Raw genomic sequence first — 144,179 nt, 5'->3', positions numbered from 1 at the left:
ACAGGATTTGAGGTGTCAGTGTTTCAGGATGACTAAAACAGATGAAAGGCAGAGAAACTTTGTAAGGTACAAAAGCAAATTGCTCTTTTTTGAAATTCCGCCTTTATTGTTGTTAAGCTGAAAGGAAAATGGCAAGGACTTGTAATTATATTTTTGTGTGTGTATACAGAAACAAACATCTATCTATATGTGTGTATGTGTATAAAGTCATCCTATACGCTTTCCAAAAAGAGCCAATGAGTAAGCAATACGCCACAGTCCTTAACCAAAGATACTTTTACAGAAAAGAAATAGCAAAGATTGCTCTTTCTAGCTTCAGAGCTGCTGCAAGTGCCATGTGGGAATCCTTATTGTGCTGAGACCCTTCAATTAATGAGTGTGTTGCAATAATAAGTAACAGCTGCATGGGAGGTGGGAGTATTGGATCAGGAAGGCAGAGGGGAAGGTTTTCATCATTTCTGGCAATGCTGACTACATCAGAGAACGCTATAGCACCGTTCCTAGATGCTGGAAGAACTGCACTGGGAGGATGTTTGCTTTTGTAATTAAAGAGGTATAGCAGAGGGAATCTTTCAATCATTCCCGCATGGAGGAATGTTGCCTTTGAAAGACAGGCTGTTGCCAGGATCCAGGGGCGCAACAATGTAAATCATTCCCCTTCCCAGCATGGCTTAGCATTAGGAGAGGCATAATTGAGTACTCACAGTAGTAAAGGCAAAAAAAAGAGTTCATCTGGGATCTAATCCAAAGCACATGGAAGTTAATGGAACAAATTCCAATGAGATTTTGGTCAGGCCACAGTGCACTTAAACAAGGTGATTTTTTTTTTTTTTAATTCTTTAACTGTGGAAATTTCCATTTACAACAACAGAAGACAAATCAAGGAACTATCCGGAGGTGAAGGGTTTACTTTTTTAGTCCAGAGACACAAACACTAAGAGAACAATTTGGTTTTCTTTTTGTACTGTTTATGTTCTCCCAGATAACAAGCTTATGGAGAAAACAGGTGAGTCTTGTAACAGTGGTCTGTTTAGTTGATGAGTGCCATCAAGTGACCTAAAACTAGAACTCTTGTCAAAGGAAGAGGAGAAGATCCCTTGGGCAGAGGGTGAGGGAGCAGGAAAGGATTGTTGAGGTACAGACACAAGCAGAATGAGAGGTCAATGAGTAGACAGGAAGATGAAAGTGTAAAAGTTCATTATTTGAGAATGAAAAAAATAGAGGAAATGCTACAGAAATAAAAGCGCACTTGACACGCTTATAGGAAAAGAAGGCACAGATGCCATGGAAAGATTTCCACACATGTAGTTAGACTGTACAGGAGAAGAAAAAGGAGAGAAAATAATATGGGCTGAAGCAGCTGATCAACATTATCATCAGACCAGAGAGGACATTACTGAAGCTGGGAACACAATTAGCACGAAAAACACCTCCAGATGAGGTACAATGGATAAAATGTTAAGAAGGCTTTATAATATCAAAGCAAAACCTCTAATGATAAATTAAGTGAGTCATTATATTCAAAGCTGCTTTTAGATTCCCTCTTACTAAAAGGAGACATTACTGTATCAGAAATTACACTCAAGGTTTTGGTGCTAAAGCTAACCGGAAGCCTTGCTGTGCAGTGAGATTGTGCATTGCTTTATCACAGAGGTTAAATATTTATATAACACTTTTTCTTCCTCAGAAACAAAGTACAGAAGACTCAACCTTGAGCCAAACCTAGTGATGTATCTTCCAGAACAGAAGGCCACTGTTGGATTTATTCTAAGTACATACCATTTTCACCTATTCTTGACTTGATTTTTTTTAATGGTGTTTGAGTGAAATTGAGTTTCAGTACTCAATTTTAACAGAAGTGCAAGAATGCATCTAGTTTCAAGAATGCAGCTACTAATATTTCAGCAGGATTTCCTGAGGTGAACTCAAAACTAGACACTACTTTACCCAGCTTGTTTCATACATTTACAAACATTAGACAGTAGATTGACCTGTCAACAGAAATTAAGCTAGATCTAAGCCCTTTTTAACACCTCATTTCCTTAGAGCTGTGAGCTAGGTCTACAATAACTGTACCCACCAACCCACCAGCACAACTCTGACAAGTGCAAACAGAAGATCCCTCCACAACCATCTCTCCATTCAGCACTGAGAAAGGAAGTTGTCAACAGATCACAGTTACTGGGACATTGGAGAAGAGCTGTCTAATACTACCATCTTTTCATAAACTTTCTGGGTTTCTGCATGGGAAAAAGAAGGATTATATTTTACATATTGTCTTCAAGATTATTTTATATTTCTGTGAGCTGGAAATTTCTTTACATAGAAAGAAACAAACGTATGACTGACCACTACTTTTACAAAGTGAAAGAAAAAAGTGTTATAAAAGGCTATCAAGTCAGAACAGATGCCCAAATGGAACTGACTACCAGGAGGTACAGAGTAATGTTAGGATGTGTTTAGGCTTCATTCTCATTGTTTGTTTTTCAGTCCTCTTTCTTGGTCTCTTTGAAACTCACCTGTTTGTAATCACTTTTCGGTTTTGACCAATGATCATAATCCTATTCCAAAACTTAGGATAGAGATAGTCCCTTAGAGCAGGCCAGGTTTATTCTCTTTCTGCTAACCCTTGCCTACTTGTTGTTTTCAAAGTAGACTCCTGGATGGCATATGAAGAGCACCATAGTCGATGAAAGCAAAATTCATGTAGCTGAACTACCCAGCTTTTACCAAAAAGTAAGAGTGTACACAGGCAGTTACCTGGCTGGTTAACACATGGTATGTACACCGTAGCTACTTCACAGCATCATGTTTGCATATACATCCAGTTGCTGAAGAATAAGAACACAAATATCATATCTCCCTTTTGAGAAACAGGAAATTCTCATGAAGACTCCAATGGTGACAACAATTCAAAGAAAGTGCAGTCCATCCATAGCTGAACTGACAGCGGATATATGATCAGAACATCTGAAAAGTGGACTCATAACTCTGTCCTTCTAAAAATGAAGACTATATGTCATATTAAACCATCTATTTTGGACTTGCTTTCCAGATTTACTGCAAGAAGTAGGATACATTGCAATTGTCTAATATGAAGGTGACAAATAGGTGAATCACCAATACCAGACCTGCTTGCAAGTGTTAAGTGTAGCTAAGAGAGGGAAGCTGGTATTTTGGCTACTGCTATATCTGGGGAATAAGGTAAAGAAATAAAAAAATGAAGTATGTTTATATCACCCTCTCCTTTTCCATCTCTACTAGAGTGCTGATGTACCCAGAAACATCTCTCAACCACAGACATCCTTGTATTAATTATCAGCTATTCTAATGGAAAATTAGAAGCAGTATAAGAGCAGCTAATATCTCATGGATGAAAGAAAACAAGAATCAGCATGCACACATTTCAGCCAGGAGACACCAGTTGTTGAGTTCTTACAAAATTTTGTAGTGTGTCTTCAAGCTTCCCTGGACAAATAACCAGGTCACTGAAGCTCCAGCAGAAGAGGATTTTTTAGGCAATAAATAGGTGACAAAATCACCATTAAACATGGGTATCACAAGTAATATGATAAGAGTTTCCACTGTCATTCTCTGGGGGATGTTATGGTGTGGATTGGAAAGGAAGACAGACTTAAGGATTTTTAGATTATGTAAATCACAAAGGAACAAGATTTGTTCTCATGTAATTACTAAATGTTCTACTTGCTTGATTTGATGCTTACCCTAAAAAGGCCCCTGCTCTTCCATCAACATAGTACAAAAATTTAATCCTGAAGTGACATATCCTCTTCTAGGGAAGTCTTATAGCCTCCCTTGAGCAGACTCCCCTGTATCTAACAGAGCCATGACACAGTAAGACAGACTGGGGAAAATAGCTTTTTCCAACTAAAACACCAGAACCACCCAGTAGGCATTGCAGCAGATTATACATAAGTCATATATACCCAGTGCAAGAATCTCCCTCCCTAAAGGTTTCAGAAAAAGTAGTAACTAGGCCAATGTCAGCTCAACAAATCAAATCTTCAATCTGCTCCTTTATCTGCCGGCTCATTCTTACATTAACCTGCATTTAACTTCTGGCTCCAAGTTTATCATTTATTTATCCATCCTGAGAACAAATAATCTCATTCTAAAATTGGTTCCTTGAAAATCCTAACCGTACTATTACTATTATTATTCATGGTGGTTTAGAAAGAGAGTCAGGTAACTCACAATTTTAAATTTTCCTTCTATTATTTACAGAATATATAAAAGAAATCCTCAGCTTTCAGTAGTTCTGTTATCTTCATTAAGTCTTCCTGAATTTGGGTCTTTAAGAATCATAGAATTACCACAAAACACTAGCAACTGCACTTGGTGCTCCACAGCAGGGGTGGTTGGAAGCTTTTGCAAGTCCTTCTTTCAGCAAGGTAAAAACCTCCAAAACAGGAATGGCTTCATGGCCTGTTCTCCAGTTGACAGTGTTTCACTCACCACAATGAGCTGCTGCTGCAGGCAGGGACAAGGGCGCACTGCAGCTCAATACCAGAGTCGGGGACATCCATGTTGTAGTGAACTGGTTGGTCTTCTTTAATAACCAGGCAGGGATTGGTATCTGTGAAGCAGAATAAACAGAGTGGCACTTCAAGTCTCTTTCAGAACAAAATATCCCTCTATCAAACCCAGCCAACACCTTCCCAACCCAAGAAAAGCTCATGGAGAGGGGCTTGTGCTTAGCATAGAATGGTTTGGGTTGGAAGAGATCTTAAAGATCATCTAGTTCCTACCCCCCTGCCATGGGCAGTGACACCTCCCACTAGACCAGGTTGCTCAAAGCCCCATCTAGCCTGGTCTTGAACACTTCTTGGGACAACTTCTCTGGGCAACCTGTTCCAGTGTCTCACCACCCTCACAATAAGAATTTTTGCCTAATATCTAATCTAAATTTCCCTTCCTCTAGTTTGAAGCCGTTACCCCTTGTCCCATCACTATACGCCCTTGTAAAAAGTACCTCCTCAGTTTTCTTGTAGGCCCCCTTCAGAAAGCTGCTATAAGGTCTCCCAGGAGCCTTCTCTCCTCCAGGCTAAACAGGCCCAATTCTCTCAGCCTGTCCTCACAGCAGGAGCCCCCTGATCATCTTCATGGCTTCCTCTGGACCCACTCCAACGGGAACATCCTAACCTTCTCTCTTAAGAAAATATCTCAGAAATTGGACTATATAGCATTCACCCTGCTGCCAAATTGCCTCACCAAGTTTTTGACCATTGCTGATGCCTCCTGAACTGCCTGTGTTTGGGCACTGTGAATTCTTCTGCAGGCTAGTGACATTTTGCTTTGTGATGTCCAAGAGAATGAAGTACACTGAAGAGAACCAACACCATTAAACCATTTTCTGGACTTCCACAACCTCTTTGTTTAGAGATGATCACTGCATTTTACACTCAGATGAATCACAGTCCCACAAACACTCAGGAGTTTCTTTCAGGGACTGCCAAAGAGGCCAACAGTGAAGTTCAGTGGAGTCTGCCAATATCTCCTCCAGCGTGACAAGTTAGAGACATCACAGCCAAACACAATCCACTTCCCTTGGCTGATATTACTGCTCTTGATGAAAAAGTCATATAGTGATTCTTCTTTAGGGAGAGGGGAAAGGATTTATCTTCATAGTCAAGGAGAAAGATTTTTAAGCAGCAGCACAGGTACTTTCTAAGATGGTGTCCTGGGTTGAGTGACACAGGACTAACTTTTCCTCTAATGCTGGGGAAAACAGCACTTTTAGAAGACTCTAGTGTCTGAATTCATGAAAATATTTACTTTATAGCCAGCCAGACTCTGTGAGATTTGAGGTCTTAGTGTTTTCTAGCCTTGCCAGGTGCAGGGACAAAGAGAAGCAATCCTGGCCAACCAGATTATTTCATACTATGAACATCACATTCAATATAAACTAGAAAAGTTTGCTGCGTATTTCTCTCTCCCTTGATGGCAGCAGTCCAGACAACTCCTTTCCTCAGTGTTGGACCCCTGAAACCTTTCTTTCCTCCCGAAGCCATTGTGCTCATAGAGTTCGACATTTGCTATCCACTGCTGGGAGTGCACAGCTTCCTACTGATATAATTGGCTGAGTATAATTTTTGTATATCTTATATCAGTATTGGGATTAATAGTGGTTCTTTAGTATTATTGTTGATTATTTAGTCTTATTCTATTAAATCTATTTATAGTTCAACTCTCATGTTTCTTTGTGTTCCCCAATTCCCCTTTTTCGGTGGGGAGGGGTCACTGGGTGATAGAATAATTGTCTAAACTACTATAAATTGTTATGGGTTTTCTCAAACCATAACAGAGGGAGATCTCTGGGGTCCCTAAGAAGGTAATGTCCATCACAGAAAAATTGACCTCAACAAAAAATAAGGATCTGTATGGAAAGAATGGTGAAAGTTTGAGGTGACAGATCATAAATTTCCTGGTTTGGTAAAATAGAGAGTATATGTACCAACAAATGTTTAATGCCCTCATTCAAAACTCCCCAAACCTCTATTGCTTCTCCTTAAACAAATTTGACACACCAAAAGAAAGCACAGAAAATTATCTTTATGCTATGAAGTGCATTCAGCATGACTAGATAGAGCCACTAACAGACTTTTCCTACTGTTTAAGATCTCAAAAAAATTATCATCGCAAATGACACTAATTGGTGACGTTACTAGCATCCTGAGCAAAGAGACCATGGCTTAGTCAAGCATAGCTACTAATCCCTGTTCCTAGAGAAAGGCTCTCTGGGTCACTGTTGCAATATATCAAATGAACTGCATGGGCAGGCTTGCATTGCCACTGCCTGTTTTACACCTGTACTTCTATCATGTTTCTGTCTGTTCTGTACTTTTTTAAAAGTATCTGTGTACTCCACTGAAAATGAATATGTGGTATAGTCACCTAAGGCGTACTGAAAGAGGAGGAGAGCAGGGATTTTTGAGAGCACAATGTTTAGAAAAACTAAATACTACTGTGTACATTCTAAAAAGTAACCAAATGCTTTGCTGCAAATCAGGAGAAGCCAAAGGCTAGATTAGTGTGATGCAATAAGAGATGACAGACAGACATGAGAAGAAAACTCTCCATGGGGTGATTGGGAGATGCCAATCTAGTTACTGAAGTTTAATTCATTCAAAAGATCTGAAAAACCCTGTTATCCTTTACATCCCTGAAACTGTAATTTAAATAGGAGCAGACCAGCCACAAGGATGCAAATTATGTTGTCTTTCAAACACTGGGATGTCATCCACAGGAGATTGCCCAACTCTGCCAGTAAACTGCTTTATAATCTAATCCAGAGCATTTTTGTGGATTTTTTCCCAAACTACTACTTATTCCAGATCAAGATGACCATCTTAAAAATATTATAATCATCCATTCTACTCTAAATACAGCCCACTAAAATAGATCAATTTGAGAGAACTGGAAAAAAATAATCTGTGCTTTGTTAAATCATAGTGATCAGATGCTACTTGAGTAGCATCTCAAACTTGAGACTTTCAAATATACCAACAGAGATTCTACCAAATTAATCTCATCTTTGACTAGCAAGAGCTGTAACGTTCACCTTCTGAGCCTCTGTTGACATTCACCAGCTAGAGAGGCAATGCCGTGCCAGAATAGCTTTGTGAGACAATACAAAGCCCCACACCACCCTGAAGTGAGTCCACCATTCCTACATTCTGCAAGTAAGTCTCACACTCCAAGGCCAACCTTAATTTCTGTGCCCAAGCTTAAAGCAATTGATAAAAATTTACTTAATACAGTGAGAAATGTTCTAATAAGCACATTCTGCTTCTCATTATCTAAAAATATTTCATGATGGTATCCTAATTATCTTAGTTGTGCAATGGATTCTACAAGGAATTCTAGATAATTGCTTTTTCAGTTGTCCTTTTTCTCCACCAGCCCCTTATATTAGAGTTCCTTTAAGCATAACTTTTATTAAGCTATTTGCCAAAAAATGAAAATATTTTCTTGATTACACAGCTTTCAACTACATTAAGCTTCCATAGTTTATCACATGACTTTTAATAACAAAGATGTTGCATCTCTAAAGGATGTGTGTATTTAGCCTTCTCAGGCATTAATAGAGGGCTTTGGTTTTCTTGATTTGGGATTTTCTTTTTCTTTTTTTCTTTTCTTAAACAACACTTACTCCATCTACTGGCACTTTCTCAAGGGCTGGAGGGGGGGAGAGGGGAAGTACATACAATGACAACAACTATTAAATGTAGCATGTAGGAACAGAAATCTCATATCAAAATGAGGAATGTTTACATTCAGATAATTTGGCTGGTTTCATAGCTTTTCCCTTTAACTACTACACAGAAAGAAGTAAAAAATGTATGATAACCTTTTATCCTTACTACAAGATAAAAAAATAAACTACTATGGGCTAAAAATTCACTGTAGCTTTTTCATACTATCATTAGCAAAAATGTGAAAAAAAACCCGTCATTTTTTAACTCTACAAAGATTTATTGTAACCACCTTTAACATACTGATTAGCATCCTAAAATAATCTACTTCATCAACAAAATGTTCTACCTTGCTGACCCATTCAGCTCTAATTGGCTGGTGGTGTCTATTTAGCTGGGCTTATTACCTGATAGTACTGTTTCAGGTGCACAAGGGAGAGGTCATTCTGAAACTAATTACATTGACTGCATGATGAGCAAAACTTCTTCTGGCATAGCTTTGTCTCACAACAGTCTTTTAGTAAGCAGTTGCGAGAAGATATGGAAATTATTTCTTGATGGCAATAAATGAAGCGCTAATGGCTGCAGATTACTATTTCAGTAATCTTTTTAGTTATTTTTTTTTTAATATCTTCCATATTAGTTACAAGATGTACTTTTTTTCTCTCATGTGATAAAAGTAGTCATTCTTACCAAAAAAAATTATCATATGCTGAGCGCAGAGTCAATTTTATTTTTTTTAATATTTTCTGGAACAGCATGCTCTGAAGAAACACAGTATTCATATTAACATATCTGTACTCTTTTTGGTCCATTGATTCTCCCTCATCTTCTCTGCTTGAAAACCTGGAGAAGTATTGTCTGCAATTCCGAACTTGAAATCAGGCATTCCATGTTGCATATTCTGGAAAATTGGATTAGTCACTAAATTTCTCCATTTCTTCATATCTGTTTCCCCATCTGTTTCCCCATATGCACTGGTCATTGTAGAAATTAATGTTTGAACAACTATTGAAACTGACTGATACCAAGACCTTCTCTAGTTTTCGTAAGCTGAGCCAGGATGCAAGTATACCTAACTCAAAGCTTTAAAAAATTTGAGAAAGACTAACTCTTCCACATAAAAATGGGATTTTGTTTAAGTTGGTTTCAAATAATGCAATTGTAATTTCCCTTGTTCGTAATGCCATTTTGGTTTCACTTGTTCATAGAATAGATTAATTGAAAATGAAGACTACTCAGTTGAATAAACAGATTTCTGAGGAAGGTGCCTGTAGAGTATCATAAACAATATACATTTTACAGACACATTCATGTCCCTCCTGACAAAAATAAAATACGTCTTTTTGTATGTACACTATATCATGCTCACTGAGTTGAGGAGAGAAAAGCACTCCAGATGTGTATTTCAGTGAATACCTGACCATCCAACTCATTTCAAGTGAGTGCCATTTTTCTGCAATTAGAAAATACATCCTTCAATTAGAAAATATATCATTTAATACTATTTGCCAGGTGCCAATTCTAACAATTCACAGTATAATATTCTGCCCCAATGAGTAATGACACTTGTTACAGTAAATGATTTAAAAGCGTAGCTACCTTTTTAATCCAAGTTTGGTTACAGTAAGCTTATTGAGCCAGAGATGTTTTGCTTGATTGCCTTGGGGATGTCACACTCAGAGTATGTTCACAGATTACTAGAAATTCTAGCGTGCTGCAACCACTACAGGCAATGACTGTCCTTCATTTACTATCTGTAACCATTGCAAATTTGTTTTCAAACCCTCACACTTTTTGTTTTACCCAGTAACTGAATAAATTAGAAACACTGTAATACAAAGAGAAAGAGAGCAGTCAGAAGATTGCAACCTTGACTATTCTTCAAGTCTGCATCTAAATTGAAAAAAAATATTGTTTAGGCCTTAACACAATTTCTTCTTCCTTCTCCTTTGATGGTAGAAAAGGAAGTTTTATCTGGAAAAGACAATCGTTTATATAAAAATGAAGGAAATAAACCCTTGAAAAACTAGACATAAAAAGACTTCTCTTCCAGTCACAAAATGGTAGCAGAACCAACATATGAGGTGTGAATTCAGATATTCCCTTTGCCTGGTGATCAGAAGATCAAGTTTTAAGTGGCTGTAAGATGAGATAATAGCCCAAATACCCAGCTACAGCACATGACATCTCTGCTGGAGCTTGCATGAATATGCATTAGTGGGAAAACTGAAATCTGAATATCCTCCCTGTCAATGAAATAAAGAATGGGTAAAAGCAGGCAAGCACATTTCCCTCCATTGCAATTAATATTTTATATAACATGAGACATTTGAGAAGGACAGCAAGACATACCCCACAAAAAAAAAAAAAAAGTGTTGCATGATCCAGTATATGAGACAGTCTTCTAAGACATGGGATTTTGGATTCCGTCTTTGTTCTAATTAGAAGATATACAGACAACTCTAAAGAAAATGGGGACTGTATCCTTCTCAAATATAGAGCGGCCATCTCCTTTATCAGTTCTAGTTCCAAATATCTACCAAATACACTGGACCGGGGTGGGGGATGTCACTGTTTTGAGGTGAGTTTTTTTTTCATTTGAAGTATCTGCAAACGGGCTTAAAACCACGCCTTTGGCAAACAAGAAACTCACCTTTTTAGAAGTGATACTATCAAGCTTTGATGCCTACAACTAAGCAATTCTATTGGTTTGAATGGCACTTAAACAAAGTATCTGTTTTTAATTGCTCATTAAGTTTGCTATTCAAAGAACTCTTTGGGAGCTACAAGTGACCACTACCTCTGGGAAAAGGATTTAATTGCTGAAATAAATACATGTTAGTCTACTTTTCTGCCCAGCCCTATTTTTAAACAACACAGAGGTTATGTTTGTGAACTGCAAATAACTCAAATAGAAGAAATTAATGGATTAAGAGCTGCATAGGAATGTGTATAGGTGCATGCCAAAAAGAAAAATGGAAACCAAAACATTTCAGCAACTATTGCTTTATGGCGTATATTTTTAGGTTGGGGAGAGAGGGTAGAGGGGTGGGGTTGAGGGGGGTTGTTAGCTCAGTGAAGCAAGTTAAGAACTTTCTACCTAAGATAAATTAAAATCTGCTTTATTTGGCCTTTAGATATCTTTGGTTATTCAAACCATCCTCCCAGAAGATAAAGGAGGTATAAAACTCTCTGTCCTTGTTCATTATTAGATTTACCTTAGATTCACCATCCTTCACATCTGTATAAGCACATTTAGTTAAACAATGCTGAAATCATCCTAACACTTCATAGTTTCTTCGTGGCTGTCCAGCAGCCCAATTAGCTACCACATACACTAGAATGTTTTAACTGAATTAATTGATCAGGCCAAACTGCAAAAGGCTCAGCCATTAGGAGAAGCAAGAATAGTAAGGGTATCTGGAGCCATGCAAACTGAATAGATGACTTCTCATTAAGTTTGTAGAGAGATGAATGTTCTCTTACACCCATCTCAAAGAATGGTCTTGTCACACCTCACCACATCTAGTCCCAGATGGTACCAAACCAATACAATTCTGCTTTGCATTGCTATGTACCAGAGTATAGAAAGGATTGTTGTATACAACAGCTATATCTGAAGCAATTTTAAAATAGAAAAATGCTGCCACCAAGAGAATTAAACCTATAGTTTGTTCCTATCTCTCAGACAAATCTCCTAAAGTATTTTTTCTTCATGCAGGAGTGGCAATTCTCCTCCAAATTCCCAGCATTTTGCACTATGCATAGCCTTCCCATTAACTTTCAGCCTAAACTTTCATTGTATTCCCATGCCCACCAAAAAAGTGTACGTAACCCTTATTACCACCTCATTTGCTTCACTAAGTATGAACACAACTTTTCCATTCTTGGCTGAAAAAGACATTTCTACCTTTTTTTCAGTTAAAAAAAATAGCAGTTTCTAAATCCACCTGCCTGAAAAATGGCTGTCTTACATTCCCAAATGCCTGTCAAGCACATTTCTGCACACACAAAGGCAGACCTCGCCTTCTCAACTCAGGATGCAGTTTTCAGTTACCTTCTCATGGCTCTGAGCTATATTCTTGGTTTTCTGCCTGCATATAACCTCTGACCTGTTGTGGTAAAAACCACTCCTGTTTCAGAAAATAAGACTTTCATTATCACTGTATTTTTAAACTTCATCTTAACACCTCTTCTCTTTGCTTTCACTGTGGATTTCTTTCCTATTCTGGCCTTGTGGCTGAAAGATTTCATTTATTCACTGAATAGTGGTTTTCTGCCATTTATCTGCAATTCACATCATGTTGTCGACTTGATTGTTTCTTCTCACACACACACACCATTTAAATGTATTACTCTGTTTTAATTTCATGTATCTTAAAGCATTAAGAAGTTCATGAGGATTTTTCTGCTACAAATTAAGAAAAAAAATTTAAACCTCTCTAATTTAGCTTCTCTGTCTCTTTTTTAAGTTCCATTTGACAGATGACTCATATAAGTTCCATGACAGTATTAAAACAAAATAACTTTACCTAGTTACTTACCCAGCAGTTCAATGGTGTCAGCAAGTTTAGGCAAGAGAAACTGGGAAATCACCATTAGTCTCTGAGTTACCATTCATCTGGACAGAAGTAACATAAATGTTACTTTTCTTAACCTGTCAGAAATGAGACCAAAGTGTCTTTCACATGTGATACCAGCTGTATCACAAAGGTCATGGAAGTGCCATATTGTTATCATATCCACACTGAAGGGAGTGATATAAATACGTTTTTAAAGAAACCTCACTCAACCTTCCCCTTAGATCTTTTGTGATTATTAACAGACGTTAGCACAAACAAGGACAGGGCAAGAAATTATTCAGATTTCAGAAGGATCTCTAGTCCAAGTTCCACACAGGATATATGAAAACCTTACAGCCTTTTGGTTGCAAGTTGCAATATTTTGTTATTGTGGATCAAACAAGAAGACAAAAGAATTGGAACAAAATGTCATTTTTTTAAATAGTAGAAGGTTAGCAGCACACTGACCTCATGGCTAATATGACATCCTATGCTTTTCAGGGGTCTGGAAACAGAGATCCATGAGGTCTGGAGTGCTGTGATTGATAGCTACCAACTTTTCAGAAGGGACAGGCAAGGAAAGAGAGGTGGTGGGGTGGCCCTTTATGTTAAGAGCACTATTGTATGCAGGGGGAAAATTAGAAGGGCCAAGGCTCAAGCTGAGCTCATCTTGGCCACTACAGTTAAGAATAACAAAAAGGGTTTTTTTCGGTATGTAAACAGTAAGAGGAAGATTAGGGATAATGTGGGCCCACTAGTGAATGAGATGGGCACCCTAGTGGTGGAAGACACAGAGAAAGCAGAGTTGCTGAATGCCTTCTTTTCTTCAGTCTTCACTGCTAAGGCTGTCCCTCATGAATCTCTGGCCATGGAGGCAAGGGAGAGGGTATGGAGAGAGTAAGTTTTTCCTCCAGTAGAGGAGGACCAGGTTCGGGGCCACTTGGCCAAACTGGACATTCATAAGTCCATAGGCCCTGACAAGATGCACCCGCAAGTGCTGAGAGAGCTGGCAGATGTTATCGCTGGGCCACTCTCTATCATCTTTGTAAGGTCATGGAGAACAGGAGAGGTGCCTGAAGACTGGAGGAAGGCCAACATCACTCCAGTCTTCAAAAAGGGCAAGAAGGAGGACCCTGGGAACTACAGACCAGTTAGTCTCACCTCCATCCCTGGGAAGGTAATGGAGAGACTCATTCTAGATGTCATCTCCAAACAAGTTGAAGAGCGGGGGGTTATTGGAAGTGGGCAACAGGGGTTTACCAAGGGTAAATCATGTTTGACCAATCTGATATCTTTCTACGATGCTATAACTGGTTGGTTGGATGAGGGGAGGGCAGCAGATGCCATCTACCTTGACTTCAGCAAGGCTTTTGACACAGTCTCCCATAACATCCTCATTGGGAAACTAAGGAAGTGTGGGCTGGATGAGGGGACAGTGAGGTGGATTGAGAACTGGCTGTGTGACAGGACCCAAAGGGTAACGATTAATGGAGCAGGTTCAAGCTGGAGGCCTATAACCAGTGGTGTCCCCCAGGGGTCAACACTTGGTCCAGTCCTGTTCAACATATTCATCAGTGACCTGGATGAGGGGACAGAGTGTATCCTTAGCAAGTTTTCTGATGATACCAAACTGGGAGGGGTGGCTGACGCCCCGGAGGGCTGTGCTGCCATCCAGTGAGACCTGGACAGGCTGGAGAGCTGGGCAAGGAAGAACCTCATGAGGTGCAACAGGGAAAAGTGTAGGGTCCTGCACCTGGGGAAGAAGAATGTCAGGCACTAATACAGGTTAGGAGTGGACCTGTTGGAGTCAAGTTCCGAAGAGAAAGATCTGGGGGTCCTGCTAGACAGCAAAATGACAATGAGCAAGCAGTGTGCTCTTGTGACCAGGAAGGCCAATGGAATCCTGGGCTGCATACGGAAGAGTGTGGCTAGTAGGTCGAGGGAGGTCATTCTCCCCCTCTACTCTGCACTGGTGAGGCCACAACTGGAATACTGCATCCAGTTCTGGGCTCCCCAATTCAAGAGGGACAGGGAACTACTGGAAAGAGTCCAGCGAAGGGCAACGAGGATGATTCAAGGATTGGAGCATCTCCCTTATGAAGAAAGGCTGAGAGAGCTGGGACTCTTTAGTCTGGAGAAGAGAAGGCTGAGGGGAGACCTTATTAATGCCTATAGGTATCTCAAGGGTGGGTTGAAGGAGGAGGGAGCCAGACTCTTTTCAGTGGTTGCCAGTGAGAGGACGAGGGGCAACGGGCACAAGTTGGAACATAGGAGGTTCCACTCAAATATGAGAAAAAACTTCTTCACGGTGAGGGTGACAGAGCCCTGGAACAGGCTGCCCAGGGAGGTTGTGGAGTCCCCTTCTTTGGAGATTTTCAAGACCTGCCTGGATGCAATCCTGAGTAACATGCTCTAACATGCTCTGGGCAATCCTGCTTCAGCAGGGGAGTTGGACTAGATGATCTCTATGGTCCCTTCCAACTCTAAAAATTCAGTGAAATTCAGTGAAATTCAGTGAAACAAACAAACAAACAAACAAAACCCCAAACAAAACACACCCACATTACTACATCACTCTAAGCACTGTATTAACCCAGAAGTAGCAAAAAGACAGTATATGTGCTGCTATGAACAGTAAAGTGTATGATATGGTTGGTTAAACAGCTGAGAAAATTAGAAATAATGGAAATATTTGTACACAAATGCCAACACTCAGGCCAACTACAGTTGATAGAGACATTATAAGTAGAATTAAGGTATGATGATACAGTAATGATGGCAGGGACACACTGAGCCAAGTAGACATTTGCCAGGAAAGAGACCATTAAGGTAAGTTTCAGGTAATATGACTCATTGAAAATTTGTGTTTTGATAGACTGTAATGAAATGAACACAGATGGATTAGAGGAAACAGCAAGTTTTGGTCGAGATTGTGGAAGGATGACAAGACCTTGTGGTGAACGATGTTTTGTAATGCTGTAGATCTCAGAGTGAGATATTGATGATGATAGGCACTATCACGAGGAGAAAATGTTACTGATTGTTATAGTAATGTTATTTCTTCCCAGAAAGATATTTGAAAGAACATATTCTTTTGATATCCGTAGTGCTTGAAATTCCTGGATGAGATTGCCAGCACCAACTTTCTTCATCAACTAATTGCTGAAGCAATAAAAAGTATTATTACTACAGGTTCAGATTTTGGTATAAAATTAGGTTATTAGAGAAGAATGAACTTTGGATAAAGGGTTTGGATGAAGCTATCACAGATGGATTCAATTTAAATGAAATGGTAAGAAACAGTGAAAGTACTCTCACTAGTGCTAGCTGGAAAAGGTGCATTAGACTAGGAGCTTGGGAATTGGAAAGCAAACAGCACTGGGATTCTGTAAGATTCAGTGCTGAAACTCTCAGGAATTTGTATTCCAAGAAAAGGAGCAAAAAGCCAGTAGGAAAGGACTTGCCAAAATCTGAGAAAACAGCCTTCCCAAGAAGCATATAACATGTTGAAATAGAAAAGAAACCCTCACAGTCCGTACATAAAGACAATATTCATCACCAAAAAAGCATTTTTTAGAGATCTGAATCATAGGAATAAGCCTAAAATAGGGAGCTGTTATAGGTCAATGAAATTAGACCATGCAAATTACTAAAAGTAGTAGCAGAAGTTTCCTTAGCCCTAGAAACAAAAAGTAAACAAATGAAGAAGAAAGGAGGTGATTATGTATCAAGAATGGGATAGAAATTTAAGATGATGTCTCAAAGTTAAGTGATTATTGTGCCCTAGTTAAAATAAGGGTGGTTATTTTTTCATAGGAGAGAATGGTAGCATACGATATCAAACATAGGGAATCAGTTATCTGGATGAATACAAAGCTGATAACATGTCATCAGTAGTATGCAACACTTGATAATAAATACTGAAGGAAATTATCATTCAAGACAGAAATTTAATAATGAGAGAATAGATTTAAAATACAATATGAATTTACTGAAACTGGGCCGACTGTGCCAGATTTCATTAATATATAATTCAAGGCACAGGAAACATGGTAAATCTTGTCTAGCTAGACTTTACAAACATACATGATTCCATAATGAAAACTGTTAATGAAGATGGAGAATTGGAGAAGTATCATGCAAAGGAAGTGAAAATGAAAAGAGCATGAGTAACTTTGAAATTGAAAAAATAACTAAGGAAGAAGTCAAATGTAGAATTTTTTATGGACTGGTGTTTGTGCAGATCTAGTTTTACGTTTTCATTAATCACCTTAAGAAAAACAGAAAACTAACATGATTTCTGATGACAAAACTGGAAAGAGTCAGCAGTACAGCAAAGCATTAAGGCAAAAATACAACTAAATGATGAGGAAGAGTGCTGTAAGCAGATAAGGCATAAAATGCAACAGTGCAAAATTATGTGCTAACAATCTAATCACAGTCTTTTCAGCTGTAACCTGATGAGTCAGAAATGATGGCTGTGGAGAAAAACTTGAGTGACCAGCTAGTTCAGGCTCATCATTGTCAGTGTGATGAGACTGTAAAACCTGTAATGAACCCTTGGAATGAATTGGGAAAGGTATTTCTTGAAGAGATGAAAAAAAGTCAGTGGTTTTATATAGGACATTGGTGAGACTTAAATATGGAGTACTGCATGCGGTTTGGGTCGCATTCAGGAAAGATGAATTTCAGGCTGGAACATTACCTGAGAAGGACTACAAGAAAGATAAGGGGAATGGAGAGCTTGTTCATGACAGGAGATTTAAAGAACTTGGTTTGTACGGTATTGTAAATTAAAGGTTGAGAAGGCTATGGCAAATACACATAAATATGTCAGAAAGTAGGCACAAAAAAGGAAGGAAAGCTTTTGTAGTGAAAGGGTAACATTAGCAGAACAACGACTGGTTAAAAATAAACATGGCCTGGAAGTTTATGGTTGTTAGAAAAACAAAGAAACAAAAGCATTAGGGACAAAAAGCTAAACACTAAACACTTTCTTTGAAACTGCAGGTAAGAAAAGGGAATTTAGATTCATCACATAAAGATGCCATGAGGAACTTCAGGGACAGCCTTACCCAAGTTAAGTGAATGGACAAAAGGATGGAAATGGAAATTTAGTATTGACATGCACAAATTATGAAACCACATAAGGTATATGAAAAACCCTATTCATATACCTTAGCAATTCATTAAAAGCACCTTGCCATCTCTGGAGGCAGCATAATGAAAACTTTTCTTCAGCTGCAATGTTAGTCTGCATGGAGTGACACTGTGACAAAGCATATTATGCTCTTACATTGAAATCAATGGCTCACAAAGCCTTTTAAAATAAATACTTTTAAACCATGACCTGTAATTAGCTGTTAATGTTATTGACACAGCAGGTTGCAAAGGACAAGATTTTAAACACTAATGAAATGAATGAAAAGGGATTAGATATTCATTTGAGCATCACAAATAGTGAGTGCTGTAAATGTAGGCCTTGTGCCAAGCACTGACTGGCAGGAACAAGGATTAGAGTCAGCTTTGAGGGTTCCTTATTAAATTATGTAAGTAACAGTGGGTAAAGCCGACTGGGATTTTTCCTAGTGTGTAAATTACACCACAGACAGTGTAATGTGGGGAGTAGTACTTACCAACTCAATGACAACGTTAAGGAGGCTTCAATATTAAAAAAAAAAAAAAAAAAAAAATTATTTTTAAGAGGAAGGGAATGAACACAATATATTGATTTGAACAAAACAGTTTGTTCACAGAGAGCAAAACTCCCATCCCAGAACATATCTCCCGGTTCTGCAAACATCCCTGACTGTGGGTAGGCAAGTCAAGGCTACTTTTTTTGCCTGGTTGCCCAGCCACACCATTTTGACCCTTCTTTTCTCCCAGCTCCTGGTGTTGTGCCTCTACTGTGCCATCTTTCACAGAAACAATGTTATTGTTTCAGTTCAGGAGCGCAACAGCCTTGAGTACTCACAGGCATCTTCCTTATCTCAAAAGAAGGAATCCCAATTTATGACTCTCTTTCCTAAAAAATATCAGACAGAAACACACAAGAGCATACACTGAAACAATTTCTTAGAAACTGTCTTTTCACACATTTTCTTCATCCTAAGGCTTCTAAGTTAAGCAGAATGGGTAGATGAGACCTTTCCACATAAAAAAAAAAAAAAAAAGCCTAACTGTTGTCACAAAACCTGTCTTTGCTATATTTACCAGCCGAATCCACGCTTCCCCAAGATCTCAAACCACAAATGTAAGTTATGTCTGCAAAGATGGGTTCACTGGTTTGTTCTGCTGGTTCCAATTGCTTGCCATCAGGGCTCCTTTCTCTTAATGGGCCTTCATTCCTCTTCTCATAAAGCACCTGATATCTTCCTTTGGACTAATCAGATTTTGGAAAGAATATTAATATTTTTCACTCTTTAAAACCTAAGCCAATCTCTAACCAAAGCAGATGGCTGATTTTTGGCTGAGGCAGGTGCCAGAGCAAGGTGCTGGAAGATGCAGTCCAGTAGCTGGATGCCTCTGAGCTAAGATGTGAAGAAATGACCATGAGGTATCTAAAAAAAACCTCAGCACAGAGAAAGCAAAAACATCTAGAAACTGCAGCAAACAATAACAGGAGGTTACAGCAACAAAATTTCTACCTTACACTCATGCTCCACATAGGAAAGGAAATAACTTGTATTTCTGTTCAATATCGTCAGGAAGAAATCTAAGATAATGTCTCACTTCTGTCTGTGTTCCTTCCTGCTCCTGACTTCTCAGCATAGCTGTTGGCACACAGAGAATCAAGGCAGCATATCAGATACACCTGCAAGGTGAGGGCTGCAAGGAGAGGATGACCTTTGCCAAGTGACAGACCACAAACTAATTTCTGTTTGCAGAGGTTTCCAAGCACAGATCCACACACAGCACCTTTGTAACAAGTCACAGATGTGATCAAACCTTTCCTGTGAGAGGTATTTGACAGGATCTCTATGTGACTATGATTATCCAGCTGTTGTCAAAAAATGTCTCATATGTCCATGCCTCTCCATATTCCTCATGTAAGAGGATAGCTTGCAGCAAAATTTGAGAGCAGGCCTGAAGAGGGGAATGTGGGGATGTTGGTGGATGAGAAGCTCAACATGAGCTGGCAATGTGCACTGGCAGTCCAGAAAACCAACCGCATCCTGGGCTGCATCAAAAGCAGCGTGGCCAGCAGGTCGAGGGCGGTGATCCTGCCTCTCTACTCCACTCTGGTGAGACCCCACCTAGAGTATTGCATCCAACTTTGGAGTCCTCAGCACGGGAAGAACATGGACCTGTTGGAAGGGATCCACAGGACGGCCATGAAGATGATCAGAGAGCTGGAGCATCTCTCCTATGAGGACAGGCTGAGAGAGCTAGGGTTGTTCAGCCAGGAGAAGAGGAGGTTTCCAGTACCAGAAGGGGGCCTGCAGGAGGAATGGAGAGGGACTCTTTGTGAGGGAGTGTAGTGATAGGACGAGGGCTAATGGTTTTAAACTGAAAGAGAGGAGATTTACATTAGATATTAGGCAGAAATTCTTTACTGTGAGGGTGGTGAGACACTGGAACAGGTTGTCCAGGGAAATTGTTGATGCCCCTTCCCTGGAAGTGTCAAAAACCAGACTGGATGGGTCTTTGAGCAATCTGGCCTAGTGTGTGGCCTCTGCACCCACGGCAAAGGGGTTAGAACAAGATGATCTTTAAGGTCCCTTCCAACCCAAACCATTCTATGGTTATATGAAAATTTACCTCATATTGTCTGTTTTCCACTGGGATACTACTTATTGTAAAACAGCTTCTACTTCTTTAATAGAACAAAACTTACTGAAGTTCAAATATTTTATTTATGATATAAAGAAAGTTTAAGTACAACTGGTACAAAACAAAAGCATTCCTGTTTTTGTAAAATACTGACAGTGGATTGAAATGCTAAAGTACAGGTGAGGCACTGAGTACAGATTATGCATTCCTAACATTCTTGAAAACCTGTGAAATGCCCTTCTGTAAAATGATACACCCAGAGAAGCACAGGGATGAAAACTGTCCCCAGACACAAGCACTGCAGTTGCAAGTTCCAGAAAAAAAAAGTCAAGTGCAGCATGAACAGAAATGAGGATTCATGGGAAAACCAGATACTGCAAGAAAAAAAATAATAAAATAAGAAAAAATAGAGAGCACAGGAAATACATACCTATGGATAGACAGATAAAAATACACACACATATATATATGCATATCTTTAATGCTGACGGAAAATGTAATACAAAATTTTGCTCTTTGTTTCAATATTTATTTGACAACTGTTGTGAATTAGGACCTATTAGATTACTAGGGTATGAAATTTGTCTCACAGACAAATTTGTCTCCCTGTAATGTTTCACCAGAGTTGCATACAGCATTAAAGTAGAAATTAACATATATCACAGCTACTGCAGTGTTAAATTTTAATTAGGTTTTCTATCACAACTGGCCAAAGTTCATGTTAGATATGTTTGGAAAAAGATGGGAAGAAGTTGTACGGATGTTTCTGTTCCTCAAGAAGTGATACAGTAGTGGGAGTCAGCACTTCGGAGAGAGGGAGTGAGGCAGAAATAGAGAAATGGATGAAGGAAAATTGATGAGAAGGAGAAAGAAAGAGACAAAAAAGATGCTGAGGCCCTGATGCAGACAAACATGAATTCCTCTGATGGCATCTCAGTCATTTTAAAAGCTGTATTAGTTCAAGTGATTTTCACATAAACTACAGAACTCGGCTAAAAGTTTTTTGTTTAAAAAAAAAAAAAAAAGCGGAACCTTTTACACTTTTGATTTACACCACCCTAACAAAGTTACAACTAGTCTTGACATGGTGAGCAAAACGCTATTCACATTCAGAGTTAGTTACACTTGAACTGTAACAGACAAAAGTTTAAAGGATAAATATTAGACATAGATCTAAGCTTAGCACTTTGTAATTGTAACTCTTTTGTCTTGTACCAGAAGGCAGCACTATAAAAAAAACTATTTGAATGTAATTACTCGTGAACAGCTTATATAAGGTGCATTTTGAAAATTTGATAAATAAGTGTGCACCACATTTAAAACCAAGTTTGCAAACAGATTGTCAGAGACTAATTATGTCCACAGAGACAATAGTTGTCAAAAAAATCACCAGTATTTCATGGAACAAATATTTAGTTTCATCTGAAACATTTTTGCTTTAATCTTCTGATTACAGTTTAAAAATCCCAAACTTGTGTTATTTCATGGTGTGACTTATCCTTACACATAAACTCTAAAACATGGCTGAAAAAGCAACTGGTCTGAAAAACCAACATTTTGTGCATGTCTTACAGGTACACACACAGCTTTAAGCATCAAAAGAACACAAAAAATATTTAATTAATCCACAGAATGTATGCAGATTTGTATTTATAAAGTCAACTGATAGCCAACAATGGAAGAAAGCAACCTTACAGCAAGCTAACACAGAAAAACATAAAAATGTTCAAGAACAGGATGGCTCAGGATCTGAATGTCAAAATGCACTCCCTAGTCCTTTTCACATGATATTAAGGAGTTCAGAAACCATTTTTCAGTCCAACTCTGCCCCTAGAAATTTGTTTTACTGAGTTTTGTACTATCCCAACTAAAGCAATAGTACCAGCAAAAATCTGAACCCATTTCGGTGTTCCTTTCAAGTTCGTAATCATAACTTCTTGTTTCCAGCAAACATGGAAAAATGGGTTAGTATTCTGACATGAGAACAAGACGAAATACTTCTCTAGGCACGACAACAGACTTTTTGTGTTAAGCTTTACATAATGGCAGTAACTGTCCTAGATTGCCCAGGAGTTGCTCATTCCCTTGATCAACAAGTAACCTCCCAACCATGTTAACTGTGTTAGATCATTTTAGGAGCACTTGCTAGTCAAAAGGTTTAGTTGTCTCCAAGGTACATTTCCATCCTTCTCCAAACTTTTAATAGCTTTATCAGTTGGGGTGCTGCAACATCAAAATATTGGGGGGAGAATATTATTCAAGAGGGAAAAACAGTATCAATCTCCAGAGAGGAAACAGATAAACAATTTAGGAGAGAACATGATTTTATCAAATATTTTATTAAAATGTTCATTTTTCTTTATAATGGCTGAGAACTTTTTCCATGGCTTTCAAAGTACTATTTCTGATCATTTATATTTAGAAATCTGTGTACACATCCATGTTTCTCATTTGAAGAGTCACATTAAAGTGCAAAATTACAAGGCAAAGTCTTAGGAAGCCATGCCAGGCATGTTCCCTTCTCTGCTGAAGTGTTGCTTTACAATTCTGCAGGTTTACCCTACAGAGCCAGATAGGCATCTACACAGGTTTTGATGATGCTTCCTCACAAACCACAGTACAGTGTCATATTCCAACCAATTGATTAATTTTTATCCACGGGAAAGAAATTATGATTTGCTACAATGGTGCTCCAAATCTTCTGATACCTCAAATGCCTTTGTAAAGTCCAGCACTGTTCCGAAGAGACCAACCAGCACATTCAGCCTGTGCAGCCTAGAACACTGCCACTCTTGTCAACATATTACTATGCTACAAATGCAGTGTGTATGGTACTCACAAAATACAGGTATTTCCTTTCTTTCCTTCAAAGAAAAAGAAACCAGTGTTTTACCACAAGAAGTATCACTTGCCTCACACTGCTTCCATTGAAGACAGTGTTAAATCTCTGGCTAACTTCAACAGCAGCAGAGCTTGGCCAATACCAAGTACTCTTGAAAAATCCCAGCCTTCATCTCTAGTGTCTTGAGAACACACACAAGAAGGACCAAGTTGTTACCTTACATGTGTCACAACATTTTCTGCAAGAGGTGTCACTGTTTAATGAGCTGTGGCATTTGGTGGTAAAATCAAACCTGTTGCTCTAAAGGGTTCTACTATTCAAACTCGGATGGATCAAGCTTGGAACACAAGGAAAAAAAAAGAATCTCAATCACATTCTCTTGTTTTCCAAGTTGTGTTTTCTTAAACAAAGCCTCTCACACCTTTGGCTTCCCTTAATGTCTCTCTCTCCTCAAACATCAAGAGTATACCAGAGAAATGTGACAGCATTATGAAAACCCACAAGGCATTTTTGGCTAGGAGAAAGGGCAGAGTATAAAGCAGGGCTTAAAATACTCCAGCTGCCACTCTCATCCACAGGACTTTTCTTGCTCCTCCACCACGGTATGGCTATTAACCTCTCTTTCCATGGCCAGAGAGGTGGACAGCAGGTTTGTTGGATGGGTGGATGGCTGGTTGCCCAAGCAGGGTCCTCCAGCTTAACCCCTCCATACAGCCCTGCTCTCACCACCGCCTTACTGTGCCTACTTTCACTGAGCAAGGAAGAGGACGTATGTGCCTGGAAGGTGGTTCCTCACAGCAGCATTGGTGTTTCTTGGACTTGATTTTGAGGCCATAAGCTGGGTGGTGTGAGTGGGAAGAAAGGGTGGAGAAGAGGGAGGAAGCAGACCTCAAAAGCTTTGAGAAGTATCAGTTCAGCTTAAAAACACCTCAGAAATCAAACCGGTCAGGAGAAAAATAGAAATTACTAAGGGCACAAAAAAATAGGGTTAGTTTAGCCTGTTAATCTATAATAAGAGCTATGGACAGAGTTGTTCTGGAAAATTCTCAGTGGGAAACCTTAAGAATTCATAATTGAAGCAAAAAGGCAACTGTGCCATTTTGAGTGTTTCCTGTCTCAAAAAATAACAAAATCTAGAAAGCACTGACTGACAGTCAATGCAGGACTTCCTGAAGCAAATGAAAAAGAATCACAATTTCATATTGGCAATAAAGTTTTTAATCTCTGCAAGAAAGGAAGAAAATTGTCTTTCACCAAAGTGATGAGAAGACGCTATGCAACTTCCTCTCCCTCTTTACCACACGCATGTTAATTAGGTGAGTTACAACAACAGCAAATACAATGTAACTTGCTTACATGCTTGGAATAAGAAGATGCTAAGGCAGTTAAGGGACTGGAGGTTGAAGGGAAGGGCTTTTGTCTCTGTGCTGATTTTGACTGGGATAGAGTTAATTTTTTCCATAGTAGCTTTTATGGGGCTATGTTTTGGATTTGTGCTGGGAACAGTGTTGGTAATACAGAGATGTTTCAGTTATTGCTGAGCAGTGCTTATACAATGTCTTTTCTGCTTCTCACACAACCCCACCAACAAATAGGTTGGGGCTGCACAATAAGCTGGCAGGCAACACAGTCGAGACAGCTGACACCAACTGATCAAAGGAATATTCCATTCCATATGATGTCATCCTCAGCAATTAAAATCCAAGGGAAGAAGAAGGAAGCAGGGTGACATTTGTAGTTATGACATCTGTAGTTATGACATTTGTCTTCCCAAGTAACTACTACACGTGATAGAGCCTTGCTTTCCTGGGGATGCCTGAACACCTGCCTGCTGACAGGAAGCAGTGAATGAATCCTTGCTTTGCTTGTGTGCATTACTTTTGCTTTACCTATTAATCTGTTTTTATCTCAAGCCACAAGTTTTCTCGCTTTCACTCTTCTGATTCTCTCCCCCATCCCACTGCGGCAGGAGGGAGCAAGTGGCTGTGTTCTTAGTTGCCAGCTGGAGTGCTAGACGTATCGACAGACAAGCTGAAGTTTTCCCACACAATGTGAAAAGTAAAACCAAAGATACTGCATTCTCTAAACCAATTTCTGTATCACTTCAAAACTTGCATCTCTATATCAACATATGGTCTTCGCAGATTCAGCTGAGATTTTACAGTTTACAATGACATATTTTTAATTTACATATTACCCGGGGACACTGCTTCAGGGAATAATAATGATTTTGGGCTTCAGGGTAGATGATGCTCCCAAAAGAAAAATATCCATAACAAAACTCTTCTTGAAATTAGTAGCATGAGGATCAGACATGCTGGTCTACATTCTTCACTTCAACAAGACAAATTGCCTGTGTCAGAGTACATCTGAAGTAGCCAATTTGCAATAACAAAAAATTTATACTAGTGTTGTTTCTACTGCCTAACCCTCTGGCTGCATTACAGCACAGGGCTCATTATCTTTAATAAACTAAAAGTAAATAAATTATGTAAATAATAAATCTAACTTAATGACTAAATAAAATAAATATATCAGTGGGGAAAACTTTGGGATTATTAAATTATTTGTGTATGGTAAAGGCAAGAGAGAACTCTATGCATCTCACACAAGTATCAATAGAGGTATGAAATTAAGAGATGCCCGGTTATATGTTTTGTTTGCTTAGGTTGTGTTTTGGAAAAGTTCAGTTAATAAATGTCAGTGGCACTAATGCTCATACATTCCAGTTATGCAAAGACTTTTTCAAATCCATGTAATCTAGTAATATTTCAAACCTATGAAATGAAAAGTGATCAGGTAAATACTGATATATTAGAACAGCTAAAATAAAATCTTTTGTCATAAAGGAAACAAAGTAGTCCAGCACATCACTAGAAAGGCCAGAAAGAAATATTACTAGCACTAGACAGATCCTAGATTTTCACAGCAAACATTTCTAACAATGATCAACCATGCAACATGAGATAAAAACCACTGTAGAGCAAGTTTTGTGCAGCATTAAACTGAGACTGATAATTTCTACTGATGCTAGAAGCTAACAGTAACTTTCAGAGATCAGATTTGACAGTAGATATTCTATGTTAGAAAGAAACCAAAAGGGGACGGGGGGGTGAACAAAACCACCTTACAAGCAATTCAGAGGTTTTCTTTGTGTCTACAAAAATTAGCTCCAGCAACTTGCAGGAAGGCAGAGAAAGGGACAACGTGAACTTAACTGGTTGCATGTTTTTTCAAATTATACTTTAAGTACAAATAAGGTTTTCCCAGAGCAACATATAAATTGGATCCTTTCTAAATTCCCAGAGTGGCTCAGGGAAAAAGCTATCTGTATTAAACAAGTATTCAATTCTCAAAGTTCAGCCATCCTACATAATCAGGCAAAAAAGCTTTCAAACAATTTACAATAAACTGGAAGGCAACCTACGTTTATGATAGGAAGAAAACTTAGTAAGCAGAAAAATGTTAGGTGTGAATACTGACCATTTCCAAGTGGTACATGCTCTCAAAACAGATATTAGGCAATCTATTATGGCATATGTTTCAAGTGTTGGCACATGTACGAATGCGTGTGTCAACTGATAAATCAATATGGGGAATAAAGCTACTAATAGGCAATGACAACTTATAGAAGCAGACAATAGTGCAGACTAGATTAACAATTTAAAAAATAACATTTATGTATTAAGTGCTATATCTTGTAGCACTGGTGATTGCAAACAGAATATTAATTTGCAAAGGATTTGAGCCTTCAGGATAATTAGAGATAAAAGCAGAGATAATTTGCTGAGGTATCACAGAAACATGCGAAAAATCACTGTGAAAAGGCAGCCACAAGTATAAATGAAAAATTTATCCAAAAAAACCAAGAGATCAAAACCAAATCTTCTTAAGTATCTTTTGCATGGAGATGCTGAAAGCATATTTTAATAGGAGTTTTAGGAATATTAATTAGAAAAAAATTTTTACTCAACAACGAAAAATCTCACCAAACCTGCAGATAGTTATAGGCCTTTTATTGTTTAAAACTGTGATGTGCTTTTTGTCACATTTTATATTCTACACAAAAAATGTAAGATACACTGTAGAAACTTCTTTTAACTGAACCAAAATAAATGTAAGAATGTAAGAACACAAGTATCCTTTTTAAAATTCCCTCAAAAAAAAATGTTTCTCTTTCTAGCATCTTAACATTAAGACTTGTCACACTTTGCCTCCTGTTATGACAGACACTTAAAAAAGCCCAACCCCCTGCCTCCCAAAACAAAAAAAACAACTAACCAAACATAAAAACCCAAACCCACTGCTACGGTTGCTAATAGCTCCCACGCAACTTTTTTCAGGCTGTGGAATTCTTCGTTGAATTTCCCTTCTAAATAGTTTCAAGGTCAGAAATATCAATCCTACCATTCATTGGATTACAACAATCATATCATTCATAAACTTGTCATAAATTTTCCTCAATGAGACAATCACTTCTTAAGGCACATTTATATCATAATAGTCCTCTCAGAAAATAAGCTCTCTTCAGATGATCTCCCCTCACCAGAAACAAGAGGTTCAGTTAAATAACTGAACAGCAAAAGACATTACCCAGAACACCATGCTTGCTGAAACCAGCTGGGACATTGCCATTTCCAAAACTCTGGATTAGGAGAGTGCCACCAAGGCAATGACTCACTGCTGTCAGAATTTTTAAAATAATTTCTTCTAGATCTAAAAGCAACTGCTGTCTTTAAAATCTTACACATTTTGGAATTTAAATGTTTTCTGAAGCAAACAATATCCTGATGACTGCCTGCAGTCCAGCAAGGTTCCAGACAGTCTGAAATTTACCAGGAAGAATCACACCTGGGGCAGGTAAGCATGGGACTTATTAGGTAAAAGAACTTGAAATAATTCTAAGAACCTGAAAGAACTCTAAAAACTTCTAAGAACTTGAAAGGATTGTAATAATTCAAGTTACCTGAGCAAATGAGATCTGTACTGGACACCATACCAAAACCTTCACCCAGACTAACACTGTGGCTAAAAAGTAATACATTAAAACTTGGGATACAGCCATTCATAGTGTTAGAAACGAATTTGTAACACATTCAGAAAAAAAAAAATACAGAATTAGATAAGCCAGTCGACTCTGTTGGTGACAGTCACAAACTCCTGAAGTTTGTTTCAGAAATATTCCTCTAGGAGATTAAATGACAGATCCACAGAGAACCTTATAGCAATTATACTTCCCTCACATTTAGAAACACAAGCCTAAAAAATCTTGCCCAAGCTCATGAGTATTTGATTTTAGGAGACAGATTCCACAGATACCAGAAGATTTGTTCACGTGCATTATTAGAAGATCTTCTGTTTTGGCAGTGGGGAATAGGTCCTTTGAGATTGACAAAACAGACCCTTCTCATAGATGTCTTCCAAGAGAGAAAATATACTTAAAACTGGCCAAACACACATTAACATGTCACAACAGGTGGTTTTGGTATCATACTTCAGGGTGAAGTGGCTTTTCTCCCTTTTATGTAAAGTTTAGCATTGGGAACACCGATTTGAAATGTAAATCACAACACTTTTTACCACAACCGCAAGCATTTGAGCCCACAGCTCCATTTAAGCCCATCATTCCATACTGTAAAATCTGGGGAATGAGCTGTAGATACCAATGTTACTCTTTCTGATCTTTTCTAAAGTGAGCATGACAGCTTTAATTTTTTATATGAAGTATAATACAATGTCAGGTTGAAAAGCTGGATAGGCTAGAGCTTTAACTGCTTAAAAGGTTCTCTGAAACATTAAATCAGAAATTCATTTATAACAAAGGCTACTTTCTTTCCAGTTGTAGTAAAAAATCTCAAAACTTGAATAGATCTCATTTTTTAAACTAAATATATACTTGTGCATGTGAGGGTTGTGTGTATATGTGTACAAACATTTATAACATGTATGGGGGAGGGTTGTTTCCATGTATACACACATGCACATGCATGTGTGTATGTATATCTCTCATATACACATGCACAGAAATCAGTGAAATTAGGTGTTTGCGGTAAAGTGGGTTTTTTAACTCCAATGACGATTTAAGATGCCTGTCAACTTCTTGACTCAGCACACTTCCACAACTTCCTGTGAATTATTCTCATCAGGTTTTATCCTGTCTGAAATCAAACATGGAATGGAAGAGGGAAGGGAAGGGAAGGGAAGGGAAGGGAAGGGAAGGGAAGGGAAGGGAAGGGAAGGGAAGGGAAGGGAAGGGAAGGGAAGGGAAGGGAAGGGAAGGGAAGGGAAGGGAAGGGAAGGGAAGGGAAGGGAAGGGAAGGGAAGGGAAGGGAAGGGAAGGGAAGGGAAGGGAAGGGAAGGGAAGGGAAGGGAAGGGAAGGGAAGGGAAGGGAAGGGAAGGGAAGGGAAGGGAAGGGAAGGGAAGGGAAGGGAAGGGAAGGGAAGGGAAGGGAAGGGAAGGGAAGGGAAGGGAAGGGAAGGGAAGGGAAGGGAAGGGAAGGGAAGGGAAGGGAAGGGACCTACAACAATCATTTAGTCCAACTTCCTGATCATTCCATGGCTGACCAAAAGTTAAAGTGCCTTTTGAAGGGTATTGTCTAAATGACTCTTTTTAAGGCACTCACAGGCATGGGGCATTGGCAACCTCACTAAAGAGCCTGTTCCAGTGTTCATCTACCCTCTTGGCAAAGAAATGTTTCCTAATGTCAAGTCTGAATCTCCTCTGATGCAGCTTTGAACCATTCCCAACTGCCCTGTCACTGGATCCCAGGGAGAAGGGACCAGCACCTCCCTTTCCTCTTCCTCTCCTCAGGAAGCTGTAGAGAGCAACGAGGTCGTCTCTCAGCCTCCTTCTCTCCAAACTAGACAAATTCAGAGACCTCAGCTGCGCCTCACAGGACATGTTTTCCAGCTGCATTTATTGCAGCCTTTCAGTACATAGAGTGGGCTTATGAGAAAGACAGAGAGGGACTTTCATGAAAAATTTCACTGCTATTAGAAAATCTTATACAGAAGTAGAATCTTTTACTGAACATCTGCACCCCCTGGTAACCTTCACTACATTTACCGATGATGATCATCATACTCACCTCATAAATATTTATATGACCTATAAAATGTTTATAGACTCACTCTCAATTCCAGTAGCATCTTAGGGTACATTCTCCAAAACATCTTAGCCCATTTAGTGCCCTGTAGCTTAACGGCTAGCAGTGCAAATTCTTGTCAACTATAAAAAAAAAAAAAAACAGATAAAAGATAAGTGAGTGGTACAGCTGTGCCTGTCATCAGAAGAGCATAAAGAGTTTTATTCAGATGATGTCTCTGAAGACATTTTGACAGTCATGATCCCACTTAAGAAATGCCCAGACTCATATACTACATTTTAGTTTCATCAGTGGAGAAATTGACCAATTATAACATGGAAATTCTTAGGTGGGGGGGGGGGGGGGAAATCAACCCAGAAGTGAAATAATATTAATTCAGGTTTTCTAAATATAAAGCTAACTGGTGCAACTCCTAGCATGGCTGAGGACAGCTGATCAACTTTCTTGGCTTCAGAGCTACAGACTCAGTTTGTTGGCCCCAAAGTGGTAATATTGCTTTTCTAGCACTAGAATATCAATAAGTATGGGTCATCATAGACAGCAATATTGCTTAGTAAACACTAAGTACTTTGGTGCAAATCCTTCATAGTCCCAAGTGAATGACCATCAGTAATTTTGAGAGATGAGACACTTTAAAAAAAAAAGGGAGAAACTAGGAAAAAATAAAAGCTTTCAAAGGAGTTTATTGGAAATCAGATAATGATATTTGAAAATAGAATGACATCTGAATTATTATTTTTAAAGTTAATTAACATTATAGCAGCGAGTGGTGAGGGAAAGCCTATGGAAGTCAAGTTTAAGACTGGCCTGGTATGTTCAAGAGAGAGAAGGAGGTTAACTATATATAGCTAATAGACAACTTACTTTCACAGCTCTGCTGGACACAATTTGACTATTGTGCATTTCATTTTCAAGAACATTAAGAATTTAGGTATTATATTATTACTTTTTTTAGTTGCTACAGTTCAAGTTAAACAAAAACTAAAAGCTAAATAGTTCACCTACCTGTAATTTTTTTTTTTTTTTTTCTTTTAACTCATAGCCTTAAATCACACCAAACAAAAAACATTTCTTTTAATACCCACAAAGTGCGTATTCATGCCTCATCAGTAGGACGGAAAGATTAAGGGTAGCCAGTCCTATAATTAACAAACACAGCAATCACTCTGCTTTTCACATTTGTTAGATGGCATACTCCAGACAGGCTCAAAATTAATGAAACACTAGTTGATAAGTAAAAATCAACATGTTTGATCATCAATCAAAAAACTACTCTAGTTTTTTCAATACCTCAGCCTGTTGCTATGTTCCTGTATCTTTCACTGAGCTGCTGAGATGTATTTTCACTTCTATACAACTTGTCAATATCATCTTAAGACTTTTTTTTTTCTGCTGTGAATATTATCCACAGCTTCAGTTCAGTACCATCTGCTATATACCTTAGGACTCCACACACAAAAAAAAAAAAGTGCCTTTTCCTTCAAATCAACAATCATTTGGAGGCATAAAATCCCCTACTGTGTCGGTATAATTTAGAAAACATTACACAATCACAAATTTCATTTAATGTTTCTCCACTGACTATTTTACTTACATTTTTTCCTTTATTTTTATTAGCATTTTGAGCCAAAGCATGCTAGATAGAATTTCTCTCTCTTTTCCTGCTTATTTGAAGGGATAAAACACGAAGAAGAGACAGCATAAGGAGGGCATGTCAAAGTTTCTGTGTTGCTGATACCCTCTGTCATTCGGATGTTTACAAAGAATGGCCACCTTTCTGGAAACCTTTGTGGTCAGTTCTCCAGTTTTTAAGGACAAGGAGTGAGATATGGATAGAAATTCTGATGCTGAACTGACAACTGGTTTGAAGACAACCAAGTGAAGACAAGGATAGGTAATTTATTTTTCATATCGTTTGAAACAATGTTGAGAAATATACTCAGGTTTCATTGGTCTGAAAGTAAATTTTCTGTTTCAGAAATTTCCCTTAAGTTTGGAAAATAACCTTACACAACCCTCTAAGATCTTCTAAATTGGAGAAACAAAATATATTCACATTTTCAAAAATGCTTCAGAGGCAACATTATCATGGCTCTGGGCTAAGGCCGTAGAGGCTGGACCCAGAGGCTCAGCACAAGGCTGAGATGTCTGTACTTCAGATAGCTGTACAAGTATATAAATTGTTTCTAAACAAGTGAGTTTGCACCAGAAACATCTAGCAGTTATTGCACAGAGCTTCATATGAAAAGCCTGGAAAGGTAAACCAGACTGGAAAAGCGGTGATTCCAGTATCCATGGTGGCTCAGCTAGCTCTTGTTTTATCTGCAGTCTGCACAGTAACCCATACAAGACAAACTGAGGACCTGGTAGCTTTGTTATTTTTCATTAGTCCCCAAAGCATATGCTAGTGTTTTATCTGTGTGTGTACAGAGTTTTTGCCTGTTCTACAGTTCAGCATTACAGTGCACAAATACTCACTAGACTAGACTGCATTGCTGCTAAATTAGCAGTGTTGCCAGCACATGGCACTTCAGTGTGTCCAAATATCCCACACACCCACACAATTTCATTTTCTTTCATTTGTTTATTTATGTAGAAAATTACTAAAGGAAAAATTAAATGAAAATTGAATCCAGCTCTGCTGAAAACATAACTGGATTCCTGATTGTTCTGTCAATTCCTGACTGAAAGTACACTGTACTTTTTGTATATTATAAAAAGAACAGCATAAAATGATTATACATTAATGCATTGTGTAAGGAGATATGACTGGTTAAGCTACCTTGTCTACTTGAAAATAACCAGAACTGTGATTATAGTCCAGCAAACATATTTCCAAAAGTATGTCCAGCTTCCCAGCTGTCACAGCATAGAAATAGCAAATATATTCCTCATTGGTTTTTTATTGTCTTTTGGTTGGTTGGTTTGTTTGTTGGTTGGTTGGGTTTTTGTTAGACAACAACTCTGCTGCAACATAGAATTAAGAGTTTCATACTTAATCTTGATCTGTGCCATGTCACATACAGGTTTGAATAAGAATCATAGAATCATGGAATGGTTTGTGTTGGAAGGAACCTTAAAGATCATCTAGTTCCAAACCCAGGCAGGGACACCTTCCACTAGATCAAGTTGCTCAAAGCCCCATTCAACCTGGCCTTGAACACTTCAAGGGAAGGGGCATCCACACCCTCACTGGGCAACCTGTTCCAACGTCTCACCACCCTGACAGTAAAAAATTTCTTCCTAATATCTAATCAAAATCTACTGTCTTTTAACTCTTTCAGGTTAAAACTGCTACCCCTCATCCTATTACTAGACTCCCTCCATATCTTTCCTGTAGGCTCCCTTTAAGTACTGGAAGGCCACCATAAGGTCTTACCGGAGACTTCGCTTGTCTTCTAAATGCCATGAACTTAAACACAAAGTGGAATTTGTCTGGGTTAGACATGAACACATAGAAATACATTATACAACCAGCTTTAAAAACAAGTAGTCATTTTATTTACAGCTTGGCTTGCATCAAAACAAAGATCCGTTTGATCAGCTGTTCAGTTTGTATCAGGCAATTTTAAGGACTATGAAAAGTAATTTTATAGCAAATTAAGGAACTTGGCAACTTAGCCTTCACAAGAAACATGGGAAGAGTTTCCTTGTATCCTTCCCAAAGTAAAGAGAAGTGCAAATAAGGCATCATTTTGTTCATATCTGCCTTCCTTATCTGCTCTCCGTATCCAAAAGATATAGGACATCTCTAAAATAAAATTATGAACAGGAAGGGTAAAGATTTTAACCACAATCGAAACATGCCTGCCCTGAGACCCCCACAGGAGTCTGAGTGCCATAGCTCAGCTTTGTTTTTGTAGTTCTGTTCTAAATTTGCTGTGGGTACACACATTGACATTACTGGATTTTCTTGCTATAGAGCCTGCTACATGTTGTTAAATTCTGTTTTCGAGACCTTCTACATTTTTTCCCAACTTTTTTTTCTTGTTGCAGTATCAGTATATCTTCTTGTTTAATGTTTCCCATTAAATATTTCATTTCTCTTTGGAACTTTCAGCCTATAAAATGAGAACACAGTGAGCAACAGACTTGTTTCATTATTTACAAAGCACCCTACTTCCAGAAATTGTCTGAAAATAGGCTTATTCAGGCTTTCCAATTTGGCATTGTTCTTTTTGCTAGCTTTCTTTTTCCCAGGAGATTCTTACGATCTGTTCTGAAAGGAAACTTTGGGCTACTGTCAGGAAAATGGAAATGTAAACTAATGCTTAAATTTAGCAGTACTGGGTACTGAAAGTTTGGAGAATCAGCAACAGGAGACAAAGCATTTAGTTCCTAGGTAATTTTTTAGCTTGCAAAATCCATTTAGCAGCAAGCCTGGAAAAGCTGCAAGAAAGTGACACTTATATTAAAAGCACACGGGTTGCACAGGTAGTTTTCTGACAATCCAGTCTGTGCCCAGTACAGAATACCCTTATCAGGTACCATAACTGAAATGTGTACCCTTACTGCACCTTGAGAAAGACTGCTGGGAAAATCACATGAAGAGCGGTTGAAGGAGCTGGGACTGTTTAGTATGAGGAAGAGGAGGCTGTAGGGAGACCTCATCACTCTCTACAACTACTTGAAAGGACACTGTAGAGAGGTTGGTGCTGGTCTCTTCTCACAGGTAACTAATGACAGAACGAGAGGGAATGGCTTCAAGCTCCAACAGGGTAGGTTTAGACTCAACATTAGGAAAGAATTTTTCACAGAAAGAGTGGTCGCGCATTGGAATAGGCTGCCCAGGGAGGTGGTTGAGTCACCATCCCTGGATGTGTTTAAGAGACGTTTAGATGTGGTGTTGGGGGATATGATATAGGGGAGAACTTTGTAGTGTAGGGTAGATGGTTGGACTCGATGATCCCAAGGGTCTCTTCCAACCTGGACGATTCTATGGTTCTATGGTTCTATGGAAAAGAATCCAGATTTCTTGTAGCTTTCTATAGAAGAGAGGAAATCAAACACTGTTCCATTTTCATTATTAATATTTGCCTTTTGAAGTTGATGATTAAGTCAGTATTCATGAAATAAAATTTCCAGAGATATATGTGTATTTCATATTTGACAGAAGTATCCATCAACTAAAAAAGTGTTTAGTTAGTTATATCTGTATCAAAATTTTTAGTTATTTATATCTGTATCAAGACTTTTCAAAACTAGTTTCCCTTCAGCAGTGAATTTTTTAAAAAGCTTCAAGACTTAACAGTTCACCATTTAATTTGAAGACTTTGGGGAATGCAAGTTGCTGCCTCATGCTCTTGAAATAAGTTGCAACCTTGTGTCCTTGGGCAATTTCTTAGACACCTGTGGCCCTTAACATCACTTGCTCTTATCACTCACTTTTTGTTTCAGGGCAGTAATACACATGCTGTGTTGATTCACTAGCCCTTTCTTTTCATGTCATGACTAAATTTTTTTCTCTGCAGAGAAATACTTCTAATTTAACCTTCCTGTATTCCTATTAAATGAAAACACAGCAGAAGACAGAGAAATAGTGAAACCGCATGTTAAAATCAACAACAAACCAAATTCCCTTTGATGACCGCAGTTGAAAGCATTATGAAAAGGAAGGCAGAGGGAACTAAACAGAAGACATTTGGTCCTTATGCAAAGAATGAACCTTTTTAAATTTCTATGTTACACTATTACCTAACTGAATTTTCTCATAACCCATTAACCTTTGTCTGGTTTAGTGGAAACTTTATAAAATGTATCTTACCTTCAGCCACCATGCCAGAAAGAAGCATGGGATGCTTCAGCTCTCTCTGTAACTACATTTAGACCATAAGTTTATGGGACATGTATTACACCTCCTAAGAAGAGCCTAAACAGAGGTTATACAAGGTGTCAGTTTAAAACAATAAACAAACTTATTATCTATAAAGCTTCCCTGAAACATATGAGGTTCTCCTACTTAGTACTTGAAAGCCACTGCTTAAAGCTGAGAATATACTAAAGTCAATTTTCATTTATCTGAAATTGAATGTGTTTATGTTTTATTATCTTCATGAACTGAAACAGTTCTAGTTTAGGTCGTAAAAACCTAAACAAACAGGCAAACAAAACCTAAAAAAAAATAAGAAAAACTGAAAAACCCCAAACACAAAAGACAGCTAAGTTAACCTGTGACTATAATTAATGCTTGGAAACATCGATTTCCTTGTGTACTTTCTTTTTTATCAAGTTAAAAATATGCAAATCTTTTCTAAAAAGTTGTCCACCAACAGAGTAACTAATTCATAATACAGATGACTTCTACTAAGAAAGTAATAATAAAATCGGGAAACATTTCTTTCTTATCAGTTTCAGAATAAATATAGACTGTTCTGTTGCGTGCCTTTGGTTAGTCTGGCTCCTAGTACAAATAAACGTTTATTGAAAACAGGAAGAGGAGGAAGAAAAAAAACCTCCTCCTAATTGCAAACAAGTCTCTCCCTCTGCTCAATTAAAATCTAAACTGAGTGGAATAATTGTACATATGGTATGCATAACAACAACAGCGATAACAACCTGTTCAATTCACTGTAACAGAAATCTACTACTGTTGCTAACGGTATAAAATAGCACCAAATTAAATAATTGAATGAAATAATAGGTAAACACTATAGTCCCTCAAGAAGCCTCATGAAAGCAGACAATCAGTACCTGTCCAGATCTCAGAAAATATGTTTGTGACTGTAAGATGGAAGAAAGTTTAGCAAATAAGGACAACCTTCATTGAAAAGTCCTTAGTTTCTTAATCTTAACCATAAACTTCACCCAGCATATAGGGACCAAGATCCAATTACAGCAGCACCAGATTTCTAAGCTTCATGTATTCATGACTCCAACATAGAAGGAAAGAACCACAAATTTTGAGTCATATCAGAGTATACTGAATATCATGAGCTCTATGATTAAAAGACACAAAATTCTGGGCTGCTCATGAGAATCTGACACCAAACTTTATTGCAAGTCTTGCTAACTGGCTAGCAAAAATAGCTGTAATTCTGCCGCAGATTATTATTATTATTATTATTATTATTATTATTATTATTATTATTATTATTATTTGGAACATCAGTACCTATATCAAAATTTTCAGCTTATTTTGAAGAAATAAGTTTATTTCCTGGGCAGTTTATTTTCCAACATAAGACTTCAGTTCTTTGTCAATTAGAATGCTCTGAAATGATACTCGCTAGAAAATTAATGGACATCATCAATGGACATCCCATTCACAGAATCACGGAATTGTCAAGTTGGAAGGGACCTCTAGAGATCATCTAGTCCAATTCCCCTGCTAAAGCAGGATTGACTGGAGCATATTACTCAGGACTGCATCAAGGCGGATCTTGAAAATCTCCAGAGAAGGGGTCTCCATGACTTCCCTGGGCAGCCTGTTCCAGTGCTCTGTTGCCCGCACTGTAAAGAAGTCCTTCCTCATATTTGAATGGAACTTCCTATGTTCCAGCTTGTGCCCATTGCCCCTCGTCCTATTGCTGGAAACCACTGAAAAGTGTCCAGCTCCATCATCCTTCAACCCACCCTTTAGGTACTTGTAAACATAGATAAGGTCTCCCCTCAGCTTTCTCTTCTCCAGGCTAAGGAGTCCCAGTTCTTTGAGCCTTTCCTCATAAAGGAGGTGCTCCAATCCCTTAATCATTTTAGTTGCCCTGTGTTGGACTCTCTCCAGTAGTTCCGTGACTCTCTTGAACTGGGGAGCCCCAAACTGGACACAGTATTCCAGTTGTGGCCCCATCAGTGCAGAGTAGAGGGGGAGAATGACCTCCCTTGACCTACCGGCCACACTCTTCCCTATGCAGCCCAGGATTCCATTGGCCCTCTTGGCAACAAGGGCACATTGCTGGCTCATGGAAAGTTTGTTATCCACCAGGACTCCCAGATCCTTCTCCTCAGTAGTGCTTTCCAGAAGATGCACCCCTAACCTATATTGGTGCCTGGGGTTCTTCCTCCCCAGGTGATTCCTCAGTATCTGACGAGCTGACTAGTGTGATCATGTATCCTTTGCCATTAGGCCCAGGCATCTCAATATTTTCTTCCTTGATGTATATTTTACGTATGTGTTTTATATATTATGTCTAATTTATTTAGGCCTGGTAATACAAGCTTTTTTAGAAAAAGCTTGTGATCTTTATGTCTTAAAACAGGTTTCAACTGATTTAAAACCTACTTTTTAAATAGGAAAAAAAAATGTTCTGAGCTACCAAGACACACTCCCATCCACAAGACAATTGACAAGCATGATCATAAATTGTTTTCAATCAGTGTTTGATGGGCTGTGAAAAATTATGGATTTAAACATGGCCCGATGGGTTGTGAAAAAGAATAAACCATTTATATGTCATTTTTCAGTAGATTTTCCCATCAGTTTTCACAATGTGATCAAAATCTTTTTATCTGTTTAATGGTTTTTAATATTCAGGCTTCTAATCACATAAAAATTGAAGGTTTCAACTTCCATAAAAGGATTTTATTGCAACTCGTAGCCAGATGGCATCTAACCTGTAATTCATCGGTTTCACAGAATCCTCTTTTTCATTTTGATTATTTAACTCTAATTCTACATATACAAAACCTGTTGCCTGAAACTTGAATGGATAACAATTTGCTTTTATTCTTTTTACATCTTATATTTTGTTCTGGAAAGGGATTTTTTTGTTTTGTTCAAGACTTTTGATGTACAAAGCAGTTGCATCTCTTCAAATGCACAACATGGTCCTCTAGACTGGAGGGCTGAAGCGAGGGATAGAGGAAAGAAAGGGAAGAGAGAGAAAGAAGCACTAGGGCATCAGACAGTCAGTCTTAACTGATTAGGTTGCTATCAAGTCTATATTTCCTCTTCTGAGGTAGTGATTTCTTCCTGAAGATAAGTTGCACTTAAATTTCTGAGGCAAAGAAAGACACAGTAAGCATGGAAACAAAAAGTTCTGGCAGTTCTGGCATGGCTTCAGGAGAAAGAGAGTCTGATGGCTGTAGCCAGTTAACGGGGAAATATTTGATAGACACTTCATGGTTATTCAGTAATAACTATCTAATAATTATGCAAATCAAACCTTCCTCAGTCAGAGTGCAGGGATTTGCATAATTGAGAAATAAACATACAATTATAGATCAATAGTGGCACAGCATTGAGGTACGTGAGAGGAAATGTTTCAGTATCAACTGCATTTAAACGAAAAATATGGAGCAATTGAAGGGAATGGATGTAGCATGCTAAGTCTAAGTCTACAGAAATATGAATCTTATGAAAAAGTTCATTCTACACACCAGAAAAAAGTACCAATCCTCAGATGCTGAAGGCTTGCATAACTTCACTGATTGAAATGGAGCTACACCAATTTCTATAGCTAGAAACAGAGAACTGGTAGAATAAATCATTGTGCTGTGCAATCAAGAAGACAACGACATAGAAACAAGGAAAAAAATTCTTAAAGAATTACAGAAATTTTTCTCAGCTTCAATGCAGCATGAAATGTGGTTTAGAGTTGACATTACCTCTGATGTTATGGAGACCTGATTGATTCTCTACCAGTATCGAAGCTGTAAGTGCTGGCAGCATCCTGGTCTCCTCTGTTCTCTACTTGTGCTACCTGCCAGCATTCACAGGATTTGCATTGTAAGAGCTTGGTGGCAGATGTTCAGGCAAAACATTTTGCCTTCAGAAGATGGGATTAAATAATTTAGTAATGCCTTCTGGTATAATCTTTCTCCAGCTACAACAGGTAAGTGCCTGGCCCACTTAGTTTAGTATTAAGTTTCACAAATGCATACAAAGAAAGTTTGAAAGGTAAATATTATTTTTGCTTGCATCACAGTATCCTCTCATTAAAAGAAAAGAAAGTGGGAAAAACACAATACACCTGCTACTTTTGTCCCAACATTATTTTAAATTTTTTTTAAGCAACTAGAGCTCCCCTTGGTATGGTCCCCATGACACTTTATGAGCTAATTTTCAATTAACTACTGAAGGATTGGATGATATTCTGTACGTGTCTTCAGACCCTGAAAGCTTGCATCTCATTTCCTGTTCATGACATTCAGATCTGTTGTTTCTTTCAGCAAGATCTTCATTAAGGTTCTCCAGCTCAAAAATCCTATTTTCTAAGTTGTTTAGTTTCTTGCCAAATATTGTTTCCGTGTTTTGTTGTTCATGCTGGAGTTGATACTAACCTTGAATGTCAAGCAGGAAAATGGAATTAATGAAGTCACATAAACATGTCAGATCTTACAGACTCTTCTTAAACCATCTAGTAAAAAGAAAGAAAACCATGCCAGACTCAAGATAGAAAAAAGGTTTAAAAACCCACATATTTACTCTGTATTTATTTACTCTGTTCATTGGGACAGGGAGCTGGCAGGACAGGGAGCTGGCAGGACAGGGAAAGATTTCCCTGAGTGAAAGATGACAACCTTTGTTGTCACTTCATACATTATATCACAGAAAATACAGTGATTCCGAGCATGAGAAAAGTGGCTTTGTTCTTACAATTAACACTTTTTACTTTTCTGTTGAAATTTCTTGAGTGCACTTAGCCAATAAAGAGGTCTGTCCTTTTGTTCATTTGTTCATTTTTTGTTAGTTCATTTGTTTGATTGTTTGTTTTGCAAAAGCCTAAATAAACTGACAGGATGATGTCTGTTTATGTAGCTGAAATATGTCCAAGGGCAACAGAAATAACATTATCATGTCAATTAACAGTACAGTATCAGCTTAATCTTGTTTATTTACTCTATGAAGGCTGTTTCCTACTTGTTGGGTTACAAGAAGTCTGTTTGAAAGTCTTTCTTTTCAGTTTCTCCTCTGATATACTGTTATTGCACTAGCAGCTAAAAACACACAACAAAAAAGCATCACAGAAATTACACTTGTTAAACTTTTCAACCAAATATGTGAGTTCTTTCATTTATAAATACATGAAAGATACACATCAAGATTTAAAACTATTGGTTATGATACAAATCTACTATTTCAAAATGCATCTGTAAGTCAGGGTCAGAAAACATAGCAAATATAAAACAAAGGAATGGTAGAAAGTGCCACATAAAACAGAGAATGTGGACAATATGCCAAGTAAGTTATACATTATGTCAGCACTGATTTTGAAAGGAAAATATTTTATTTTTTTAAATTGAAACAGCTCTTTTTTAATAGAAGGAAGAATTTAATTAAAAGAATGATATTTTGAGCCCTGTTACTCGGTTATGCCACAGTATCTTTTTTTACCATTGACCTCATACTAGAGTTTCCTACTCGTCTTTTCATTACACCAATTCATCCTACTATGTGGAATGTTGTTGGAGTAAATTTAGCAGAAGCACTAAAATCTACTTTCACACTCATGTGAAAGCTGGTATAAAACACTGGGCATTGTTTTCCTTTCATTCAAGTTGGTTTCAAAAAATAAAATCAAGAACTGCATCCAAAAAATCCCCTTTCTTCTTCTTAGTCTTACAACTTGCATACAGTAGCATAGGAACCCTGCAATTCACATGTCCACACTAACAATGGCAACATAACAACATGAGTTAGCTGCTAGGCTAAAAGGTGCTAGGCTTAAAAGGTGTACACATTCTTCTCCTCTTGATTTTGCAATGGATTTTGCACGTCTCCTTAGTAAGTACATGGCATCTGTGGCAGTACCAGGCTGCCAGACAAAAGGAAGGAGAAAACTTTTACAGCTCCAACATTAGCAGCAATCCAGGCCTCAACAGTAATGTATGGCAGAGACAGCACAAGTGCTGGAATTAACGCCAATAAAGAGACTAAATTACACCTTTAAGTTTTTAAACAAAAAGGGTAAGCTACTTTTTGACTTTGCAGTGGTTTCCTGGCTAAAGTTTTAAACATAAGCAAGGTGTGTGAGTGATTGTGTTTTACTTTGTGTAAAAATGCTTTCCTGTTATTCAAAATAAGCATTATTATAAGCTGAATTAAAAACCCAGAAGATAAGAATTAAGAGCACATTATTAAAAGCACTTAGAAGTATTAAGACAATCTCTGGAGACAGAAAGTCATGCTTTCAACAGACAAGCAGAGGTATCTGCACAATCAGTTTCTGAAGTCTCACTCAATACCTCTGCTTCCAACCTGTAAGTATTCTGCAGTAGTTACTGTTTGTACAAATTCAAGGCTGTTTGGACAAGCAACCAGATTGTTACTCTTTTTATCAGTACAAAACCTTTTCCAGAAAGCATTCTACTGAGGTTGAGCAGGCCCATACTAAGTATACTTCTGTAAAGCAGTTGGTTCAAAATGGCCCTGCCTATATGACCAATTGTGAACAATATTAAACTATATGAACAATAAATTCTGAGAAAAGACCTAGCTAATATCCCCTGAACTAACATTTGCTACCTGCAGTGCATTGGCTGATGAAAATATAACTTTAAATATGAATTTGCAGGCCTTGCTTCAATAATCAGGAATGTCTCTTTAGGTTTAGGAAATAAACACTAGACCATGTACAAACAAAGGCAAGGCAAACTACATGAAACATCAAAGTGTAATGCGATGTAGAGAGCCATCACCAGAATCACAAGTGAAGTGCACAGCTCCACGTGTGCATACTAGAGATCATTTGTGGGTCTTCAGCCTATAAGGAGCGTTTCAGTAGTGGCTGAAATGCTGTACTGAGCATTTCAATGGTGGCTGAAATAGGATAAACTTTCTTTTGGTGAAAGCAGAGGGATATAAGATCCCTCAGATCTTTTGTAACTTGGGCTATTTTTATCAACTGTTAACTCAAGATCATTAACATGTTTGTAAGAGCTCTTCCTGAACATCATAATCATGATGGCCATCAACTAGTTGTTGTATATCTAGGACAGAAGCTTCTGTTTATTAAAATAATATCAATAGGTCACCTATATAGAACACAAACTCATCTGACAACTGAGGAAGAATTACATAAAACTCCAACAGTCATAAAATAAAAGTAAAAGTCCTCAGCCTTTGAACTTAAAGCAAAAATACCTTTATCCTTCATTAGACAAAGAAGAAAGCTTAGTTGCAATGTACTGTAAAGCATTCTCTGTACAGGGACAGAGATTGCAGATCACCAAAAAATGACTGTCTGTTGCCAAAAGGGCAGGAAGGAAGAATTTGAGAAAAGAGGTAGGTTAACATATGGAAAAAGAGAGAAGGAAGAAAAAAACCAGGTTTTTAGCATGGCACTGGGGTGATGACAGAGCAAAAAAACACTGTAAACCTGAATCACAAGAAGAATTGCAAGAAAATGCAAACGACACAGGAAGACAAACTTGAGATTACAATAACAGATTTGCCTATATTAACTGAGATCTCTATACTACATGACTAACAGTTAGGTGTTGTATCTTCAAAGAAAAAATTCCATTTCCTTTTTGATAACAACTCCCAGCAAAATAATGAAACTGATCTTAACAAAGCACTTGATTACCTTGTTCCAAAATGCATTGATATAACAAATTGATGAGTTTCTGAAAAGTGGAAAACTGCACTGGGCGCTCTTGTTATTTTTCAGTTGGAAAGGAAAAAAAAAATCTAATATTTGACTGACTAGCAAAATTCATTCTTAAATGCTGACAGTCCACAAAATTAACATTTCTAAATTGTATTTGTATTTATCATTGTACTGGTTCTGGCCAGGATGAAATTAATTTTCTACACAGCAGTCCTTAGGGTGCTGTCTTCTGAATTCATGGCTCAACCAGTGCTGGTAACACATCTGTGTTATGGCTATTCCTGAACAGTGGGTGCTTGCATGACATTAAGGCTTTCTCCCATCTCCCTCTATGAGTAGGTTGGGGGTGGGAAAGAGGCTGGGGGTGGGAAAGAGGTTGGGAGGGCATGCAGCCAAAAGAGCTGACCCAAATGGGCAGAAGCTTTATATTATACCGTATGACGTCTTGTTCAGCAATAAAAGCTTGGATACAGGAGGAAGGAGGGACCCTTGTGGTCTGGCATTTGTCTTCCAAAGTAACCATTGCCCTTGCTGAGGTCCTGCTGCCCAGGGAGTGACATTTACCAATGGTGCATGAAATCCTCATTTTGCTTTCCTTGCTCACTCAGCTTTTGATTTTCTTATTAAACTGCTACTGTCTCTATCTGCAAGATTTCTCACCTTCCTTCTATTTTCTCCCAATCCTGCAAGAGTGAGTGGAAAGCTGGGTGGATGTTTGACTGCTGGTAGGGATCAAGCCACCGCACTTTATGATTTAACATGATTTTTTGCACTGTCCATTTACTTTAATATCTGCTCTCTGTTTTTTATTTTCTCTGGTGTGAGAAAGTAGCAGAAGATTGGCGAGGAGGACTGTAAATATGCTCAAATGACTCGCATGTGGGGTGCTGGAAAACACATATATCACACTAATTGTTGCTTAGTTTTGTGTGCTCAACAAGTAGAACATCTGCACTTAGATAACACAGGCCTTGGATGGACTCAGGGGCACATTATCGAACACGCCTGGGATTCCTGCGCTGCTGTTGAAGAGATCAAAGCACAGCGGAAAACTCTGCCTGCTTGAATCCTTGAAATACAGGCCCAAACAGCAAGTGAGAGCTCTCTCTCGCTCTCACACTCTCTTGCTAACAAGGACTCTCGCTCCGTGGTGCCTGCATCCCCTGCTTGCCTGCCTCTGCCCAGGTGCTGCTTCAGAGGTTCCCCGATCCATGAAGTACTGAGATTAAATTTGTTCTTTGCCCTTTATCCGTGGTTTTGTGGTTGTTCCTGCATCCTGCCTGCATCGGCTCATACACTCTGGTTTAAATATTCTTTGGAAAATTTGAAAATACTTCTTGCCTTTCCTTCCCCTTTTTATTTGCCTGGGGAAAAGTGTGTTTGAAAATTTAAAAAATACAGGATAATTCAATGAGATAAAAGAAACAACCATGAATGTCCTTGACCACCCACAAAATAAATAAAGACTCTTAAACAGAATTATAAGAAGCTTCATTTTGACTTTTTTTCAGATTTGAGGGTGGCAGAAGGCATATGTTTAACTTCTGAGAAACATTTAAAAGCATCCATATAGACTCTTTATGGTATTATAAACGGAACAAAGACTTACCTTTGACCATAACTCAAAACTTTGGCAAGGTTGAATATTTCATGAGGGGAGCATACTAGACAGGAACATTATTTTAAGAGTTATTACAATAATATCCCATTTTTTCCATAAAACTTTTCCTAAAGCAAAAAGAGATCCTACAAAATGAAGAACATTCATTTTTCTTCATTGCAAATGAATAGATGAAGTACTTGTGGAAAGCTGAAATTGAGAAGATGAACACTAGCGCAAGTTCTGCAAGGTCAGGAATTAGTTAAAATGGGAGTCATGTGGCTACTTTTCAACCATTTCCAACATGATGAGAAGAATCCAGATTTGTCAGTAAGCAACAGCATGATGATAAGTCACTAGTGCAGGACAGCCAGAGAAAAACAGCACATTTTTGTGGGTACCTGGCAAAATGTTAATGTTGCTGCACACAGCAGTGCTGAAACATAAGTGCTACAGCATATGTTGTGTTATATGCTGTGTTATTCACCAACTTAAAAAAAAAAAAAAGAAAAAAACAAAAGCAATCACCAAAACCAAACCAAAAAACCACCACCAAACAAACAAAAAAAAGAGTTATTCAAAACAAATAATCATACAGGCTAAAGCTCCTAGGATCAGTGCTGCCAGTATACATTAGAGAATTACGCACAAGGACAGGAAAAAAATCTATTTAAAGCAAGCTTTGGTACAAGACCAAACAAATACTGGCTGGACCAAAATAAGCAAGGAGAAGGAAGTTTCCAGTTGTCAGAATACAAGGCTTGACAGCAGTACTTGAGAGCACTGAGAGCTCCTGCAATATTCAGCTGGAACATGCCAGTTTCCAAGAGAGACCGTTATGAGCATAAGTCGTGCATGAAGTAGGCCTGGACTTGAAGGATGTCTTCCAGTCCTACATATCAAAACACCACACTGCCTGTAGCCCAAGAGCTACAAAAGTCTTCTAGAAATAAAAAACTTGATGAGATAAGATGCACTTTTCAGTTTTTAAAACAATTTGCTGTTTCTTGGAGAAAAAGAAAACAAATATTTTACTTCTGAAATCTTCTTCTGTAATTACAAATGAATACAAAAATGATGGATACTCATAATCTGAAATATATACTGCAAGTTATTGTCAAAGTTAAATTTTATGGGCCTGGCATTGAACACAACAGCACAGTCTCCATTATTTTAGAAAGTTAACATCTGCAGTTAAAAAGAAACCTTTGCTAAGAAGATAAATTACAGTATGACCTCAAGATGCTAGAAATCACTTATTTGTTCCAGTTGAAAGCAAAAACATGTCATTGTAGTAATAAGGAACATGGTATGTAAACGTTAAAAGAGTAAACTTGAAAATATTTGTCAAAGACTGCAGGAGAGAGAAGAACATTAAAAACATACAATTTGTGTCTGTCTAATTGTATCAGTGCACCAAGATGTTATGGTATATCACATTCTGCTTGGCAAACATCCATTCACTGATTATGAAAAAAGTTATATCCAGCAGAAGACAGGCTGATGAAGCAATTTTTATAATAAGACATATCAGTCTTCCCACAACAAAACCAAAACGTTGTTAAGAAATATTTATACTGAAATGTGAGCATAAAATAATTATATAATATAAAAAAAACTATGAAGCCTGGCAACTTTATAAGTATTTGGAGTGCAACTTGTAAAATGTTGAACATGCCATGAATGGCAAATCTTTCAAAATGCTCAATGAACAGTCAACTTACTCAACACTCAGTTAAGAACAAGCACTCAAGTATAAAAATACAGTGATGAATGTGGAGAACCAAGTTCAAACTTTGTCATTACATTCTCTTAATGACTTGTAAGTTTGGAATGAAATTTCAGAGGATTTAAAAAATGCTTTTTGCATTAACACTTATTCTGGTTTACAAACAAAAACACTGAAAGAAAAACACTTCCAATGGCAAGCCAAAGTAGAAAACAGCAACTGCTGGCTTCAGCTACATAGACCACTTTTCTGCCTCTATCCACCCATCTAATTCTCTGACAGCTTTCTTTTGATATCTGCAAAACTCTTCACCAAATATTCATATATTGATTATATATTAATAATATCAATTTATAATTTCTTTTGTGAAGAAGACTACATTTTCAAATTCACAAATGGCAAGAAAAAAATAATAGATTTCTAAACCAGCTAAGAATACGCTGAAAAAAATCTGTAAACTTAACAAAAAGGAGTTAAAATAGATCTGATCTAAAAAGCATAGTTGAAACAAAGAAAATATAGATGTAATTTGTTTTTAAACTGTCAAGAAAAGCAACATGTGAAATGTTGCTTGTGAAATTTATACAGCCTTGTGAAATTTATACAGCTTGTGAAATTTATACAGCCATGACAGAAGTCAGGCTACATCTTATATTACATTAAAATTATAGTGATTAACACAGTGTACTCCCCTGCCTTTTTGCCAGGATGCTATAATTTCTGCAAAACTTTCCATGTAACTGGGGTGGAGTAAAGGGGGAGCACGGGATTGCTTGCATTTTTAAAAATAAGTCTCAGCTTTGAATTTAAATCACCAAGCTTCAAAAACTTCATGAAAGGTAATTCAACATGACTGGTAATTCCAGTATTTGAACAAAGGGTTGCTTGAAAACACAGAGGACACCCATTTGTGGGGCAGTGGGGTCTCTAAGATAGTTTAGCTAGAATTCAGTCACAGGGTACTTACATTAGGAGTTACAATCACTATGAACCCAGAAAGAACCTAGAGTCTGCAGGATATTAATATCTTATGAATCTAAAGACATTGACCCATAGACCTGAAAGAGACAGTAGTAGCAAACGCACAAGCTAGAGGGAAAGCAAAATATTTGTCCAGCTCCAGAACTGTTCAAAATCATCTGATCAGTTGCATGCATGTAACCATGATACTGTGAATTTACACTTACTTTTTAATTTTGTCATTTTATATAAAGATTCTGGGGAAAAAGAAAAGCCCTACTTATCCAGCCACACAGTGCATTTGATAGTCTCTTCCACAGTGATGGATGTTTCATCTAGATATCTTAAACTTATTTATGTTGATAAATAATCCCTTTCAATCAATTTCATTGCTACAGTGTACTCAATGTTGTAGTCTTCTTCCTTCAACAATTCTACTACAAACACCTGATTAATAAAAAATTATGTGAACACAAAATTCATGCTATTTCCTTTAACTAAACTGATCTGGACAGACATTAAAATGCAGAGAAGAGTCTAGCCTAAGGTTTGTTAATGTAAAAGAAATTAATGTATATAAGTGTATATAATTTCCTGAAAATTTCTGCTACAACTTCAGAAGTCAAAGTAGATTTTGGGAACCCTTCTCCACTGGCAAAATGCCACTGATTTCCAAGGCATGAATTATGTGAAATCACGGTAATCACCTCAATGCCAGATAACTTCCCTTCTAATAAGCCTTTCTATATCTAGAATATGACAAGGCTTTAAATTAAAGTGGTAGATATTACAGTAATCTTCATTAGCAGTAATACTGGGGAGGAAAATCTCTGTGTTCTGCTTTGTTCTTATTAAACATGATTCCTAATAATTTGATCAAAGCCTCTCTCAAGCAGTTGTTAAATAAGGAATACGAAAATTTTGCAACACATATTTGTAGACCTTTAAGCCATAACACAAATCCCAGGGATAAGGCAGATGGCGATACACCTAACATTTGTGCTCCACAAGCTGCCTTCAGCAGCTGCATGCCAGTCCTGGGCATACACCTTTTCTCCAGCAAGGCAAGGAAAGGTGATGAAATGCCAACAAACTGAGGTGCCGGCAACCTGCTCTCCCCAGCCTGCGCTAATACCAGTGAATGTTGCAGAACCACAACAAGCAGGATAAGAGATTTTAGGATTACTGGGTGGGCTGGAGCTTTGCTTTGTGAATGTGAGGAGGTGTCTAGGGACAGGTAGCAAGGTATGGAGTAGGAGTGGGGAAAAGGTGCTGGAGGGTTCTACCTGGCTCCTACACATCGCAGTAGCTGTCAGCTCTGGCTCCTTGAGCCTCTTCTTTGTTCGTGCCATGTGTAGTGCCTAAATACGTCACATTTAGGAATCTCTGAACCAGACCAGAAAGCAAGTCTCCCCTGCACTTTATTATCATTTCCTCAGTGCTCCCTGTCAGGCAGAAGACAGGACAGCAGCTAGTTTTCTTGTCACCCCAGAAGTCATACAGATACATCACTTCTCTCACTACTGCCCTTACAGTCAGCCTCTATGCTCCCCCCATGTCTCCGACAAATCGGGAGCAGCCTGCATCTGTCTGAGCTGGAAACTGTCCTGCACTTGCCTTAGCACTCCTTGCTGCATCTGTGTGTGTGACATGACTACGGCAGTAAATGTCCTAATCACATTACAAAAGACAGAAGAACTGTACTAAGCCACTGAAATTTCTGGCAACAGGCATAGTTGCCACACTTTCTATGCACAAGTACAACCTGCTGTAAAATTAAAATGGAAATCTCTTTCCCACAAATATAGGAGCACAGAGATTCAGGATAAATTTCCTTTCTGCTGCCCAGTCTGTACTACTTCTTTATATAAAGATTTGTTGAAAGATAGCTGGCTAATTTGTATCTGAAATCTGTACACTGAAATTTTACCTACAGAAATAGCCAGATAAAACAAAATTCTAATTGGTTGACTGCACATTACATTTTGCCATAGTTGTTGCTGTATCTGGACACGGGCTTCTAGAATGCTCTTTTTGGTCAGAATGAACACAAAACATTTGTCCAGGGAGTTGCTTAACAAATAGTTTTATCTCAGGTTTTGGTTTTGAAATGTAGTTAATGTTGCAGGTTAGAGACAATAAACATTAAGCAAATAAAAAAAAAAATCTTTTTCTTAAATTCAGGTGCATTTTAAAGCTATATAATACACGAGGAATAACATAGTAAGGGTGCAATGTAGGGTGAGGCATACTGAAAAGGTAAAACAAGGAAAAAACAAGGAAAAAAAAGGTATCTTATAAAGGTGTTTGATAAGGACTAACCTTGACTGAAATAGTCAACACAGCTTCAAAGTACAGTAGCTCATTCAGCCTTCATTAAGCTGTTGCTTTGGTTCTGCTACTGTTTAGTTTAGTTTTCATAAAATCTACCTTAGAAAAATAAAAATTGTGCTCACATTTGGAAAGACCTACATAAAACATGAAGCTGGAGAGCTAGAAAAATAATGCATTTCTAAACAGAAATTTGATAATTTAGCCAGAGCAATTATAGGGAGGAAAGAAGTACATAACTTACACCCAAATTCCAGTGCATATTTTAACTTAAAAAGCTTTTTGAGGTATTCCAGTATGTGCCGAGAACACACTGAGAACATATTCCAGTATGTGCTGAGAACATGGCCTTGGAAGACAACAACTGTTTCTGTATTGCAACATTAATAAGAACAGCACGTCATAGGTTCAGCAACCTTCCATCATTTTTCAAGGAACATATCCAAGCAAAAACTTGCTCTCTTCTATCAAAATAAAGAGTGCACCATTTTTCCCACTTAGCCAATGAAATTATATCTAGAGACTGAAAAACAGTTCCAACTACATTTGCTAGAAATTGCAATACACTTTGAAATGAAAAGGTAGTCCTGGGTAAAGACGTAAATTTCTGATACTTTTCAAAACTCCTTTCTCATGTATCATGCAGCAATTATTTCTCTAACATTAACAGCCACCTAAAAGAATAGCTGCCCAAAAAACAAGTGAAATCTTTGAAGCCTCAGACTGATGTAATTTATCAATATAAATTAAAACCTTTCAAAAATACTGAAATGTACAGTCATACCTTCCAGACAATAGAAAGCTACTCATTTCATTCAGAAACACCAAGAGAAACACCTGTTTCCACCTTTTGGGACTTTCCCTCTCCCAAAGCCTCAAGCTTCTCCCCTCCAATCATTTGTCCTGAAAATACCTTATATTGCCTCCTAGAAATTTAGAAAATAAAAGAGAAGAAAAATGCCATAAAACTGGAAGATATCAAAAAAGTAACCCTCACACTTTCGATTGCAGTAACATGTTGAACCGTGATTTGAAAGTGCGTAAATATCAGTGTTTCCTTCCAAACAGCTGGCCCTTTATGCTGTAATCAAGGGCCAAAAATTTGTACTCAAAATTAAAACCTTGAGTTTATTAAAAAAAATGTTGAGGACACAAGAATATTCACCAGTTTTCCCCACATATAATTTATAAAATCAGTTTTGATTAAATTAAAAGTTATGACAGAAAGCTACTCCAGAAATGTTTATGCCCCTCCAAAAGAAGTATAGGAATGATCAGTAAATTCTGTTCAGAGCTATCATTGTTTAGGCAGTGGTTAGTCTGCCTTGGATTTTCTTTGTTTCTCTTATTTTTTGTCTATATGGGTTTTAAATAGGTCATAAAGAATTCATTGTGAGCTTTTGAGAGAAGGAAGTAAAACAATCAACCACATATGTAAGCCCTTGAAATTAGGAACTGCACAGAGCACAAGGGATGAAGTGCAATTCCCAGATGACTGTATGTAAAATACATTACTTAAGTACCATTTTGTTTTCCAGAATTCATTCCTACTCCCATATTACAGAGGTGCCAATTACAATTGTTATTCTGATAGTTCACAGTGGCATTTCTCACGTGTATCTGTTACATTAATTTTAAATAGATCACACAACATCAGGAGCCAGGTCGAACTACAACTCTTTCACAACCTGATTGCCAGTGCAGCAAGTCTGTAGTTTGGTGAACATTTATTTCAGAGGTAATGCTGGATTTTGTTTTCAGAGGGGCTTTCCTAAACCCCTTTGTGATAGTAGATCCAGTCAAACCAACTGAGGACCTGATCTGAATTAAAAATAAGCCACAAAAAACTTGACCCACATTAGTTCCCTGAGGGGACAGAAAGCAATATGAAGAACTAATTATGCTGACAGCCTTACAAAAAGAAATGACTGTCAAACTGACCACGATATCCTATTAGTGCCTTCAGAGATTTCCTCTGAAATTGTTCTCCTCTTTGCTCAGTCTTTTATATTTGAAATGACTTTACTTACTGACTGAGCCTGTCAGTGCTTCTCACATTTCAAAATGGATTTTAATATTTTTATTTTTAACACCAAAAGAATAACCTCTAACAAAAGCGTAGCATCGGAGCACACCAAACCAATTGTCCACTTAGACACTTGTTTACCACCTTTACCAAAAAGCCCTGTAGTACTAACAAGGATGAAGGGAGTACTGTAAAATACAGTTTGGCCATTTGGCCATTTATTGTGCAGTTTCCATCAGTCTAGGTTAATAGCAAATAAGATGTAGTCCAGAGGTCATGCGTTAACAGGAAATCCAAGGCTATGCAGGCCTTCTCACCATACAGCACCAAGGGATACACTTCAGAGGCCTGGAACATTCCCATAAGGATACAAAATGACAGTACCATAGCAAAATTCTGCTGAATTTCCCTACAGTACTCACACACATTAATCTAAAGATCTGATGCACAGTACAGCGATTCTGGTTTCAGCAGATACAGAGGGAAGCTGTTGTAGCACAGAGCAAATTGCTTGTAATATCCACAAGTGATGTTCAATGTCAAGCAGTATTCACTCACAACTTAGGATAATATTTCTGTCTAATTCTCCTGAACGCTAATGAAATAGAAATATTCAATCGGGATTTATATTCAGGGTGTTAGAGTTGACAACACAGCAGATAACACTCTTCCATTAAATCTGCCATACTGAACCTGCACCCAGGCTACACAAACAAACTTTCAGTAGTGCTGAAACATACAGCTGGAATTAGCCACGTGAAGCAAAGGAGCTTTAAGGACACCCATCCGGTCCTTGGGTCACAGACTGGTTAAAGACGGAGGGGACCCTTAGGCATCACCTGGTACAATACTCATGCTCAAGCAGAGTCATCTGGAGCAGATGGCCCTGGAATATGTTCAGAAAGCTGTTGAATATCTCCCAGGGATGTAGACTCTACCACCTCCCTGGGCAACCTGTGCCAGTAGTCAGTAACCCTCATAGTAAAATAGTGTTTCCTGATGTTCAGGAAGAATCTCTTGTGTTTCAGTTTGTGCCTACTCCCTCTTACCCTGTCACTGAGCACTACTGAAAATAGCCTGGCTCCATCTTCTTTGTACCCTCCCTTCAGGTTTTTATATACATTGATAATATCCCTCCGAGCCATCTCTTCTCCAGGGTGAACAGTCTCAACTCTCTCAGCCTTTCCTTATGGGAGAGATGTTCCAGACCCTTAATCATTTTAGTGGCCCTTCGGACCCTTTCCAGCACGTCCATGCTTCTTGCATAGTGGGAAGCCCAGACCTGGACACAGTACTCCAGGTGTGACCTCAGCAGAGTTCAGGAGAGGGGAAGGCTAACCTCTCTCTGCGTGCTGGCAAGACTCCTCTCAATGCAGCCTATGATACCATTAACTCTCACCTCGTTGCACCAAAGGCACAGTGACTCACATTCAACTTGGTGTCTACCAGTACCTCCAGGAGAACTTCTGCAAAGCTTCTTTCCACCTTGGCATCCCCCAGCCTATACTGGTGCATTGGATTGTTCCTCCCCAGGTGCAAAACTTTACACTTCTCTTGCTTGAACTTCATGAAGTTTCTGTCAGCCCATTTCTCCAGCCCATTTAGCTAACAGTTGTGCTGCTCTGGATGGCAGCACAACTATCTAGTGTATCAATCACTCCTCATAGTTTTTTGTCATGAGCAAACTTGCCAAGGGTGCTCTCTGCCCCATTGTCCAGATCATTAATGCAGATATTAAACAGGATAAAACCCAGTATTGACCCCCTGGGGTAAACCACTTGTTACTGGCCTCGAATTAGACTTTGTGCCATTGATTACCACACTCTGGGCCTGGCCATTCAGCCAATTTTCAGTCCACCTCACTGTTCATCCATATGTCAACAGTTTGTCTATGAGGATCTTCTGGGAGACAATGTCAAAGACCTTATTGAAGTTCAGGTACACAATATCTCCTCTCCCATCATCTACCAGGTCAGTTATTTCAACATAGAAGTTCATCAAGTTGGTGAAGCATGACTTTCTCTTGGTGGTGCCATGCTGACAGTTCCTGATGATCTTGTCCTTAATGAGCCTAGAAATGGTTTCCAGGATGAGCTGCTCCATCACATTTCCAGGGATCAAGGTGAGACTGACTCACCTGTAGTTCCCCGGCCCTCCCTCTTGCATTTCTTGAAGATTAGAATATTTGCTTTCCACCATTCTTCAGGCACTTCTCTCAGTCACCATGATTCACAAAAGAGCGGCCTTGCAATAACAGTCAGCTCCCTCAGCACTCATGGGTGCATCCCATCAGTGCCCATGGACTTAGGTATGTCCGCTTTGCTGAATTATTTCCTGACCTGATCCTTTTCCATCAAGGGTGCATCTTTTTTACTCCAGCCTTTCCCCCTGGTCTCTGGGACTTGGGATACCTGAAAGCCAGTCTTGGTAGTAAAAGCTGAGGCAAAGAAGGTGTTCAGTATGTCAGCATTTTCCATGCCCTGTGTAAACGTTTCCACTCCATTCAGCAATGGGCCGACATATTCCCTATTCTTTCCTTTGCCATTTATGTATTTATATAAGCCCTTTCTCTTACCCTTGACATTCCCTGCTTATTTCAGCTCCAGGTTGGCTTTGGCTTTCTTAGCCATGCTTTCTTCTACATGCTTGGATAGTATTTCATTATTCCTCCGAGTTTACCCGCCCCAACTTCCACCTTCTGTATGCTTTTTTCTCTTTGAGTTTTGCCAGAGCTCATTGTTCATCCACACAGGTCTCCTGGCATTTTTACTTGACTTTCACTCTCACTGGCTTGAACTGCTCTTGAGCTTAGTAGAGGCGATCCTTGGAGATCAACCAGCTATCTTGGCTCCTTATTTCTTCCAAGGCCTTATCCCATGAGACACTTTCAAGCACATTCCTGAAGAGACCAAAGTCTGATCTCCTGAAGTCCAAAGCTGTGAACTTGCTTTTTATTCTACTCCCTTCCCTCTCAGGATCCCAGGCTCCATCATCTCATAGTCACCGCAGCCAAGGCTGCCTTCACCTTCACATCCCCAGCAAACCCTTGCTTGTTTTTGAGTATGAGGTCCAGCAGAACACATCTCCTAGTTGGATCCTCTATCATTTCCATCAGGAATTTTTCATGGATTTTATCCAGGAAACTCCTGGATTGCTTATGCCCTGGCGTCTTGTCCATCCAACAGAAATTGTGGTGGCTGAAGTCCTCCACAAGGACCAGGGCCTGCTAACATGAGGCTGCTTCTGTCTGTAGAAGGCCTCATCCACTTGTTCTTCCTGATCAGATGACCTATAGCAGACATGCACTACAGTGTCACCCATAGTGGTCTACTTGTTAATCCTTACCCATAAAATCTTTTTTTCACTCCTCACCCGTCCTCAGGGGGAAGTTCATGCATTCCAGCTATTCTGTCATGTAAAAGGGCTGCTGCACTGCATTTTTCAGACATTTTTCAGGCTGTCCTTCCTAAAAAGCCTGAATTCTTTCATTGCAGCATTCCACTCACACAAGGCATCCCACCAAATCCCCTTGATCCCAAGAAGATCACAGCCCTGCAAACGCACACAGATCTCTAATTACTTGTATTTTTTCTCCATGCTGTGTGTATTAGTGTACAGGCATTTCAAGAGGCACCCCAGCATGCTGATTTCCCAGAAACAGTCTGGGAGGTTTCTTGTGGACACTTCCTCACTTATATGCAAATGCTTGAGCCCCGTCTTGTGGATTTTGTTCCCTTCCACTCACATCGCTCCAGTCTTCATCACTTCTTCACAATGCTACCAGTAACTCTCTCCGTCTCCTGTCATTCCCAGTTTAAAGCTCTTCTTATCAGACCAACGAACCTGCTGGAGAAGACACCTTTGCCTCACTCAGTTAGGTGGATCCCATCTCTCCCAAGCAGACTTTGATCATCAAACAGGGTCCCATGGTCATGGAAACCAAACCAAGCTAGCAATGCCACCTTTGCAACCAATTGTTATCACGTAGTCAACTGTTTGCCCTCACCAGCAGGATTGGGAGGAACACCACCTGGGTCCCACAACCCTGACTATCACCCACAGAACTTTGTTGTTACTTTTGAAACTCTTGAGGATGTCCCTGGTAGTATCACTCATACCTGCAGGGGGTAATAGAGGGTGGGACAAGCTTTAGCAGTCTGTCCACAACGTCCTAGATCCATGCCCCCAGAAAGCAGAAAAATTCTTTGGACCACAGGTCAGGTTGGCAGGTGAGTGCCTTAATCCCCTGCAGAAGAAAGCTGCCCACCGCTATCATTCGCCACTTCCTCCAGGTTACCCTGCATGATTCAGAGTTACTTGTCCCAGTTGTTTCATTTGAAACCACACCCATCTCCTCCTCAGCTTTGAGGGCAGCAAACCTATCCCATACTGCAAGGTTTCAGATGTAGCAGGAGCCTTCCTGATAGTTTGTGATGTCCCCTGGGATGAAACATGCAATATGTTTTTAACAAACCAAGGAATAGTTAAGTAGGAAATAGCAGAGTGTTAATTTAGTATCACACCTAGAGCATTAAGTGAGAGAAAAGCAGGAGAGAAAAGAGATACAATGAACCCCCTCAGATAGGAGAGAACTTCTAACCAGCATGCCAACACCTGTTACACACATAGAATGGGCCAGATGCTAATTACTGTGGCTGATTCAGGGACAACCCAGTTGATTGTCAGTACGAGGTAGTCATCAAGCTCTTGAATCATGCTGGTTTTTCTTTTTAATTTGTAGGAGAGATTTCTATTATGAACTTCTGATTTTTTTAACTGTTAGATAAATAATGGAATCATAGAACAGTTTGGGTTGGAAGGGACCTTAAAGATCCCCTGGTTCCAACCCCGTTGCCATGGCAGGGACACCTTCCACTAGACCAGGTTGCTCAAAGACCCATCCAGCAAGGTCTTGGGCACTTCCAGGGAAGGGGCAACCACAACTTCTCTGGTCAAATAAAAGTGTAAAAGAAAAAGAAAGAGTAGGAAAGGCAAAGAAAGGTGGATCAGAGTCCTGAATTCTTTCCCTATTTAACCTGAGCCTGAAAGCTCCAAGTAGTTTGGCTTAATACTTTATAACCTTACACTAGCCCAAAGTAAAGGAAAACGAGCTGAAGGACATCTTCTGGGCAGAAGCTTTCCTATAGCAAGACCTTCCAACATATGCAAAATTTACTTATAGCATAAAAGTATCCTAATCATTTTCAGCCATAACACGGTATTGTCAATGGTCAATTTACTGCAACTAGAATACTATTGCCTTCTTTAAACCTCCATTCATGAAATCATATGCTACCTTGAAATGACCTGTGCTTTGGCGTACAAGTCCCATAGCTGTAGAGAAAGGAACCCTGGTGATACAGACCTTTTTAGAATGTAAAAACAAAACCAGGTAAAAAAAATTAAAAGCTCTATCTCCTTTAGCTACCTGGTTGTATGAAGTGTTGCCACTTGTGGTTCCTGCAGTTGCCTAGCTACTGAACTCACCTTCTCTGAATGCACTCTGAGCAGTCAGATGACCTGCTCTACCTCCCTGGGGCCAGGGCAGACTACAACAAACTTTTGATCAACTTATTTTCAAATAGTTATCTTGACAGAAAGTTATACAGATACCACAGGTGACATACCATACTGTTTTTAAACCCGCAAACACAGAATAAGAATGAAACATTGAATAACCTTTCATGCCATTCATAAACCTGTCAAAGAAATATGTTGTGGTGTTCCTCTGAGCAAAACACTGCAACTAGTGTACACATGAAAAAGCTGACATGTCCCAGGCACAGACATCAGTACACAACTTCAGTAGCTCAGAGGAGTACCACATATATTTATCAGCTTAAGGCCCTGCAGTGTGACACGTTATGTCATTACATGATGCACAAGGCCAAAGGCTGACTCAGCCTTAACTTGTCCAGATCTGTGTAACAAACAAAAAAGAAAATGTAGTGTTGTATATGTAAATCTGGATTCAAACGTTGCTCTTATAATAGCCTAAAACTGATTTTTAGTTCTCTAAGGTGATATCATTCCTTACAGATCTACTCATCATGTTCTGACAGCTAATTTAATTACTTTATAAATGTCACTGTTGATTTTAGGAAAGGGCTGGAACCATTAGTGGAAAATAGAAGCTCTGAACATAGCAGAGGCAATATGTTTCAGATGTAATTGCTTTTTAGATATAAAATGCATCTTTACTAAGATTTTGCTAAACCTCAAGTAGTTTTACTGGAGTTGGCAACAAGAAAACACAAAGTTCCAGGGACAGGTAAGAGAGAGTAAGGATCCTTTCATATTAATGCCAGTTGGCATAAAATGAAAACACCATGCAGATCCCTACTAACGCTAAGCAACACCAACAGCAGTTAATGGGCCAGTGAAGTGAAGAAGTGAGAAAGCTGTACGATATAGTCACAGATGCAATCAGCCCAAGTAGCAGATTCAGCTATTGAAAAGAAAGGAGGCTCTTCCTGAGCTGCTCAACATACAGAAGGGTTACCCAAGAGGTAGATAACCAGACTTATGCTGAGTTACGCTTCTTCTATTTACTAGGACTAGTTCAAATGAGGCCCCAAAATCAGAAAAAAAAACCCTTCTTTCTAATCTACTCCCATCCTCTATGAAGCAGGAACTAATCTGTACAGAAATCCTCCACAGATCAGGACCTAGCAGCTACTGAAATTAAGTCAGATCATCAAGAAAAGAGCATTCCCTGTTTACCATTTTGCTCATTGCTTCCTTTGCAGAAAATATACACAGTAAAACACTTCCGAAGGTGTGTAAAAGTTCAAGGGGAAAAGAAACAATATATTGTCCAGTGTTGACTGTAAATTTTAAACCAATATCTAATACAAGACTATGTTATTCCTAGGTATTCATTAAGTAAATTCCAGGTTATTTTCTTTCATTATAACTTTATCTTCCTAGCTTTTATTTTGCTATCCTTCAAAACAAGGCCAAAACAATGCAGAACAACAAAAAGGAACACAATGAAAAGCATTTATCTGATTTACTTTTATACATTGAGGCAGTGAGTATTCTATAAAACATATTTCAATTGCTCTCGGTGTTGCTGCCTTTGATAACAGCTACTTGTGAAGCAGAAGAAAACTGTGTCATATTAGAAGTGTCATATTTGGCATCTTGTCACAGCCAATAAAAAAGCTGTACATGACACGTGTGTGTTCATTTTGCAGCTCAGAACTAAAAACATGTTGCTTTCCTTTAGGTATCTAAGTATTTGACATCAAAAGCTTGAAAACAGCATAAATTGCCATTAGTACACACAATTCCTTTTATTCATAAAATTATTCACTTTCAAAAATTGAAAAAGAACATTCAACAGGCCAATAACACAATTCTCTTCTCTGGAAGTGTTTTTTTTTAGTAAAAGATAATAGTTTAACTACTAGTAAAACAAGTTGGGTAGAAAACCAGTAAAATTAGACTAAATTCAAAATGAGGTGTCTTTCAGCACACAGATTTTGTACTGCAATGGATGACACTAATAAAATTTAACAGTAAGTGCTAAGTATGTTCTCACACTATTTTTGCTGTACCAGATATAGAACTCAAATGCAATTATGCTGAAATTAGGAATTTCAGTTAGAGCTGACATTACCCATTGGACATCGTAGGTATAATGGAGACAATTGTACATGTATACCTTCTTCCCCTTAAACGGAGGTACCTGACAAATTCTGTGACAAAAATAATCTTTTCTTCCTGTGGATAAAATTTTAGGAAGTAATGTTCTACAAGAGCCAGGAATAAAGGCTCTCAGCCGTGGAGGGAAATACTTGGACGTACTGGTGGATGAGAAGCTGGACATGAGCCAGCAATATGCACTCACAGCCAACTATACCCTGCATCAAAAGGAGCATGGCTAGCAGGTCAAGTGAAGTGATCCTTGCCCTCTACTCTGCTCTCATGAGACCCCACGTGGAGTCCTGCATCCACAACGGGCATACCCAGTACAAAAAAGACATGGACCTGTTAGAGTAGGTCCAGAGCAGGACCATGAAAATGGTCAGAGGGCTGGAATACCTCTCTTATAAGGAAAAGCTGAGAGAGCTGGGGTTGTTCAGTCTGGAGCAGAGAAGGCTCTGGGGAGACTCTTTTGCAGCTTTTCAATATATAAGGGGGGTTTATAAGAAAGATGGAGAAAGATTTTTTTACCAGGGCCTGTAGTGACAGGACAAGAAGTAACAGTTTTAAACTGAAATAGAATAGATTTACGTTGGATTTCACAAAGAAATTTTTTATGATGAGGGTGTTGAGACACTGGAAGGTTTCCTAGAGAAGTTGTGGATGCTCCATCGTGGAAAGTATTAAGGTCAGGTTGGACATGGTTTTGAAAAACCTGATCCAGTAAAAGATGTCCCTGCCTGTGGCAGAGGGTTGGACTAGATGATCTTTGAAGGTCCCTTTCAGCCAAAACCACTCTATGTTTCTATGAAATTTTGATTCACGGAGGTTCAACGTCAAGTTGGGGAACACTCGTTTGACTAGTCGTTGTATACCATTGACCTTACATTTTCTGTGGCTTAATTGTTTTAGCAATTTTTTAATGAAAATGTTAACCTGGACTTAAAGATTGCTAGTGACTGAGAACTTATCAGTTATGTGACTTTTCTGATGGTTACCCTTACTGGAACACAGGCCTTCTGTTTCTAGTTCAAATCTGTGAGTTCAAGTTTTAGTCCTCTGTCTTATGTTTGTCTGCTGCGGTAAAAAATCCTGTTTCTACATTGTGATTTTTTGTTCATAAATATTGACAAGCAAATGGACTTGTTCACTGTTCAATGAACTTCAAAATGCATATTTTCTATTTATGCTATTGGTTTTTTGCTGAATGTTCCCCAGTTTATCTGCATCATTCTTATCTGTGAACAGCAGAAATCTTTCAAATAAGGCTAGCAGCAATGCTAAAAAAGTATTAACACAACTTCTCTATTCAAGTACCTTCTGTTTATATAGCCAACAATTCTGACACTAGAATTTGCACTGGGAACTTTTATTTAGTTAATTACATTTACACCTCTAGTTTTTCTTAAAGTTACAACTCCCTTAATGGACATCTCCATTCTATAAACATAGCAGTTATGATTTCCATTTCTATGATTTTCAGTGGATCATATTAGACTACAGTAGATCTCTAGAAATAGAATTTCAAGCAATTTTAAATCAGATGTATTACAAAAGTTTATTACATCAATATCAATACCTAAAAAGATAGTTCAGTAGGGTAGTTTCAGATAGCCTGATTTCCATAAGCCCACTTTAATTGCCACTATTTAATCATATTTCAATACCTTAGTAATAAAAACAAATTCAGATCTTCCATTATTCCATTTCAGATCAATGTCACATTTTCTTGGAGCTTTTTGAAACTTTCTTTTTGTTCCAAGACTTGTTTAAAATCAACACTAACACCTAGAGACCAACTCAAGAGGGTTTAATTTAGGATAGTAGTACGACTGTAGGAGTTTGTGACTGGAATAAATAACGTACCTAGTATTTACAAATTCTCTTATTTCAAAAGAATGAATACAAAAAAGCTAAAAGGGAAAGAAAACATCAAAAGTGGTATTTTTTATATGGAAGTCTTGAGGAGTACATCCTTTACTGCTTTGCTTTTTAAATATGACTGAAGTGGCACTCTACTGCACAAAACTGGACATAGATCATCTATAATAAAAAAGCAAGATGTAAATATAATTTCCCCTGACTGCACTCATAAGTTTAGGATTATTTAAATTCTCTACTTTGAGTCTAAATTCCCAAAGTCTCAGGTCTTTTTAGATTAAAAAGTATTGATTTATTAAACAAAAAATATATGTAAAACTAGATTTCTGAAACTCTATAGTATATACACCTATGTAATTATATATAAACAGATTATTGAAAAGTAAGCAATATAACTTTTTATCCAGCAAACTTGTTGCTATACAAATTCCAATAAATGTCACAAAATCCTGTAATCTGAAATGATTAGTAGAAGACCTTTATCATCATCTTGCTAATAGTATTTGTTCACATTGATTAGTCCCTAAAATCTTATTTAACATACTGCTATATTATAAGATTACTTAGCACAGAAGTTTTAGTCACATTGGTTCTTGAATTTGCGAACAGGTAAAAGCTTATAATATACTTGAAAAAACCGGCAGAATTACTCCAGTTTCTATATATAAAGCTGTTGAAACTTACCTAAACTGAAAATCACAAGAAGGACAATTTCCTTGAAGAACAGAAAGTAACTACAAAAAACTATGTATGTGTTTGCACTTTAAATATTGTAAAGAACTAAATGTGTTATTTGGTCTTAAGAATACAACAGGTGACATTCATTTTCTGAGTTAACCCTTCCTCTCTTGTAAAATCAAATATGTTTTTAAGATGATGATCTATGTTCCACTGTTTCCACTACAATGTAAAATGTTTTCGTCCTGAGGACATCTATGCCTGTGTATATTTTATTACACTGAATATTTACTTTCAGAAGGACTGTATGTAAATTAATAGCTGTTGCTGTGGACTTGAAAATAAATATGTTGATTTAAAAGGTGAAACAGCATCTTATAAAGGGTCTTCTACTCTTTTGTTTTATCTGTAGTTACTGGGAGCCACTACAATAACAAATAAAAAAATTCATTATGATTTTGAAGTGCTTCTGTTCAGATGGACAAAAGTAGAGTTATTCTGATATTCACTTATGATTTAGATATTTTTGATCTTCAGAGCTGAAGACTGAGTAATACCTTCGTAGTGTAGGAAGGGGTCAAATCTGTGAAAAGAGAAAAAAGAAATACATCTCAGACTTCAGTTATGTAATCCAGCACAAATAAATGGAACCCTTAGCTAGAGACAGCTAGGTTTGGTTTTATTTCAAAGTGATCTCTGTGTTATCTTTCAGAAGTTCTGCTGGCTCGTATTATACAGAAGATATTCCTTCTCCAGTCCGCTTCTCAAAAGCAGGTATTGGTGTAATCTATAGCATAAAAGTTCAGAAGCAGGAAGTACAAAAGTGATTCATGATCCAACCTCATCATAAAAAGCATGAAGATAAGTTTTGTCTAGGAAGGCAGAAAAGTGTACCCCTGAGTTGCTTTGCTCCAAAGGAGTATAAAGCTGGCCTGTGCTTGACGGGACCAAATGCATCTTCCAAGCAGCCTGGCAGCCATTACCTTAGAGTCCACGTTTCACAAGTCCATCACTACGTATTTCATGAGTACCTCTAAAGCCAAATTATTATTTCAATTTTTCCTCCACTCCTTCTCTCCATTTCAACCACTGTCACTACTGTTATGAGAATCTGGCACTTTTATAGCTGACTTTACTTTAGAATTAGACGGCTTGAATACTCAAGTCTGCACCTTATGGATACTAAGAAACAAACGTTCATTATCAGAACATGAAAAGTATTCTGCAGCCGCATTCTGTGGCCTTTCTTTACATTTCTTTTTCACCAGGTCTTATAGGACCACAATACAGACTACTTACCTGAAATACAATGAATAAAGATACCATAAGAATAATTCCACAAAAATTTCTACACACAAACTCTCAAAGAGATTTAAACAGAGCCTATAGGGTACTTTGTCTCACAGGAAATTTTCCCTATGTTTCCTAACATGTTTTACTAAACAGGACCCAAGACATTGACAGTAATTTAATTACAGTAAATATAGGTCAGAATAGAAAAATAAAGTAATAGATAAATATTCAGGTGCTGTGCAATAAAGCAAAAGCAGTGATTTTACTACAATAATTTTACAGTGGTTAAACAATTAGAACATTGATACAGATGCACTGTTAAAGAATGTTCTATCAATGCAAAAAGCATTTGATATATACACTCTGTTTCATTTTGAGAAGAAGCACTTCCGCAGGAATTCAAAATCACTAATGTTAATCCCGAGAGATGTAAGTAAATCTGGAGAATGAGGATAATCATTGCATACATTATCACTCAATTACGGTTAATGCATGTAGAGACATTTTTTTAATAGAAAATTATTTTTTATAAAATTATTTAATGTAGACAAAATTAATTTTGTATACAGTTTTTCAGTATCATGTGTTTTAGTAGGGCCCAAACTTTCTACCAAACACATTCAACATTTTCATTTTTAGACTTATTTAATATCGTAACACAGAATTACAGTTTAAGAGTGTATTGCTTGTACTCTTACAAATTAATGTTCCCAATACATGTCTACATTTATATCCAAGATAGCAGGAAGTTTGCTGCAAGTTAGCACATACCTCTTTCCTTTATGTCTTCAATGTATGTTTTCATAAACTCTTTCTCAAGCTGCTCCCGATCACGTTCACTTTCTATAATTTCTTCAGTGTCTTCACAAACAATAGTCTCAACTGGGCTGTCCTTGAGACTTACGAATCTAGAGAGACATTGACATAAGAATACATGCAAGAGGCTTCTGAACATCATTGGCCAATATGAATGACATTTTAGAAGCTGCTACTACAGCCAGAAGGGGAAGAAGGGGAAGCATAAAGAACATTTGCTCAATTTTTGCATTATGGCATTGTTAGGATTAATTGTTATTATTAGAAATAAATACTTCAAATGGCACCTTCTCTGTACTCCACTTTCCATATGAAAATTATCAGAGTTATCTCTTTCTTTTTACCTATCTACATAAAATATTCTTTGCAATAACAGGTATATTTCTTTATTATGGAACTTGTGACAGACTACACCATAACTTCACATCTGTTAATGAGCAGGATGAACTTCATCCTAACAATATTGCTTATTAATCTGGAATTTTGCCAGCGTCACGTAGCTGACAATATGTAACTCCATTCTGTCATTGTTATGTAACTTCTATTTTCCAATGCATGACTGGATTTGCATTATGTCGTGTTAGCAAATTTCCTAAAGCTACACATTGCGGGTGAAAAACTAAATGTTTACATAAGCAACTTACATAATTGTTGCAAATAATGTGCAAATTAAGTGCACAGTATTTTGAAAATCTCTGATGATGTTACCACTCCAAGAAGGAAATAAAATTGTTTCTTTCAAAAGAACAAATGTTCCAACAAATCATCTGGTTTTTTAAAATCTCATGAATTGCTGTGAGTCTGTGGCAGTTTGACCTTGGCTGGCCAGGTGCCCACCAAGCAGCTCTCTCACTCCCCCTCCTCAGTGGGGCAGGAGAAGAATGTAAGATGACAAACTCACATGTTGGGATAAAGACATCTTAATGAAGAAACGCAAAAGCCAGGTGTGGAAGCAAAGTAGAGCAAAAAAAAATTATTCTCTACTTCTCATCAACAGGTGATGTCCAGCCACTTCCTGGGAAGCAGGGACTCAATACATGTAGCAGTTGCTTTGGAAGACAAACACCTTAATAGCAAATGACCCACCTCCCTTTTCCTTTCTCTTAGCTCTTATTGTTACTAAGAGCTGGTATGTCATATGGTATGGAATATCACAGAATCACATAATCACAGAATCTTCTTGGTTGGAAGGGACCTTTGAGATCATTGAGCCCAACCAACAAAAAAAAAAAAAAAAAAACAACAACACAACATCAAAACCAAAACAAACCAAACACCCACCCACAACCCCACACCACACCCACCCACAAACAGACACAAACCAACAATCTCGGGCATTAGAGCATGCCCTGAAGTGCCACGTCTACACGTTTCTTAAATACCTCCAGGGATGGCGACTCCACCATCTCCTTGGGCAGGCTGTTCCAGTGCCTGACCACTCTCTCAGTAAAGTAATTCTTCCTCATATCTAATCTAATCCTCCCCTGCCACAACTTTAGACCATTCCCTCTGGTCCCGTCATTATTCCTTTGGGAGAAGAGGCCAACACCCACCTCTCTGCAACCTCCTTTCAGGTAGTTACAGAGGGCAACGAGGTCTCCCCTCAGCCTCTTCTTCTCCAAACTAAACATGCCCAGTTCCCTCAGCCTCTCCTCATATGACTTGTTCTCTAGACCCCTCACCAGATTGGTGGCTCTCCTCTGGACACGCTCCAGCAGCTCAATGTCCTTCCTGTAGTGAGGGGCCCAGAACTGAACACAGTACTCAAGGTGAGGCCTCACCAGTGCCGAGTACAGAGGCACGATCACTTCCCTACTCCTGCTGGCCACGCTATTCCTGATACAGACCAGGATGCCGTTGGCCTTCTTGGCCACCTGGGCACACTGCTGGCTCATGTTCAGCCGGCTGTCCACCAACACCCCCAGGTCCTTTTCTGCTGGGCAGCTTTCCAGCCACTCTTCCCCAAGCCTGTAGCGCTGCCTGGGGTTGTTGTGACCGAAGTACAGGACCCAGCACTTGGCCTTATTAAACCTCATCCCATCGGCCTTGGCCCATCGATCCAACCTGTCCAGGTCCCTCTGTAGAGCCTTCCGACTCTCAAGCAGATCAACACTCCCACCTAGCTTGGTGTCATCTGCAAACTTACTGAGGGTGCACTCAATCCCCTTATCTAGGTCATCAATAAAGATGTTAAACAAGACTGGCCCCAAACCTAAGCCCTGAGGGACACCACTGGTGACCAGCCGCCAGCTGGATTTCACTCCATTAATCACAACTCTCTGGGCACGGCCAGCCAGCCAGTTTTTTACCCAGTGAAGAGTACACTTGTCTATGCCATGATTCGCCAGCTTCTCCAGGAGAACACCATGGGGGATGGTGTCAAAGGCCTTACCAAAGTCCAGGTAGACAACATCCACAGCCTTCCCCGCATCGAGAAGGCAGGTCACATGGCCATAGAAAGAGATCAAGTTAGTTAAGCAGGACCTCCCTTTCATAAACCCATGCTGGCTGGCCCTGATCCCTCAGCTGCCCTGCACTTGCCGTGGGAGCTCACTCAAGATGATCCTCTCCATGATCTTTCCCGGTACCGAGGTCAGACTGACAGGCCTGTAGTTTCCCGGATCCTCCTTCTGGCCCTTCTTGTAGATGGACATCACATTGGACACCCTCCAGTCATCTGGTACATCTCCTGTTGACCAGGATTGTTGATAGATAATGGAGAGAGGCTTGGTGAGCTCTCCCGCCAGCTCCCTGAGTACCCTTGGGTGAATCCCATCCGGGCCCATGGACTTATACGTGTCCAGGTGCATAAGCAAATCATTAACTACTTCCTCCTGGATTATGGGGGGGTTGTTCTTCTCTCCATCCTTATCTTCCAGCCCAGGAGGCTGAACACCCTGGGGGTAGCTGGTCCGACTATTGAAGATGGAGGCAAAGAAGGAATTAAATATCTCAGCCTTCTCCTCGTCCTTGGCCGCAATGTTTCCCCCCGCATCCAGTAAGGGATGGAGATTCTCCCTGACTCTCTTTTTGTTGACGTATTTATAAAAACTTTTTTTTTTGTTGTCCCTTATATTAATGGCCATATCGCTTTGTCCAGTTTGAGTCAGCTGTCCCAGATATGTCCCCTCCCAACTTCTTGCTCATCCTCAGCCTACTGACCTCTGTGGGGGAGGGTTGGAGAGACAGCCTTGATGTCGTAGGAGCACTGCTCAACAGTAGTCAAAAACCTTGGTGTGTTATCAGCACCATTCTAACTACAAATACAAAGCTCAGCAGTATGAGGGCTGCTATGGGGAAAGTTAACTTTATCCCAGCCAGACCCACTATACAGTCTCAAATGGTTTTATAGTCAAAACCTGAACATCGCCCACAGAAATGCAAGATCATTGTAATTGCAGACTAAAAGGCCTTTTAGTCTTATCTTGCATGCAGCAACAAGGTGTTGTTTCACAACAAAAAATATATGAACTACTTAACTTTCTAATAGCCACATCTCCCACTCCCAGCAGCATACTTTTGACAGCACTGTGCTTAGCAATGGCTAACTGCCAGAATACTGGTGCCACTCTGAGGCATGGCTTTGTGACTCCACAGTTAGAGGTACTATGACCAAGTATACACAGGAATATCAGTTTAGGCATACAGATTCATAATGTGGGCAACTGTCAGATAAAAATCAGAAAGCTGCAGCTCCTTTGCAATTTCCAATCTCTCTAATGCCTCCTTAAGGTCTCTGAGATAAATTGGGTCAGAATTTGACCACCAGGTATGGTAGAAACCAATGTTTGTGAAAGTATTTCTCCTGGGTGCATCTACATTATCTTCTTAAGAACAGATTCCTTTCTCTCTCACATTTACTTACTTTAAGCCTGTGGTTGACTCACAGATGGCTGTGGGTATCTCAACCAGGTCATCACCACTGACAACTAGCAAACTGAGCTTTGACATATTGGCCAGAGCTCGTGGAAGATAAGTCAACTTGTTTTTCTGTAGGAGAAGTGTCTGCAGTTGGCCTAACCTGTAAAAATGTGAAAGATAAACATAATTTAAAATATTTGTTTCAGAGAGGAGCATCTATCTAAAATAGCAATACAGATGTAATCTTGTGTAAAAGAATAATAATTACATGCACCATCTTTGGCTTCTCAAAAATTGATCATACCACACTTTCAGAAATTGTAATCAACTTTAACAGAAACTTCCAGTCATGGCTCAACTTTATAGATATTAATAGCATACTTCTGATGCCTACTCAAAAGCATACCTGAGATAAAACATTACAAAAATTACTGTGCTTTCATACAGAAGATATTGACATAATATGATATAAACCCTAACCATGTGTATTCTGGAACTAATGAAAAAAGTGGGTTACTAGCTCACACCTTTGCCCATATGCTGGTTCCTGTGAACTAGATACATCCATGCTAGATACATCTATTGTTTTTCACTAGTAATTAGTACTGCGGGGAGCAAGGGAAAGACCAGCTCCTGGTCATATGGCTTTTGCAACTTGTCCCACTGAAATCAATTTAATGACAATATTTTGTGGACGAGTGTGTTGTGGTTCTTTTGCTTTATTTCCCCTGGCTTTTCTTAACGCAGTGGTAATTTCTGGCTATGCATTCATTCCTTGGAGTAGGTAGAAGGTGAAAAGCATAGCAAACTGATGAAACAAGTTTGTCTGATTTGACCGGAAGGATCCATTCCTAAAACAGTGTTGCAGGCTACTGTTTATCAGGCCCATATGGTTTGTTTGAATTCAGGGAAAGATAATAAGTAAGGTTTCAGTTTATGCCAGCTCATCTTTTTTAATCATAGGCTTCATGGTAGTTCATTGAGGTTCTTCGACGCTGCAGGCAGTGAAACCATGAGTCTGAATAAGACTATTAATTTACTGGGGGGGGATACCCTGAAATTTTCTAGACTTCAGAATGCATATGAGCCCAAGAGATTTCAAAATTCAAAACTCTATGTTAAACAAAGGAAACCTTATTTTGCTGTGGCTGAATATGATGCTTTAGTATCGAGGCTGGCAACTCAGTTCAAAATGGAGAAGATGAAATGCAGAAATGGAATATTTTGGAGATAGAGAAATATATATATATAGGTTACGGGGGAAAAAAATGTCCCTTAATTTGAGTGGGTATCCTTCCATAAAGTAAAAATATCCTCTTAGAAGCTCTTTGAAGTATAATTAAATGTCTCCTCAGATCCCCTGGAAAAAAAATGGCAGGTTGATGCTGTTGTGGCTAGATTATGTAAATTACTAAAACAAATTAAGACTTCAGCCCTGCTGTCAGAGAAATCTGTGATTACACAATGCCAAGAAAAGTCTTTTTGCCCAGCAACAAAGCTCTTGTGAAAGTTACGGTTGAATGAGTTTTCTGTTAAGTTTCTTGTGCCTCAGGGATCTCTATTCCCAGACCAATAAACAATCCATATTTTTTTCAATATGTGTTAATATGTGTTTTGGTTTACTTATGGCTATGTAAAGTTTTGTAAACAAAGTTACAACAGAACATCAGAGTGAATAAATAGGCCCAGAGAAAAGAAAAGTACTTTCTCAGGCCAGTAAGCCACATTAAAGGGATCAGCATGTTTGTTTTTTAAAACTAGTTCTAGTGAATCTCTAAATTGAGAGATTGAGTTTATGTGTGTACATGCATATATACTTCAGAGTAGGAGAAGAGGATTGTCAGTGGTCTTTTTAATTTTAACAATATTTTTTCTGCTTTATTGTCCAAGTTTATCAGGTGCTTTCAGTAACTTAGATATGCTTTAGTTCATCTTTCACTCCACCCCATCTATCCTCCAGAGAGATATTGCTGCCAACTCCATTAGGTGAGTCAACTTTGCTGGAACTGGGGAGTTCCCTTTGCTGGAGCTGCGGCAGACTATGCCCCATGAACTTCCCAAATAGCAATGCCTGAATATGATAACAAATTATCATGAATGTAGCAGAAAATATAACTAGTTAACTGAACAGTAAAGGCACTGACTGTGCAATCTGCAATCAACAAGCTAGAAAATGTAGTTTCTGTGACTTTTTCATGTGATTTTCCATTAATGGTATCCCTCAGAAGCTTGTTATTTTCTAGATTTGCTTTACGGTTCACAAGCCTGACAATGAATTAAAAAAATAAACTACCTGTCTATGTCTTCAGGAAGATCTTTCAGGCTGTTGCTGCTAATATCCAACCACTGCAAGTTAGACATCCGGAGTACACAAATTGGAATAGAATGGAACTTGTTTGCTGACACGTCCACAACTGTGACTTTTTTCAGATTACTTAGCTAGAAAGAAGTGGTGCTTTATTTTAGTTACATTTTGCAAATACAAGAAGACATTTGATTCATCAAACATTCTTATTCTTCTCAAAGCACTTAGAAAAATAAAAATTGTGTGGGTTTTTTTATTCAACTTTTTGCCAGCCTTACCTCTTAGATATCATTTTATACAAAAAAGGATTTCAGAAATAACTACCTTCCAAAATGTTCGTCACCTTTGCAATGCTCCCATGATATTGAATGAAATCTTCAATCTAAAAAAACCTATAGTTTCAGATGATACCAACATTGAGACCAGATATTGACTTGGTTCCTTTCTAGGTTACATATGAACTTAGCTCTGAAATGACAAAACACAGTTTTGACAATTAAAAAATGCCAGGTTATCATTCTCAAAATCAGAGGTTTTATAACTCCCATCAAAAATACTTAGATTTCCTTTGGTGTAATTCTGTTACGCACTGAGAGTATATTGCTAGGAGACCCCTAGAAAATGAAACTGCCAGCTTAAGCCAACAGAAAATTTGGTCCAATATTTTTCAAAGATCTTTAAAAATACATCTTCCATATTGCAAACAATAAGGTGTATACTTTGAATATTTTTCAAAGGAATTACATTTTTAAGTTAAAAATCTTTGGTGCAATGAAGGTTAACTACAAATGTAAAATACACCTGTTAAATAAATGTGTTAAATAAAGGTCTCAGTGTACTGAATCAATTATTCTCTCTACCAGTGTTCATAAAAACATGCAGCTAGCTAAAGTGAATGTCAAAGGAGTATAAATTAACCAAAATAAGTACTTTAGATTGGAATGATGTCTCAGAGCTTCTAATCATATGTCACCATCACAATCTAGCTCTATGGATCCTGACACAGAAGAGAAAGTAGCAAAAATTTTTCATTGGTCTTTGCCTGAAGGTTTCTTAGAATGTAGAAAATTAGGAACCAAAAACCCCAAACCATATGTATTTTCCACTTCCAAAATGAGAAAAATGCAAGCAACAGTATAAATTATGAAAAAAAGCAGAAAGTGATAACATCCATTCTGAATCCTTGACCTGGATTTTTTTATTCTTATTTACTAAGAATTAAGTGCTGGTTTGTTACATTTTATGGCCAAACTTCTTTTTACCTCAATACTATCAAACTTCCCTCTTAATTTGACCCTTGTTATTTAAAATGCTCACATGCACAGCTTGGTGCTGTGTCAGAGACAGTTTGGTTTGGAATTTTTTGGTGGGTTTTTTTTGTTGTTGTTTGGGGGGGTAGGGTTTTGTTTGGTTGGGTTTTTGTTTTGGTTTGGGGGTTTTTTTCCTAGAAATAACCTCAAATTTCTGCCAGACCTTAAAATTTGGGGAAATCTTTTCAGGGAGATTTACTGAAGTTATCATGTTACAAATGACTACAAAATGAAGTTTACCTTTCAAAACCAAAATATAGGACCAGAGTTTCTCAGGTCAAAGGTGTAATTTCTAAATCTGCCCACCACCACATTAAAACAACCTTGGTGAGGCAGTACCATGAAAATGTCTCACTCCTGACTCAGAACAGGCAAACACACATATTATTATGACACTTTTCACTTCAAAACCATTTTGTTGTTTTGAGGACTGACTACTAGCAATGAACACTCACTCCTATACTGTATATTTTCTAAATACTGAATCTTTTTTCCAAGAAAACAGAGCATCCCTTTTACCAAAGAAAACAGAGTCACTCTTCTAGATTGTAGCAATGGGAGAACAGAGAAAATATTTGGCACCATCTTTACAATGCATTTACTTTGTTGTTTCAAATTATTGCCACAATTCCAAATCCCAAGCAAATATTTCAAGTTTCTCTGTACTCAGAACAATTTGGTAAAACTGCTGACTCACTTCTTTCAACAAAGTCTCCCAAAAGGAATTTAGCAGGCACAGAATTAGAACAATGTCTCACAGGCTTAGATGGTACCCAAAGTTTTCTCATACCATCCCGAAAGAAGAAAAGCCACAGTCTCTAATTACCAAGCAGCAGATTATTTTAAAATAAACTGACATCACCATTCACCCAAGTTCCTAAACACTTTGATTTCACATGCAGTCACCTGTCATGCTGAAACAATGTGGTAACATTAGCACTAGGTGGTAAAACGATGTTTCTTTGACAACAGTAACTAGTTTTATGTTTTCCTGAAAGTACCTGAAAGTACTTTATTGTGTTAAAACTAACATTAATATAGCAGTATTATTTTTTTAATAAACAGAGCTGTTTCTGCCATTTTTCATGTAGTATTGAAAATAGATTGGTTTAATACTTGATTAGATGAAAATCTACATTTTTCAGGAGTTTGTACTCCCATAAAATTGTACTAACAAAATATAAGGCCATGGACTCTCTTCATATAAAGTTTGGTTCAGTGTGTCGCAGAGTATATGGATCCATGACTATATTTTGTAAGCTGCAAGCCCTCAATGCTTGTTCTTTTAGGTTAATATTTATGAAAACCTATCCATTTTCTATGGTATGTTGAAACCTAATGGGGTTTTTATTTAATCTGTCTCTGATATGTTACCAACAAACACCTGTGATATACAATGCATTAGAAATTATGGCAGCTATGTATTATATTTTCTGAAGAAAACCCTATATATTATATTTCTTCTTGAAGGACTGATGGATTTTTTCACTTTTTATAACATTTCATTTTCAAACAAGCGTGGCTACCTTATCATTTTTATGTTACAGTTTATTTTTGCTTGATGTCAGGTTTTGCTATTTTCCTTTATTATGTGACTTTGAATCAACCAGTACACAGGCTTCATGCAAGTTCCATTTTAAAAAATAGCTATATTTGATAGTCTAGCTACCTGGACACACTAATTATGGTCCTTATGATTAATCACTATTGTCATGTTTATTTTCCAGACTGCCCCATTCTGCTTAAGAATTTTGTTCATAGAAATAATCCAAATAACATTGTAGAACTCCACTGCTTCACTTTCCCTCTGACAGCTAAACCTTCAGTTTAAAGAAAAGGACACCATGTCCAGGTGGAACAAGTTATTTGATTAATGGGTGTGCTTTTATTCCTGTTCTGCTTTTTACCATGAAAGGGATTTACTGATAAGGTTGCATGTATCATGAGTTGCCTACTACTTAGCACCAACAAATGGAAAGGTGTAGTCATGTTAAGCCTTACCACAAAAATACTGTATTTTTCAATTACATGTAAATATTCAGTGACAGAAACAGCATCCCATCAAAGTCAATGTATGACAAGACATACAAAGGATTAATCTGAAGATGTCTATCACTGCATTACAAACATACTTTTGCCCAGAGATTTCAGACTCAATGAATTCAAAGAAAATTTGTACTACTTCAGTAGGATCAGGTCATCACATATGCTGGCTCCGAAAATGCATAGATTGGTACTCAGCATCTCATTAGCTTGCTGAAAGCAGCACATTATATATGACACAGAAGCACCCCGGGTACAAACTGCACAGTTGCTCGCTTAGATATCATGCACTCAAACCAAATCCTCAGCTTTTCTTTCACAGAGCCGTAAGTGTAACCTCTTCTATAATTTCATTGACATTTCCGGAGAAAAACATCAAGTAAAGAAGCAGTGTACAAGCATCTTTAGAGGCAGAAGATATCTTTCATGAAGACATACTTATATATTTATAGACCAGTCCACCATTGGACTTCCAAACTGGGCACTTGAACTTGAGGAAGCAAAGGCATTTAACAGTCAGCCCTCTTAGTAACAGGGTACTCATTCACGTATTTTGTGCCAAAACCCTCCAAAGCATAACAATGCATGACTTCAAACAACACTTCACTTGGAGGTAACATGATAAGCTAAATCCAAGAGATATATGTGGAAGTAAGTCTTCACCCAAATGACATTATTCTCATTTTGCCATGCTAAAATCCTAAATCTTTTGCAGAGTTAATCCACAAACAGATGCTGCTATTCTGATGCCAAACTGTTTACTTGGACGTTTAACATTACCCCCTCTCATCTTTGGAACATTACCCTAATCCAAACACCTAATGTTTAAAGTCTAGTAGAGTAATTACAGCTATGATGATCTAAGCATAAAAAGTTCATAGACAGGGACTCTGTTTTTTATTAGAGAAGTTTTTTCTATACATAAATCTTTCCTCCAGTCTGCAAAAAATGAGAAAGCTGGCTGAACATGCAATATTCACAACAATATTCAATTCACAGGTATTGATCATTCAAGGGTGGCTGAAGGGTGACTGAAGAATCACATAACAGCAAGAGCAGGACTACCTTCATACAGTTAAAATTCCTAAGAATGTGGATCATGTGTTTAAGTATAGGAGCTGTTCCAAGCCAACAGCTGAGTCATGGGCATGAAATTAACCACCTGATAAATGATTTTCTGGGCTGAAGCCAAACCAACTCTGCTGTCTCAAAAAATAAATTTATGTTGATTAGTCACATTAAATTTTAATAATATTACTTCTCCAGATACACACAGTCTGCATATATTATAGCACTTTGCCATCATAAAGTCATCTCATCTTCAAATCTGCAAAACTTGTAAATTAAGGACTCCCATTAGAAGGAAAACCTAGGCTCTACTAGAAGTCAGTTACTGGTTTCTCATCAACTTAAGTGGCCCCAGTATCTCACTTCGGGTGCATACTCTTCATATGTTTTAATTAAAAAACATTAGAAGAGGAAGAGCAGCAATGTCAGTAGCACATGTGTGTTAACTGACATCTCCAGAATGGATAATAAATGTCTTTTGAATATATCAACAGACCCTTTTAAGAAATATTCTGTTCCCTCACCAAAGGATGGTCAAATCCTTCACAATACAAGAGCAACATAGCCAAAAAGCATTGCACTTCCCAACAAAATCAAACTTCTATATTATTAGTCTATAGGATTTGCACCAACGTGTTTTTCAGTTCAAGAGCTTTGTAGAATTCAGAGGAAACTGACATTTACACAAATAATGAAAACTTCCATTTCTATGTCACAGTTCAAACAATCAGAGTTCAAATTCTTTCAACCTCCGAATATGGCACAAACACCTCACTGGTGTTCTAGTAGAATAACACTGAACACTCTATATTCAGCTTTATTATTAGCAGTGTAGTATGTTACTAACATCATTACTACCAGAGCACATAGAACAGCAAATAAAGCTCCGTGATGCTATGCTGTAAAAACACATGTTGAGAGATCTCTACTGTCCAGTTTTAATACCATTAATACTCATGACAAGCAAATAGGAGAAAGCAAAAAGAAACACAGTGGCAAGAAGTCACTTACCAAAGTTAAAAAATACATCAGAGAAAGTACAACACAGGTTTCTTGATTTCTAGTCTTGAGATACTAAGGACCACTCTAAGTGTGTATTATGAAAAGTCTCAGGCAGCTATCAAGGCTTTCTTTGATTCTGGTAATAAAATTAGTTGGGATTTAAGATGCTCTATATTTTTTTATAACTTGCTCATTTCCTCCCTTTTTTTAAAAAATATACTCCATCATTCTACAATTCCAACATCACATTAGGTCCTTGAGTCTAGTCAACCTTTTATTGTTTCTAACCAACATTTCAAAGAGCATTTTGTATTAGTAACCTGAAGACTTGGAGCCAGCTTCTGAGAATGAAAAATATTTCAACTATATTAAAAGCAGTCTGGGGAAACATGACCTCTTCTTAACCATCTCCCTGCCCTGCAAGAAGTGTATCCAAAGAGAAAACAAAACTTCCCAAAAAACCACCAATACCAAAACCAATCAACCAAACAAAAAACCTAACACCAGCAACAAAGGCAGAAAAGAAAACAATGAATCATGAAATGGTGATGCCCATGTATGATCCTGACACATGTATCTTCTAATTCATTGCAGCCCCTCTCTCATCAAAATCACACAGGTCAGATATAACTTTTATCTGACCAGTTATGTATTTCACAATGTGACAAAATAGCAGCCTCAAAACAGCTTGTCAGCCAGCACATGACACCTGACAGGATTGAAGCTAGGAGTCATAGCCCTCTTCAGCAGTCTAGTAGTCCATACTCTACCCAATCATATTGCCATATAATTGTGTATCATATAACCAGACAATGTCAAGGGAAGTTCTGTTACATAGTCACACACATTCTTCACACAAACTCTACAAAGAGGCAAGCATTGGCCACATATACCCAGCAACCACACTGCCCATGTAAACTGATGCATGGAGTCTCCAGTTGTGGGTCAAGGAATTTGGCAGACTAAGATTAATGGTATCACCTCAGATTAGTGCACAAAGTGATTGGCTGATGTGGCTAGAGTAACGGAAGTGATGGGGAAGCAAATAAAACTTATGTCAATTAAAAATAGGTAGGAAGAAAAAAATTACCAGGATTGATTTTGCAAAGTAAAAGATAAGGGAGGTCTGGGAAATCCTATTCCTGCAAAGTTGCATTTACTCCATAAAGCATGAAGTTATTTTAACCTTACCATAACTTTTGTAACTTGTGTTTTTATTGTTCATAAAATTACCCTCCTCCTAAAATCCGTTAGTAGTTACCAGTTCAATGACAAGCCACAATAGTGAATTAGATGGATAGTCTAAACAGCAGGTGAAGACATACCTCTTTTTTGATATTTGTTCTGAGTTTTCCAGCCATTAATTTCTTAACCTGAAACTCATGCTTTGCACTGTAGTTCAGAAGCATGACAGAGACCCAGGTTTGTGAGCTGGCATCTCTTCAATAAGGAAAGCGTGAACCACTGGGCCATATGGGACCCCAGCTCTCTCCACTGGGAGAGAGCTAGGACTCTTTAGCCTGGAGAAGAGAAGGCTGAGGGGAGACCTTATTAATGCTTATAAGTATCTAAAGGGCAGTTTTAGGGAGGATGGAGCCAGATTTTTTTCAGTGGTTCCCAGTGACAGGATGAGGGGCAACGGCCACAAGCTGGAACATGGAAAATTCCACTCAAATACGAGGAAGAACTTCTTTACAGTGTGGGTGACAGAGCACTGGAACAGGCTGCCCAGGGAGGTTGTGGAGTCCCCTTCTCTGGAGATTTTCAAGACCCTCCTTGATGCAATCCTGAGTAACGTGCTCTAGTCAATCCTGCTTTAGCAGGGGAGTTGGACTAGATGATCTCTGGAAGGTCCCTTCCAACTCCAACAATTCCATGATTCCGTGATTCCATGATATCCTCCATTGAACCCCCTTGCATCTTCAGCATCACTCCCACTTCACTTTGGGTATAATTTTACTCTCTTTTGACCAGCACTAGTAGAGTAGAGATCTTACCTAGTTGAGCTCTATATGAAACAAAAACACAAGATGATATATGCTTTCAACTGATAGGGTTGCCTTTTTTCTTTATGCCTTTCCCACTGATCAATGATGATAAATAAAAATCAATCAGCCTTACCAAGTGTTACTTACAGCTGTGAAGAGTTGATCAATCATGTAACTACCTATAAGGAGTTAACAACGATATGAATGTATTCAGCAATAAATTAAATGCATTAACTTCAGTTAGTCCCTCCAACATTATTCTTCTTACAGAATAAATAACACCTCTCATTAGCTACACTTTATGGAATAACAAATAACATGCTTTTCTGCCTTCACCTACAAATCCCTTCTGACTCTCATCAACCCATGTGGGCACCAGAGACATTTTTCTTTAAGTTAAAATGTGCAAATGTGATAGTGCTATGTATTTGTTCTCTTCTCTGCTTCTATTCAGTAGTTACACAAATTCTCCCTCAGATTATCTCACTGATGAGTGGAGGATATACAACCAGGATTTTGAAAGCTTATTTTGCTGTTGCACTTAATGAGATTTTGAACTGTTTTCAGAGAAAGCAGAGCTACAACAGTGGCACTCTTTCCTACCAGAGAGTTCTTTTACAATGAGACTCATGCTTTCTTGTAAAAACATAAGCATGTTGAAGTGTTCATATTATGCCCCTTTGCTCATTGTTAAGTCTTCCCTTATGCTGTCAAACTACTTCTCTGTCATTCCCTACTATAAAAAAATTTCAGACCATGAAAGGTGATGTTACATTTATTGAAGTCATGTGCAAGGTAAAGGAAAGGTCACTGGCACCACAGCACAGAGGTAGGCATGGGTCAGTTCTCCAACGAAGTGGGCTGTTATTATTAGCTGCTGATTTGCTCTGATAGTGGAGTGGTTTTGAAGTGATGCTGTATTAATTAGTAGACTTTGGAAGTACACTGTCAAGAACAGGATCAACTGACACACTTTCCTAAGCCTAACTACATAATCCTGTTTCCTAACATAGACACATGCCCTTCTTTAGCCCCTTGTCTATTAAAGCATTTGTGAGAGCTCTTGCAACAGTAAGGCCTCCATGAATCTCCTCTGACACCTAACACCTTTGCACCTGCTCTTTTGAGTTTCACACCCCTCCTGCTAACATTTCATGTTACGTCTTATACCAGTTTTAAAAGCAGCTGTTTCTCTGCATGGATTGACAGCACTTTGGCCAACTGTATTGGAAAGCAACTCATTGTGAGCATTAAGCAAATTCAAACCACTGAGCAAAGAAGGGCAATATGACAGCTTGTCTAACAGAAATGCACCCAAGCCAAGCAACTGGAAAAATATATGTAGAGAAATGCTGGTCTGATTAAAGTCAGACGGACTTTTACCAGTAATTTAAAATTAAGAATTTCACCAGAGGCTGGCTTAATGCTGTTGGCTTCGCAATACCAAGTTAAGCACTTTATTACACCACTTCTCTCTGCTCTGTGGTCCTGAAAAACACCCACAAAAAAAAAAAAAAGCCATTTTTAACAACTCCAATACATGACTCCTTTGTAACTTTCTAAAGACTCTACAAATGTGAAGATTTTACAGATCCTTTATAACCCCATTGCATGAGAGAAGAAGGAGCTAAGGAAGAGTTCTTCCAGAGCCTGACTGGATAGTGAAACCCCTGGGAAATTAGTGTCCTGTACATCCCCCTGACTGTATTTTTCATTTCATAATTGTTACACACATAAAAAATAAATGGAAGGGGAAAGAAACAGGTTTGGAAGTTTACAGCTTTTAAGAATAACATGCTGGTAAAACAACCTGTCATTTTACATATCTATTGAGACTGCAGGTGTCTTGCCTGTATAACCAGGGTATGGCTTTAGGAGGCATGAGTCACGGATCACAAAGACAACAAGTTACATGGAAATGCCCACTGGGGATTTATTTGAAGTCTCCCCACACTTGCATAGAGCTCATGCCTGCTCTTTCTGCTAAATGTTCTGTTTTGCTAAATAGGACTGGTCAGAAAAACAGAACCAGACCAAAAGAGACCAAAAACTTTCCAAGTGTTAAACTTCAGTTTTAAAATATCTTTTGAAATTGTATTAATGTATAAAAAGTTATTTATGTATGTTCTGGATACTGCTGTGTTTGAAAATTTTAGGAGACTAATGTTAGCGCTTAATGAATCTTTAATCACATCAGCTTTTTATTTTTAGGGTCACACATGTTAGCACAGTTGAAAGATTCAAAAGACAAGTAATTATAATTCTATATGTTTCAGGTAAACAGTTCTATATGCTTCAGGTAAACAGAGAAATGGCACCAGCTATAACTCCTGTAACTTGAGACAGCCCTACCAGAGGGGATGCAATACTGGACCTGTTGGTCACCAACACAAGTGAGCTACTCAGTGACATCAAGATTGGAGGCAGCCTGAGCTGCAGTAGTCATGCAGTGGTGGAGTTCAAAGTCTTGAGAAATATGGGTCAGGCGAAGGTAAAGTCAGGACCCTGAAATTTAGGAAAGCGAAATTTCAGCTCTTCAAGGAGTTAGTCAATAGGACCCCCTGTGAAACTGCCCTCAGGGACAAGGGAGCAGAACAGAGCTGGCAGAACTTTAAGGATGCTTTAAGGGTGCTTGATTCCCAGGTGTAAGAAATCAGGAAAGGAAGGCAAGAGATCAGCACAGTTGAGTTGAGACCAGCCGATCAAACTAAAGAGCAAGAGGGAAATGCACAGACAGTGGAAGCAGGGGCAGGTAACCTGGGAAGAGTATAAGGACGCTGCCCAGTTGGGTAGGGATGGGGCCAGGAAGGCCAAGGCACAGCTGAAGTTGGCAAAGGATGCAAAGATTAGTAAGAAGGGCTTCTACAGGTCTGTCACCAGAAAAGAAAGGTCAAAGAAAGTGTATCCCCCCTAATGGACACAACTGGCAAACTGGTAACAACAGACAAGAAGGAGGCTGAGGTACTCAACAACTTTTTTGCCTCTCTTCCCACATCTTTCAAGTGGATGGACTGCAAGGCAGAGATTAGGGGAGCAAAGTGCCTCCCACTGTAAGAGAAGATCAGGTTTGTGACCACTTGAGGAATCTGAACATACAGAAGTCTATAAGACCTGAAAAGATGTATCCCATAATCCTGAGAATGATGTAGTTGCCAAGTAACTCTTCATGATATTAAAAAAATATTTACTTGTACACATTCGGGTGAAGTCCCTGGTGGAAAAAGGGGAACTTTGCACTCATTTTTAAAAAGGGTAGAAAGGAGGATCCTGGGCACTACCAATCTCTCAACCTCACCTCTGTGCCTGGGAACATCATGGAACAGACCATCCTAGAATCTATGCTAAGGCACTTGGAGGATAAGGAGGTGATTTGAGTCAGCATGGCTTCACCAAGGGCAAATCCTACCTGACCAACCTAGTGGCCTTCTATTATGGGGTGACTACCTCAGTCAACAAGGGAAAAGCTATGGAAGTTGTCTATCTGGACTTCTGTAAGGCCTTTGACATGGTCCCCCACAACATCCTTCTCTCTAAACTGGACATATATGGATTTGATGGGTAGACTATTAGGTGGATAAGGAATTGGCTGGATAATCATATCCACAGAGTAGTGGGCAAGGGCTCAATGTCTGGATGGAGATCAGTGACAAGCAGTGTCCCTCAGAGGACCATATTGACCATATCAGAACCAGTACTGTTTAAGAGAAAGAAAAAAAAGAAAAACTGTAGAAGAAATTCAGAAACAAGTCCGTCTATCCCTCCCCTTCTTTGCACAGCTACAGAGTATGAGAGTATGGTACCCAGTATAAACCCACTATGCTAGGAGATGGACAGGATAACATACAGGGCATGTGGCTTCTGAGCACCTTAGCTGGAGGAACAAATTGACCTCCACAGAGAGTCTTATCAGCTATGTGTCACCTCAGGGAAGAATGTGTCCTAAACTTCATAGTGCATTTTCCCCTGCTGAGCCTGGTAAATGAGGTCTAGAAGTATCTGTTACAAACTGTCTGCATAACTGTAATCCATGTAGATTGTCTTTTCTAACATTTACATTTGATTTCAATTTATATTTTCACTCATGTCCAGAGAAAGGCATTCAAATGTGGCCAAAACAGGTTTTAATTCAACCGCAGACCCATAAACCACTTCTGCCAAAGGACCTACTTTGCAACTAATACTAATCTAATATTGAAGTTAAATGGAGATTTTTAAAATCTAAAAATGTTAGACATCCAACGGTAGAAGAGAGAAACATAAATTGAAACAGTTTGCTTTAGGCTAGGTAGAACGCTATGATTTGCGGGGAGGCTTTTTTCCCCACCCACTGAAAAAGGTGGTGTATTGTTACCAGATATTGAATCTATTAACAGAGAATGAAGATCCACAAATTTTCAGATGTCCTAGAGCATCTTAATCCTAGCATACCTCATCTTAACACAGCTGCATTGAAAAATGAAACTGGTAGATGAAAAAAGCAAAGAAAACAAGCAAGAAATATAGTCAGTATACATGCTGGCAGCCTCCTTAACAACTGTAGTTTACCTGAAAAGTAGTACAAGATAAAGGTGCTTAGCATCTTGTCTTTCCTGAAGTTTTCCTGTTTACAAAACAAATTAGCAGACTTAACAGACATCATACCAGTCTGTGAATTTCTTATATGGTTGATTGACAAATTCAGGCACAGAAACAACGGATATTCCAGCATAAATTTATACACATACGTGGTAGCTGTCTTCACACATTAGAAACTTCAACTCAAAATGGGTATTTGGTGCAGCTGCATGGTTCTGCATAATAATCAACATTCACGTCCTATCAGTTCTGGGTAGCAACTACAGTCATGTGTTACACGATACATCTCATTGAGATTTTTCCCACTAAATTAGCTAAATCTTGTGTCTACTTAAAAAAAAACCACCAAAAAAACAAACAACAAAAAAACAAACCCTGGGCTCCTTTCCTAAGAAAGCAAAAAACTAAATAACCAAATAAGCTAAAAGCATCAAGATTTCTCTGGTTTTTGCAGCTATCATAAAGACAATAGATAGAAAGGGAACAGGGAGAGTGATTAGTGAAGATGTAATTCAGTCTCAGAGTTCTGTTGATATCATAAATCTTTATGGTTCTGTCAAAAATTCTTGACTGAATAACGAGCACGTTCGCAGTCTCTTTGAATTTGTTTTCATATAAATTATCAGTGTCTCCCCGGTCATTATCCTTTGACTTTGGGAGAGGGAGGAAAAAAGATGTTGTTTTAAAGTCTTTGTTTCTCACTAGCCAAATATATATTGGCAAATATTAAATTAATCTTCCCCGAGTACAGTCTGTTTTATCCACAATAGTAAATGGTAAACAATCTCCCCATCTTCTATCTCAACCCTTTTATCTCAATCAGCTTTCTTACCCTATTTTCTCCCAATGTCATGCTGAGGAGACAGAGCAAGTGAGCAGCTGAGTGGGTATTTGGCTACTAGCCAAGGTTAGCCCACCACACATAAAGTGTCTTTCTGGTTTCCCTTTTGAGACTGTTCAGACTAATTCAATATTTTAATTCTTTAAATAGTTACCTGCCAGTGACTATGACCTTTTGCCCATCTGAGAATCAAACATCAGATATCTATTATGTTAGCAAGGATACTAGTGCAATTGTTCTGAGTAGCATCAGCCATACTGAGTACACCAAAGGCAAAAACTTTGCAACGTTTTAAATCATTTGACAAAAGTGTTCGGCTTCCAAAGCAGCCCTTGAAATGTTGATTCTTGAAAACTAATTTTATAAACAAAATCTGAAGAGTTTGTGTGGCCTACCTCCCATGTCACTGCAATATAAATTAGGTGCCAGCCTCCAGAGAAACAAGGAAACACAATAGACAATGACAACTTTTTTTCTTCTTGACCCTTTATGCCATACTGACATGATGTTGCTTCCAGTTTTTGCTGCTATATAAAGGTCATTTGCACACTTCCAAATTTTTTCCATAGATTGTAAGCGAACCATTACCCAGTAGTCTACACTCAGTTTTAGTTTCTTTCAATCCCACTGAATAGGACACTCCCAGAAGAGAACAATATTTTTGAGCTTTCCAGGAGAAAGTTATCTCAGTGTTTCTCAGCCCTCGAAAGACTTACATGCACAGCTAGGTTTACATGCAAAGACTACCCATAATGCATAGACATGGGTAAGACTTTGCACTACAAGGCCTTTAGAAGTAACTGGGAAAATACTCATGATTTCAGCATACCAACAATAGAGGCTAAATTCACTATTCTAGTCCACAGGTTTGAATATACTTACTCTTTCTGCATGCTTATATTTAATTCCTTTTCCTGTTAAGGATGTATGTTTTTTGGATTCCATTATGGTTCTTTTTAACCAGTTAAGTTTCATGTGGTTTATCCCCTATCCTTGCCATCTGAAGGAGGAGGAGAGAAAGAAGAAAGGAGACCTGTGCTGTTTGTGCTGTTGCTAGCACTTTTATACATTGTCCAATTATGATGTGAAGCTAATGTTCACCCTTTATTTTTGTTAACTTCACATCATTTTTAACAATTCTTTTAAGATAAATACCTTACAGTGAAAAGTCAGAGGAGAAATTTAATCACTGTTCACATTTCCTCAGAATAGAACATAAGCGTAGTCAAACCAGATCTCACATAACTTTAATCCACTCCAACATCACGTGTAAATCGCCATTTACAGATGTTTAGAGAAAAAGTGCAAATCAGTAAAGAAGAGCATGACACATCTCCCTAAAGCTCCCCCAACTCATCCTCCAGGAATCAGGATATTAAGAACCTGAAAAATACAGATGACATCTGAAACTGCGGTTAGGTACCAGCCAATGGTTTAATTTCTCCATGAATACTAAAGCCTCACAGCAGCTATGGCAGCAGTTATGCATCCAACACAGGAAATAATGTTGGTTCATGCCTGGAAGTCCTTTTCTCAGTCTTTATTATATATTCATGCCAAGCCTCACATGTAATATCCCTTTCAGACAGGTGTTTATGCTCATAGCAACATGCAGTGTTGTTTATGGAAGTCTCCATATTCTATTTAAAGAAAAACACTGTGAACAAATGAAGGTTAGTATGTGAATTTGGCTGTCAAGATGCACTTCACTTTCACAGAAAAAAGCTATTGGCAGCCTTCTCTTTATCACCACTGGCCAAATTCCCTTTGGGATCATATCCTCCTTCATAGATCAGAATAAATACAGGCAAAATTTAGTCCCTTGAAAACCAAAACAAAGAAGCTTGGTCCTGTTTAACTGCTGCTAAGGCATTTCCAGTGATATTACTACTAAAACATTATCGCATAAACTGCAAAGAATGTGATTTAATCTGTTAAGAAAAGACTTTAAGACTATGATAAGATATCTTATAAGCTAATAAAAAAGATGTTTTATCTTACTTCAAATGGGAGCTCTTTTATTTCCATATTTCCAGACAAATCCAGTTTTTCCAGATTCTCACAATCACCCAGTTCTGGAGGGATTGACTTCAAATTATTGAAACTCACATTGAGCACTTTGAGGTTTTTTAAGCAGCCTGTGAGGGAAAGATAATTAAAATCAGTGCATTTAAAAAAAAAAAAAAACATGAAGGGAGAAAGTAAAAATAAGAGGCATACTCAGTTTAGCAAAGAGAAAACTCCTAAATGTATTGATGAGTAAGAGATTAATAAATATTTTCTGCAGTGGTCCCTAACATTGTGTAGATGTAATAGTGCTGGGTTGCACTTGTATGGGCTTCCCTTAATCAGAAATTGTTTTGGTGAGAGTTTGAAAGGAAAGACTTGCAAAGACTTGCAAAGATCTGGATTCTACCAGAGATGAGATCGCTATTGACCTAAGCTGAAACTAGAGAAGTTGGCTTTTTGTTTGGCAACTGTAGAAAACTTGCCTGCTAACTGAAAAGCATCTTAGTATTTTTTATAGAACCTGTTCATCGCAAACAATCTCTCCTGCTAAACTTACTGCATCAAGAATTCTGTTCTTCATATCCAGCATTGCATACTTTTGATTATAAAAGATAATGGACATGTCCATTTGCTTCACTATTTTTTTATTGCAATTTATCATCCTTGTCCCCCTAATTTTAAGGCCCTTATAGTATTCTAGGCTGAATTTAGTCCCATTCTACTTTCTGTTTCTTCAGTTTATAAAATTATATCATCTTACATAAAAACAAGTTTTTGCATATCATTGAAATGCAAAGTGCATTATACTTAAAAAGTGCAAATAATATTGTGATACAATCAAAGGGGAAGGAAGTAAGGAATTTAAATGTATCATATAGCTGATGTGTTAGCAAAGGCATCCTTAAATACATAGATAACAAAATGAGAACATACTATGGACAGCTGTGCTGTTGCATTACATAGATCAGTGAATCACAGAATCACAAAATGGTTTCAGTTGGAAGGAACCTTCAAAGATCATCTAGTGCAAAGTCCCATCCAACCTAACTTTGAACACTTGCCATGATAAGGCATCCACAACTTCTCTAGGAAACCTGTTCCAATGTCTTACCAGCTGCATCATAAAAAATGTCTTCCTTATTACCAATCTAAATCTACCCTCTCTCAGTTTAAAACCATTGCCTACTGTCCTGTCACTACAAGCTCTGGTAAAAAGTCTCTCTGCATCTTTTTCATAAGCCCCCTACATATATTGAAAGGCTCCAATAAGGTGTCCCCAGAGCCTTCTCTTCTCCAGGCTGAACAACCCCAACTCTCTCAGCCTTTCCTCATCGGAGAAACATTCCAGCCCTCTGACAGTTTTCATGGCCCTCCTCTGGACCCATTCAGACAATTACATGTCTTTCTTGTACTGGGGACCCCAGAACTTAGAATCATAGAATCATAGAATCTTAGAATAGTTAGAGTTGGAAGGGACCTTAAAGATCATCTAGTTCCAACCCCTTGCCATGGGCAGGGACACCTCCCACTAGACCAAGTTGCTCAAAGCCCCATCTAGCCTGGCCTTAAACACTTCCAGGGATGGGGCATCCATAGCTCCCCTGGGCAACCTGTTCCAGTGCTTCACCACCCTCACAGTAAAGAATTTCCTCCTAATATCTAATCTAAATCTCCCCTCTTCCAATTTAAAACCATTACCCCTTGTCTTGTCACTACACCTCCTGACAAAGAGTCCCTTTCCGGCTCTCCTGTAGGCTCCCTTCAGATATTGGAAGGCTGCTATGAGGTCTCCCCGGAGCCTTCTCTTCTCCAGGCTGAGCAACCCCAGCTCTCTCAACCTGTCTTCATAGGGGAGGTGCTCCATCCCTCTGATCATCTTCGTAGCCCTTCACTGGACCTGTTCCAACAGGTCCATGTCCTTCCTGTGTTGAGGACTGCAAAGCTGGACACAGTATTCCAGGTGGGGTCTCACGAGTGCAGAGTAAAGGGGTAGAATCACCTCCCGTGACCTGCTGGCCACACTTGATGCAGCCCAGGATGTGGTTGGCTTTCTGGGCTGCCAGTGCGCACTGCTGGCTCATGTTGAGCTTCTCATCCACCAACACTCCCAAGTCCTTCTCCTCAGGGTTGCTCTCCAGCCATTCTCCGCCCAACCTGTATTTGTGCCTGGGATTGCCACGTCCCAGGTGCAGGACCCTGCACTTGGCCTGGTTGAACTTCATGCAATTTGCACAAGCCCATCTCTCAAGCCTGTCTAGGTCCCTCTGGATGGCATCCCTTCCCTCCAGCGTGTCGATCGCGCCACCGAGCTTGGTGTCATCGTCACACTTGCTGAGGGTGCACTCTATCCCACTGTCCATGTCTCCGACAAAGATGTTGAACAGCACTGGTTCCAGTACCGGCCCCTGAGGAACTCCACTCGTCACTGGCCACCAATTGGACATTGAACCATTGACCACAACCCTTTGAGTGTGGCCATTCAGTCAGTTCCTGATCCACCAAGTGGTCCATCCATCGAATCCATGTCTTTCCAATTTTGAGACCAGGATGTCGTGCAGAACAGTGTCAAACACTTTGCATAAGTCCAGGTAGATGACGTCTGTTGCTCTGCCCTTGTCCACCAAGCCTGTGGCAGTATTCTAAAAGGCCACCAAATTTGTCAGGCACAATTTGCCCTTGGTGAAGCCATGCTGGCTGTCTCCAATCATCTCTTTATTTTCCATGTGCCTTAGCAGAGATTCCAGGAGGATCTGCTCCATGATCTTGCCAGGCACAGAGGTGAGGCTGACTGGCCTATAGTTCCCTGGGTCTTCCTTTTTTCCTTTTTTTCATATTGGCGTTATGTTCCCCTTTTTCCAGTCAGCGGGAACTTCGCCAGATTGCCACGATTTCTCAAATATGATGGAAAGCAGCTTAGCAACTTCATCCGCCAGCTCCCTCAGGACCCTTGGGTGGATTTCATCAGGTCCCATGGACTTATGCACCTTCAGGTTCCTTAATAGGTCTCAAACCTGATCTTCTCCTACTGTGGGCAGTTCTTCATTCGCAGAGCCCCTGTTTTTGCCTTCCGTGACTAGGGCAGTGTGGTTAGAGCCCTTGCCGGTGAAGACTGAAGCAAAAAAGTTGTTCAGTAGCTCAGACTTATCCATATCCTGGGAGACCAGGTCTCCCGTTTCCTTCAGGAGAGGGCCCACAACTTCCCTAGTCTTGCCTTTGTCCCTGACATATCTGTAGAAGTTTTTCTTATTGTTTTTTTATGTCCCTGGCTAGATTTAGTTCTGCCTGGGCTTTCGCTTGACTGATCTGGTTCCTGGCCACTCGGACAGTTTCTTTATATTCTGCCCATTTTACCCGTCCCTGCTTCCACCCTCTATAGGCCTCCCTTTTGGTCTTGAGCTTGTCCAGCATCTCCTTGTTCATCCACACAGGCCTGCTGGCTATTTTGCCTGACTTCTTCTTTTTTGGGATGCACCTCTCCTGAGCTTGGAGGAGGCCATCCTTGAATGCCAACCAGCTTTCTTGGGCACCTTTCCCCTCCAGTTCTTTCTCCCACACTACCATGCCAATCAGATCTCTCAGGAGACCAAAGTCTGCTCTTCTGAAGTTCAGGATAGCAAGCTTGCTGCACACCCTCCTCGCTTTCCTATGAATCTTGAATTCTACCATTTCGTAGTCGCTGCAGCCGAGGCGTGCATCCCCCACCAGTCCCTCCTTGTTGGTAAGGACAAGGTCCAGCATGGCTCCTCTCCTTGTTGGCTCCTCTTTTTGATCATTTGAAGAAGAAAATTATCATTAACACATTCAGTACTTGTTATTATTATATTAATATTATCATTATCATGATAATGATCATCAATGCGTTAATTAACGATAAATGATAATTAACGCATCATCAATGCGTTAATTATCATTAACACATTCAATACTTGTTGCAGTATTCCAATTGGACTCTAACAAGCATGGAATATAAGGAGAGAATCACTTCCTTCGACCTGCTGTGCATTCTTCTTTTGATGCAGTCTAGGATATAGTTGGCTTCTGGGCTGCAAATGCACATTGCCAGCTCGTATCCATTTTCCCTGCCACCAATATCCCCAAGTCCTTCTCTGTGGGGCTGCTCTCAATGCATTCATCCCCAAGTCTGTATTGATATTGGAAATCACCCCAACTCAGGTGCAGGCCTTGCACTTGTCCTTGTTGACTTTCATGAAGTTCACGTTGGCCCACTCCTAAAGCTTGTCAAGGTCCCCCTGGATGGCATCTCTTCCCTCAAGTGCGTCAACCACACCACTAACTTCATATCATCTGCAATATTCCCCTCTAGCCAGTGATAGAGTGCAGCATTCCCAAGGAAAAGCAGTAGTAAGAAACTTAAATGCAATTCAGCAGCTAGAAATTGGGAGAGAACACCATCTTATGTCAACAGGTTCTCAGAGCAGACTATATACTGGCAAACCAAGACAAGACATACATGAGATTCACAATTTTATATTATTTCATTCTTCTATTTATAATCAAAATTTTAAAATAATCTAGTGTTTCATGGGATTTGGATGACACTGGAGAGACTCTCTCTACAGTACATCTCAAGTGCTCAAAATAGTGTCATAATTGTGAGCTTATCCTTAAGGCACTAACACTTAGCTAAACTCCCTCCAAGGTAAAAGTTTTGCAACATGTGGAAATCCTTACCAGAAGCCAGATGATGCCCCAGAAAAGACAGAGAAGAGACAGCGAATTGAAAGCCCCACATTTTTTCATTGAGAAATTTATCTTGTTAAAGGAAGAGCTATGCAGTTTGATGACCAGTACCAGCACCCACCAAATCTCACAACATTTTAAGCATTTTACACAAATCACAGAGTCTCCCTTGTACACAACATTGCCTTCAAATGATGGTTGGACCACCCAAATCTTTCTCACAGAAAGTTCTTACCACATATGGTAAGAACTCCATTATATTAATCTCTACAATTTGCAACAGAGAAAAGTTTCCACTCAGCTTCTTCCGAGTTTAAGCTCTGCTAGAAACAGAAACTGAGGTGGTATTTCAAAATTCAGCTGTCCTTTTAGGAAGGTAACTTTGTCTTTCTTATTCATTGTGAAGTGCTGTTTTAGTTAAAAAAGCAGAAGCAAAATCTTCTGTACAACTGCAACAGACATTGTTTTGGCAGTACATTACTGTCGCACAAGGGTCATCGGGTTGGTACAAGAGAGTAATAGAAGTGACTTAATGGTGTCAATGAGTTAACAGCCTTATTTCTGGATTTTTAAACACACAAAAGTAACGGAAGTTTAGCCTACCCATGATGAAGCCTCACCAGGTTTAGTACCACAATGCAGACAAATGAAGGTATTACTTCACATGCTAAGCTATATAAACATCAATTTACCACATCATTGCAACAAAATAATCACTGAAGCAGAAATGCCTTAAAACAAAATTAACAAACTAATTCCTCATCCAATTAATCCCTCAGTGCAGGAGAGCAAATCCCACTGAAAAGAAAAAGGAGCTACTCACTCATTAGCACTGGAATGTTTTGTCTTCTCTTTTAGCAATGGGATATTGTACTGGGTCTGTCAGGAATGGAGTTAATTTTCTTCATAGCAGCCCATGTGTTGCTCTGTTTTGAATTTACACAGCATGAATGCCTTCTCTTGTTTCTCACTCTGCTGCCCCAGTGAGTCAGCTAGGGGTGGGCAAAAGGCTGGGATGGCACAGGGCCAAGACACTGGACCCGAATTGACTAAAGGAATATACTATAGCATAAACCATGACATTACTGAGTCGCAGTAAAAGCTGCAAGTGAGGAAGGAATGGGCAGGGTGGCTATTGCTCAGGGACTGGCTAGGCATTGGTCAGCTAGTGGTGAGTGATTGCTTTTGTATCACTTGTTTGTTTGTTTGCTTACTTGTTTTTCTTCACTTATTAAACTGTCTTTATGCTGATGTATGAGTTTGCTCACTTTTGCCCTTCCAATTCTATCTCCATCGTGTTGTGGGAGACTGAACAGGCAGATGCAGGATGCTGAGCAAGCCATGTGAGGCTTAGCTGCCTATGAGTGTTAACCCACAACAGATGTACTTGCTAACTTTTCGGACACAAACTTTTACCTCTCAGTTCCATTAGTAGCTGGAGAATTAATGCAGAGAAGGCACCTAGTGTCACCAGCATCCTAGTCACCCTCTTGCCTAACTCTGCTCAGATGATGCATCTCTGGTGCATAACTAGGACACATGGAACAGAATTGCTTACCAAAAAAATACCACAAAAATTTAAGAGCCTTTCTAGACAGAGTAATGGAGACAAACACAGCTTCCCTTTCTGACTTTCCTACCTTCTGAAACCATGGCTTTTCAAGTTTTTTTCTTCTTTCACAATTTCTAACATGTATGTCAATGTTCACAATATGGTTTGTCTTGCTTGCAAGTATGAGAAAGCAAGGAAATAGAAGATGCACCACATTTTTTCTTTTCATATATAATCATTGTCTAGTCTGACAGAAACGGACTACAGAACCTACACTCAATTGCCAGTAAGACTTATTGCCATAAGACTATGAAAATTACTGGAAAAAGCCATGCATCTTACAACTGAATTTAATTCTGATAACAAAGTCAGGACAACATAGATGACTGGGATAGAGTTCGCTGAGGCCTGTCTGCAGGGACCAATCTCTTGGAATTCTGTGTATTGGCTGTTTTTCACCTTCGATCTCCCCACTGGATTAAGTTATGCCACTTTACAGCTGAGCAGTAGTCAAGAATTAACCCTCCCTCTAGGACCATAAGACATACATAGGACTCACCAGGATCTCCTGGATAAAACCCTTACACCGTTACTTCACATAATCCCATTTTTGATTTATCACATTCCACCTTAAAAGTACTTTCTTTTTTGACATCCACTGTTTTTATGGAAAAACAAAGTTACGAAGTTTCATCCTTTTCATGATCTGGAATGGTCTTCAGATTGTCAGTCTGAATTTTTTCATAGAAGTTGCATAATCATTAATTCTTTTTCCAATTTTATCTTTGAATAGCTCTTTTCCTTCCCTGGTGTTTACTTCTCTCATGTTTTCATAGGCAGCAGATATATCAGAATTTATTTTACAAGCCTGAATAAGCCAATTCTTCTAATCTCCTCTCACAAAATAAAAATTCCCCTCCCTGAATGGTCCTAATAGACTTATCTTGCACTTGTTCCCATCTGAAATCACAGAATCATAGAATCACAGAATAGTTAGAGTTGGAAGGGACCTTAAAGATCATCTAGTTCCAACCCCCCTGCCATGGGTAGGGACACCTCCGCTAGACCAGGTTGCTCAAAGCCCCATCCAGCCTGGACTTGAACACTTCCAGGGATGGGGCATCCGCAACTTCTCTGGGCAACCCCTTCCAGTGCCTCACCACCCTCACAGTAAAGAATTTCTTCCTAATATCTAATCTAAATCTCCCCTCTTCCGATTTAAAACCATTACCCCTTGTCCTATTGCTACACTCCCTCATAAAGACTCCCTCCCCATCTCTCCTATAGGCCCCCTTCAGGTACTGGAAGGCCTCCCCCGAACCTTCTCTTCTCCAGGCTGAACAACCCCAGCTCTCTCAGCCTGTCTTCATAGGAAAGGTGCTCCAGCCCTCTGATCATCTTCATGGCCCTCCTCTGGACGTGTTCCAACAGGTCCATGTCCTTCCTGGTTTGAGGGCTCCAGAGCTGGACACAGTATTCCAGGTGGGCTCTCACCAGAGCAGAGTAGAAGGGCAGAATCACCTCCCGCGACCTGCTGGCCACACTTCTCTTGATGCAGCCCAGGATGCGGCTGGCTTTCTGGGCTGCCAGCACACATTGCCAGCTCATGTTGAGCTTTTTGTCCACCAGTATCCTCACCATAACTTTTCTTGAATCTGGGTGATCACAACTTTATGTATGTATCATACTGGATTGCCCTGCTGTGACTGTTAGATTAAGAATTTTGTTTCTGCTATTATTTGGATTTAATGAGCTCACAACTTGCTGCACAAATTAATAGCTCCTGAGTACATGACCTTGAACTCTGCAATCATGAATTTAACTTCTCTATTTTTTTGAAAGCCCACCTGCACATCCATCTTTTCATATTTCCTCATGTTTGTGCAGTGACAATAACACCCAAATTCTGTCAGCAGAAAATTTTGGTAGCCCAGTTGTTCAAAATAATTAAGAAATAAACTGATCCTTCAGAAACTCCACAAGTGATCCTCCTCCCGACCAATAGCTTCTCTTTCCCAACGAGTGCCTTGTTGCCTCTGTTTTAAAAAGTTCCTTGATCATTTTTATCACTGTTTCATCAAAGTCCAATTATTTAGATTCAAACATTCGTTTTCCATAGTTCACTGTATCAAATACTTTACGGGATGCCAGATAGACAAGATCTGGTACTTGAAGCTCAATCATCTTCTCAAAAGAAAAATAGAAACCAAATGAGTTGGGTACAACTTGCTTTTCCTTTATAAATTTTTTATTTCAACTCCATTCAGCTCCACATCTCTAATTACTCCTTCCCCTAAAAAATTGTTTAAAATTCTTACAAGCAACAACTACACAGGGATAGAATTAGGTTGCCTGAATGGTAATCCAGGTTACAGATGGAGATCTTTTCCTTTCTCAGACAAATGGAGTAAGACTGTCACTGTCCTTTTCCCCTAGAACTGTTAAACAAGGCTACTAGGCTATATTTGTCAGAGAAAGACCACAAATATACAACTATAAGACAATGTCCATGACAATTCAAGATTCTCAAATCCAGGTATCTTGGCTGAAGGAATGCAAAATTGGGAAGCAATGAGTCCCTAGAAAACCTTCAAATGTTATATGAATTGTCAGTAAAATTCCAGCCATTCTCACCCACATTTTGGAGGTTATTAAAAAAACAGCTGCGGGGTTAGGGGTGCTGAGGGGGGTGGTAAGACAGTATGAAAGAATTTCACTACCCTATAATCTGTAATTAGGGACTTATTTATAACTTCATAGTGCAGAAGTTCTCCACTCTCTTAGGTATGGTCCCCAGCCTCCACCAGGCTTAATAAGCATGCAGTACAGACACTGAAGTAGCCTTAGGAGGGGACAGAGGAGGTGACAGCCCCTTCACAACTGCACAAATGTAGAGCAGGATTTGACTGCCACATCTGCCACCTATACGTTCAAATAATACTCAAGCATGGCTTCTTAATTAAAAGTAGTAATAATAAAATTGTTGCTCCTATAACACTGTTGTTAACTATGCTTAAATGTCTGTGTTTTCTGAGGAGAGGAAGTAAAAGCAGTAATGAAATCCATGGTTTCTCTGGCAGTTCCATAATTAAGATTATTTTATTTTTAACTGTAAGATGCAATGTCATAGTTGTTGCCTAGGATTGTGTTTATTCCCAGCTTAAATTTTTAATTCATTATTTTAAGAAATTAAACTCTATAATTTTGATGGACAATGCAGCATAGTAATAATGGTAATGCAACTTCACTGTTTAGACAGGCCTACATTAGTGCTCCTAAAAAGGTGTCAGAGACAAAAATACAGGTGAGGATACAGAGGGCCTTTATTACCTAAGGATGCCATTCAATGCAAGTACAAATCCTCTTGTACAAGCTGGAGTAAAATGCAAAGCAAATTTTTGCACTGATCTGCAGTTATCTGATAGCAGTTTCTTATGGGCCAAGACAAATAGTCTCCTATTTCCAGACGTCTATGCTGAATCAGTGATATTGCCTTTATCTGAAAGGAGATATTGATGTTTAAGCTTCCAGATAACAGTTAAAATATCATTTTTTAATTTTTTTTTCACTTCTGCTCAAAGCATCCAAGCAAAGGAGGGATGAAGACTTCCTGAACACTGTTTGCACAACAAAGTTGCAAAACCTTTTTTTGCCACTAAGGCTCATGAAGGCTGTAGCACAGTAACAGATTGACCCTGGGCTAGTAAGATTTCATTCTTTAACTAACCCTCATGTGTTCAATCAGAAACATTCAAACATGCTGAGACAAATTGCAAGTGATTACTATAAACAAAAAATAAAAAGAATAAAGCTAGGGATCTTGGTCTGTTGTCAGAAAAGTATTAGCACAATGTAAGGAGAAAAAAAAGGAGGTTTTCTTGTAGCAAAAGAGAGGTAGAGGAACATGAGGAAGTTCCTGTGGACTAAATGGTAAAGTAAGAGACCTTTGGGGAAAAAAATGTAGGGCAAGGGTCTAACAAAAGGGCTGAAAAGGAAATTAATGAAAAAAAAAATGCAATAAGTTGAGCTGAAGATATTTGGGTAGATCAGAAATTCTATAGAAAAGTATGTGAGTTCCTTTTTTCATGTGAGCAGATATGCTGAAACATAGAATCTGATGTCCATGGGGATTCCCAAAAAAGGATGTAACTCCCAAGGGCAAAATGGAGTATAACTTCAGTCTCTGGGCTGGAAAACACTTTCTGAGCATCAGAAATAAACACAGAGTAAAATGTTTGGGAAGGGTAGAACAAAATATTTTGATCACCTTGGAAACTGAAAAGGCTACTTCTTGGATAAAACTTTTCCATCATAAACAGAATGGTGTGTACAACCTCCAACATTCCCACTGTAACCCAAGTGAAGGCTGAGGAATAAACCAAAGTTTGCTAATACCAATCTGCTGTGTATAGAAGGAGAGCGTTATAACATTGTTATATATAATGTAGTTACATAAAGCAATATTCCAAAGTAAATATATAGGAATCTTTTGGCAAAAATAATTTATGTGATGAGTTGTTTCCATGGCAGTCTGAGCTCAGTACCCAATAGCACTATTTAAAATCCTTTCAAGAAATTCCTCCTAATAAAGTACTAGCTTTTGCAATATGCAATGATGTTGAAATTTGTTGAAGTAGCATGTTTGCATTACATTTTAGTATAATATTCCTAATTTGGATGGCCTAGGCAGATGAATAAAAAAGATTATTTCCTCTCTAGTTGGTCCAATAAAAAGTACAATTTTGTACTTTTGTGATGCACTAACCAAGGGTTAAATTTCGGGGAGCTTACCAGCTGTTCCAGTATGAGCAAGACATCGTTTGAGCTGGTAGCCTTAAAGCAACTGGAATCCTCCTAAAAACACTCAACTTGCAACAAAGGTGTTTAATACTTCCCCTTTATATAGGGAATATAAACAAAATTTTCCTTGGTTGTATATAAGACTGAGCTGTTGGCCAGATAATATTCAAAACAGAATAAATGGCAAGGGTAAGACATGAGTCCGCAACTCCTCAGAACCAGACTGAGTTTAAACTGAGAATATGTATTTTCTTCTTGGAAACTCATACATCAGCACACTGGGAATCTTATTAATAGAAGAAAGCTGTTTTAGGTATCCAGAAGTCATTTAAAACTATTACTTACAGTTTTCCCCTCCGAGTTCTAGGAAATTGGATTAATGGTATACACAAATGAAATTTTATAATGTGGAGGAAGCCAACAAAGATCCCTGTGACTTTTTATTAAAATATGTCTCAAAACCACTTTATTTTTCCTCTTAAGTATTTGGCATATCAAAAATGAGAGATAACATAATGAGGTACAAAGATTTTATTAACAGCTCTTCAAGATGTTTCATGAATAATTTGTGGGACAAAAAATCCTGATATCACTATCCCATCCCAGCACAAAAGTTTTAGGATCACATGAAAAGACAATTCACTGCTTCCTATGGGAATATGGGAATATATTCTACTGAATATTTTCAATTATAGCAATTACTAATGTACTAGCAGTAACTGATACACAGTGACTGCACTGCAACCATGCAGTCAGAGACAGAACTGTAAACTGATCCAGAAGCCATTGCCAAAGAAAAACCCCTGGCTCATGTTTTTTTCTGTTGTTCCTGGGAAAACCAGACCTGACAACTTTGAGACAGAAAACAACTCCATTTTGCAATTTTCTCCTTTTTTGTTTACTTGCTTTCCATGAAAATATTTGCTATTCCACAAAAAAGAATCAAATCAAAAGTATTCTCATCTGTCTTCCAATCTAAATTTGATCTGTTCAAGTGTATAGGTGATTATACCTAAAAGCATAATTTGAAATATCTGAGAATGGATTCAAGTCTTTCTTCTCTCTGATTGAGAGTAGAGCATTCCGTCCTAAATCAGGTAAAACAGGAAGATGAACTTCAATTCCTGCAGACATTTTATTCCAGAGACTACTACTGCAGCAATACTTTTTTTCACTGAAAATATTCTTATCATCTCCTGTTCTCTCACACCTTTAAAGCCCTCTTGTGAGAATCAAAAGTAGTCCAAACATGGCTCACCAGTTTAGCTTCTGCTGGATTATTTGTTGGTCTAAACTTGGCTTCAATTCTGTCTAAGGATGAAAGACTCATCAGCATGCATGTCACTGCCAACTTCAACCATCCATCATTACTCTCAAGTATATTTTAGCTGTGATATTTACCTACTCGCTGCTGTTTTGTAAACAGAACACAAAATGAAGAATACCTTAGGACTTAACCTTTCCAGAGACCTTACCTGCTGATTTAGTACCCAATCCTCACTCCTTGCTTAGATAAAGTTCCCAAATCAAACCCACATTGATTATTTTTGTTGTGAAAATGTAGCAGCTAGACAACTAAATTTTGAGAGGTTTCATTTTGAAATAGCATTCAAAAAGTTCAAAATATCCAAGACCTTTCATAATGTCTTATTAAAATAATGAACATTTCCAATAAATATTAGTGTCTATGTCTGCGTGCATAAATACTACATGAAATAAAAGCATAGCCATTTGCAGGCATACCACCTTACATGTCAACAAAGAGAGTATTATACAAATCTAGATAAAAACTTCTCTGTAATTTATGCCTTAACAACAAGCACAGCTCTATTGCATTACTAATAGGTGGTCTAACAACACAGGACATTCACTAAGACTGAAAATCATTAGGCAGTTTTGGCAAAAAAAAGCGTGCTGAAGAGTTCAGTTGCACAGTCCTGGAGTGGCTTTTTTGTATTACTTGGTTTTAAACTACATGGGTGAATCTGTGTCTTTGGAGAGGGTAGAATTACTGTTGTGATGTAGAATTACTGTATAAATAGCATCTACGGCTAACAAAATTTATTCATTTTGTTATGCAGTGTCTCAAAAAGAAAGGTTCAAATACAGGTTTCTCCAGATGAGCATTTAGTACAGTCTTGTCCGCTCTCATTTAATGAATCTTGAAAAAAAAATATGAAGAAGGGTCAAGAGGAGGATGGTGAGTGCTATAACATTGTGTTTGAGGCAGGACCTCCAGCAAACAGATTTCTAATGCTCACTATCCCTTCCAGTCAAACATTTACATAAAAAAGCAGCAATGAAAACATTGAAAGGAAGAAAGCAACAGCTTGGGTATAAGCTAGAGGGATGAGCATATTGGAGGGAAAGTGAATAAATGTGAATGACATGAAAAATACTGAGGAACAGAAATCACACCATTTAAATCCAATTGAAAGTACAGTAATGCTATTAGAAGCACTCGAATCTTTCTTCCTTGTTTCCCAAGAAAGGTCTGATATGGTTTCTACATAACCCTCTATAGACAATTGGTTATGTAGTCATTTGGATTTGAGCCTTTATTCAAGAAATAGACTTTATTAACATTCATAATCATTTTTTCTTGGTGATCATTTTCATTAACAATGCATAATACTACAAGAAGAAAGAAAAAATTTATTAACCTTTATCTGCCTCAATTGTTAAGCAGCAACCTCTTAAAACCTTTCGTTTAATGGCTTAAAGTAGCCTCTGAAAGGGACCTCTGTCCTTTCCCCTTTCTTCCACATCACTTCGTAGAAGGTGTTTGTCCATTAAACTCTCTGACCCATCAGAGTTCCACGGTCAAAGTGCTGAAAAAACCATTAGTGTTTATTTTATGTCCATTGTCTCCTGCTCATGTCTTGTTTATAATTTGTTGGTGTATTTAGCTGCCAGGTTGAAACTATAAAATATATCTCGATGTCAGTGGGAAATTCTGTGTGTAAAATATAATGTTAGTAAATAAATCAAAAGCATTACTAATAGAATAGAATAGAAAAAGAGTAGAAAAGTCTAGCACTGATTTCAGTGTTTCAGGATGCTCTCCCTCTCTTCCCCTTTTTCTTAGTTAAACCTATGATAACTACGGAGGTGGAGGTTTTAGTCTTTACCTTTTTTTTGAAAGTTTTTAGCTTTTTGCTAAAAAAAAAGCTTTTTTTTTTTTTAGCTTTTTGAAAGTTTTTTAGTTTTAAGTGTACATAAGGAATACCAGTCATAAGGAAAGCTTAGGACTACCAAACTTAAAAACAAAGGTATACCTGGGTGCATGGACTCAACTACGAGTGCCTCATAGTGGACCCAGTTTCTTCAGCTTTCAAAGATACCACTGATTACAGCAATACTCTTCCTTCTCAGAGCAGTAAATCCCACTCAAACCATTACAGCTTTTCAAACAAGATTTTTATATTGTAAGATCAGAGAACACAGGAAAGCCCAACACTAAAATTCTTGTTGTTATGTAGCTTAAAATAGCAAAGGCCAAAGTATGCAAGCATTAAAAATTTGTTTCTCTAAAAACCCTGATGTCATGTTGGATACACCACTTTACTAAATGGGGATCATTACTAAACTCATTATAAAATTCAAAAGATGGATTTGATGCAACTTTCTGATTCCTTTTTACCACAATCTTATATTGTAATTCTTCTTGTTTGAGGTTTACAATTCTGTGATACTTCTACTTCTATTAACTTGTAAGGAACATAAACCCACCTATTTTCATAAAGCACTCTCCATCTACTTGAATACCAGCAATAACTGCCTTATAGTTAAATAACAAAAATGTGGCAGTTTTTTCCCATCTTTGAGCCATAGTGGACACATGGTATTGCATACAATTCAGCAAGTACAATTACATCCAGAGAGTTGTAAAAATTTAGACGTGACTGTTCACTGCAAACAACTGAGAAGACAATTACCAGCAAATGAATACGTATATCCATGGATTCTCATTTCTCTCCAATATAGTTAGAAGGCTGTGCTGCTTCTGGTGGGGATAGGGGATTAATCCTCCCCAGTATCTGGCAGGGACACAGGTATTCCATCCCATGTGCTCCAAGCCCAGTCTGTAGCTGGGAGCTGGCCGGGAGAGGGAGCAGGAAGTCACCGCTTGGGAGTGGGCTGGAGCATCCTGGTCTGGTCGGTGACCAGTGACATCGTAATTGCGTTTGTACATTCCTCTGTCAGTGTTGTTGTTGTTGTTTCTGTTGTTCCCTTTCCTGTCCTGTTTAACTGCCTTTGTCCCAACCTACGACTGCCTCCGTTTTCGTCAATTCTCCCATCACGGCCCTGAGGGGAGGGGCCGAGTGAACGGCTGCCATGTGGTTCCTCATTGCTGTCTGAGGCTAAACCTCGACAAAGACTTAAATATTAATAGCTGAATATCTTGAACCAACTTACCAATTTCCACTGGGAGATGGTTGATTTGATTTTTTGACAATTCCAGTACTCTCAGATTTTGAAATAATGCAATGTAGGCTGGAATGGTTTGTATCAATGTATTATACACATGCCATTCTTTTAGATAGATCTGTTCTTTCAGAGAACCTGGGAATTCCTGTAAATGAAATAGAAACAGGTAAATAGAAAGCATCGAGTTGGAATTTTATTCTACTGTGTTTCCAGATACAGGGGGAAAAAATTCCACAGCCAAACCTCAACACTTTGCCTTGATTATCTTGATGTATGTAGAACAGCAGTTTGCCAAACCCTCATAGGAGCTGTTTGCTTTTGAAGAGCATTGCAGCTGTCTGTCAGGACATATTAATTTTTTAACTGTTAGTGCAATTGTTTTGGTCTAAAACAAACACATCTGAAGCAATTAAACTGTTTGGTGTCTCCCATATTATGTCCTTTTTCCAGCTGGAGGATTTTTTATAAAACACATCTCTGTACTATAATTCACACATCAAGATACACTAAAATGCAACACAGAACAGAAGAGCAGGTATATGGAGAATACCTAAATAAGGTTTGCAAAAAAAAAAAAAAAGTGCGACTCTGTTCCTAATACCTCCCAATGTTTCAAAATTTGTTTGTCAAGGTGGAATACAGTCCAAGGAACAGAAACATTTCAGATAGGATGTATACATATCACCTTTTCAATGTATTTTTTCAATAAGTGACTTAACTTCCTAAAGGTATTCCAGTAATGTTTGAAAATTTTTACTAAACTTTAGGAATAAAAATACTCAATTTTTAAATCAGTCCACAATTGCAATTAATTCTTGCTTTAGCCATGCAGAATCTTTGTCTTTAAGAATTCTAGTATCGTTCCAAATACACAGCAAATAAATTTGCTTCTGAGTAATTTTCAGACTATTCTATTTGTCCAAAGTCTCCAATGTATAACAGTTACTGAAACTAAAAGTTATTAAATTCTTACAAAATTACTTTTGTTAATTAGTATTCAGATGTATTTGTTTGAATTATGACATCAAATTCCTTGAATTTGAAACAGACAAAAATCAATTCATAAAGTTGAAGGTCAGATGATTTAAACTCCACTTTCTTAAGCAGCACATAATCTACCAGTCTGTCCTGGGTTTGATATCACTGTGCATTGGTAACACCTGGAATAAATAATCTGGATGAGATGCTGTCACTATCTTTGCTTCATAAGAAGAGATGTAAGAGTTTCAGCCTTTAGTTCCTTTATAACTTCGAAGTTTGTTTCCTGTGCATGAAGAATACGACACAGTAGAAATTACTGGTTTTTATACAGAGGACATGGTCCACTTTTTTTTATCCTTTTAGATTTCGTAGGTCCCCCAAGACCCCAAGACAAGTGATGCATTTTAATTGTAGTTTTATTAATTCTGAACTTTTGAACTAGCAATAGTGTTATTTAACTCTTAGCTAAATTAAAACATCTAATCTAATTGTAATTAAAGATATACTGGACTTTTGATCATAAGCTGTTCTTTGCTTGGTTGTTGCTGCCTCTAATTTCAATTATTTTCAAATTTATACATGCAGACACTTAGCCTGTATATGTAGTTCTGCCTTGCTACCTGCTCTTCCATATTCGATATGGATCATTTCATGTCTTCCTTATTTTCCTACTCAGTGTGTATTGCATTGTGATCCATCTTCTGCATTTGCCAGTTTATGGCAGTTAAAAAATAAAATGTCTGAAATGCCTCAAGGCTGGTAATGAGAAATGTCTCCAACTTTCTGGAGTGGGCTTCCACTCCACCACCTTCAGGATTCCACATTTTTCTGCAGCAAAATAAAAAAAATAAATATCAACTACAAATTCAATTAGTATTCTCTTTCTCACCTGTTCAAAATTGAAAATGCAGCACACAGGGGATAGCATTTAGCTGCAGCATCACAGATGCCACTGTAGGGAAGAACCCTGATTCACAGAGGAAGCCAATGCAAAATCGTCATACTGGAGGAAAAAAGAGTTCAAGGTAACAGATACTATTTGCCACTGTATTTCTCCACAGCCCAAGTCTGTCTTTGTCTTTCTACTGACCTACTGTTTTTTTGTTCCTTGTCACAACAGATCATCTCCAGCTCCTTACCAGCAGATACAACAAGCAAATGTTTGCCCTTCTGAAGCCAACAGCCTTGCTGCTCTCCCAAACTGAAGGGGATATCTCACAAACTTCACCTTGATACATTGAAAACAGTGCAGCACTCTCTTAGATTAAGATCAAACCCCGTCATAATTTTAGAATAATTAAGCCAAAATATTTTTTAAATTATTTATTATTATTAAAGTGGAAAAGATTTTTTAAAATCTGTATTTCTGTACTAAAAGTAAAGCACCAAGAAATTCTTGTGCAACAACCAAAATAAATTCAGACAGCACTTCAAAAGAATGGAAGGAGGCTCCATTCTTCTACCAATTGCCCTGACTGACTTTTCTTTCTTGAAATTATTTCTTTATATCTTATAATCTCATTTACAATTTTCAGTTTGTTCTGGCTTGAGGTAGAACAGAACCATCTTCCTTACCAGTAATTTTATTTCTTAGCTAAGCTTCTTCTAACTCTCTGAAATTAACAGCATATTATGCAGAAAACCATTCATTCTCAGACTTATTGCTATAACAACCAAGGTCCGCTAACTTCATTATTTGCCCCGCTGGAGGGTCAGAAACAGAAAAGCATAGGGAGTCACATCTGCAGGGACGAGCAGACAGGACAGGTGACCGAAAACTGACCAACAGGGTATTTCATCCCATCTGCCCCCTGCTCAGTATAAAAGCTGAGGGATCAAAGGGTCAGTCTTTCTTCAGTGGCTGAGTTCCAAGGAGGACCCTGTCTGTTCATCTGCCTTTGATCCCAATTCATGCGTTCCTGACTCTAGAGCTGGAATCCAGTTCCCATCTGTCACTGAGTCCAGTCTGGGACTTTGCCAGTGCCTGCCAGTGATGTCATCCTGGGATCTTGATATGCTTTTTTATATACTATATCTATTTCATTTTTTCTTTTTATTTTATTATTAATATTTTATTACAGTAGTTTTGTTCCTTCTGAACTCTTAAATATCTTTATTTCTCCTCTGCCTCTCCTTGGAGCAAGAGGTGAGGGAGATCATCAGTCATCCGTCATTGGTCAATCTGGCACAGACCACCACACAAATATAAGTTTACAAATACTCTGCTATAGTGTGTTTTCTTAACATTCTCTGTCTTACAATACATTTATTTGTGTTGCTGAAACATAAATTGACATGATATTTTACTTCATTTACAAACTACATAAGGGTGGGAACTGAAATTTGCACAAGATTTACATTTGGTTTACTCTGCAGTTCCCTTGTGTTCTTTTGTAATCTTCTGCTGCCACGCTAAAGCTGGCAGCCTGCTGATAAATTGCTCCACAAAGACTGACGCTTGGAGGATAGCCAGTCTCTTGCCTTTAACAGCAAAACAATACCTGAGACTCCCTTGATTTTGGGAGGGAGGAAAAAAAAAAAAAAAGGTATTAAAAGGAAATAAATATCAAACCTACAACCATTGCTGATTGATTATACTATTTCTAATTAGGAGATAATTTACCTGCTAGACATGAGCCTGAACTAAAAGTGTGATAAAAGCTCTGAAAAGTTTCAATTTTGTTTCCTTTCTAGCTCTGTAGTTTTATCTGTCGTGGGCCAACCCAAAACCTTGGATCCAAATCTCCCTCATCTTTGAGAAAGTTTGGAGCTAATTCTAACTATTCCAAACTAATACGTCTCAGGGCCACGTGTATTACCTGACTGGGTAAGGAATATTATAGTTTTCTGTGGGAAAAAGATCTCGAAGTAAATAAGCTCAAGAGAGATTTTCTCTGTCCATTCAATACAGCAATTCTACTTGACCCTTTGTGGCAAATAAATACCTTACTCTCACTAACAGCTGAGAATAACAAATGGAAACCTTTTGTTCTCTGTGAAAATAAACAGCATGTTAGATGATAAAACTGGGAGAATAAATACAAATGTAGTAATCAGTTTGCTGCCTTTTTCTATGAAGAAATTACATGCAAGAAGGTCATGATTCATGAGTAAAGAATTTGACCATCGGTCATTCATTTACTTGTTGTGCACATTTGACACTAAAGTTATTTAAAGCAGGTATTCATCCAGATCCTCCACTTAGGTAAAGCAACAGAGCCAAGAACAGTCTTGCTCTGTATTCAAGTGAATATCATCACCTTTCCTTTACCAATATTGATAACACAAATTTAAAAATTTGTTTTTCTAGAATATTTTCTGAAAATAATTTAAAATTCACTGATCCACTAGAAAATAAACATTCATTAGCTAGGAGCAGAAAGTAAACACTAAGAGGTGAAAAACAGACTTAAAGTAAATTCATTGAAAAATTCATATGAATATTCATGGCATTATTTTGCCACAGTTTTCATTCTGCTCTAATAGCAGTGCTATTTCTCTGAAGCACTAATTTAATTCAGTAGATACATGTTTACATGTACAAAGGATCTCAGTTAGGTGTTTCATCAACTCTATTATTCCCTCCTAGGCAACTGATTCAAACTCACAATTCAAGGGGCCAAAGTCCTTATATAGCTCCTTGCTATATAAGCAAGGTGGGTTTGCCTGGAAAACTCTCACATAAATAAGAAATTTATCTGAAACATACCTTGGGAACCTCAAATTACTTGTGGCCCAGTACACCATTCTTGTGCTGCAAAGTCCCAAAATTTTTGCAAACACGGAAGAGTTTAGGACACTTGCTGCTGGGGTAGTACAACTGCGATTCTGCCCACTTTTTACAAAGAGAAGAGAAAAGCCTGTCTGATTTCATTCACAACATCAGATAATAAGACTTCCCCATTTGTTATTGTAAGGCCTTTTCCTTCCTTAATAGGAATATTAATTCATTACTGCTCCTGGCTGGCAGAAATGCATCACAGGGATGTAGACACTTGAGTCATAAATGCTTAGTTGGTATGTAGAAGAGAAAGTAAGGACCACTGAACCCTAAGGATGTTGTCACACAGCCTCTCCGGGTGGAGCTCTGACAGACAAGAGTAAAACTATCTCATCACTGCAGTTACCAATCACTGTCCAAAACCAGAAGCTAACCATCCTTGACAGGCATAGCCAAACCAGTACACAAGTTACAGGATGACTTTCAGATTCAGAGGGACTCACTCAGTATATGTTCTTCAAGCATAAAGGCTTGATACTAATCCTACTTACAGCATCGTAGTTCAGAAGATTTCTATGAAATTAGGGTGACTATGCTGTTAGAAAACCATTGTGACTTGAGATCTGTAGAGGCTCAAACTGCATATCTCAAAAAATTAGCTTAAACCTGAACGTTAACTATGGATCTGCATAAAGAGAATATAATTCCTCGAAATTCACATACTGTAAAATCAAGCCCTTCTCTTCTTAACTAGTACTCTGTGCCGATTTCAGTGAAAATTTTCAGTGAAAAATTTCAGGAATTCCTATTAGGAATTCAAAATGTGTGATCTGCTCTGATTTTCTTCACTGAATTTTCAGTGAAAAATTTCAGTGAAAAATTTCAGTGAAAAATTTCAGTGAAAATTCAGTGAAGAAAATCAGAGCAGATCACACATTTTGAATTCCTAATAGGAATTCCTTCCATCAGGACCTCTGTGCCACTTTTTCCCACCTCTCAAATGTCATTGAAATGATAATGTATTTTCATTAGGTGGAGACCCACTGTTCCTTGTACTTGTAATTATTTTAACATATCCAAGGAAAGATAAAGCTCATACAATGAATATTAGTTTAGACAAATTGGCACTGAGTGCTAGTTAAGAAGAGAAGGGCTTGATTTTACAATATGTGAATTTCGAGGAATTATATTCTCTTTATGCAGATCCATAGTTAACGTTCAGGTTTAAGCTAATTTTTTGAGATATGCAGTTTGAGCCTCTACAGATCTCAAGTCACAATGGTTTTCTAACAGCATAGTCACGCTAATTTCATAGAAATCTTCTGAACTGCGATGCTGTAAGTAGGATTAGTATCAAGCCTTTATGCTTCCTTACAAAGATTCTCAGAAGGGGGTACGAGATGATTTTCAAAAGAGCACTATCCCGGTGATTTTCAAAATAATTGTCCAAACTAACCCAGTATATGATGGGGTGTTTTACAAAGCCTATTTTTAACCTCGTACTTAACAATGAAGAATCAGTGGGCCAGATTCACTGTTATAGTGTATAGATATGGAGCATGAGACAATAGACAGCCTAGGCACTGATTAGTGCCCAGCACAAGCTACCATTCTACTTGACTGCAACATTGTGAGTAAGACTTTCATTGATTTGTGGACTCAGCTCATTTGCTGCTGAAGTTTCCCATAAGAGCCCTTACACTGAGATCTATGGGAAGAATGTAGTAAAGCCACTTGCTTTGGTCTTCAAAATCCTTATGTGGGGGATTACTTCTCTGTAAGACTTAACTTCACAGCATCCAGAAAGAGAACTGACACAGCCCAGAAGCAAGCTCAGTTCTCAAAATTAAATCTGTAAGTCATACCAGCAACCTACTTGGATTTAGCTATCAACTGTCTAGAGGGTGTATTACTGCTTCATTGATGAGAGGAAAGGGGAAACATAATGGAAACACTTATCAGCTAAAAGCCAGTGAGACAGAGGATTCAGCAGCTAGCTCCCAAATGGACACTTTACAGGTCTGTGCTGTTTGCTGCTGCCAACTGTAAGTGGCCAGCCAACAGCAAACCAAGCTGGTTATGTGCCTGTAAAACTGCACAGACAATCCCAGCTCTGACTTCTCCTAGTGTTTGAGTGCTCAATCTTCCAAACGTTCAATTTGTAGATGTATCTGTGTGCAAATCACATTACAAAAACAAAACCACAATTAATACCACAGCTCCCAGCTACATAACATACAGGCATTTCTGAGAAAACTCACATGTTCATAAATCTTTTCACATGCAAATTGCCAGTCTGTGCAGCTTTGCTTGTATAGTCTGAAAATTCATTTTGCCTAAGTGCATCTTTTTGTGAGAGAGTAATAGGGCAGAATGTCACATCTGATTCTGTCTTTGGTTAAGAAGGAGTACTTGAAATCCAAAAAAGCACAATAAGTGGTAAGATTTGTATAACCAATGTAATTTTTACAAAATTCCAGCAAGAAAGGGAAATACAATTCTTTCATAACTTTGTCAAGTGGATTTTCACATTTTTTAAATAACTTTCAGCTGTCAGAGACTGGCAATGTTCTTTGATTTTGAAGGAGCATTGATCTTCTCTAAATATAGCAGCTTTGATTTTATCTTTGTCTGCAGACACCTGAACTATGCCACAGTATCTTGTTGAAACAGGAAGCATGTTTTAACCAGGCTGGAGCTGGAAAATGAGGCACAGTGGTTGTGTGATATGGCCACAGTGAGCATATGATAAGAAGACAGATTCAAAGTGTATGGTGGTTAGTAGTGTCCTGCTCAAGGTGGCATAGTGTACATAACTGTACACCAATATCTCTTAAATGACATCTTTCAGCATGTCAAATTGAAATGAAGTGCTCTGGAAAACCGATCAGATTATTTATGTTTGATTTTACCCCCTAATATAAACCTTGTCTATGGTGACAAAACACAATATTAATGGTTTGGCAAAAGATAATAAGTAACAGAAAAGTTTTGTTAAGGAGCTCTCTGTTCCCTGATGCACTGAAAATATTTGCAGTTGCTACTGTATCAGTGTCTAGCAGTATCTAAGAAGCTGTAATATCTCCTTTTTTTTTTCCTCCTAATGTACTGCCACACAGGAAAGTGTGCAGTATAAGACTACACAGCTTTAACATACTTTTCAATATCCAAGGTTCTTGAAGGATGAGACATGGTAGCTCTCCATCAACCAATCCAACTGCATGAACGATTGGCATCACTTGAAGAAATAGTTTTCTTACTAGAGCTGGATGGGAACCAGGTTTTTCTATTTTCTAGAAGTTTCATCTATTTTATGTTTATTCAGAAAAGAACTAAAGCCAGAACAAAACCACCCAAAAGCTGAAAAAGGAAACACCTTCATATTCAAGATCAAATCTGGGACAAAGGTACATTTCAGGTCAATCAAATTAATTGTTTTAGTAAAATTAAGCCACTTTATCTATTGACTTTTTAACTTGCATTTTTTAATGGAAAATCTAAAAATTATGTTCAAAATTATAAACTACACAAAAGTAAAAAATTTGATTTTTACTTTCTAATTAATGAAATAGTGCATCTCCAAAACACATTTCAGTCAAAGTTTTAACAGCTCTAGAAACCTTCAGACCAATTCTAATCCACCTTTTGCTGAATTTCAAAACAGCATTTATTCAGAGTTTACTTCCAAACTGATATTTCGCATCAAACATAACATAAGTTAAAAGTGCTTTTTTCAGCAAGACCATTGTGGATTGATGTTAACATTTGACTTGAGCAGAGCTTGAGTAAAAAGTTATCACACCATTAAAGCAAGAAGACAGATCTCTAAGTAGTAGAAGACATCAACAAGCCTACAAAGATGAATGTTATTTTCATCTCTTTCCATCCATTGGGGAATTTTAGAAAAAGATACCTTATTGAAATATGATTGCTTATACCAAAATTTTTGAGAGGGCTAAATTACATGTGTCGGTAGAGAATTTAAAATAAGCATATTTGAAAACTAAACCACTAGATCAGGGTAAGATAGGAAATGCTTTCATCACTTCTAATACTGTGAAAAAGTATCAACTTCATATGCATTGGCAAAAAAAAAAAAGAGTTTTGGGGGATTCAAAGTTACAGTGTTATGCTACCCAAACTCTTTAGCAATAGAAACATATTTTCCATTATATTTACCATCCATTGCTCTCCAGAAAGCTGAAAAATAAACTTGTTTTTTTCCTTATTTTCTTCATCTGACAAAGCATGCCTTTTCTGGAGCTGAGTCGTCTTTCCATAAGTGTCCAAGATCTTCTCATCAGTGTCTACAAAGCCATTCTTGAGGTATTTTGATTGAGGAATGCCTTTCTTCCGGCACTCTAGTATGAAATTCCATTCCTGCTTTATCCTGAAATAGTGCCAAAAAAGGCTTATGTGAATCAGCTAAAGCAGTATGGCAAGTAAGTCTTAAAGCTTGATCTTTGTTGGCACAAGTACTTAACAAAATATAATTATGCAGCTAATGTATTGACCATTTTCAAAGGGGAAAAAAAAAAAAAAAAGGCATTCCTGCAGTTATGCTTAGATTTTCTAGACTTACAGATAGATTTCATTTAGTGACTATAAAACAGTGACACCCAGGGAATAACTCCAGTAAAGTGGAGACCAAGTACACTGTAAAACAGCAGGTATGATGCCCTTTATTTCAATAGAGTAGAAAATTTTCACAGAATAAGTTATATGTATAAACAAAAACAAGGACCTGGTGATATATGCAAAATTTTTCATTCAGAAAAATGTCATTTTAGAAAGTAAAAAGTTAGAAACATTCCTTTTTCCCTGACTGTTCTTGTTCAAGTATAATGTTGGTTTTTTTTTTTTTCATATTATCTTCCAATATCATCTTAGAAAGTGGATGTAAGGGTCAAAGTCACCACATGCCAACTAACTTCACATTGAATGTCAGTCTAACTTTAGGCTCACCTTCAGGGCAAACTTTTAACCTTATAACTTCAGGTACAAATTCAATGTGATATAATTAAATATTGCTAAAATCATGTGCTTTAATTTAAGAGAAATGTATTTCACCTTAATTAATTAAGGTACAGGTTGATTGACCACCAGCACAGAAGCCTTCCTTATATCAAAATAGGACTCTGCAGAGCGCCTTGCACCATAAATCTGATCTCCTGCTTTGAATGCTAGATTTTTGTGGATTTATGTGATCTCCACCTCTGGCAGAAATTTTAAGCTGAAAGACTTGAAGAAAACTGACAGGTGAAGAAGAGCACAAAGTTCAGGATAATATGCCCCCTAAAGAAAGTCAAAAATGGCATGTCCTAGGAAGAGAATCACGTCCAAGTTTGTAAAGTTCGAGTAGTAACTAACAAAACCTAGTACATTATTCCTAGCTAAGCATGAAATTGTCTCTAAAATGCTAAGATATTAAAACAATGGCACATGAAACTGAATGTCTGCTTTTAAGTCACATACAAGAAATCAGTCACAAACTTGGGTACAATAAGTATCTTCCAGGCTTGGTGTCAAAATAAGTAATTTTTGGATGCTGATAGTAAGGTACGGGATAGAAACTGCAGGGCAGAGTTTATTTATGGGAATATGATACCACAAATTAAAAGTCATATTTGACTCCAAATCATTAGGCATCAAAACTGCATGCCTAAGTAGGAAAGGTATGACTGAGACAGCTCTAAGCTGCCCAGCACAAATTATAGCACTTACTAAAACCCTAGGGGATGTTAGAAACAAAAGCAGAGAGCACAACAACAACAGCAAGACTTCAGCTATCTGCATGCACACAGCACACTGACACACTGCAGACAATATACAAATTTGGAAACTATATATGACTTTATCAGAGCAGCTAGCCTGAGAGACCACAAGAAGCCCTGATCTAGTTTCAAAGAGCAGCACACTATACATGGGCCATCAGAGAATTACAGAAAGCTCCTTCTGTAATAATTACTGCAATGTTTTCCCATGCAACATTTTTGTAAAGAGAAAATAAGGAAGAATATTTTCTACAAATATTTCAGAAGTGAGCTTCATATAACAGTGAAGCTGGTTAAAAGTACAGCTCACTGGGTAAAGTGCTGGCAGACTGCATGAAAACAGCACAACGTCAGAGTAAGTTCATTCTAATGAAGCCACTGGAAGGATCTCTTTCTCCCCTTATTTCCTAAAATAGAAAAATAAAAAAAGATAAAATGGCACTTAGAAATTAGAAGGCAGTATAAGCTCTTATAAATTAAATGTAAAAACACACACAAAAAAAAGCAAGTGAAGTCGCTTATTGTAGGTATACAAATGAATAGGAAAAGGATTTCTAGCATGTCAGAAGCAGAAGAGCTCTGAGAGAGACATTGGAGCAATAACTTATCAAGGTATGAAAGGACCAGTGAAAATAGTTAAAGAAGTTATTGAGAGCTGCAGAAAAGTTACTCATCCTTGGCTTCATTTCAGTTTTCATTAGAGAGATCAGTGTGCTCTTTACAAGTAGGTATCTGGAGGACTTTCTGAGATTTGAAGTGTCAATAGAGGAGGCTTCAGAATAAATATATATATATTTCAAGTAAATCTCATGGTTTCTCTTGGTGTCTAATTGTGAACTGGTTTATACCAGAGCAAGATCTGATGAGTAAATCAGTTAGGAAGAAAAATACTGGACAGATAGAAAACATGTCCAGCAACATGCTCAGCTCAAGGAGTCCCTAGAGGGGTACTGACACTGCTGGTACAGTCAAGGAAGAGTCCACCACCAACCCATAACATCTCAAAATCTTTTCTGAAGCTAATTGATATAACAAAGACAAGAAAATAGGTTAGACCAGACACAGCTTCTTAGCCCATTTTGTGATCCTTCAACGCTCTGCATATGATACTTCTGGTTACATATAAGTACCTGATCTCTAGTCCTACCAAACAGTATCCCCTCCAGCTGCAGTCTGGAAGTGCTCAGATAGCAGAATTTTCCATACCAGCAGACATGAAACACCTCTTTCAGATGCTTTGATACATGAGCCAATTCAATTTTTAGTGTTGATCTTGCGTATTCAAGCTGTCATTTAAACCCCAAAGACCACCAGCACAACAGAAGGCACACAATGCAATAGCAAAAGATCACTAGGAAAAACCAGAAAATAATACTTTCATATACTATAAGAAAAATAAACAGACCCAAACCACCTACTCATCCTTTTTCCAAAACTCATCCACCACTAAGCATAGCTAATTAGCTATAAAAGCTTTGTCTTACTGCGGGTGGGAGGTAAAGTGGGCAGGGGGAAAAAAAAGTTAACTGAATCCCCAAGGAAGAGAACAACAAAAGGATCTGAAATATTAAAAGGCAGGAACTGAAAAGGCCTAAACCCCTGACATTCCTTTTTTTCTAAAATCTTCTAAATAATCCTAGCTTTACTTACCACTGCTGTACTGCTGTTTCTCACATCCTCCTCCAGTCCTCCACACACAGCTTTTATGTCCCTCTGTGAAACTGAACTCTGCATTACTGTCTCATTTCCATGGAAATCCTTCACTTTCTACCAAAGTAATGAACATTTCATCTCAGAGCATAATTCAATGCACTGAAAAGGCTTGCCTTCAAGATGCTTTTTTTATATCCATTGCTCTTCATTTAAGCGCAAAAAATGACTGACCTGTTCCTCGTAGTATAAATTCTAAGAATGTTAGAAACTTAAAAAACAGAAAGAAGAGGTCAAAAAGTCTACCTCTTAATAAAAGTAAGGCACTGAGCTGCTCTACTACACCGCAGTGCTGGTTCTGTCAGGTAGACCCCAGGAACACAAGGGCAGAGGGCTCACATCTAAAATTTTACTCTCTCACAACAAGGAATATAAAAAATGGCAAGAAGATGAAAGAATAAACTGTCCTCTGACACCTTACTGACAACATGCACAAAACAAAAATCTCAGGAGGTCACAACACATTGTTAGCCAAATAAAACAAAATGCACATAAAAAAACCTGCTGTTAACCAAATCAGTCAGTGAAATATTGACCTCAAAAGAAAGACAGGCATTAAAAATTAAACCTGCTTAGGAATTCAAAGTGGATATCATGCAGTGATGTGGAAATCCTGTGTAAAATTTCTTCTTTAATCATACATTAAATGATGACAACATGCTCATAAAGCTTTTAAAGAATGCCCACTTATGATGACCAGGCTAATTATTGTGTACAAGCGGATTTTGAAAAGATGGAAAGTGAATTAATAATGGAGCAACAAACATGCATAATTTTGTACAGTACATCTCAGAATGAAAACATGATATATCCCAAGGGCAGAGGATCTAACAATTTGTAACCCCTGTTTGTACCTTTTGTGTACACATTAACCAAATGAATCAATATGAGCCTTCCTGGCCTGGAGGTGTGACTTACATCAAGTTGGTATGTATCATTAAGCAAAGATTACAAAGCTATAATTTACAGGTTACATTTGAGATCAAACCAAAGGGATCTATTCAGCTACATGGTTGTTACCCAGCTCTGTCATTGGCAAAAAAACCCGACATGATGGTAGTTCTAGAAAATAAAGACCATTTTAAGCCTTCCTTTGGTAACAGTGCTCAAATAAAATAGAATTGCCACCACATTTGTCGAATATGGAGGCTATTGCATGAATCTTCAGGAAAGACAGGAAAGGCACCAAAACCAAAATGGCAAACAGAAAAAAAATTATCCACTCATCTTGGCACTTCAAAGTCTCCTGATATTCCTGGAACACATTTTCACATATGACAAATAAATGAGCTAGTTTCAAAATCACAGCCCTCCTGAAGTTTGTGTCTTTTTATAACTATTCAGCAATTATATATTTTGATCTTCCTCTAGAGCTTGATCAAACAGTGGCAGTCAGATTAAAGAAACAACTACCATTTTCAATATTCAAAAAGAGTGTGTTACTCAAATCAAGCCTAATATAGGTGGGAGTATGAGCACAAAAAAATACTTTTTCTGGACACAGGACCCAGATGAGATCTAAGGTTCCAAGTCAGCTAACTACTCCAGTATTTCCATTTCAATCATGCAAATAGTCCAACTAATTTTAAAAAAGGTTGATTGCATATTGTTTATGTTTGTCAAAAAAAAAATAGTTACGTTTCATATCTTTACACCTGTAAAACAAAAACACACCTGTCACTAAAGCAGACTGTAAATGGTATAGCGGAAAGGTTAATTCTGGCAAGCTATTTCCGAATACATTGCTGTTTTTCAGTAAGTTTTCCCAACAATACACTATAGATGTGAAACAGGATTAGCAGGAAAATGGAATATTCAAGTATTTCCATTTTGGATAGTGCTGAACTTGTCTTCAGGTAATCATTTCCAAACATTACTTCACTATTGGAGTATATCTGCAGCAAAGAGATTTAGCAACATACAATTTGTTTTTATTATTATTATAAATATTTCCTTTTGAGGATATGGGAGTTCCTTGCTTGGCATTTTAGATCCTCCAGCAAAATCATGAATCAAATTAACCTGATCCAAAGAATTACTGTAGAAGATCCAAAGAATTACTGTACAAAAATTCTGTGATGTGACCAGCTTAGAAGAATTTTGCATTTGTGAGTATTTCAGAGCCATTCGAGTAAATGAGGAGTAGCTGGGTTTCTTTGAATGGTTCTTCCTTCTGCAGTTACTAACTGTTCAATGTCTGATTATCAAGCCTTGAGGAAAAGCTATGCTTCTTAGGTAAAGAAAGGAAGTTTCATTAGATGGCACTGTTTTGTCTAAATCAAGATGGAAGAAATAGCCAGGGCACTACATGGTGACACCAGTTTAGTACTCCTGGGTGATGGTGATGTCTAAATCAGGATCACTAGCCACACATTAAATAATCTTATGGAATTCTTATAAGAGCAGTAGAGTTAAACTGGAGCTCAGGCCAGACTGATATTCCTGATGGACGAGTAACATTTGCTTCAAATTCAATTAGATTGATTTAATTTCGGTCCCTCTGCCAGGGTCTTCCACGGGTTGTAAAGGATTGTGGCTGAACAGCAGCTTTTATTTTTCAACCCATTTACGTACATTATATTAGATGCGAGGTCTGTATGCACAGGTGCCTAAGAACAAAAGCAAACATAAGTGGTTATTAGTGTTGCAGTTCTACTCCCAACTTACTGTTTATGATTTGTGTTTGGGGATTAGGACTCCCAGCTTAAGTTTTAGTCTTGCTTAGAAAAGTTTCTGAATTGGGTAATGAGTGGGAAAATAAAGATAAATATCACAAATAAACTCTTAGTTCAGGTACAAGTAGAGTTATAACACTTAAGTTTGGCAGAGAGATCGAGAAAAATCTATTTTATTAAACAAACATACAAACTCTTAGGGAGAAAAGTCACTGTCTGCCTGTAAAGTGAAAGCTTTCTTTTGATTTTTAACATTGAAGTACATAGCTCAGAAAAATAATACATGCACATTACATGGACATTTAGCTAGCCAGACCTTGAGAGGAAATTTCTCAAGAAGAGAGGCACTGAAAGAGGTGGCTGAACAAACTGTTATCTTTGCTGCATGTTTGGTTGGCGGACAGGGGATGCTGTGCTGCTTTACAGCAAAGATTTAGATAGCTAATCTGGGCAAACAGCTCTGGCATTTCCTCGCTTGAATGCTTAATTTGACAGCCTTCAATTTTTACCTTACCTGCATTTCACACAGAAGACAAACATGTTGCAATCCTTCAAAAAAAAAATCTAACTGTAAATGCTCACTCTTGTTCCTTTTCCAAAAAAATGACAAGTAGAAAGTAAAAAATAATGAGGAAAATCATCATACCACATCAAATTAGTCTGACAGCATTCAGGATTTCAGGGTACAATATAAGATTGTTCAGCACTACCACAATCTAAAAGACGAAATATAAAACAGTGCCATAAACACAAACTTCTTTCCGTAATAGACACTTTCATAAAGATCTGGATAACCACAGAACAGTGCACATTTTTTGTAACAGTTCATGTTTTGTATCCTCTGTGAGATTTAGAATGGACTTGTCTGATGGGATTAAGGACATGAAGTAAAATGAAATTACTCCTGCAAAACAGTGTACTGTCTCTTTTACTTTTATACTCAGCTGCTGGTTTATATGTGCCCCCAGAAGTAGGGGTTCCTTAAACTGCTGTGCTTCCACAGTCCCACAAAACCAAAGGGCAAACAGAGGACTGAATTAACTTCACCCAAAGTGATCTGATACCAGTATCTCAGAAAGCCAGATATGAGCTTCTGGCAATATTCTCAGTAGAATCTTCTCCAGAAACAGCTTTCACTGGCCAGCTGTTTAAACATCTGTTCTAGACCTGTAAATTCCCAAAACCTTTACAAGACCTCACCATTAATGCAAATACAGTTCAGGCTTTGCATTTATTTGTGAGCTTTTCCTCTTAGAAAACCTTCAGTCAAAAAAGAGAAATTATCTTACATTTAACTGCTTACTGACCCTGTATGAATTACCTTGCCCGAAGGCAAGCAAAGTTCCCTAGATATTCATTGGGATCTTTTCCTCAAATAATACATGCTATATTTCTATATATATTATCAGGTCATTTTACACAGAAGCATAGCTGATAAGGAACTGCACCACAATCTCAAGGGCATTACTGAATTGTAACCATTTTGAAAAAAAATGGATTTTGTTTAAAAAAAAAAAAAACTAAGCAGCCTTAGCAGGCAAGATTTCAAACTCATCTGTTACATGAGTATATTTGCAGAGAAACTATTAATTTCAGCCCTACTAGGGAATTCACTCAGGCTGCTAGCAAAAGTAAATGTCTAGAATCTTAAATGCTAGAATGCAGTGCTTAATTTGGGAAACTGCCTTCTTTGAGTGTATTTTTGTAATTAACATTTTGGGTCACAGTCCTTTCCAAAATGCTTTCTTACTGTGATTTGACAGTAAGTACTGTCACCAATTTCAGTGGATCTACCTCACAGTGGTAAAACTTTAATATCTGAGTAGAATACCAGAATTTCATCACACACAGAATTCCCTAAAATACTGAAAATAATTTTTACAGGGAAACATTATTTCTATTAAACATTTAATTATAATTACAATTTTATCTATGCTTTCGAGCTAACAACAAGAAGAATTTTGTCCTATTTTTGGCCCAACTATTGGAAGCACTGAAAAACATCTAAGAAATAACTTGAGATCTGACCTTTGGGACCTAAAGGTCAGTTGGTCACTGCACACCTCATAAAACAAAGAGGATTTTTCTTTTAACTTAATTTGACCATTATTCTGTCAGTTTTATCCATTCTATGAGGCCTGCATCATAAGAACGGACATGAACTTTGCCATTCATTTCAGTAGGTGAAATACTGGTCACTCATGTTCAGGAAACAAAGCTCCTTTTTTCCAGGAGCTCTAAAAAAAGTAGGACTAACTGGAAATCAATCCAATTGCATGAGTGCATGCAACGAGACAAAGTACCATATGTAAATTGCAAGCCAAAGAAAGAAAACAAAAATCCTTTGTGAATGTTGAAAGTGCACTTGGAACCTTCTACTCCTCTGCATCAAATCCCAAATTCTCCAGCTCCAGTTGGTGAAGGAAGATAAAAGAATGACTTTGGATCTCATTAGTTGAAAAGAGCAGAACGGGCGGTCAAGCTCCATTCTTTCAGCTGGATGGGTGGTTACAGACAAATAACCACAGGCAGAAACAGCAGGGAGAATGTATTGGTTTTATGGAAAATACAAGTCACAATAAGAAATAAGGCTTAACATATGCAACTGATAAAAAACATGTGAGCTGAAATTAGCTGCTTCAGAGCACATAATGTTATCCTCTTTCCGCTTTCCATACAGAAGTTCCCCGTGCCTGGTGCTTCTGGTTTGCTTTTGTACTAGTGAACTCAGAAGTTATCTTCTGCACCACAGAAAAACAAAACCCAAACAAAACATGGCAGGTGGATGTTGACATTCAGGTCCACATTGGGACTGACCTTTCGTCAGTTCTGAAGATAACTGTATGTGCCATTAGAAGGCATGGTTTAGTGATGTTTTTTTATCAGAGTTAGGTTGATGGTTGGACTAGATCTCAAAGGTCCCTTCCAACCTAGACAATTCTATGATTCTATGATTCTATAATATTTTTTTTATGAAGAAGGCTGCTGTGGCACCCCAAGAGCCACTAGCTGACACAGACAGCAGTAGTCATCTGCTTTATCTGCATTAAAATTGCACAAAGCCACTTCTTAACGCAGTATCTGGGACAGAATAAAGTTTGATTGAGTTTCATACCAACACCTTTCACTTCTCTTTCCCACCATAAAGGCAACACTTACAACAGCAAATTTTTTCTACCCCTCAGCTCATACCAAAAAAAAGCTTATCCTTGCCAGAAAACTTAATCCGAAGGACAAGCTTTGGTTTTTTCTTCTTTTTTTTTTTGGTTAGGATTATGGTTTTTAATGTGGGTTTTGGGTAGAGATGGGAGAAACCAAACTGTGACTGTGGATGTTTTGAAGAGCAAGGTCTTGTAGTAAGGGCAGTCAGACTTTGTATTACCCTGATCTCCTCTTAGCTCAGCTGCTCTGTTGTCAGTGTAGCTGTACTGGCGGTGAGAATCTGTGACTGGGTGTCTCCTGAGAAGGCCAAAGTACCACATGAAGGTTTAACAAAATTATAGTCTTAAACAAGGGCACTGTTTAACCCTTTGCTTTTCATTTTAAAGCAGAAAGTTATTTTTATTGCTTTGTTCTCTTCTCGGAGGGGAAAGATGACAAGTCATATGTTTCCAACATTACCAGCACAGTATAATATTTCACTATTTCTAATGGGAATGAACATAAAGAAACCAAAAAACTGCTCAGAGAAACCATAAATTAGATATAATAAAAACAATAACATGATTAGCGGGTGTAAGTATTATAATCAAGGCTCTCTTTAGTATTTGAACAAGAAAAAAATCCTATGATAATTCTTTCATTCTATCCTCTCTCTCCCATTCAGAAGTAATTGTATGTGTACATTTGTTTAATTCCTTTTGTTTCTCCTGCCAACTCAACAAAAAGACTTGAAGTATTTCTTAGTACTGAATTTTATGAGCATGTTTTCATGACTTTCACAATAAAGAGCCATACTTTTATACAGCATATAAGGAACTGAAAGTTACAAAATATGTTATTTTTCTCTTCACATTAAATCTACACAGTAAACAACAAAATACACTACTAGTAAATCATAATCTACATAGGAAAGAGCAGGGACTAATGAAATACAAGCACAGTTTCTGCTGCATTTGTCTTACAATCATCTGAGGAAAAGAGGTGAGAAATCATTGAAATCAAACCCCAAAAAAGTAAAATTTGAATCATCTGACAATGCTTAGTACATGGCAATGTTAGTGGGTAATAATAATGGATTCAGATAAAATGAACAGCAAAAAAAGTCGGCTTACTTCTCCAATGAGCTTTTTTCTAATCTTTCTTTCTCTTTCTTCTGACGTTCTTTGTTCTTCTTAACTCGAGTTTCCCACAGTCCTCTTATGAGAGAAAAGTCAAATATTATCACCTGATGCCCCATACTGTCAAAATTAAGCTTCTCCTGCAAGAACAAGCCACCATGAACACTTCAGGAAAGAAATAATTAGAAAAATGAGGAACTAAATGATCATGTTTCATTAAAATTATGGGGGGAAAAAAAGCTGAAGTCATAAGAAATATTACAAATTGTACGCTTTCCATCTTACCTAATTTTTCTAGGGTTTTGTGCTGGCAGTAGTCAATGTAGCATACAATTCACTTCTACATAAAATCTATGGCAACAGCTAAATGTTCAATTTTTTTTTTTATTCCTTGCAAGTTTCCCTTTCCAAGATAGACACAGTTGCAAATAAATACTAATTTGATTAAGTAATACTGATGAAAAGAAATTTAAAATGTCTGTATTTTTACAATTTCTCTAATATTAAAACAAGAGCTCACAAAGAATTTTTTCATTGTAAATCATGCAAAAGCCCTTCATTTTGGGTTGTCATGTATTGATCTTTACGCACCCAAGCTATCTTGTTCCAGTGGAATATGGGAATTTCCAGTGTTTGCATAAGTAGGTGCTATACAATGAAAACTGACCTAAGGCAAGATGAGGTCAAGGGTCTGTGAACACATGGTCCCCATTTATTAGTATATGTAGAATTACCTTCCAACAATTGAAGGCTTGGCACGAATATATTACGTCCTGTGCAGTTAAGAACTGAGCTGAACTGGGCCCTAACTTACCAAGCTTTCCATATTCAGTTAAAACCACAGAAATTTCTTGCAGGAACCTTGCCCCTATTGAAGTCTGTGACAAAGCTCTCATTCCCTTTAGCAGGCATTATGCTTTAGCATGACCTAATATGAATACTACCTTCTTTTCACTCGAGGCAAAGACCACACTGTATTATCTTTAATAACCACTAGAGATGAAGACCTCAGATTTACATCTTGTGAAACACAGTGTGACTGGCACCGTGGTTTTCCTTACTAAACTGTAGCGATGATTCAGTACCAACAAAGGAAAAAAATATCTTAGTAAATCACTAACAAAAGTACAGATACAGGTATTGATAACATAGGTAAGACTGTACTCTCTTGCATCACTTGTGAGGGTACAATCATCACAATACACTGCTTTCCATGAAGTGCAGCTAGATTGTCTACAGAGGACTTCTGTCATCCTTACTTCTTTGTAAAATGGTTTGTTTAACCGCTGCAAACAAGTTTGAAGCCTTTTAAAAGAAATTGCTTCTACCACGATAAAAGTAGAGAAAAGGAAAATCAGTTATTTAAAATTTCCTTGAGATTTCATTAGATACCACATTCGTTATATCATTCATAAGCTTAAAAAGAAAAAAAAGAAAGGAAAGAAGAAAACTCTACTGAACTGTCTACTGATCATTTAAAAAACGATCTGCCCTTTCCTTTACTGGGTGTTTTCAAGCTTGTATTTATTACTTTTTCCTCAGACCTTACTGTAATCGTTTTTTCCAAGCTCTACATCCTTCAACTGGGGTTATTTATTATCTGTCCTTCTGTTATAATACTAAGGAGGAAGGGGAAATCGTTCTCCCCTCGGCACTTTTCCACTTGTAACTTCGCTTTTCTCTTTCACCCTCTTTCACTTGTACATCTTTCTGCAATATGTAACACATAAAGGAATAATTTATTCTGAACCAGCAAAACACCCTCATGTCCTCTGGAAAATGCACAACATGGACTAAAAAGGATTATGCATAGGTACACCAAGGGGAAAGATTCCTACCTGTCCACCTTTGCAACCAGAGACCAATATTTTTCCATGACATAATCTTCTGTATCTTAGGGTGTTTATATAAACTGCTATCTTTGCTGTTCATAAAGCTGTTCCCATTGCTGGTTCATCTTTATGAGCACTAACAATCAGGCAAAAATAGTTCCCAACCTATCTGGAACCAATTGCTGACAACAGCCAAGTCAAACCCCTTTATTAGCAGTATAATGAGAATGGTGACCTTATTCTCAGTGGAAAGGTTTATCTGTAATCAGCTGTACTCTTCTAAAACATATTCCTGTAAACAATTTACAGGAAACTCTTTACTGCATAAAATAAAACTTTCTCCTCTGTGGCCCAAATCGAGAAACCCAGTTACAAGGACTTCCCCCTCACAGTACCTGCAGACAAGCAGTCACTCTGCAGGATCTAATTCATTTTAATAAACCAATTCATAGCAGTGTCTTGGTGGAAGGGCTATTGCAGGAGCTGAATTGCTGAGAGTCTGTGAAATGGCAGCTGGACATCTGACCTCTGCTGGAGCTAGATGGCCTTAATCAACACAAAGTCTGAATAAACTGTGAAAATACTCTGTTTACTTGACTTGTTCCCCGCCTTCCTGTCTCACAAGTTAAGTCATGGGTTCTTTATTGAGACACTGATTTATTAAGCACTCAGGTTGGAAAAGCTCATACAGCTTTTATCCACATGTTAGATTGGGTTGCAATGCATCGGCATTTTTCTTCAATGGTAAACCCAAAGCAGAGGAGGAATGTGGGTGGGAGGTGAGAGGTGTCCATCATAACTCCTCAGGACTAATCTCTTCAAAAGGAGCAAAGCCACAAATCCTGATCAGAACACAGTGTGGCTAAGGCTTTAGAAATACTCATCAGGACAAGCGCGAAACTTTGTTGCTATCTACAACTTTGACAAGGTCTCCCAACAACTTTCAAAGGGCTGTTGCTTCACCCCATATCCTAGTCCAAGAAATGGGCCTGAAGTATCAAGCGTGATGGCAGAATGTATATTTCCCAAAGTTCAGACACCACCATTTTGCGCTGATGACATGTCACCCAGGAAAGAGAGCCTGGCAAGCTGGTAGAAACTAGATTAATCTGATCCTAAGAGTAGGTTCTTCACGGTGTTTACTCATGCATGGCAAGAATTTGCAACAGAAGAAGCAACTGCTAAAAATAATTTCCATTTCTAGAAATACACAGCGCTGTGCCTGTTCAAGTTCACGTGCAGCAGTTGCTATCTTCCAATCATCAGGTTAGACCTGTACAAGAAAACCCAAACCTATCATCTGTTAGTTACAGGGGGGAAGTTACATTTGGGTAGAGAAATGCCTCGTTATAGACTTCTTTCTAACTCTTCCCTTCAACTGGTATTCCACACCTGTGTTCCCTCCCACACTTAGGCTCTTCACAGATAATCACCATTAGCATTTTACCCATTGTCAAAAATCAGAGAACCAGTGAGGTTGGAAATGGCCTCTGGAGGTCACCTAGTCCAGGTGCCTTGCTCAAAGTAGTCACATGGTTGTTCATGCAAATCTACACATACTGCAGTCTCCTTCCTCTTCCAATTTCCCCATCCTTTTGCAATTCAGCATTGCTCCTTTCACACCCCATACTTACATACTTACACATGGTCATTAAGGACAAGCTTTGGTGATAATTGTGAAGATTATTCCACCCACTAATATGGCAGTAACTGAAAACCAAAAAACCATACTCAAGTTGTTTCTCACCCAAGAAACAGGCAACCTTGCTTTCATTAAGGACAAGTCCTGACCACAAAAGCAACCATCACCTGCGTCTGAAAGGCTCTAGCTCATAACTACACTGAGTTTGCAATGTAATGCCACCTTCCTTGGGTGACATCTACATGTAAATTATGCTGTAGATCATCAGCACACCCTTCTTAGATGATGCATGGTTGTAACATTCATTCAGTCTTACGAGTTATTAGTGAGATAGATCACAAAAGCAATGTTTTTCAGCAGTGTATAATAATGAAAGAACAGTGCTTTCCAGGGGAAAAGGGATTCAGAAGGCAAAAAATGTCATTTTGAAGAGAATCACATGTGGAGAAAATAGGTCTGTGTGTGTGTCTGTGGAAGCCTTATAGTCTTATCCCTAGCCATTTATACCTCCCAAGAAGAAATCTATAAGGCCTTAATCAATATCCTTTAAAGGCAACATACTGGGAAGTCAGTCTGATTTCTTATCTTTCTCATAATATTTCGCTCAGAAACAAAGCTAATCATTCGGGATACATTTCTTTTTTTAATGATTGCAAGATTTTCCCTACATAAGCAGCTACACATTTTAAAAAGAAGGCAACACTGTTCCTTTACAATCTTGCAAAAGTTTTGTTTATTTAACTTTATATATAAATAGGCCTATTAAAATCAGAGTCCTTATGTGCATAAGGATATTGACACTATTAAGCATTTGGAGGATCAGGTGGCAAAAAAGCAAAATCTTAGTGACGATACTCATCATACATTTTGATTTAAAAGTTACAACATTAATGTCAAATATTATTGCTAGTAAAAGCATCTGCTTGCGTATCTGCATGGATTGTTTTTATATTATCATTTATTTTATTTTAATTCATAAATTCACCTGAAGGTACACAGACAGTTCTCTAGCATCTACTTCAGACTTTATTCTTTAAATAGTAAGGGTACCCAGGAGCTCAAGACCAGGATCTATTCAGTAAGGTATTGAAAAATTATAGAATTGAAAAGAAGATTTCTGCCTTGTAATGTCTATAATCTTTATTTCTTCTTATTCATGTTGTTGCTACAAAGATACACATACTTCTGACTATGTCTACCCACCACTAAAACTGGCAAGCTTTAGTATGCTACCCCATAAATGCCTTTGCTCCCTTCAGCTACTGATACCTCCACCCTTTTGTTTACAGCTCTGCCACAGGAGTGCCAGATGTTTCCATAGCCATCTTTGACAGCAGCCACTGATCTCATGACCACTTACTTGTATTTGTTCCCACTTGGCCTCTGAACCCAGAGGCAGGCATTTGACTTTTTTTTCTTTTCTTTTCTTTTCTTTTCTTTTCTTTTCTTTTCTTTTCTTTTCTTTTCTTTTCTTTTCTTTTCTTTTCTTTTCTTTTCTTTTCTTTTCTTTTCTTTTCTTTTCTTTTCTTTTCTTTTCTTTTCTTTTCTTTTCTTTTCTTTTCTTTTCTTTTCTTTTCTTTTCTTTTCTTTTCTTTTTTCTTTTCCTTTCCTTTCCCCTTTCCTTTCCTTTCCTTTCCTTTCCTTTCCTTTCCTTTCCTTTCCTTTCCTTTCCTTTCCTTTCCTTTCCTTTCCTTTCCTTTCCTTTCCTTTCCTTTCCTTTCCTTTTCTTTTCCTTCCCCCCCCTTTTTTTTTCCCCTGGGAAAGGAAATGATGAAGGAGGGAAATGATGACTTGAAATACATCCAGACATGTAATCAACCTGGGATATGGAGTAACTCTCAGGCAATTGGGTTTTAAAATGGGACTGCCTTTTGGAAGCTCCTGCTGTTTAATGCTGAAGGAGGTTCATCTCAGTTACCTGTGCTTGCATCATAAGATGCCATAGTCTGCCTGATCTTTGAGCAGCAAACTGCTTAAGGATACATAAGGTAAAAGTAACACTGAATTCCAGACAAAAGGCCTTCTGCAGAGAAGTGCTCTTCAAATCAGCAGCTTCATTGAATGAACAGTTTGCAGCCTTTCTTTACTCATATCAACATCTGAGATATATCAATGTATGATGCACTGAGGAGCATACTACAAAAAATTAAGGACAAGGCAAGACCCTTCTTTGCAAAAAAAGTTAGTGGAGCACAGGGGAAAACTGTCCTTAGATATGATGACTGTGTGGCCTTCTATGACTAACTGTACTAACCCTTCTACATCTCCTCCCTGTTTACCAACATTATCTCTGTCTTGTCTGGAGTGGGTTGAATACAGCCAGTTATAAACCAAAATTATATTGGAGTTATTATACTACAGTCTAGCCTCCTCTGAACACAGCTGGCATCAGTGTTAATGCTGGTCAACTTGCCTGTGCACAGTACATTCTGTAGAACAAGACTTGTGTCTTCTCTTGAGGCTGGAAGATGTCCAACATAGTTTTGATACTACAGATACAGCCAATACTACTCTCTGTTACGGCTCTCCTGAGTTTGTTTGAGGCCTGGTTGCCTTCGATAGCAGCACTGTGTACACTTCCTTTGCTGCTTTACATGAGTTACCAATTTATTAATGTTTTGGTTTCTTCAATTTGTTTCTGCTTTGTTCGCTTGGGTCCTTTCAGATAATCACTGTGGGAGATATGCTGCAATCTTACAAATATTACTGGCAGGATTACATAGGGGAGAATGTGGATGAACATATTTCCTAACAATCCTGCAAATAATTTCATAGGAAATAAGCTTGCTTACACCGCAATTCAGAATGATCAAGTCATTTATCTCACAAGTCTTTAAATAATTCAAAGGAAACAGGAAAACTGACATTTGGATAGCAACAGAACACATTTTTTGTGCTATCAAGGAAAGATTAAATTACAGAAACCTGCTGTGACTGAAAGAGCAATATAAATGGTGACAATGTTCATAATCTACAACTATATTGTGCTAACTGTACACAGCTTTTAAGTGAGGTAGTACTTCCCTGTGCCGCTTGGGTAGTGGGAGAGAACTGCAAAGCAGGAAGCTGCTCTTTCCTACCTAGTCTTGCTGCCAGCAACAATCTCTTATTGCTCTACACCAGCAGGGAATTATTCTCCCTGCTAGTTTGGCTGGTTTATCTCCCACTAGACCTGTTGAATGTGCAGATTTGACAGAGTTTTCAGTCAGGCATCCAAATTAGATTGTGCTTCAGATCATATATGCATGCATGTGATGGCTGGGTCCTGGGGAACACATGGGCAGGGCTATGGATCACAGTGGTTGCCACCCTGAAGGCCCAGGTCTGCAGAGATTCAGCAAATGCAGCTGCACTGCGGAATAAATAGAAGAGGGTAACGACAAGCTGCTCCAGGGTGGCAGAAAGCAGTCCTGACACCTGGACGTGAGCCCAGATGTTTTGGGAGTTTGAAATGTTCCCTCCTGCTCTCTCAAGAGCACAGTTGCAGCCAGCCAGCACCTAAATAAATAAATACAGACAGACAGTGGCACTTTCAAGCTATTAATTAGTCCAGCTTCCAGTAAAGTTAATTTCACAAATTAGTGTATTTGCTTATCAAGGAGCTTAATCCTGAATTCTCTGATGCATCAGGTTCTTTTTGAGTTTTCTGCTTTAGCTATTTCATAAAAGAGGCATTTAAGAACAGAATCTGACATTAGCCTCTTTCACAAACAAATTAATAACTTGTGCATTGTCTACATAACACAGCTAAGAGAGCAAATATGTCTTTTCTTAACCTGCTCTTTATACTTCAGGCAGAAATAACTACAAACATCAGAAAACTAAAAAGATATGTGAATGTAGATATGCAAAAGCTGAGCTTTGTTACCACACATTTTTATATATGTATTTCTCTTTGTCCAGCGCTGCAGCATAATGTTTTACTGACAGTTTTCATTAATCACTTCCTATTCTAGATGTAAATTAAGCAGTCTCACAAACAAGATTCCCCTTTATCACTATAGTCTTCATATCTTGATTTTTAGACAATTTTTCAGTTATTCATTAATTAGGTCTTTAATTATGGATTAATTAGCAGCTGCATTACAATATTCCTTATAGTTCCTCAACTCTTGTAGCATTAATGTGTTTGCCATCAAGCATGATAGATGTTACATATGCAAGGGGATTTATTACAGAATCACAGAATCACAGAATCTTCATGGTTGGAAGGGACCTTTGAGATCATTGAGTCCAACCACACAAAGAACAAACAAACAAACAAACAAACAAAAAACCACCCAACACCACACCCACCCACAAACAGACACAAACCAACAATCTCGGGCATTAGAGCATGCCCTGAAGTGCCACGTCTACACGTTTCTTAAATACCTCCAGGGATGGCGACTCCACCATCTCCTTGGGCAGGCTGTTCCAGTGCCTGACCACTCTCCCAGTAAAGTAATTCTTCCTCATATCTAATCTAATCCTCCCCTGCCACAACTTTAGACCATTCCCTCTGGTCCCGTCATTATTCCCTTGGGAGAAGAGACCAACACCCACCTCTCTGCAACCTCCTTTCAGGTAGTTATAGAGGGCAATGAGGTCTCCCCTCAGCCTCTTCTTCTCCAAACTAAACATGCCCAGTTCCCTCAGCCTCTCCTCATATGACTTGTTCTCTAGACCCCTCACCAGATTGGTGGCTCTCCTCTGGACACGCTCCAGCAGCTCAATGTCCTTCCTGTAGTGAGGGGCCCAGAACTGAACACAGTACTCAAGGTGAGGCCTCACCAGTGCCGAGTACAGAGGCACGATCACTTCCCTACTCCTGCTGGCCACGCTATTCCTGATACAGGCCAGGATGCCGTTGGCCTTCTTGGCCACCTGGGCACACTGCTGGCTCATGTTCAGCCGGCTGTCCACCAACACCCCCAGGTCCTTTTCTGCTGGGCAGCTCTCCAGCCACTCTTCCCCAAGCCTGTAGCGCTGCCTGGGGTTGTTGTGACCGAAGTACAGGACCCAGCACTTGGCCTTATTAAACCTCATCCCATCGGCCTTGGCCCATCGATCCAACCTGTCCAGGTCCCTCTGTAGAGCCTTCCGACTCTCAAGCAGATCAACACTTCCACCTAGCTTGGTGTCATCTGCAAACTTACTGAGGGTGCACTCAATCCCCTTATCTAGGTCATCAATAAAGATGTTAAACAAGACTGGCCCCAAACCTAAGCCCTGAGGGACACCACTGGTGACCAGCCGCCAGCTGGATTTCACTCCATTAATCACAACTCTCTGGGCACGGCCAGCCAGCCAGTTTTTTACCCAGTGAAGAGTACACTTGTCTATGCCATGATTCGCCAGCTTCTCCAGGAGAACACCATGGGGGACGGTGTCAAAGGCCTTACCAAAGTCCAGGTAGACAACATCCACAGCCTTCCCCGCATCGAGAAGGCGGGTCACATGGCCATAGAAAGAGATCAAGTTAGTTAAGCAGGACCTCCCTTTCATAAACCCATGCTGGCTGGCCCTGATCCCTCAGCTGCCCTGCACTTGCCGTGGGAGCTCACTCAAGATGATCCTCTCCATGATCTTTCCCGGTACCGAGGTCAGACTGACAGGCCTGTAGTTTCCCGGATCCTCCTTCTGGCCCTTCTTGTAGATGGACATCACATTGGACACCCTCCAGTCATCTGGCACCTCTCCTGTTGACCAGGATTGTTGATAGATAATGGAGAGAGGCTTGGTGAGCTCTCCCGCCAGCTCCCTGAGTACCCTTGGGTGAATCCCATCCGGGCCCATGGACTTATACGTGTCCAGGTGCATAAGCAAATCATTAACTACTTCCTCCTGGATTATGGGGGGGTTGTTCTTCTCTCCATCCTTATCTTCCAGCCCAGGAGGCTGAACACCCTGGGGGTAGCTGGTCCGACTATTGAAGATGGAGGCAAAGAAGGAATTAAATATCTCAGCCTTCTCCTCGTCCTTGGCCGCAATGTTTCCCCCCCGCATCCAGTAAGGGATGGAGATTCTCCCTGACTCTCTTTTTGTTGACGTATTTATAAAAACTTTTTTTTTTGTTGTCCCTTATATTAATGGCCAGGTTGAGTTCCAGCTGGGCTTTTGCCTTCCTAAAGTTTTCTCTGTATAACCTAACAAGATCTCTGTACTCCTCCTGAGTTGCCTGTCCCTTCTTCTGAAGGTGGTAAACCCTCCTTTTTTCCCTAAGTCCTATCAAAAACTCTTTGTTCAACCGGGCTGGCCATTTTCCCCGCCCTTTAGTTTTGCACCTCATGGGGACAGCCTGCTCCTGGGCTTTTAGGATTTCCTTCTTGAAGAACGTTCAGCCTTCCTGGACCCCTTTGCCCTGCGGGATTATCTCCCAAGGGACTTTCCCAACCAGAGTTCTGAACAGGCTAAAGTCCACCCTCTGGAAGTCCAAGGTGGAGGTTTTGCTAACCCCCTTCCTTACCTCACTAAGTATTGAAAACTTGACCATTTCATGATTGCTAAGCCAAATACATTACAGAGGTATTCCCCTAGCACTTCAGTGAACTGACTAGTTATTGAAAAGGATTCTTCCACTGACAATGAAGCTAATGAAACACTGGACATAAATCCATTCTTTTTTTTTTTTTCACTGGCTGTTGCTGAAGAGAAGCTGAATTCTCATAAGGTCAAGAGAGGGCTGATGTATTTTAAAGGGGCATCTATTTTAAGGTTGTTTCTTGTCAAAAGTGTATTACAAATTTTTAAAAATGGTTGAATCTACAAATGTAGCTGTAGTCAGCAGATGAAAATTATTGTCTTAGATAGTAGGTAACAGAGTCCTGGGAAAGGTAGAGTGTGTGCTAAGAATTGATCAGAGAGACCCCACTTAATTATTCATATGAAGACCCATGGCAAATAAAATTGCACTCACTGCCACTGAACGAAACATGTCGGCTTTCATGTACAATTAGATGTTCTTAATTAAGCATAAAATTACAGTCTCAGGTTTCTCAGACCTGTTTTTTGCCACCTGTTGCTTTTGGTTTTGCACAACGTTTAATTGACTTATTGTCATTTGTCTTAAGGTTAATGGATCTGGACTGTCGCCAGGAAGTGAGGCTACGACTGTTACCTTTCATGTACAGTGTCCAGCATCCAAAGTTATCTATGGGGATGACAACATCATAAATGTTATTTTAGGCTCCCTGTTCTAATTAAGACAAACCAAAGACCCTAAAAATTTTTATTATTTCCTTTTGCCCCCAGGGGCCCATTATCCATGTATTGATCAAAGAATACAATCCTATCATCTGTGTCTTCCTCTACTGCAGGAGAGCAAAAACCTATCTCTGACCTATGACATCAATGCTCGTAGTCCTATTTCCCATGTTAGATACAAGATCATTTTACTCCTATCATGAGTAAAATGCTCATAGCCATTTCCTAAGCAGTCAAATTCTGTGATTTAAGAAGATACAGCAAACTATTTAGACAAGCAAGAGAAGACACTGCTTTAAGCTGCTCCAACAGCCAAGTTATTTTAGATCAAATGGTCCAAACCCCACCACAGAATTATGAGGTGACAGCTATATTTTATCAGATCTCTTCCCTCACCACAGCTGAGTCTTTAGCCTTTCCCACAAAACCTTCCCATGCCTGTGGATAGGAAATGGAGATGGTGTGGAAGCTGGATGTCCTGCTTGGAATAATTCTCCACCTTCACCTTCTGTCTGAGAAGAGCAAAGTAGATGAAACTCTTTGGTAGGATCTACCTCATTGGCTAATGGGCACTATCCTCCATCACTGATCCTTGAAATGGTGTTCAGTTAACTACTATTGAGAGGAAGAACCTATTGAGAGGTCAGTACCTTTTAGCCTACAGAAAGTAATACGTCAGCAATAGCACTTAAATACTTATGGTAGCAACAACAACAACAATAATGACAATATTTGACTTTAAATGATAGTCTTTGTCCACAAAAGATTTAGCAGGCTAGAATTCCTATATCAGTTAGATTAGCTGTAAGTGGCCTTCAGAAACTCAAGTTCTATAACTCTTTTTAAATTCCATTCCAAATTTTGACAGACAACAAAGATAAATGAACAACTTCTCCAACTATTTTTTATTGAAAATCATTCTCACACCAGGGTATGTCCATGAGATGTAATAGCAAGAGTTTATTACAGCTGAGTCGTGGAGTGAGTCCTGAAAGCTATCCTAAATTATAAAGTGTGGATTTGTCACAGGTGTAAATCTACTTAGAGGAACTATATATGGGGTGAATCTTACTATATACTAAAGGTATCAGCAAACACACCACTTTGGACTAACACTCCATGTTTCAGCTATTTTTCCCGTATATGTTAGAATTTAAAAATCCACAACATGGTAGTAGCAACAAAGACCTCATAACAACTTCTCACCTGCCCTGCCATTTCCCACCTTGACCCCACACATCTGAAGAAATACAATAATCAGCAAAACTGTCACTTACCTACTACGAAAGAACACAAGTGTCCAGAGCTCCTGAGTGTGCTCTGCAGTTATTCAATTTGAGACACTGAGGTTGTTTATAGCAGCAGCATAGCGCATGGCCATCCAGACCTGTTTGAACCCCACAGCGTGACTAGCTTTCCAGATGTACTAATATGCTATATTTGTAAAGTGATAACATGATCTGTGGTCTTACAGCAGAGACACAGGCAGGATAAAGTATCTACACTGCATGATACAACACAGGACGAGAAACAACAGTGCTAGGGCGGCATCTCATTTGCACTAAAGTGTGACAGAGCTAATGTTACTCATGCTTATGTATTTTCCTTGGAAAGGGCAAAGAGAATTAAAAAAAAATGAACATAGCCTGCATTCTTCTGGTACAGACTATCTCTTCCTCCCCACATCTATGCAAGTGTGAGAGAGAAATAGACACACATGCACACAGACACTCATAATGCAGTTGCCATGAGTGATTAATGTACAGCAAATTCTGCTTTTAGTTGCTGATGGTGGCTCACTTTTTTAATGCTCACTGCTTGGTATTGGTGGCAGTAATCCTGCTTACTGTTAGTGTCACCCCATGGCCTGGCAGGGTGGGGCTATGAAGAGCTGGAGACCATCCCCACTGTGTCATTAGCATTGGTGAAGCAGGGGCTGATGGCCCCAGGGTGTTGACATGGGATCCTGGGCTGTGGGAAGAAGGGGAACACACCGGTGTCGGGGCTGAGAGGTGCAGAGGGGGAGATGGAGGCAGGGACAGGGAAGTCTGTCAGGGCCCTGACAATTCAGCATAAATGGTTGAATTTTTTTGATTGCCCTTTTGATGAAATAATCCCATTCATTCCTAATTAGAAGATCTTCTTTAGTCAAAAAATAACTGATTCACACCTACTGAAAGAAAGACAGCAAGCAGATTTAGCACAAGTGTTTGGGTCTGATGTTTTAAAAAAATAAAGTTTTTTATCAGATTCATTTCCAAAAACTGCTTTTGATTTAATTTCCTCTTAAGTTCAGTTTTTCAATTAAAATATTATTTAATTTTTTGATAAAAAAAGAATTGATATTTTTCAGCCATTTCTGCTTATTATTCATCACTGCCAGTAATAATAATTATTAATTACAGCAGCTGGGCTTGGCTGAAACTTCAGATGCTAGTTTTACACTGCCGTGTTTTCAGTGTCCCTGCTGAAATCACATCACAATGGTACCAATTGAATGCGAAAATCAGGGAAACCATGAACTGTGGATTTAAACATTAAATTTTGTCTTCAAGCCTGAAATAGATTTGATCTTTTATGATGCAGCATGCTTTGAGGTATGGTGACATGCCTGAAGGATCTGCACCACAAATCCTTACTGTTTTGTTCATCACAAACATCAGTGATATAAAGTGTATTGATCATCACTACCAGGTCTGAGTTGCTTAAGATATTTTTTTGTCTTCTGATACATCTGCCCACCAACATGTATATTTTTACCAAATAACCATCTGGGTTTCCTGTAGCAGTGATGCATATCAGACTTCAGCTGCAAGAGCTGATGAAGTAATCAGTGAGGGAGACAATACTTTGGAGCAGAGAAAATACATCACTTGTGTGATCAAAAACGCACTCCATATTTCTGATTTCTTGGACAATGCCTAGGAAAATATGTTCCTACATTTTTGTTCAGAACACAATAACATGAAATCATTCTTAATTAGCAATTATATTAAGAAACACACAATCTTCCATCTCATTTTTTCAGGATCCATCAGTTTCTGTACAGGTGTTGATTTTTAGGCTAAGGAAGGTAAGAGGTCTTGTGCTTTTTAAATGTTGTGATTCTGAGATGTGTCTCCCCAACAGGCAGCTGACCTTGCAGTTACTTCCCTGGCCCTAGATAAGGAGTCGTAGATCAGCCAGTCTTCAAATTACAGTCATAGCCTATCCATGAGAAAGAGAGACTTGGGATGTGTGCTGTGAAGGGAATGAGAAAAAAAGATCAGTTGGTGAAACAGACATCACCTAATTTGAAAAAAAAAAAAAAAAAAAAAAAGGCGGTCCTATGAAGGAGAAGACACAAATGAAGAAAAACTGAGGAAGGGGGTGAAAGATTTAGATGAGGTATAAAAAGTGACTGAAGAGATGGAGAGGGAGAATATCTAATATTGTTTAATGGTGGATCTCAGTGTATTTTACATAAAAAGATTAAGGAAAATTGTAAGTTAAGTCAATACATAAATGTGTCTCCAAAACCAGTTTCATTCAAAGAGTATCTTGCACCTAAAGTTGTACAAATTCAGTCAAAGCATAGTCCATTCTTGGAGCTAACAGGGTAGCTGCTACACCAGCAAATAATAAGGATAGCTTGGATAGTATGATAACACCACAAACAAAAGAGTAGTAGACAGCACAGACCAGTGAACAGACAGAAGACTTGTTTGTATTCAACCAAACCTATTGGCAGACTTGAACCACGTTAAGGAATGTTTGACAGAGGCAGTGTTCATCTGCCAGAGACAAAGTGGCCTCAGCAGAGTCTCAGACATGGCACTGCACGCCTGCCACAGTGGTCCCCTTGGAAGTCCTCCTCATCCAGCTGATCCAGTAGAACAACTAGGGTCTATGTACTCATGTGACACTACAATCTACTGAATCATCTTCCTGGATGAGAAGCACTGCCTGGGAAGTGGTACCAAAGCAGCCATTTCATAAAGAGGCAGTTCCATTTTGGCTTCTGGAGTGCATCAGCCTCACCAAACTGGAGCTATTGCCAAATGGAGGTGGAGCCTGCACTGAAATCACTGGCATCCCAGTCTTGGGAACAACATGCAAAAATGTCCAAGCTGACACAGTATGAAGCCGGCTGCTCCATGAGATAGCAGCTATATGCTTCCAGTGATGAGCTCACCCTGAAAGCAATACAGCCTTGGTCATGAATTGCTGTACTCGTTTAACACTGCACTACCCCAGATAAATCCACAACTCAGATAAACCAGTTGGAGTAACTGAGAGCTGACTGTTAACAAACAAACCAACGGATGTTTCTTTTTTCCACTTCTGCTCTAGCTGCAGCACAGTTCCTCTATTTAAACAACCTCTTCTGGTGTACCACTTTATGGAAAGCTCACAAAGTAAAGGCAACAAAAATACTAATAACACAATCTACTATATAAATTATAAATTATAAATTATTGCTATAGGTAATCAATTGCAATAAATGTACTTATTTTTCTGGTATCTCTTCCTTCTTTGTTCTACTATGGATAATAATAGGCAATTAAATTAAGGTCAGTAGAAGACTTCGGACATTCAGGTGTCTGTGTAACACAGGCTCCAGCCAAAACCTAGCATGGGTAGAAGTGGGAAGAGCATTTAGTGTAATCAAGGCACCTTCACACTAACACTCCAGACAAAAAAGACTGACAACAGAAGTGCTTCTAGCATAACTGTCATCAAAATCCCTGCTAGAAGGAAACATATGACAACTAACAGCTTTAGGTACACATTTCCCATAAACACACAACAAAGCAAAATCTCTAAGACTTATGCAAAGTCAGGCTGAAGAGGGGATAGAACTTGCTGTACTAATTTATTGTGTCCTGATCAGAACTGTTCAGCAAAATAAAATATTTTTTACTTGTTAATTTGTTTTCATGCTATCCATGTGGCCTTCAGTCTAGAGCTGTCAGAGCTGCAGGATAACTATAATAATACTGCAGAATCCATAAGTTACATTACAAATAACTTCAGAAGGGCAGATTCTTATGTCTGTGACCTTTCAGTCTTGAGGGGTCAGCCCTTTCTGATACAATCTCAGTATGCACCAAGGAAAAGATCCAATTTATAGCTCCTGACAGATCTACAGCTCAGACATGGCTGTTCTGGAATGTGCCTGGAGCATCAGTATGATAGGCAAAGTCCCAGGTAATGTTTGTAATTCTGGGCTGTGAGTCACACCATGTTGCTGTCCTACTTGTGATATGAAACCTTTTGTGCAGACGTCCCTCTGCTGTCACACAAGTGCTTCAGCAGGCTTGGCTTCTGGCTCAGCTTATGGGTTTTTGGTGAGACTGCATAGCTCTGCTGAAAACAAACCATTCTTCTGCTGTTGTTTGGGGACTTCATCAGGGACCCTGTTGACATAGTAGGTAAAGTCCTCAAGAGTTGCAACTCCCAAGTGGGAATAAGCAACTCTCAAAGAACAAGAAGATACTAACAGAGTTGTCCCCAGTATTTCATAAATGTCTTTAAAGTAATTTCAGCTCATTGTGGCTGTTTCTCCAGAGGCAAATCACCTTCCAGTAAATGTGCAAGGACCCTAAAATTATAACAGAAAGAATGTCTAAGAGTTCCTGAAGGAGTCTGCAGGCACTGTGAGGAAGAAATATAGCACTTAAAATCAAGAGTTGTATAAGATACCACAGATTTTGCCAGTATCTCTGAGTAGACAAGTCTGTGACTGGTTGAGTTCTTCCCAGGTTTTGAACAAGGTTATAAGGTATCCCAGGATGAAACCATGTCAGCACTAATATTAGCATTAGCATTTGATGATCAGCCCTCCATGTGAAATATGGACAAAGAGGTAAATGGAAGCACAGCTTTACTCAACCACAGTCTTCTTAGGAAGAGCTAATCAACACTTGTACCTGATTTGAACTGAGTCACCTCATTTAAGAAGCATTTTCTCAGCAAAATAATTGGCATGTTATCTATTTATGTCTCTCTCATTACATTTAACTGTGCAACAAATTAAAGGCACAGGAGCCCACTAGTGTGAATGAACAGAAATGAGACGCATGTTATTTTTGATTGACCAGCAATTGCTGAGAACAGGAGGTTTTTTGGTAGGAGCCAGGCTCAGTAGACAGCCTCGTTGGATGTGTCATTAAAGGGAGCAAACCATAACCATCTGTCTACCCTGACCAAGCCAGTGAAGCAGCACAAGCTCTTTCCAGGGGTGCATATCTTCATCAAGGCACTAACAAAGGGACAGGAACTCATTGTTTTCCAAGGACCATTAAACCTGTAAAAAGAAGGGGAAATACAGGAAAGCTCAGATCCCTTTGTAGTCACCTTTGTCCAACCAGAGCACAGGAGCAAACAGATCACTGAACTATCAAACGCAACACCCTGCCATGGCAGCCTATTCAGCTAACATGTCTGAGAGAGTTGACTGGCTAGTCCTGTGAAAACCACGTCACACCGTAGATCCCCACAGTCTTAAGACTCATGCACCATTGCACTCTGCTGTGGTACACGAAAGAAAAATGGAAGAAATTTTCCAGCCACAAAGCAGCACACACACTGTTGTCACCTCCTCTTCTGCAGACCAGCTGCTTTACAAAAGCACAGCAGAAGATATTTTTAAGAATGAAACAAATGGTGCCATCTACTGTCCGAATGACAGAGACACTTAGCTCATCGTATCTATAGCATTGCACCTTGAGGTTTTTCTGCCTATGGAGAGATGAATAGAAATATCTGCTTTTTCCTTTGTTTCTGTGTCTTACGTGGAGCCTCAGAGATAGATCTGCTTTGGCAGCCTATTTTGCAGAACACATGCAAGAATATGTTACTAGAACAGGTAATGCTCTGGTGTGACTGCCTTGTCCCAGTAGTCCCACGGTAGTCTCATATACAATACCCAGTGGTCTCTATTTTATTACTATTAATAATTCTATTATTATTTTCCTGGAGGAATAACATGTATGAATACTAGATACAGATAGAAAAGAGAGAGAGAGAGAAAGAAGCTCTCTCTGTCTTCTAATCCAGAAACAGGTTTCTATTTTTAATTCCTGACCTGCTGCTAGTAAGCTAAAAAGTTCTCCAATAAGCAACTTTTGATATTTAAGCTTTTTTTTTGTAGCCGGCATGCCTTGTAAACTTTCCTTAAATACCTCGTTCTTGGAATTAATTGTCACAAGAAGACACAAAAGCAAGCAAGAATATAGATCTGGCCTTTGTAGGGCCACAAATCCAAGGACAATGAACTGGAATTTGATTAAATAAAGGAATAGAGACACCAAAGAATTAAAAGAGCAGACAAAAGGTCATTGGAGGTTCCTCATGACAACTCATGAGCTTGTCACATGGGTCAAGTCAGCAAGTGGGGAAAGACTGTGACATCAGAAAACAAATTTGCCCTGGAGTGCCAGGTATCCTTAGAGTCTTTAGAGGGTAAAAGGTGTAATCTGATCTCATATTGCCACTCTGAGACATGGCTAATCAAGGGAAGCTGAACCAAATGTTCACGGTGAACTTTGGGATTCTGACTCATGAACAAGAATTGCCCACCAGGATAGCAAGTACACTTATGTCACCCATTGCCTGCTTCCTACAAACTGTGCCGGTGTAAGAGCAGATCATGAAGGGGCTCTGAAGCACGTTTGCAGACAACATTCTGATATTGGCCGGCACCAATTTCGATTTACCCAAAAACACCAGGTAGTTTTAATGTTTTGCTGACTCAGGAGCCAGCTCTTGGACTATAAAGGAGCCAGAAGAAAGAGTTAGTTACAATAAAGTTGTAACTCAGGTGTCTTAAATAGAAAATTCACCTCGAGAATTTTTAAAACTTGTTTATCACTCATGTTCAGCCAGCCACCTCTTCTGGCCCTACCTGCACAATATTTTTGAGCGCTTGCCAAATTCTTATCATAACTTTATAAGGTAAGATAGAGCCATGGGGAAAAGGAGTTTTAATCCATAACTACAAAATATGAGTAGAGGAAATGGAAATCTGGACATGATCTTCTTCAACAGAAGCAACTTTGAGTTAAGCACAGCAAAACATTACTGAGTGACTCCTCAACTCAGTGTCATGGAACTGATTGTAGATAAATTTTACATCACACTAGCATGACATAATAAGTATGACAACAACAGTTTGGGTGAATTTCCTATGATTGCAGCCCAGATGAGAGGGCCATCAGACAAGGATAATTTTTAGTCTCGAAATGACCCATAAGAAGCTAGTTCAACCTAGAGCAATAAATTTCAATCTAAGGTACTAATGAAAAGTTTGTGGTCACTGTAGCTCTTGTGCCATCAGTTAAGCTAACTTTGTAGTGTTTCTCTCCATGCTTAATTTCCTGCTCTATACTGCAGATGGAGCTGAAAGGAATTGCACTGAATGAAAGTTCAGCCTCAAAAGACACCATTTTAACACTGCAGTTGCAAAGACTTCAAGAAGAGCCCTGAAAGGAAGAGAAATAACTTAATTGTGCCAGTCTGATGTGTTGTAAATGGTTTTTGTTCATATAGGGTACTGGGTTTTAACTTAAAAGGAGAGAAATGCGAAAACCAAGAATAAGACTGGAGACCTGGAGGTGGATAAAAAGGAGTTTTAATTTTATGAACGTTCTTAACACAAATTAATATTGATAAGGTCATTCACCCAGAAACAGTCAGGCATCTCCTCTACACATGACTCATGGGGCTACTTAACAGAAGGTGGATGTCACTGAATAAAATATTTAGCAGGAATGGAGTACAGTCTCCAGCAAAAGGACTGCAAGGACAGAGTTGCCAAGTTTGCTGACCCCCCAGTCTATAAATCTTCACATGGACAAAAGCTACAAGGTATATATCCCCATGCCATGGAGAGCTGAGAGCCTGGGGAGCTCTGGGAGTAGGACACAGGGTGGAGGTAGCACCGAGTTCCAAGACTCCCACCACTCAGCTGCAGAAGATCCAGAACCAAGTTTGGCAGGTGCTTCAGTTTGAGAATAACTACGTAGCAGTGCCTTCTGGGTCCCCCTGCTCAGTCAGATATAGTAATTATTTCTGTGCCTGCATAGACCCACCACCGGTTGTGTGCCATAGTCACAAGATGGAAGACACACTTGAAGATCTTGCCAGCTATGCAGACGAAAAGCTCCACACAAGCCAACTCTGTACTAGCAGCTCACTAGTGACAGCTTTATCCATTATCAGTACAGCTTTAAGCATTGTATTGTCAACAACAGCAAGTATTAAAGATGCTGCAACCATTAAATATATATTACCTTTCAGCCAGTTGAACACACATTACAGGAGGGGCGGTGGCAATTACAGAACGTGGAGACAAAACAGTTTATCGCAGCAGATGATGAATTGCATGAAAGGATGAAGAACCCGTGTTCTATCGGGACAATTCATACAAATTAAACAATAACTTTAAAATAATTAGCCTAGTAGAATGTAATTATTTTTAAAAACAGTTTAAATGGTGTTTAATTTGTTTAAATGGACTATCCCATTAAGACGCAAAATTCCTCATTTTGATTTGGAAAGGAAGTTTTAATAAGCCCAGCCTTTAGCACAGCTTTAATAGCTCTATTACAGATTTATAGATGAATGTCTGAGATGGAAAAGATCCTAATACAATGAACTTATAAGTAGGGCTGGTAATAATTTCTCCTAAAATTTAAAATCAGAGAGATTGGTAATAATTTCAATGGAAATATTTTACTATGCTTTTCACTAATTCCAACAACAGATAAATATACATTTATACTAGGACTGTAAGACATTATGATCTGTAGTAACAAAATTATAGGCTTCTAACATGGATATTAAAAAAAAAAAAAAAACTGTAGGAAGTGCTTACATACTGCAATGGAAGTAACAAAATACTCCAAAAAGAAGAGGCTTCATTCAAGTAGCATTTTATAGATAACCACTGTGGTGAAAACATCTTTTAAGAAGGTCTTTTCACCTCCAGGATGTTTTGAATTTGGTCCCCTACTACTGCAGGTATCAGTCAGACAGTGTTTTTCACCAGCTGATCAAACTCCACCAGCGCTATTGAAAAAGAGGTTCCCACATCTCATTTGTTTGGAGGTGAGGAGCCCTCTCCTTGTGTCCTACCCGTAATTACTCAAAGCCAGCTTGCGCTGGAACAGATTGCTGGGTTGTGCAGAGGCTTGCACAGCACTGAACCACAACAGCACAAGAGCTGAATAAAGATATCTCTATCAGACTCCTTGACTCCACAACAATTACAAAACAACACAGGATGCCAGCACTAAAAGAACAAGGAAAAATACACACTGTGTGGAAAACAGAGCAATTAAAACTTATGTTTCTTTATGTGTACATGGGAAGAAAAAGAATTTAAGAAGCACTTTACTCTGTATCCACAAGCAGCGGGTGCCAAAAAGAAAGGGAGACAATAGGTTCTTTTCTGTCAGTCATTGATTCTCAGGTAGTTCATGTTTTAAAAAGTTTTTCATTAGCTCTGATAAGGCTGACTGGAAGACTGTATTTCAGAAATTTGAGATCTGCATTACAAGCAAGTAATGAAGGAGCATGGAAAATAAGATAAATGGTGAAAAAGGTGAAAAGACACTTTGTGACTGATTCAAGTTTGGAGATCCTGTTTTTTTCACTAGTGGAGGGCTACATGAGACTGTGATAGGAGGAAAAAGAAGAAGAAGCTGAGATAAAACCTGCCAGAAAAAGAAGAAAACCTACCAGACCTGCTTCAGTCATCTTATCTTTTTCTCTGCCCTGGACACGTACCTCCTCCCTTTTCTTCTGCTGGCACTGGTACTTGAATTGTTCCAGAAACAGCAAGTTTGGGTAACTAAAGCATCTGGGAAAAAAAAATCCATCTCTTTGCAGTGTTTGTTTCTGTCTGGATAACTCCCTACCTGGCAAACCTCAGTCTCAGGTGAGCACCAGCAGAAGGTAGGTAGCCCACACAAGCACAGCTCTAAGTAAGCAGAACCATGGCAAAGCCAATTTAGCTCAGCTCTTGGGGAACTGAAGTCTCAGCACAGTCTAGGACAAATAACCACAACGATTTGGACTGCTGACAAGAGAGCTAATGACCTTACTGCTACTGAGCAGATTTTAAAAGAGACTTAAGTGTCTTCAGAAAAGCCCCAGGAATGTCAAAGATCTTTCTGACCTCTATCAAGAGACTGACCATAGGTATTTGAAATTTTGTATTTTTTGTATTGACTGTTAGCTGTAAATGTTGATAGGTTTGTCTCAAGTGTGGATAATGGTATCTTGAAGATAAAAACCAGTTCCAGTAAAAACCAGTGAGAACCACCTGCTCTGCTGTACTTGTCCTCTGCAGTGATCATCAGCTAAATGCCAGGCAGTGAAAGCATCAGACCTTTGCTTTGCTTTAAGTAATCTCTGACCAGTCTATCCATGCAACTCTTAGGAACCGTTATTTCCCTGTTTGTGCCTGATTCATACCAACAATAATTTGCTGTTATAAGATTGTGGGATCTAAATTCAAAGTTTTCCCTATATCTTCAAAAATCTGTTCTGGAAGAGAACAACATACACCATAGCAGTTTCTACCTGCAGACCTAAGGACTAAGTAGCATATACAGGTGTCTGCAGGCCTTACTTTTCTCTAATGGTATGTAGTCCAAGTCTGAATGTAGGGTTTAAAGCATGATTTCATGAGGTAGGATAAACTGACCTGAAGCTCAATTTTGTTAAAAGGGAGAGGTCTTCATGTCCCTTTTTAAGCCCTAATTCCTTCCCTGCTCCCAGCTGGATACTTTCATCTTTTACCTTGTGCCAGCTATGGCAATTATGAATTCCTCCCTGTGAGCTTCTTAGAAACTCAGAAGAAAATTCTTCCAGCAAAATATATTGGTAGCTTTCTGAGAGACAAATGAGTTTAGTATAGGGTTTGGATCGAACACGTACCAGCACGAGTGGGCTGCTCAGCTAGGAGTGGGAAGAAAAAAAACAGAGAGGCAGAGGGATATTTCTCCATCACTGGCAGCAAGGTTTTATATTCAGTTCAGTAGGATGTGAAACTATTATTTTTTTTAAAAAAAAAAGGGGCAGGCTGGGAGGTGAAAAAAAATGTCATAGCTCTATCAGTTTTGTTTTAAGTCATAAATGCTTCGTACATTCTCAGAACAGCTGGCATTCACTTTCTCCTCTGGAGTCATGTTACTTCACTATCTACCTCAGCATCACTTAACACTCAACGTTCAAATCACCCCCTAGAATTTAAATGTATGTACAGTTTCACAAGGGAAAAACTCACAGAACATTTACTGACACATATTATTTTGCCTGGTTTTATGTCCTGGCAATTGCAAGTACAATTTTGTCTAAGAGAAGACATAGATTTGCAGGATCTCTGTGTTTCTATTTGTGTTTGATACATTCATGGCACCCTGTTTAAGCTGTTTCCTGAAGAAAATCAAAAACATGCAGAGAAAAACATAGTTAACTATGTAACGTAGTTACATAGATAGGAACTTATGTAGTTTCATTGACATCAGCATATACCCATTATTTAATGACTATAATGCTAGTGTAAAATGGTAATATATCTTTACAGATATGAGCCATGTGAAAACATGCTGTTGGCTGCTGGCTACTCCTTGTCCCAATGTACTCATTGTGAGGTCTTAATAATTGTGGACTGTAATCACATTGCAGATGAGAGAGGCTGTGGTGTTTCTGACCCAGTTTTTAGGATCCAACATTTCATATTTATATATTTAGCCAACTCTATCCCCAAGGTGAATTTCAGTGGGATTGCTGAGCTGGTAGTGAACCATGTTTCTTACTCCTTCCTTTTCCAAATCCCCTTCCCATCTTCCCTGCTTTTGAAACAGCTAATCTGATATCAGTTGAGCCAATTCAAGTCATGGGACGAAGAAAGAAAAAAATGCTTTTTCTTGCTGTTCAATGTTT

The 144,179-nt window shown here is 38.5% G+C and overlaps 1 protein-coding gene across 1 annotated transcript; it reads right to left on the bottom strand.

Annotated features, from left to right (window-relative positions):
- Positions 1 to 59,636: 59,636 nt before the first annotated feature.
- Positions 59,637 to 132,588, bottom strand: LRRC2 (leucine rich repeat containing 2). The gene is made up of 9 exons (XM_074166050.1): positions 132,521 to 132,588; positions 120,579 to 120,724; positions 110,325 to 110,535; positions 101,432 to 101,588; positions 85,951 to 86,087; positions 71,111 to 71,256; positions 68,822 to 68,977; positions 64,912 to 65,048; positions 59,637 to 63,430 (listed from the first exon to the last, which is right to left on the bottom strand). Exons 2-9 carry the CDS (start codon positions 120,701 to 120,703, stop codon positions 63,381 to 63,383), a joined length of 1,119 nt encoding a protein of 372 aa, XP_074022151.1. The 5' UTR covers positions 120,704 to 120,724; positions 132,521 to 132,588; the 3' UTR covers positions 59,637 to 63,380.
- Between the last annotated feature and the right edge of the window lie 11,591 nt (positions 132,589 to 144,179).

Source organism: Numenius arquata, chromosome Z (genome assembly GCF_964106895.1).
Source record: "Numenius arquata chromosome Z, bNumArq3.hap1.1, whole genome shotgun sequence".
Lineage (NCBI taxonomy): Eukaryota > Metazoa > Chordata > Aves > Charadriiformes > Scolopacidae > Numenius > Numenius arquata.
The sequence above is the reverse complement of the archived record's forward strand: the minus strand, read 5'-3'. Positions and strand labels throughout refer to the sequence as shown.

Bases quoted from the DNA above. Each gene is read 5' to 3' on its own strand.
- LRRC2 (XM_074166050.1), bottom strand. From the start codon at position 120,703: ATGGGGCATCAGGTGATAATATTTGACTTTTCTCTCATAAGAGGACTG. The intron at 101,589-110,324 runs GTAAATATAATG...TTTCATTTACAG, and splicing joins TTTCTGGAGAGCAATGGATG to GAATTCCCAGGTTCTCTGAA. The intron at 86,088-101,431 runs GTAAGTTGGTTC...TTTCCCTCACAG, and splicing joins CCATCTCCCAGTGGAAATTG to GCTGCTTAAAAAACCTCAAA.